Source organism: Phacochoerus africanus, chromosome 16 (assembly GCF_016906955.1).
Source record: "Phacochoerus africanus isolate WHEZ1 chromosome 16, ROS_Pafr_v1, whole genome shotgun sequence".
Classification (NCBI taxonomy): domain Eukaryota; kingdom Metazoa; phylum Chordata; class Mammalia; order Artiodactyla; family Suidae; genus Phacochoerus; species Phacochoerus africanus.
The window spans coordinates 1,273,340-1,414,599 of NC_062559.1; the positions used below are offsets into that span (position 1 = coordinate 1,273,340).

General features: G+C 56.3%; 3 protein-coding genes across 4 annotated transcripts in view; 1 reads left to right on the forward strand and 2 right to left on the reverse strand.

Moving 5' to 3' along the window:
* PTPRN2 (protein tyrosine phosphatase receptor type N2) overlaps positions 1 to 7,852 on the forward strand; it is a 711,364-nt gene extending 703,512 nt beyond the window's left edge. Inside the window, exon 23 of the mRNA XM_047763645.1 lies at positions 6,296 to 7,852. Coding sequence (XP_047619601.1) covers positions 6,296 to 6,367 — 72 coding nt within the window. The 3' untranslated portion in view covers positions 6,368 to 7,852. The remainder of the gene's footprint in view (positions 1 to 6,295) is intronic.
* Positions 7,853 to 63,781: 55,929 nt separating this feature from the next.
* On the reverse strand, positions 63,782 to 119,460 carry DNAJB6 (DnaJ heat shock protein family (Hsp40) member B6). Of its 2 annotated transcripts, none has more exons than XM_047763764.1 (10): positions 119,327 to 119,460; positions 100,203 to 100,293; positions 97,146 to 97,255; positions 95,353 to 95,412; positions 94,213 to 94,323; positions 85,019 to 85,150; positions 83,268 to 83,409; positions 82,732 to 82,802; positions 69,674 to 69,880; positions 63,782 to 64,864 (listed from the first exon to the last, which is right to left on the reverse strand). In XM_047763764.1, exons 2-10 carry the CDS (start codon positions 100,265 to 100,267, stop codon positions 64,782 to 64,784), a joined length of 981 nt encoding a protein of 326 aa, XP_047619720.1. In that variant the 5' UTR covers positions 100,268 to 100,293; positions 119,327 to 119,460; the 3' UTR covers positions 63,782 to 64,781. The 2 variants fall into 2 exon arrangements, with proteins under 2 accessions (XP_047619720.1, XP_047619722.1); XM_047763766.1 differs by having other exon boundaries at positions 85,019 to 85,147; positions 119,327 to 119,393.
* LOC125117708 (uncharacterized) lies at positions 87,837 to 92,630 on the reverse strand. The gene has a single exon (XM_047763767.1). The coding sequence runs from the start codon at positions 91,900 to 91,902 to the stop codon at positions 91,249 to 91,251; it is 654 nt and encodes a 217-aa protein (XP_047619723.1). The 5' UTR covers positions 91,903 to 92,630; the 3' UTR covers positions 87,837 to 91,248.
* Positions 119,461 to 141,260: the final 21,800 nt, after the last annotated feature.

Below are 141,260 nucleotides of genomic sequence, written 5' to 3' on the forward strand. Positions count from 1 at the left end.
GGCCATAAAAATCAAAAAACCGAAACAGGAGTTCCTGTCGTGGCGCAGCAGAAAGGAATCGGATTAGGAGGCGTGAGGTTGTGGGTTTGATCCCTGGCCTTGCTCCGTGGGTGAAGGATCCAGCATTGCCTTGAGCTGTGGTGCAGGTCACAGAGGCGGCTCAGCTCTGGCGTTGCTGTGGCTGCGGTGTAGACCGGCGGCTGTAGCTCCGACTAGACCCCTAGCCTGGGAACCTCCATATGCGGCCCTAAAAAGACAAAAGACAAAAAAAGTGTTTTAAAAAAAAAAAAAAAAAAAACCTTAATGAGCCATTTGGCTGCTTCTGAGTTGCTCAAGTCAGCCCTGAGCATTGAGGCAAAACAAAATTCTCTTGCAGAATCTCAACTCTTCTAAGCAGCACCAAAAGGAAGGCTGAGCGGTCAGGATGCCGGTCCAGCTGGCACCCCCACCTGCCCTGCTCTCTGCCCTCATCGGGGTTGGGGGAGGGGCTGGATGACAAGCACGAACAGCCCCTCGGTCCCTCCCCTGTATTTTGGGCCCGAGAACGTGCAGGGTTGTCACAAGGCCCTTTGTGTCACGAGACTTGATGTGAAAGTCACCACACTCCGTATGTTTACGTCGGGTTTTTTTACTTGCTTTTTAGGGCCGCACCCGTGGCATATGGAGGTTCCCAGGCCAGGGGTCAAATCAGAGCTACAGCTGCCAGCCTACCCCACAGCCACAGCAATGCAGGATCCGAGCTGCATCTGCGACCTACACCACGGCTCACGGCAATGCGGCGGATCCTTAACCCACTGAGCGAGGCCAGGGATCGAACCCGTGTCCTCATGGGTACTAGTCGGGGTCGTTATCGCTGAGCCACAACGGGAACTCCTCCTTCGATTTTTTGAAGTCTAAATTATCTTAGATCTATAAAAACTTACAGCAATGGTATAAATAACTCTCACGTGCCTGACCGGCTTCCCGGTGTCACGCTGAGGTAGCCACAGGGACAACCGAAGCCGGGAAGCTGCTGGCTCTGCCGACGCGTCCTGCCCCCAGGAAGCTTTCTCTGGAACAGGGTCCAGTCCAAGTCCAGCCCGCAGGGCGCTCAGCAGCCACCTCTCCCTCGTCTCCACGGTGGACAAGCCCGTGCCCTCGAGGATGGGCCGGGTCTGGCTGTTTCTGGGGACCGTCTCTGGCTTGGGTTTGTCTGGCACTCCCGGGGTGGGTCCTGGGTCTGGGTCTTGGGAGGGGTGGCCTGGAAGCAGTCGAGGCCCAGCTGCGTCTCCCTGGGTTGGTGCGTGCCGTCCCTGGGCTGAGGCCAGCGTTCCCCGATGGTCAGTGGCTGTTTCTCCCTGGGCAGTTGGTAGCATCTGGGGAGAAACTGCTCACACCCGTTTGTGGTCCAGCGTCACCCCCACGAGATGCTGATAAGTGGCAAGGCGCCCGTGGGTTTACCACCCAGGAAGGTCCATCCTGCTGGACGGACCGAGTCCTGGTGGGTGGCTGGTCAGGTCCAGAGACGCAGGATCAGTTCACGGTCCTGGATGGGCTGGGCCCCACATGGCCGCAAGCAGCCTCAGACCTTGATGCAGCGCAGAGCTGGGGCTGGGAGAGCAGGGAATCTTCTAAGCAAGAAGGAAAAGCTAATTCTGCCTCTGGCCAGATCCACCACATCTCCCCGCTGCCTGCTGCCTGGATCCACAGTTCAAGCCCATCTCATCCCTCCTTGCATCCGGGCACCTCCCAGGCAGGCCTGGCCATCCCACCCCTGCAGGGTCCAAGCAGCCTCCGAAGAGACCGATTCTGGCTGGGTCTCAGCAAGGTCATTGCGAGGGCAGGTCTTCTTGACAAAACTGAAAAAAAAAATTCCCTAGCACACCATTGAGTGCTGTGGCCTGCAGCCTGTCTCCAGAAGAACCCCGAAAGGGTCGCTCCCAGCCCTGCCTGGAAGAGGGGGCCCTGTTATCAAAGAGGGCCGTGTCCCACCTCTATCCGGATTTCTCTAAGTGGCAAAATGACACTCCTGGCCAGAGGATGTGTGCCAACATCCTGGCACTCGCAGGCAGCAGAAGCCACCTGGCCTCACAGTGACCTCTGCCCGGGGGGCATCTGAGGCGGTCTGGCCGAGGGTGTGCAAACTCAGCTCCTGGAATCTCGGTGCAAAGAAACCACAAACACATTAAGAGCCCCTGTTCTGTCTCAATCAGTGGCGGCTCTGGCCAACATCACCCACGAAACCGAACTTTCCCTGAAGTCCACGTTAACAGAAAGATAGGAAATTTCCTTGGACAAAATAGTACCAGGCCGTCTGAATCCACAAACCAGGAGAAGGTCCATGGTCTGTTCTTTTGCACCCATGTAGCCAAACCACCTCTTTTGAGCTGAACACAGAACAATTAATAAACTGTGAGCCCCTGGAGGTGAGGCCTGGGATAGCCACAGGCCCTGACGTCCAGCCAGGCAGCCGAACTGCCTCTGTTTTAAAGTCACCAAGAGGAGTTCCCGTCGTGGCCCAGTGGTTAAGGAATCCGACTAGGAACCATGAGATTGCGAGTTCGATCCCTGGCCTCCCTCAGTGGGTCGAGGATCCGGCATTGCCGTGAGCTGTGGTGTGAGTTGCAGACGCTGCTCGGATCCTGTGTTGCTGTGGCTGTGGCTACAGCTCCGATGAGACCCCTAGCCTGGGAATCTCCATATGCCGAGGGAGCAGCCCCAGAAAAGGCAAAAAGACCAAAAAGAAAAAAAAAAAAAAGTCACCAAGAGCAGGCGTTCCTGTTGTGTCTCAGCAGGTTAAGAACTCGACTCACATCCATGAGAACCTGGGTTTGCTTTGCGGGTTAAGGATCTGGCATTGCCTCAAGCTGCGTAGGTCGCAGATGTGGCTCGGATCCCGCGTTGCTGTGGCTGTGGTGCAGGCCAGCAGCTGCAGCTCTAGCCCGGGACCTTCCATAGGCCGTGTGTGCAGCCCTAAAAAGACAAAAACAAAGTCACCAAGAGCTGTGTTTCCACCTGAAACAAGCTGTCCATCAAACAAACTGCAGGTCCTGGTGGAGGGCTGCTGCCACAGACCCGGCCCTGGGAGGGGGCGCAGCTCGAGGGCCAGGACGAGGTGCCACGTGGGGGCGAGACGTTGTCCACACGACCCCGTCTCCATTCTCCAGAATGGGCACACTAAAACACTTATTTTTAGGAAGAGAGATGAACACGCAGGATGTAGTTATAATGATGCACTTTGAAAGCTGAGTTCCGTCTCCCCTGCACTCTGTAACCACCTTCTCCCCTTCCGTGTATCCTGTGAAAGGTACCTTTCTAACCACAGGCCTCAGCACTTTTCTGTAATCACATTTCCTCTTACAGTTGTCACTTTGAAGTCAAAGCCGGAGTTCCCTGGTGGCTCAGCAGGTTAAGGACCTGGTGTTGTCACCAAGGTTGCCCCAGTTGCTGCTGTGGTTCAGGTTTGATTCCTGGCCTGGGAACGTCCACATGCTGGGGGCGAAGCCCAAAAACAAAAGCCAAAGCTGCTTAAGTCGTGTGTTCCGCCCCCTGCAAGCCATGCAGTCACGTTTGCCACCGGCTTAGATGACTCGCGGGTGGGTACCCGTGGCGCCCCTGCCCGGCCCTCCCTGCCTGGCCCGTCTCTGCGTTTGGATCGCACCCCTGCTGTGTCCAGCTGCTCAGGCCTGTCCCCAAGGCCCCAACTTGCCTCCTTCCTGGAGACATAGGCGTCTTCACGCCCCCATTCTCTCTGTGTGTCTGCCTCCCCTTCCATGCGCGCACACATGTACACACGCAGGGCCTGTGCCCTGTCTCCCTGCTCCAGCATCCCAGGTCTGGAGTAGAGCCTGGGCTGGCATGTGATGAGGGGCTGAGGGGAGGGCTCCTGTCCTGAGCCCTTTTAAGAGCCGCACTGTCCCTGCCTGTGTGGGGGCCGGGACCCCTGCCTCAACGTGAACCCCGCTGGGCACCCCGCAGGGCGGGGCAGGGAGCCTGGAGGCCGTGGGCCGTCTCCTGCCCCACCGTCTTAGTTCAGCCCCTTCCGGCTTTGAAAGTCCCCAGGCCTCTCTTTGGGCCCCTGGCCTCGCAGACCTGGCAGCTCGGACGTTGCAACCAGGAGACTCCGGGGCTCCTGCTCGAGAGGCTTGTGTCCTAAGATTGAGTCCAGGCCCCAGAGACCATGTGGAGATGCGCGGTCTTTCATTCCTCAAGTGTAGCTTCTGCCTGTTATTTTCATGCTTTTTCTTAAAATCGTGTCTCTTCAAAGGACTTCAAATGCTGGTCCTTCACGGTTCTGGACTCCCTGTCCTCAACATCTCGCATCCTACCGTCTTAGCTAGGATGGCACTGCTGGAAGTGTGGGCCACACACAGTCCCCAGCCGGGACAGGGGGAGCAGCTGGCACCTTCCGAGATGACGGGCAGGCGGCTGACAAGCCCCCGTCTCGTGCTGACCAGCCCTGAGCGCACAGCCCGCCCCCAGCTGGTGCCCCCGGCCCAGCGGTGCCCAGACAGTGGAGTCTGCTGACCCTGGCCTCGCGGTCTGCACAGCGGCAGTTGCACCTGCTCCGTCCCACGTCCTCCCTGCGTCGCATTTGTCACGTGACGTGACATCAATGTTGGCTTTCTTATCAGATGCTTTCCATGAACTAGCTTCCTTCTCTTTGGGGCTGGGGGTTCCCGGGGTCCCGTTTCATAAGGGAGTGTCCCTCGTGTGCCTGTCCCCTTCTCCCTTTAGAGGGACGCTTGCAGAGCAGCTCTCCCTCTAAGCCGCAGTGGGATTCCCGCAGGGTCTCTCTTCATTTTGTCATGTTTCTGAGCCGTCATGAGACCCTGGTGTGCCCGCTGGCAAAGCCATCGAGTGGGAGGAGGCTGCTGGAGTCTCGGACCCGAGTCCTGCACACGACACCCCCTGCGAGCTGACAGTCACTTGACAGAGGCGACCGGAGGCTTTCCAAGGGCAGGTTGGGCCGGTGACAGCAGGTCTGACCGCCGGGCCCTGCAGGGAAGGGGAGGGACCTCCATGCAGGGCCTTGGGCGCTGGGAGGTGCTGGGACACGTGGCGCCACGCTGCGAGACACAGGAAGCTCTCCCAGTGGAGCCCCCAGTGCCCACGGGGCCTGTGGCCACCGGCAGAGGGCCTGACTGGAACAGCATTGGCTCAGGGGACCCTAATGAGAAACTGGCTCTTGTCCCCAAACGAGCACTAAATTCAGTTGACTTTCTGCTGTTGTTGGTTTTTTTGTTTTGTTTTGTTTTGTTTTGTCTCTTCTAGGGCCACACCTGTGGCATATGGAGGTTCCCAGGCTAGGGGTTGAATCGGAGCTGTAGCCCCCAGCCTACACCACAGCCACAGCAACGCGGGATCCGAGCCACATCTGTGACCCACACCACAGCTCACGGCAACGCCAGATCCTTCACCCACGGAGCGAGGCCAGGGATCGAACCCGCAACCTCATGGTTCCTGGTCGGATTGGTTAACCACTGCGCCACGACGGGAGCTCCTCTGCTGTTTTAATTGGAGCTACTTGCTGTGTTTCTGTCACCTACCGGCCGCTCACAGTAGAACTGAGTCCTTCTTTTGGGACTTGGGTTCACGGGTATTTGCGACCCAGGCATCAGGTGTTTATGCCATTGATGAAAGATCTTCATCCCGGCGGTGGTTTGCGTTGTGGATGTGACATCCCGGGGGGGGGGCAGCAAAGGGCCTGAGGATCCGTGCTGGCATTTCCATCCAGGGCTTGGGGTGGGAGCGAGGAGCCTGGGGCTCCACGCGACGGTGGGCTGTCCCTGTGCGGAGCCCGGCCCGAGGGGAGGAGCGCAGCCCGACCGCTGACCCCACGAGGTTGCCACACCATCCAGGCCGGCTTCACGGCAGGAAGCCGCATCCCGCCCCGGGTCCAGCGCTGGCGGTGGGGGCGGGATGAGGTTTCTTGGCAAGTGGAGCTGAGTCGGGTGGGGGCTGGGTGGGGGAGTCCGAAGGCGGTGGCCCCACCCTGTACATTTCTGAGCAAGGAAACCCTACGAAGGAAGGTGGCTGCATCCCCCCGCCCCCGCCAGGGAGGGGGTCCTGCTGGAGTCAGTGGGAGCCCATCTGGGCACCGGGTGCCTTGGCAGCATCTCCCAGTGATAAAAGGTGATGAGAAGCATGGAACCTGGGCCTCGTCCTGCAGACCCACGCTGGCTGCCGTCCTTTCCCTGGGAACCTGCAGCCCTTCCCTCTTCTCCTCGACGGCCTCTTTCTGCAGGGGGCGCCGGAGAGCTCAGGGCTGCAGTGAGACGTCCAGGCTCACTTGTCTTTCCTTTCGTCCCTCCAGGAGCAGTTCGAGTTTGCGCTGACGGCGGTGGCCGAGGAGGTGAACACCATTCTCAAGGCCTTTCCCCAGTGAGCCCTGCCCTGGGGGTGCTGTCTGCAGCCGCGAGATAACGTCACCGCGTCTCCTAGTCTCACGTCGCCTGCCTAGTGATCAGCTCCTTAAGCCTCCGTCGTCAGTACAGTTTAGCAGTTAACATGTGCATTTTTCCTCAACCAAATAATAATTGAGATCTGTGGGACGAAGCAATCACGGGGGGCAAGATCAGTTCATCTATTTTCACGTTCTTGAAAAAACAAAATATTTTTCCTTAAAGCACAGTCCACATTCTTCGCCGCTGATCGTGTCGCACGGATGGCACCCGAATGCACGCCGTTTGGTCCCCGGAAGAGAGCTGGCTTGTAACCCCCTAAAGGAAGGTCAGCCGGGCAGGGAGGGGCCCAGCGAGGCTGGCAGGGCACCGAGGGAGGCCACCAGCCAGAGAAAACGCCTTTGGCTTCTGTCTGGACGAGTTTGTCACCAGGAGAAATCAGCAGCTTATTCAGGAGCTAGATGACAAAACGGTGGCATCCTGCAGCTTGGGAGCCGATAGTAAGAAAATCGTCACAGCGCCTGGTTCAGTCCCCCGAGCTACGACAGCCCCTCTCCCTTTCTGCCCCCAAGGCAGGCAGGGCCCCTGGGAGCAGACGCTTCCCCCGCCACCAGCCCCCAGGCCAGCCACCCCCAGGACGGCCTCACCCAGGCAGGGGTGGGGCTTTCACGCTAAATGGGGGTCTGCACTTGGCAAGAACACGCCGCTAACCCCGCAGGTTGACCGAAACCAGCGAAGGCAGAGCTGGGCATGCCGTGGGCTCCTGGCAGGCATCTCCGCTCCCCTCTGGGGCAGGCAAGAGGCCCGCTGGCGCCCACGGGAGACAGAGATGAGCTCACCTCGGGAGAAATGCGGGGAGAGAGACCACATCGTCTGCTTTCACCTGCGTAGAACCCGAGCCCCTGGGGACCGGCGATGGCCCGGCCCTGAGCTCGGGCTCCCATCACGCACCGGCTCCTGCCAGACGTCACGGCAACAACGGGGATTTGCCAGGCTCGCACCTGAGCCCCAGGTTTACTGCCCAAAGCCGAAGAATACATTTCATTAACCTGGGATGGTGACACCTGGGAAGACATGCTGGCTGATCTTGGGGGGCGGGGGGGGGTGTCTCGTTGGGAAGAAAACGCTCCTGGTAATTCTCCCTCCAGCCGTCGACAGAGTCTCTCCATCTCGGACAGATGTGGCAGCTCCAAAGACAGGAGGGGGGAATCGTGGCCGGCGGAACGGGGAGAAAGATGCCAAAATATTATCTGTGTCTTTGAATGGTGTCGTCCCGTAGGTCCGCTTCCACAGCTCTACAATTTCTCCCCCCAAGTGGTTTCTCTCTATCTCGAATCTAGATAATTAATAGAACGAATTGATCTGAATTTAGGAATCGCATACCTACGTGAAATTTCTCACTTCTTACGTTTCTTCCATGTGAGATCTGAAAGCCTATTCAATTGTGTCCGATTAAACTTCTGATTTCACCCTCGACTGGTCTTTCTTTGGGATGAGAGGGCAGGTTTTTCCCGCTCATCCTTTGTTCCCTGCGGGTGTGGGCGTTTAGTGCAGAGACCAAGTGTGAGTTCCTTGGAACTCTGTCCTGAGCTGCTGTCTTATCTGCAGAGCTGGGTGTGTACCAAGGGCCACCGTTGAGTGTCGCTGAGAATTTATTCATTAAAAAGTGATAAAACAACCTCCGCTAAAAGCTGGGGGGGGAGGGCTGTGCTTGAGTTTGCCCCCCTCTCGCCCCCGTGCTGGTCCGCCTTGGCTGGCGGTGGCGACACACGACAGTCAGTGACGTTCTACAAAATGCTGGTGCCCTTTCTCGAGGCATCAGCCTGCAGCTCGTCCATCCTGTGGCTCCATCTCACCTGGAATCCGCCCCCCCCTCCCCGTCCCAGGTGTGCTTCTCATTAGAATCCTGCCCAGGGTTCCAGGAAGCTTCTGCTTTCCATGTGTGGCAGTTACTGTCACTGTCACAGAGCAGCAGGGACACTTCCCACAATAAATGCATGTCAGAATTTGCATACAGCAGACAGGGAGCCGGGCCGGGTTCCCCTCCCGCCAGCAGTATTAACAAATGCTGGGCCAGATGGACTTAAAACCCCGGAGCAGACTGACGGGGTACGGAGGGAGGCAGTGTGGGCAGAGCCGGGGGGCGCTGGGGCCGGGTCTACGCCATCCACTCGGACCACGAGGGGTCAGCGAGGAGCTGCTGGGAAGTGCTCACAACCCGCTCACGAAGAATGGACAGAGATGCAGCTGGTTCATTATGAAATGCACAGCACAGCACCGACGAGGACACACAGCCCACTGTCCGGCCAAGGTCTCGGAGCTCACGGATTCCCACGGGGGCTGGGTTCAGGTTCTGCGGAATCCCTGGTCTGTAGCCGCCCGGTGGCCACGGCTGGGGAACGCGTGTGGCTCCAGCATGAGTCCTGGCTGACGGGTTCACCTCAACAGGTGACGTGGTCAGAACTCCCCTCCTTCACTAGTGACGCCAACAGCTTCTTTGCCGGCCTGGATGGTGGTTTCTGAGCCTGGGGGAGTCCGGCCTGCATTTTTTTTTTTTGTCTTTTTGCTATTTCTTGGGCCGCTCCCGCGGCATATGGAGGTTCCCAGGCTAGGGGTCGAATCGGAGCTGTAGCCACCAGCCTACGCCAGAGCCACAGCAATGCGGGATCCGAGCCGCGTCTGCAACCTACACCACAGCTCACGGCAACGCCACATCCTTAACCCACTGAGCAAGGGCAGGGGCCGAACCCGCAACCTCATGGTTCCTAGTCGGATTTGTTAACGGCTCGACGTTAACAATTTGTTAGCGCCACGACGGGAACTCCCAAGAAGTATTTTATTTATTTATTTTTTATTTATTTATTTATTTATTTAGCTATTTCTAGGGCCACTCCCGCGGCATATGGAGGTTCCCAGGCTAGGGGTCCAATCGGAGCTGTAGCCACCGGCCTACACCAGAGCCACAGCAACGCGGGATCCGAGCCGCGTCTGCAACCTACACCACAGCTCACGGCAACGCCGGATCGTTAACCCACGGAGCAAGGCCAGGGACCGAACCCGCACCCTCATGGTTCCTAGTCGGATTCGTTAACCACTGCGCCACGACAGGAACTCCCAAGAAGTATTTTATTTATTTATTTATTTATTTATTTATTTTTTTTTTTTTTTAGCTATTTCTTGGGCCGCTCCCGAGGCATATGGAGGTTCCCAGGCTAGGAATCGAATCGGAGCTGCAGCCACCGGCCTACGCCAGAGCCACAGCAACGCGGGATCCGAGCCGCATCTGCAACCCACACCACAGCTCACGGCAACGCCGGATCGTTAACCCACTGAGCAAGGGCAGGGACCGAACCCGCAACTTCATGGTTCCTAGTCGGATTCGTGAACCACTGCGCCACGACAGGAACTCCCCGGCCTGCATTTTGATGCGGGTCCCAGACGTGAGGCTTTGCAGACATGGCTCACTTTTTTTTTTTCCTTCATGCACCTGCAGCACATGGAGGTTCCCAGGTGAGGGGTCCAATCGGAGCTACAGCTGCTGACCTGCGCCACAGCCACAGCAACAAGGGATCCGAGCAGCGTCTGTGACCTACACCCCAGCTCAGGGCAACACTGATCCTTAACCCACTGAGTGAGGCCAGGGATCGAACCCGCACCCTCATTGTTCCTGGTCGGATTCGTTTCTGCTGCACCACGACGGGAACTCCATGGCTCACGTTTAAGTTTCATCAGCATGATTGCCCTTGTTTCAAGCGTAGGCAACGAACAGGACAAAAATAAAGCTGCGATTCATCAAATCTGCTGATGTCTGTGATGGCAACACCCACTACGCATGGTTTTAATGTGGATTCACTGGACAGAAACCAGTGAATGGGAGAGGACGGGGCCCTGGGAGCCCTGGGGCGACGCGGTCAGGACAGGAGGCGCTGAGCTTCCGGTGTTTACTGCCTGCGTGTTCGTCGGATTTGTCTGTTACTATAATTTAATTTTATCAGTGGCTGTATACAACAACCGGCTCAGGAAATTCCTCAAAGTTCAACGATCTGAGCCCGAGAGTCGGCACGAGCTGGCTACGCTGTGCCCCTGCCGTGGAGCCGCGTGAGGATGGAGGGGTTTGGAGAACAGTGGCGCCGGTTCCGCAGCCTGGCGCTCCTGTCTCAGCTGCGCAGCCCTCAGCTGGCCCGGATCCCGACGCCAAGTTCCAGATCGGAGCCGGCAGCCAGCACCTGTTTGGAGTTTTATTATCAACGTGCGGCTTTCTTCTCGATTGGCGCTGGGACCAGCCTGGGCGTCTCCCAGCCACGGGGAGGCTCTCTTCCCCAGTGACACCCAGCACTTAGTGTGCACCAAGGGTATACCCTGCTCAGGAGGTTGGGGGTGGGGGGGGGCGGGCAGCAGGAGCTACAGGCCCAGGTCCTCAAGACCAACAAGAAACACGGGGTCCGGGAGGCTGCTGGGCCAAGCGTGAGGCCGCCTGGACCCGCGTCCTCACCAGGTGCCAGTGAGCCCATCACTGCAGCAGGCGGCGCAGGGGCTACACGGCCACAGAGCCAACGTGGGCAGGTGGCCTGATGCCCGCCGCCGCCCCTGCGCCACGTCTCCCGGGCACAGGCGTCAAACCCCTGGCCTTTCCAGCACCAAAGGCGTCATCGCCCGGCAGTTCAAGGGCACGTTCTCAGAAATCGTGGCTGCAGACGAAGACGCAATTCAAAAAGCTGTTAGCAGCGATCTTTCCAGAAGAAGACAAAAGCTCTGCGTGCTGCAGTCCTGCGGAGCAGGACCGGCAGGCCTGGGCCGTGGTGGTGACACCCTCAGTCTGGACACCCACTCGGGGGTGGGACTGGGCTCGCTGAGGCCTTGAAGCCGCACGCGCGTCACACGCGCACACCAGCGGGCCCCCAAGCGGTGTTAAAAATCGCGCCTCTCCTGGGAGTTCCAAGCCCTCCCCGCCCACACCAAGGCCATTTGCCACCTCTGCCTGGCACCCGCTGAGGCGCTGCAGCCGGGGCTGCGGGGCCCATGCTCGGTCCGCCCTGCCGAGCCGCGTGGCTGAGAGCAGCATCTCTCGGGGTCTGGGGTGGACGCGGCACGTCGGAACACCCCCCAAGCCTCCGCGCCAGCCAGGGCCACCGTCAGAGGCAGTCCCTGGGCCTCCTGGCGGGGCTGTGCTCACCAGTTTACCAGGTGCCACTAGCCGCTGGGATGGATCTGGGAAGCTTTGGTGTTTTAATTCCAGAATGAACATCATACGTTGAAGAGGCGGGCTTGCTCACCCTCCGAGCTCCCTGCCGCATTCCCCCCCCTCCCCCCCGCTCTTGCTTTCAAATGCGTTCGAGAAACCACCACATTCGTCCCGTGGGGAAATGACAGCCGTATGATATGTAATGTGTGTTGTGTGCTTTCTTAATCAAGTAGAACCTAATAAAAACCCTCCATAATTAGTGGCAGCGGCATTAATTCAAAGATGTTTCTTGGAATCGAAAATGGGCATTTGATTACACCTTTGTTCCTAAACCGTGTGGCTCTCCCTGCATTCGGGGTTTGTTTAGAAACGGGTCCTTGCCGCTTAGGTTGCTCTGTTTCCTAGACGAGCCATATGGCGCGTGTCATCCCTCTTTGCAGCTGAGCACGGTTGATGGAAATTGTAGTCGTTTCTGGACGGCTCTCCGAGAGGCCAGGACTGCTCCCTTCCCAGAGCCGGAAGGCACCTCCCAGGCCAAGCCCGCCTGTTCCCAGTGGCGGGCAGGCCACAGTGGGGATGCGGTGCAGGGCCCAGGGGTGTGGGGCGGGGGCGGGGAGGGGACCTGCAGGAACCACCCGCAGGTACCGTCGCCTCTTGGCCGGAGCCTGAGTGGATGGGAGACCCAAGCCAGCCGCACTGAAGCTGCCAGAGTCCATCCTGCACCCTCCCAGGGGACGCCGAGGGCTCGCGGGTTTGCTTCTGGCTCTGAAAGAAGCTTGGTCTCCAGAGAGACCGGCTCTCAGGATGAAAAGAGACAGGATGGAAACGCGGGAGGGAGCAGGCGTCTCTGTCGGGTCCACTGGCTTTGTCTGAACTTGACTTTCAAGCCCCGCTGGGCTCGCGCTCCCTCCGCTGCCCTCTGCTGAGGGACGGCTTTGTGTGCAAGTCTGTCTGTCTGTCTCTCTGTCTGTGTGTCTCTCCTCCTCCTGACACGTCCACTTTGAAGGAGCAACTTGCACACGAGCCTTGGGCTCCGAAAGGCACCCCTTCTAATTCAAAACCACCTTTTTTGAACATGTCCCCCCATCTCTTTTTTATTTCCTGATATAATTGTAACTGTGATACAGTGAGAATCTTCATTTTTCAAGTCACCGGAAATAGCTTCTCCCTTTCAGATGCCCTTTTGTCAACCCGCTTCCATCCGACCGACGTGCATAAGCCTGGCAGCACGAGAGTCAGGCTCTTTCTTCTCCATTCTTATGTGACAGCGGGAAATGGATCCCCCCAGCAGGTGGGGGAGCAGCAGGGGGGCGACCGAGCCTCTCGTGTACTCGTCCCGGCCTCTGCCTGCACCCTGAACCCCTCGTCCCCAGGTTTAGACAGAGGAGGGGGCCATCCATCCCCTCACCACGTCACAGCCCGGCCCTAGACAGGCCCAGCCTTTACCCGCCCAGCCCTGCCAGCTGGGGCAGGGCCCCAGACCCTCTGCGAGCCCTGCCACCCAGAGCGGCGCCTCCACCTGCTCATCAGCTGCCAAGGCTCTTGCCTCCTTGGGCCCCTGAGCAGAGAGAGCAGAAAAATCCTGGCGTGGAGTTCCCACTGTGGCTCAGCGGTAACAAACCTCACTAGCATCTGCGAGGATGCGGGTTCGATCCCTAGCCTCCCTCAGTGGGCTAAGGATCTGGGGTTGCTGTGGCTGTGGCGTAGGCCGGCAGCCGCAGCTCGGATTTGACCCCTCGCCTGGGAATCTCCATGTGCTGCGGGTGCGGCCCAAAAAAAAAAAAGCAAAAAAAAAAACCTGGCGCGAGTGATTCAACCGGCCAGTCTCTGCAGAGGTGGAGCCAGCAGACACCCCTGAACAGGGTTCCTGGGGCTTGGGGAGTGGTCAGTGGGGCAGGGGGCTTTCCTCAGGCACCAGGGGCTACCCAGGCCTCCCCAGCATCCTGCAGGCAGAAAGCTGTGTCTGCTGTGTGACAACTCGGAGAGTCGCAGCCAGGTCACCCGGCTTCTGACCATCATGCAGCCCCAAGACGACGGCTAATGCCTTGCTTACCAGCATTTGAAAAATGTTTTGTGAGTTCCACTGTGCATTGCTTATTATCAGAATGCATTATCAGGAGTTCCCCGGTGGTACAGCAGGTTAAGGATCCGATGTCGTCACTGGTGTGGGCGTAGGTTTGATCCCTGGGGCCCAGGAACTTCCGCATGCCACGGGCGCTGCCAAAAAAAGAAAAAAAAATCTTTGTTCTAGAAAATATTATCACTGAGAAACAAAACAGTTTTTGAGAATACTGAGAAAAGAGGCTTTTCTGAGCAAAATCCAGAAATCAAGGTTTATGGGCAATCCCCACCGTCTCACATCGGATGCCACCCAGGGAAGGCATCGGCCCCACCCACTCCAGGCTCCAGACTCTGGGGGGGTGGGGACGCTGGGTGGGGGGCTGCCCAGGGCTCGCAGAGCAGAGCAGGTGAGCGAGGAGGAGGGGACTGGCCTCGGAGGACCCCAGCTGGGGTGCTGCTGGTGCTCGGCCTGACGGCTTGTTGTGGTCAAGCTCCTTAGCCACCCGGACGAGGTGTCACCGGGGCCTGGATGGCTCACGGGCGCCGGCCCCTCGCTCTGCAGGGCAGCCGCTAACTCTGCAGCCTCCTGGGCCGCACGCAGCTCACTGGCTAGGGCCGGGTTTCCGCCCCCTTGTCGGCTTAGCCAAGGGCCCTTGTGCAGTATAGACCCCCCCAAGCCAGCGTCTTCCTTTGCCCACCAGGGACCAAAGTTATTTTTGAAAACCTATTCTACACTGTGGGTTTGGCTTTGTCTCATTCCTGATAGTCGGTTTGTTTTTTGTTTGTTTGTTTGTTTTTGCCTTTTCTAGGGCCGCTTCCCACGGCATATGGAGGTTCCCAGGCTGGGGGTCGAATCGGAGCTGTAGCTGCCGGCCTACGCCAGAGCCACAGCAATGCGGGATCCAAGCCGCGTCTGCAACCTACACCACAGCTCACGGCAACGCCGGATCCTCAACCCACGGAGCGAGACCAGGGATCGAACCCGCAACCCCATGGTTCCTAGTCGGATTCGTTAACCACTGAGCCACGACAGGAACTCCTCATTCCTGATAGTTTAGCAGTGTTGTTTCCTGCCACGAAAGGGCTTCTTGAGCTGGCAGCACCACAGGTGACATCGTCTCTGCAGAAAATACCTCCTGAATTTCAAACAACTGACTCGGTAACACCCTTGTTATTTATATGCACTGTAACTCTGGAGACCCGTGCTCCACACGTGACAAATGCTGCAACTTCCAGGCTGTGCATTCCCCAAAGTGACCCGTTTCCCGACCACCTCAAGCAACAGGAGTCACCGTGGCCCAGGCATCCAGCCCATCAAAGGCGCGGGAGTGAAGCAGCCCCGTGACAGCCGGAAGGCAGGTGTCCTCTGGCCCCCAGCACAGTCTCAGCACCGAGGCTCCCTCGGAAGTCACCCTGGGGTCAGAAGCACGAGAGTTCATCAAGGACCAGGTCACAGGGACCTGTAAACTGCACGGCACTGGGCCAGCACGAGGCTGCAGATGAGAAACAACTCACCAATTATCTCAGGTTGGTCTCGAAGGAACAGCAGGACAAAGGCGGCAGCAGCTTTTAAAAATAAAATCTGAGAGTGTGGTACTCGCAAGATGCTCTCAGGCAGCCTGGGCAACCCTGGCTTCCTTCCCGCGGTGAGAGGGTCTCTGGACAGCCTCTCGTGGAAAAACGGAATCCAGGAGACGAGAGAAACAGGCGCGTCCCGCAGGCAGGACCATTTCCCAGTCGGATGTTCACCCCGGCGCCCGGAACCTCAGCGCCAGCTGGCGGAGACCAAGTGTCGGGGCTGGGGTGCCTCCGGCTTGGAAATGTCCTCATCCCCTGCGCGTGACGCCGCTCCAGGGACGGGGACCTCGGCGTCCTGGCCGAGTGAGCAGCGTGCTGGGTGGAGGCTTGTGGCCCAGGGGTGGCCTGAGCAGCGGACCAGGGGTTGGGGGGGCCAGCAAGGGGAGGAAAGTGTGCCCGAAGCTGAGAGGGGCAGGATTGGGGCGGGGTCAGAGAGGGTGGAGACCCCATCTGGCTCGTAGCTGAGTCCCCGGGTCCCAGAACCACGCCTGATACCAGACAGCCCTCGAGAAATATTCATGGATTGCAAAACAGACGAGATGTGAGAAGTTCAGGTCTGAGAGCTCTTCGGGAGAGGACCGCTTCCACCCACCCCCGCACCACTTCCCCGACACGTGCTCGTGCGCTCACACGTACGTAAACACACCACGCAAAGGCGCGCACACACACCCATCCATGCACTGTGCTGCAGGGCCACGCACATGCACACAGAGGCCCAAAGGGGCTGCCTGATTTCCTAGGTCAGAGCACAGGCAGCATCTGGGAAACGAGGGAGGAAAATTCACCTAGAGATATGCTGGACTCCCAGACACGGGCACTGCAAACCACGTGGACCATGGGATTCCTCACTTAGCCTGGGGCCCCATTTCGCCAGCGCAGGACAGGTGGCTCACCGATACCTCTGCAAGGAAGGTAGGCATTAGCCATATGCACCAGCCAGTGGGAGCGACCGTGACCCTGAGTCTTCCTCGCTGAGGCTCCCCAGCCTCCGTGGGGCGGTCATTGCTCGGGAGAGGAGGGACGCCCACCAAACACAAAGGAAGCAGCTCTCGTGTCCACGCAGACCAACCGGGCTGTGTCCCCTGCGCTTATGCCTCGGCCACAGCAGGTGGAGCTCAGACAGGGGGAGCAGCCGGCCCAGGCACAGAGGTGGCAAGCAGGAACCACGGCTGGACCCAGGTGTGCCCCCTCCAGGGCCTGCCTGCCCCGCTCAAGACACTGGCACAGGATGCTGGAGGTATGGCAGGGGGCGGGGGGAAACCAGGATGCCTCACTGCTCACTTCCGGCCACATCTCTGCACGAGCCGTGGAATCAGAGCCGGTCCACCCCACGCACTCTGACTCTGTAAAAGCATTTTCATCCAAATCCCTCCACCTGACAGGCCTTGTAGACGGAGCCAGCACAGAGGCCCCGGACACTCGCCCTGGGCGGCTCGTGGTCTCCCAGCCCAGCCGGCGCACTGGGGTCTCGTCTGCCAAGTGCTCCTTACGGAAGCTCACACCCACCAGGGCCTGATCCAATTTTGTGCAGGATGGACCTGCGTGACTTCCGCAAATGGAAAGCTGACCCGCACCCTACCTGGACTCTCGTCTGTCCAAAAGGAAACCGGGAATGTGGGCGCCACACCCGTACCTGCGTGCAGAAGCAGGACGCTGCATTTGCAGCCACCTCTGCCCACCCCCAGCCTGGCCCACGCAGGAACCAACGCCTGCTGCCCCCTCTTGGTGTCCGGGCTAATTGCTCGCGCTGAATCCACTCTGCTTTGTCTCCACTGCTGAAAGCTCCCCCGCTGGATTCTGAAGGTCACTCCCAGCTGAGGTCCAGGACCCAGCGATCACAAAATCTATGCCTGTTTTCCTCCTGCAGTTTTACCCGGCAGGTGATCAGGCCAGGACTGGGGGCCTGAGCTGCACATGGGCGCGGCTCCAAGAGCGGCTTCTGCAGCTGCATCTGGGGTCCCACGGCAGGTGAATCAGAGGTGACAGGCTTTCAAGTGGCCACTAGTCTTCTCCAGTTTTATAGGCTGTTTCAGGTGCACACAGGCGGTGATGGCTCACAGGGTCAAGGATGTGGGTCAACGCCACAAACGCTGTTGAGGGATTCTCCCCCTCCTGCCCCCGCCCCCCGGACTCCCTTCCGTTTCCCCAACAGCACAAAGAGGGCGTTGGTGGCAAGAGGAACAGAGGGGTGGGGGCGAGGAGGACCTGCCACCCGTATTTTCTAAGCTTCGAAGGGGCTTTCCAAGCACCCGTCTGGAAGCTGCGGGGAGCCGGGCCTCTGGACAGGATGGGAAGGACCCAGGGACTCACCTCAGGCCTCCAAAGCCACGACTTTGGGGCGGGGACGAAATCGTGCAGCCAGGCCCCGCCCCCAGCCCCGGCCCCGCCCACACTGCTCGCCCCTCCCCCGTCCAGCCCGCGGAGCCCCCAGCCAGGGCTCATTAGCAGGTCCATCTCTCATCCAAGCTTCTGGGTGTGATAAAGAATTAGGTTTAGCAAATTAGGTGAGGAGAGGGCGTTTGGAAGTGACAGCACGGTGATGGATGCTGCTAATAAGCCTTCAGCCAGGAGAGTTCCCGCCCCCGCCCAGCACACCCCTCCCCGCGCCCGCCCCCGGGGCTCACCCCCGTGCGTTCATTCCAGAACTGTCACCTCCCAGCCCCCCCCCGCCCCCCCCCCCAGCCAGGAGCACACGGCCAGGCCTGGAGGCTGTGCAGCTGCGTGTTTCTCCAGGACGTGATAGAACAGCTGACACGCAGGCCTGCCTTCCAAGGAGACTGGCCTTCCTCCTGGTCTCCTCCCGGGCCCCTTCCCCCCAAACCCTCACACATCCCTAAGCCAAAGCAAAAGGCAGGGATGGCCCCTCCTGCATGGCCCGGGAGCAGGCCCCATCGGCCTCCCGCGGCCCTGCCGGGTTCCCTCTGTTTCAGAAGCCCAGAGGGTGCGGCCACTGGGCTGGCAGGGCTGGCAGTGGGGGGAGTCCCGGCCAGGCCTCAACCCACACGCCGTGCAGCTCATGACAGCTGCTCCTGCCCTGGTGACTCCCCTGAGCATCTGCAAAAGCAACCCCACTGGCAGCCTAGTTCCATGACGATATTCTAAGAGGAAAAACTTCCCAAAGCACTAAAGCATTTTTTTCTTTCTAATTCATCCGAGGTTAAGCACCTTCTGGGAGCAAAAGGTTGTACTGGGTGTGGTGAGAATTCAGAGGAGGTAAGGAAACAGTTCCTGCCCTTCCAAAGGTTTCAGCAGAGGTGAGCGAGCAGGTGGCCCAAAAGGGTTCTGAAAACTAAGGCAGGGCGGAGTTCCCGTCGTGGCGCAGTGGTTAACGAATCCGACTAGGAACCATGAGGTTGCGGGTTCGGTCCCTGCCCTTTCTCAGTGGGTTAATGATCCGGCGTTGCCGTGAGCTGTGGTGTGGGTCGCAGACGAGGCTTGGATCCTGTGTTGCTGTGGTTCTGGCGTAGGCCGGCGGCTGCAGCTCCGATTCGACCCCTAGCCTGGGAACCTCCATATGCCGCGGGAGCGGCCCAAGAAATAGCAACAACAACAACAAAAAGACAAAAGACAAAAAAAAGAAAAAAGAAAACTAAGGCAGGGGATTGAGCAGCTAATTGTCCAAAGAGCAGGCATGCAGCCGAGGGACTGCTCACTCGGTGGAGAGATTCAGCCGCGGGGACTCCGGGAACGTGGGCACACCTGGGGCACAGAGGGTCTGGGCCTGGAGGGGAGCGTGAACCCCGCAGGCTTGGCGTCAGGATAAGGACTTAGGAACGTCCCCTGGAGGCGTCAGGAGCTGTTAGGAGGCCCGGCCGGAGACCTCGGACACAGCAAAGCCACCTCTTGGGCTGAGCCGTCTTGGCAAAGAAGAGGTGACAGGGGGCAGGCAGCAGGGCGGCTGCTGTGTCCCTCTTGCAGGCCACCAGGCACACATATTTATCTCCCTCTACTTTTTTTTTGTTGTCTTTTTGCCATTTCTAGGGCTGCTTCCACGGCACATGGATGTTCCCAGGCTAGGGGTCTCATCGGAGCTGTAGCCACCGGCCTGCGCCAGAGCCGCAGCAATGCGGGATCGGAGCCGCGTCTGCGACCCACACCACAGCTCACGGCAACGCCAGATCCTCAACCCACTGAGCAAGGCCAGAGATCGAACCTGCGACCCCATGGCTCTTGTCAGATTTGTTAACCAGTGAGCCACAACGGGAACTCCTCCCTCTACTTTTTTTTTTGTCTTTTGTCTTTTGTTGTTGTTGTTGTTGTTGCTATTTCTTGGGCTGCTCCCGCAGCATATGGAGGTTCCCAGGCTAGGGGTCCAATCGGAGCTGTAGCCACCGGCCTACGCCAGAGCCACAGCAACTCGGGATCCGAGCCGCGTCTGCAACCTACACCACAGCTCACGGCAACGCCGGATCATTAACCCACTGAGAAAGGACAGGGACCGAACCCGCAACCTCATGGTTCCTAGTCGGATTCGTTAACCACTGCGCCACGACAGGAACTCCCCTCTCTACTCTTTTTTAAACAATATTTTTTTGGCCTTGCTGCGGCATGCCGAAGTTCCTGGGCCGGGGCTCAAACCTGCACCACAGCGGTACCAATGCCGGATTCTTAACCGCTAGACCCCTAGGGAACTCCCCTCTCCCTCTCACATCAAGGGCAGCACAGATTGTGTCATTCCTGCTACTGACCAGCCTGCTCCTGGGGCATGACCCCCAGCCCTGTCAGGTCGCTGCATCTCGGAGGCTCACCCCTCCCTCCCGTGTGTGAGGTCTTGGCAGGTGCACTGGGGTCCTGGTGGGAGGGGCTGACGGGAGACCCATGGGTGACGCCGCAGGTGAGGTGGAGCCAGCCTGTTGGTGGTATTAGGAAGAGCCCTACCTGCGGCTGCAGGGCTGTGGTCCTGCGGGTGGAGGCTCTGGGGACGGCCTCGAGCATCTCCCCCAGTGCTGTTCCCCTTTCCAAACCAGTCCCACTTCCCCGGGGAGGCTCATGCGAGGTCTCCACGTCAGCTGCCAGCCTCCGCACACGATGCCCAGGTGTCTGTCCTTCCCCGGAACTCCACGTGGCGGGCTGCACCTGCCCTCTCCACCTAAGATCCCACCCATCCAAAGACCCCTGTTTGCCTCCAAAGTAAAGGGCACCTCCTTTGCCCAGGCCCCCAACCCACAGAGAGCCTTCCTGGAGTTTCCTGCCCCGTCCCCCCTCCTAAGATCCTCCAGACCCCTCCCTCCATCCGGGCCATCGCCTGGAGCCACAGTCAGCACCTCCGGGTTCTGGGGGAGCCCCCCATCCTGGCCGGGGGCCTCAGCCCTGGCCTCTAAGCCAGCCACACTCTGCCGCTCCATCCCCCCAAAGGCAAACCTGACTGCGTCCCTCGGACGTTGGCGGTTCTCGTCCCTGAGAGACAGCACCCAAGAGGCCCTTGACAACCTCCTGCCACCCTGCTGGCTCTCCCGGAAACTCCTGCTGACCCTTAAAGACTGGCTGGGTGTGGGGACATCGGCCTCCAGCCCCCAACACTCACCTGCCAACCACTCACATGTCCCTCAGCACAGCTCGGTCCTGGGGTTTCTTTACGTTCCCCCCACCCCCCGACTGTGAACCGCCTCTCGCAGGGTGTCCTGTTGCTCTGGTGTCCTCAGCGCCTTCCACTCGCTGGGCACGTGGTGGACATCTCTTGGCCTCAGGAAACCATAAGCTCCTTTCCTTTTGTTCCCCTGGCACTGGCATCCGCCATCCTAAAATTCTCATTCCTATCCCGCCTTGTCCCGGGGGATCCGCAGACACTTTGATCAAAACTTCACAGACGCCTGGATTAGCTAAGAGAGCCGGAGGCTGTGAATTATAGATGCATTCGCTCCATCAACAAATACGTCCTCTGCTCGAAGGGCCAGCGTGGGGTCGGGGGCACGGCCAACCTCACCCTAGACATCCAAGGAGGCCCAGGTTTTGCTCATTGATTACAGGAGGTTTGCGCACAAGCAAACACCACCCCCTGGTTACGCGGGATCCCAGATGGAAGGTGACAGGAAGTCTTTTATCCAGTCTTTGAGGAAGAGTCACCTCGAATCCCCACCTCGAATCCCGCGCACGCGGGCCCACAGGCTCGTCCAGGAGACATCCAGACCTCTGGCCATGGGGGTCGGTGGGAAGGTCCCCCGACCATGCAAAGAGGAGGCTGCACTGGATGCCATCCCAGTCCTGACCCTGGGACTCTGGGATTCTGATGCTCTGTCCACAGGAGGGGACAATGAGCCATTTTGTGGAGGCACTTGTCTGAAAGAAACTGCTAGGAGCCCTGGGCCTGGCCTCTGGGGCTCCTACTTGAGGACCTGGCTGAGCAGGAGGCTCCAGAAGGGGTTGAGGGAGTGGAGGCCTCGAAGGAAGCCTGGCTGGTTTTTGCTTCGTCCAGATGCTCATTCAGCAAACCGTGGGCCGGGACCGTACAAGATGCGGCATCAAAGAGCAGCACGGCGGCCGTGAGCAAGGTGGGCAGTATCCCTGCCGCATCACCCGCAAGTGCGGGGCAGGGACGGTCCCCTCCAAGGTCAGGCTGTGAGGGAGGTGAAACAGCTGAAGCGGGGGGCCGCTTTCCAGGCGGCGGCTGTGCCATGTGTCAGGACCCAGAGGTGGCGCTGGAGCCCCTCAAGGGGGACGGTGCGAGTGCTGGGAAGCGGTGGGACCCATGGTCGGACCGGGGGCAGCCTTGATGTGCAGCCGCTGGACGGGCTGCAGACGCGGCGAGCAGGGGGTGGCTCGCAGGGGAGAGCGAGCAGGGAGGTTCCCGGCTCGAACCCCATGAACGGGGCCAGCGTGCCGGCCTGGATGCCGGGTCTTAGAAGAGTCGTGATGCTCTTTTTTCAGAGCCAAAGAGCCTCCGCTGGCTCTTCTCCCACCAAAGGGCTGCCGGTGCTCCGCCCAGCTTCCCAGTTTCTCTGTTTTCTGGGGGATCCGCCCTGGCAAAGAAAATCAGGCAGACCTGGTGCCGTGGCCACCTCATCCTCCTTCTGCTGGGGTACAGACAGCGGGAAGCAGAAGGCGAGGCTGGGGACCCGTCTCCTCCCAGGCTGCACCTGCGTCTCCCTCCCCTTTTTCCATCAGGACCACGGAGCCTCTGGCTGCAGCGGGACCCTGGCGCTGCTCAGCCTTTTCCTGACTGGGAAGTGGCAGCATCTGGAGGGGCATCCACAGGAACCAGCCCTGACGGTGTGGACAGGGCGCGTGTGGACTTGAGCAGAGTGAACGGGCAGCACCTCTCCCGTGGGCCCAGGGCGTTTCCCACCCCCCCTGGGCCCCAGGAAGAGCCCACAACCTCAGTGGATCACCTCCACCGTGGGACATCAGCTGACACCCCAAAAGGACCTGTCCCAGCTCATCGTCAGCCCCCTGGTCCCCAGGACCGGAGATTCAGGAGCCAATCCTGGAAAATTTCCTGTGGATCCTCAGCAAAATTCCAAAGCCCTTCATTAAATGACAGACGGGGAGTATTCATTTCCTTAAAGACGACGGCGCCTTGTACGAAGCCAGTGCTGCCGGCACCCAGGGCGAGGCCAAGACACGGAAGGAAAGAGAGCTGCTGAGCCGTAGCTCGTGTGACATATGGATGCCGAAATCCTGAACAAAATGCTGGTAGACTGCCCCAGCCCCACGTAAGAATTATGCCCTGTGACCGGGTGGGGTTTAGCCCAGGGACGCAAGAGTGGTTTAAATCTGCAAATCAATTACGGTAATAAATCAATTCAGTAAAGAACAAAAAATCGCACAATCATCTCCACACATACAGAGAAGGCATTTGGCAAACCCAACGCCTTTTCATGATAAAAAGCACGCGGCAAACCAGGAAAAGAAGGGAAATCCCTCAACCTGACAGCGCATCTGAAGGAAAACCCGCAGCCGACGTCACAGTTCATCACGAGAGGCTGGGCGCGTCCCCCAGGGATGGAGGAGACAGATGTCCCGTCTCACCGGCCATTCGTGATTGTCCTGGAGGCTCGAGCCTGGGCAGTGAGGCAGGAAAAGGAAATAAGAGGCATCCGAGTGGGGACGAATGAGCAGACCTCTCCCCGTTACAGAGAACGGGAAGCGGTGCGTAGAAAATGCTGAAGAATCCGCTAAAAGCTATTGCAGCTAATCAATCAGTTCAGCAAAATAGTAGGATACAAGGCCAATATATACATACCAAGTATATGTCTGTATGCTTGTAATGAGCAATCTAAAACATGAATTTGTGAAAACAATTACATTCACAATAACATAAAAAAAGAATCATTTGCTTAGGAATAGATTTAAACCATACGCTCTGAAACACTGCAAAACATTATAGAGAGAAATGAAAATCTTAATCAATAGAAAGATGTCGCATGTGCACAATATGGAAGATGTTTACTTTGGGGTTTTTTTTGGGGGGGGGGTTTGTTCATTATGGCTGCACCCCCAGCACATGGAAGTTCCTGGGCCAGGGATTGAACCTGTGCCTCTGCAGCAACCCGAGCCATTGCGGTTGGGTTTTGAACCCACTGCACCATGGCAGGCGCTCCAGGAAGACATGACATTAAGTCAGCAACCCCCCTACACACTCATTGGCAGATTCACCTCAATCCCTATCCAGATCCCAGCTGACGTCCATGCTAAGTTTAAAATTCACGTGGAACAGGGAGTTCCCATCATAGCGTAGTGGTTAACGAATCCGACTAGGAACCATGAGGGTGCGGGTTCGATCCCTGGCCTTGCTCCGTGGGTTAAGGATCCGGCGTTGCCGTGAGCTGTGATGTAGGTCTCAGATGTGGCTCGGATCCCGCGTTGCTGTGGCTCTGGAATAGGCTGGCACCTACAGCTCCGATTAGTCCCCTAGCCTGGGAACCTCCATATGCCGGCAGGAGCGGCCCTAGAAAAGGCAAAAAGACAAAAAAAAAATTCACGTGGAACAGCAAGGGACCTGGAAGAACCAAAAGAATCCTGAAAGAGAATAAAGTGGAAAGACTCTGGATTCAAAGCTTCCTACGAAGCCATGGCAACAAAGACTGCGTGTTGTTGGCACGTGGACAGACATCCAGATTGATGCCGTGGGGCTGGGAGCCAAGAAATAAAGCCTTGCATCCACGGTCGGACAATTTCTGCCAAGCCTGCAAGACCCTTTGGTGAGGGGAAAGGACGGTCCTTTCACCCGAAGGTGCTGGGACAGCTGGACAGCCACATGCGAAAGAATGGAGCTGGGTCGGGATGGTCATTGTACAGCTGTAAATGTAATAAATTCACGGCATAATAATAAAAAAAAAAAGAATGGAGCAGGGCCCCTGCCTCATACCATATACCAACGTTAGCTCAAAAGGGATGAAAGACCTGAAAAAGAGCTAAAACTGTAGAACTCTTGGAGGAAAACTTCAGGATAGATCCTTCATTTTTCAGCCGCACCTGCAGCATATAGACGTTCTCAGGCCACGGCTGGAGCCTGCGTCACAGCAGCGACCCAAGCCGGTGACTACACCTGACCCCTAACCGACCGCACCCCCAGGGAATTCCGAGGGTGAATCTCCACCACTTAGATTTGGGAAAGGATTCTTAGATCTGCCTAAAAAGCGCAAGGAGCAAAGGGGAAAATAAATGACCTTAGACGTCATTGAAATGTTTGTGCTTCAGAGGACATCAAGAAAGTGACTACGAGTTCCCGTCGTGGAAACGAATCCGACTAGCAACCATGAGGTTGCAGGTTCAATCCCTGGCCTCGCTCCGTGGGTTTAGGATCCCGCGTTGCCGTGAGCTGTGGTGTAGCTCGAAGATGTGGCTCGGATCTGGCATGGCTGTGGCTGCGGTGTAGGCCAGCGACCACAGATCCGATTAGACCCCTAGCCTGGGAACATCCATATGCCGCGAGTGGGGCCCTAAAAACACAAAAACACACACACAAAAAAAGTAACTAGACAACCCCCAGAGTGGGAGGAGATGGAGGCAATGAAAGATCTGCTAAGGGGCTTGGATAAAGAACTATTAAAATTCAACATAAAAAGATGACACAACTAGAAAAATGGCCAATGGACCTAAATAGATATTTTTCCAAAAAAGATATATAAAAAGCCAGTTAAGTGCATGAAAAGATACTCCCATCCGTAGTCATGGGGAAAAAGCAAGTCAAACCAAAATGGGGTGGGTACCACTTCCCACCCACTAGGCGGGACTGAGTCGGAAACTCAGGTAACGACAGGTGTCGGTAGGGACATGTGCGCCTGGCGGGGACTCAATGGGGGCAGCTGCCTCGGAAAACATCCCGGCTGCTCCTCACACGATGGAACAGAGGGAGGGACCCCACGACCCCCATGCTCCACCCCAGGCACAGCCCCCGAGAGAAACGACAGCAAGAGCACACGGACGTGGGGGCGCGAGTGGGTACGGTCATAGTGGCATTACGCGCCGTGGCCAATACCCGGGCACAACCCTCGCGTGCGATGATAGGCGACATGTGGTCCCAACCGTGAGCTGGGTCCCCACGAGGACCGCGCCCCTGGCGCCTGCTCTGGGATGGATGGACCTCGAGAACGGGACGCCAAGAAGGAGGCCACGCACGGAAGATGACACGAAAGGTCCACAGTGGGGACCCTGACCGAGACAGGAGGAGACGGCCGGTGGCCTGGGACCTGAGGGAGCAGAGGCAGGAGGGCAGTGACAGCTAAGGGCTTTCTCCCGCAGGTGGTGAGCATGTGGTGATGGTTGCCCAGACCTGTGACTCCACGAAAAACCATCCAGCCGCAGGCGTTAACGTGGGGGGATTGTGAGGGTGTGAATTTTCTCTCAATAGAGCTGTGTTCCAACAAGATAAGGTACAAACTTTGAATGTGTTAGAATCCACCACAGGCAATCCTGTGTGCGTGTCACTTTGCAGTGGCTGCTGTGACCAGGGCTGTATGGGGTGGAGGGGGGCGGTGCTTGAACAACAGAGAGGGGCCCCGCAGGTTCTGGATGTGCAGAAGGACGTGGCCAAGACACACTCCCCCCCGCGGCTCTGGGGCAGAAGGCTTCCTCGGCCCCCCACCCCCAGCCTAGGGGTCGCAGCAGCCCTGGGCCGTCCTGGGCTCTCAGACCCATCGCCCAGGCCCCGGCCGCTCCATCACAGGGTCCCCTGTGCCTCTGCCTCTCCCCTCCTCCTCTACAGATGCCTATATCGAGTGGGGCCCCCTCCTCCAGGAAGACCTCCTCTTAACTCAGGGACAGCTGCAGAGACCCTCCTTGCTCTCTGCTCACGACCTGGACACGTCCGTGTGGGCTCAAGGGCACACATTCAACCCACAAGAGGCCACAGGATTTATTCTCGTGGTGCATGTTCCTGAATTCGCGTCCTCTGCCAAGGAGGCACCAGAGCCGGGAGGTACCAGTAGCCGGGAGGCTGTGTCGCCATGAAGCCCTGCCCTCCCGCTGGCTTGTGGTCCTGCCGCTTCCTGCCTCGTGGGCTTTGCATCCCTGGATCGCTTTGAGTTTAACTTTTTAGGTTTTTCCTTTTTTCCATTAAACATCATCCACCGTATAAGCACTGAGCATCACACAGGCGTTCTGTTTATGCATGACCGAGGGTCTACTCCCTACCTTCTGTCATGGGAACTTGGACCTGGAATCCGCCCTGGAAAGGATGTTTCAAGAATTAAGTGCTTCTCTGGAGTTCCCGTCATGGCGCAGTGGTTCACGAATCTGACTAGGAACCATGAGGGTGCGGGTTCGATCCCTAGCCTCGCTCCGTGGGTGAAGGGTCCGGCGTGGCCGTGAGCTGTGGTGTAGGTCACAGACGCAGCTCGGATCCCACGTTGCTGTGGCTCCGGTGTAGGCCGTTGGCTACAGCTCCGATTGGACCCCTAGCCTGGGAACCTCCATATGCCGCGGGGGCGGCCCAAGAAATGGCAAAAAAAAGATCAAAAAAAAAAAAAAAGAATTAAGTGCTGCTCTAAGATGGGGGAAGCTATTCCTCGCACTGCTGCCGTAGCGCGGGGCCATCAGGCCTCTCCAGGGTTTGGAAACGGCGGGTTTTAAACTCCCGGGGTCGCCGGGAAGGGAGGCAGCCCCCACACGTCTAGCAACAGCCTGCAAGGCTCTCCCCCAGGACGGTCTTCAGAAGCGACATGTCCCAGCGTCATCACCTCGCTCTGCTGCCTTTATTGCTCCACGTCTGCTGTCCCTGATGGGGGGGCTGCTGATTCGTCCTCGCAGTCCCTGCCCCGAGTCCACACGGGGCCCCTCCTGGTGATGACCTTCCCCCGGGGGTCGGGGTGGGGGGGGTGCTTTGGGCTCCTCGCTGGATCCATCCAGACCAGCCGAGCTTGACCTCCTTGGACTTCTCTCTGTTTCGAGGTTTCCCCCCAGGAGAGTCTAGAAAGCCCCCCACCGCACCCCAAGGTGACACTGGTTCAGGCCCTGGGGGAGCGGAGACCCTCTCACTCCTGAAAGCCCACTCCGGCCGCGGGGTGAAGAGGCGACAGCCCCCAGGACCTCTGTCACCAGCATCCCCCCTCCCCTGGGTAGCCCCTCCTGGAGCATGTGGTGGGAGACGGGGGGAACACGGAGGGGCCCGGAGCCCCCGGCCCCACTGGGGAGCTACGCATAACAGGAGCTTTAAGAGTGGAAAGGTTTAAAAGGTCCTTCTGAATCCATCAGCGGTAGGAATTGCAAGCGTGACAGCTGGAAGGCACAGAAGCCCTGCTTCAATCACCGTGGAAATCTCCGCTCATCACGCACAATCATGTTGAGTTATTAACAGACGTCGGCTGGACTGACATTTTGCACATTTCATCCCGAGACGCGTCGGGGACACTTCTGGCATTTAGTTTATCATTTTCATCAGGGTCTTCCACGGACTGGCCGGCCGACCCCGGAATCTCACTCTGTCACTCATCATAAGTGAATTTATCAACTTGTACGTAATCAGAATACACAGGAGAGTTTTAACTGTTTGCATACGAAATTACTTCATTCTCCACGCTTCAAAAAAATTCAATTTTGCATAATAAATGATGCTAAGGGCCAGTTGACAATTACATAGGTGGGAAGAGCGTGACGAGTGATTGGAATTTCAATGGCTTTGTGATGGATCTGGGGGTTGCTCAAGCAATCAGCGCCCAGGCTGATTCTCTCCATTGTTGGGGGTTAATACAAAACCCTTCAGCCCCTGTTAGAGGCAGCCTTACTTAAACTGCAAATTGGCGCAGATCCCATTAGCATTTGCCTCCTGTGACACATCCTCCAACCGACTTGGATGCGAATATTAAAATTAATTAGGCTATTATTTGAATGCAGAGAAACAGCAGCCCGTCTCGAGAAAAATCTTACAGGGAAACACACACACCATGGCCAGCCTTGCACAAAACACAAAAGCTGGCCGTCACCTGCCGACAGACCCTGGCCCGGGACCCCTTGCGGGACTGCGGGTGGAACCGTCCCATCAAAGAAGCGGGAGCAGAGCTCCTTCCGGCGTTTTCCAAGGGCAGGTTCGACAACACAGGGCGAGGTTATGCGCAGACGGAAATGCGATTTTATGTCTGATTACAATGGGTTCGGGACAAGATTGTAACTCGGTTCATTAACTAGACAAAAATTGCACTGCTTCCCCCCCGCCCCCCCTGCTCTGCTCCCCAACTGCCCACGTCAGACAGAGGCACCCACTCAGCAGGTCCTCAGCAGCCGCCAGAGGCGCCCATCCTGCCCCCGGCACCTGCCACGGGTCCCCACGAGAAGTGCCTGGGACCACAGGGCAGGCAGGGCGTCCACAGCTGCTGCGTGCAAAGTGACCCGGGGGCTTTGGGAAAAACTCACTTCCTTTGTGGTTAGACAGCAGAAGCACACGCCTTATGGAGCCCTAACCTGCCTTCCCGTTGAATGCGTGTTGTCTGCAGATCTGGGTTGCATTCCTCTCCTAAAGGCATTCCTGTAATTTCCCCACAGCCCCCGAAGTTGTGCGGCGCCTCCTCAGCCATGACGGTGCATTCGTGCCCATGCAGCCCCCTCGTGGTCGGAGGGCTCTCCCCTTTGGGCCACAAGCTGAATTCTGGGCTGTGTTTGACAAACACCTGCCGGGCCGATCCCTCCCCAACCCATACGGAGAAACGGGAGAGGACGACCCTGGGAGCAGAAGGCTCACGGGGGCTCCTGGCCGGCGTCCTGGCCGCTCCCCGACCCCAGAGGCTCCTGCCGAGGGTGCCCACGGGACGGGGGCCCGCGCCCGGCACCTGAATCCCCTTGGCCGTCGTGTGCCATCCCCAGCTCACCTGACCCCAGAGTCAGCCCCAGGCAGGGGAAGCATACACCTGCCGCCAGGGTTTGGCTCTGGATTCAGGGAATGAAAACCGTGCTGCTTAAACCCTCAAGAACAAGAAGGAAGACGGGGGACTCCTCACCAACCAATGGGGCTGTTCGTCCCAGGAACACGCAACAGAACAGGTGGTGTGAACGGAACCACGCAGAAAAGCTGGCCAGGGTTCAGATACAGTCCAAGCCGAGGGGGTCACATCTCAAGGCGGGTGACAACCTCAAGAAGCTAAATGGTCCCAGGGACCCCCGGCAGCTCTGCCTTCCCCCCACCCGCCTGGGAAAGGGCCACCCCAGCTACTGCTGGCCCAGCAGGGTCCCGGGCATCTAAGGTCTGGCTTCGGGGGGCTGCCAGGTCCCAAGAGGCTCGACGCCACTGTGACCCCTCCCCGTGACCCCTCAGGCACAAGCCTGCTGTGTGGGGCTGTGACTCCAGGGTGGAAGCCACACTCCCTGTCCCGTCTGTGCGGGTTCACAGGACACCCAGGGGCCCCTCTGTCCCTGCCACTTGGCTGTATGTGCCCTGTGCCCCGAGTTCCCAAACCTTGCCACCCTCAGAGTTGCCTGAGGAGAATCCAGAGAAACACCCAGCGAATTTGGCACCGCAGAACGCCTCTGAGGAGTTCCCATGGAGGCTCGGCAGTAACAAACCCGCCTAGGAACCATGAGGTTGCAGGTTCAATCCCTGGCCTCGCTCAGTGGGTTAAGGATCCGGTGATGCCATGAGCTGTGGTGTCGGTCACAGACGTGGCTCCGGCTTGGATCCTACATGGCTGTGGCTGTGGTGTAGGCCAGCAGCTGAAGTTCTGATTCAACTCCTAGCCTGGGAACCTCCATACGCCACAGGTACAGCTTCAAAAAAAAAAACCCTCTGAAATGAACCAAGGCTGCACCCTCATCGGCATGTGGAAGTTCCCAGACTGTGGATGGAACCTGAGCCACAGCTGTGACCAAAGCCACAGCAGGGACAGTGCTGGATCCTTAACCCACTGCGGCACATGGGAACTCCAACACTAAGGCTTTATTAAGGGCTTCCTCCATGAGGACAGGAGAAGACAACGGACCAGCAGGAGGAGAGAGAAGCTTCTGGAACCTGGAAAGCTGATCAGCTCATCCAAATGGACTAAGCAGAGCCGGGAGAGTTGGGGGTGCAGGGGTGCGGGGGTTGTAGTCTAGAGTGGGGCGGGGGTTCAGGGGTCGTGGTCTAGAGTGGGGTGTGGGGTCTAGAGTGGGGTGGGGGTGCAGGGGGTGCAGGCTGGCTACTGGCGAACCACAGACCTTGGAACCCCATCAGCCCAGCGGAGGGCACTGGAGCCAGCGGGGCCCTTAGAGGGAAGGGCTTCTCACACACACACACACACACACACACGCGCGCGCGCGCGCACACACACAGATGAGGCCCTGAAGAGCGGCTCTTTCAGCTGTGACCTTCCCAGACAGGGCTGGGATGGGGCCGCCTCCCCCAGCACTTCCAACAGCTCTGCCACAAGCCCTCCACTCCCGAGGGGGTCCCCGCAGCCCCCCACTCTCAGTCTGCACGGCTAAGAGCCCACCCCTGTCCCCACCCAGCTCGAGACAGGCTTACCTTGGGGAGGGGGGCCTGGTTTTCTGGACAGAGACGCCTGGAGCAGCTGAGGGCAGGAGCAGCTTGGCCGAAGGGGCCGTCTCTGGAGCCTGCACACTGAGGACAGAGAGGCCCGGCCCTCGGTACCAGAGGCTCACGCACAGAGTGAGGAGGAGGCCCGGCTGCAAGGATGCTGGCTGCCCAAGGAGGAGGCCTGGGGAGGTGCACTCGGAGGGCCCCCCAGAGATGCCACTGGGTGCCCGCCCGAGCCATGAAGAGCCCGCCTCCCGACATCAACGCCCATCCAAAGATGCCCGAGCCTGGGGGGGTATTTATGGAACAAAAACTGCAGAAGCAAACTTCAGAGGAAATATAATTAAGATGTTCAGCGAGATAAGAGCAAAGCTTGCAGTCATGGGAAAAAAATAGCAAGATGCTATTTAAAACAAACAAAAAAAAGAACAAAGAATAAAAATGAACTCCTGTGACAGTTGAGAAAATCTGAATAGATGTTTGGCAGAGAAAGCAGAGGCCATCACCCCAGGAGTAAAAGCAGGAGCTGAAAACGGGAGAAAAGGGAGGAGGGAGGCACAGGCCTGCGGGGTGGGGGGGTCGCAGTGTGACGTGGGAGGGGCTGTGCCCAGCGGAGGATCGGGCACGGCTGTGACCCCCGCCCAGACCCTCGTGCCCTTGCTTGGGAAATGAACTCAGGATGTGCTTGGTCCAAATGGGGCGCTAAGCTGAGAAAGAAAGACTGGCTCCAGGAACCAGGGAGGGGACGGGGGACAGGCAGCAGCGAAACTCCCGGGACGAGGGCCAAGGGAGGTCTGGGACACTGCGGCCCGCCTGGAGGAGCCCCCGGGGCTGGAGGAGGACAGAGGGCTGGCACGGACGCAGCCGCGAGGTGTCGGACGCGGCAAGGGCAGGGGATCAACCACCCAGGAAGGTTTGGGTCTGGATTAGTGAGACGCATGTGAGAAACAACACATTTTTTAAAAAGAAGAAGGCACTCTGGGAGGTCCCGTCGTGGCTCAGGGGTTAATGAATCCGACTAGGAACCATGAGGTTGTGGGTTCGATCCCTGGCCTTGATCAGTGGGTTAAGGATCCGGCGTTGCTGTGGCTGTGGTGTAGGCTGGAGGCTACAGTTCTGATTAGACCCCAAGCCTGGGAATCTCCATATGCTGCAAGCATGGCCCTAAAAAGCAAAAATAAAGATAATCCTCATTGCTTCACTAAGTGGATTTTAAACAATACTTAAATCTAAGGAGGACTGAACGTCGGGGCGCACGTGGGGCGCAGAAGGCGAGAGCGGCAAGGCCTCAGAGAGCGCCTCTCAGAGACACGACCCGAGCGTGCTATTCGGACCCATGGGCACATTCCCACGTAGGCTATTGCAGAGACCGGATATGTGTGTGGGTGTGTGACTGGGTCATTCATTGTTCAGCAGAAATGGCCTCAGCCTCATAAAATAACTATGCTTAAATAAAACTTTAGAAAAGCAAAAAGAAATACAGATACAAACAGCAGATCAAACAGACGCCGCCCCTCGTCGAGTGAGTTTCCTTCGTAAAATGTTCTATCACCTTGATGGCAAAGTAAGATTTAAACTAAAAAATAAGTGGTGGGAAGAGGAGAGCCGCTGGAGAGAATGCACCCAGCCCTGCAGGGACCCGACGGGCGCCTGGGCAGGGACGGCGGCAAGGAGTCTGCTCGGTCCCCAAGAGAGGCAGCTGTTCTCGGGGGGGCTGACGCCCTCCTGTGTCTCTGCCCAGGCTTGGCCTCGGGCCCTCAGTTCCCAGGAGACAGCAACGGGAGGGCATCTGAGATCAGAGCCCAACCCCTCTGTCCACCTGACCGGCCATGGCCTGTGCCCTCAGGGCTGGCCACTGTTGGGACGGGAGCAGAGCGCCACCCCTCAGGCTCCTGGGCCAGTGGGCCTCCTGCCATGTCCCTCAGCGGCCGGCGTGACCTGTGGGAGAGGCTGTGCACTGAAATACTTGCTCACAAGGACAGCGGGGCTGGGGCCGCAGGCGGGCAGCGCAGGTGGCACAGCGAGGGGGCGTGTTCACCCACATGTGCCAGAGCAGACCGGTGGCATCTCAGCCGTCACCAGGCCCCCGCACTCAGCTCCGGCACAGCCCCACCTGTCGCCCTAAACCCCATGATCAGAGGATCAGAGGCTCGGCTGGACCTGCGCCGTCAGATCATCAGCCTGGCTCTTGGTGGGACGCAGCCACTGGCGACAAAGGAAGCTGAGGTGGTCGGGCTCCTGTCGTCATTTACTTGTTTATTACATACGTCACGTCGTGGTTTATTAATGCCACCTTACTGGCAAAAAACCTGAAGTGACTTTCACATGACCCATTTCATCACAGGGGTGAGTTACATAATAAAACACACAGCTGAGGTGGACACACAGAATATACTCTTGGCTCCAAGGGTTTTGACAAATGTTTACAGGAACGAAACCACGGACCTTGCCCGGGAAGATCCTGGTGCCCTTTGCAGGCCCCCTCACCATCCCTGGCCCCCCAGACAACAGTGTCCTGACCATTGGTGACCAGCGGTGCCCGGCCTGGATGCCTGTCCACTGGTGTCACCTGCCGTTTTCGTCTGGCGTGACGTCCTGGCCTCTGTCCACGGTGCTGCGAGCATCATGTTCTTCCCGTGGCCAAGCACGTCCACACACGCAGGAATCCCGTCATCCCGGCCCCCCCCCCCCGGGGGGGCTGGTAGCCTGTGGCCACGGAGGGTTGTCATCAGCAAAGCAGGTCTGGGCACCGGCGGGCACGTGCGGTTTCTCCCGTGGACTCTGAGGCGTGGACGTGCCAGGTCACAGGGCGGGGCTCCTGTTAAGAGCGTGAGACCCTCCCAGGCTGCTGTCCACCTGGCTGGACCCCCTCACGCCCCCACCAGCCACGTGAGAGTTCCAGACGCCCCATACCTGGGTCACCACTTGATGCTGTCGGTTTGGTTCGTGTGAGATGTGGAATGACCTTGACCTCACAATGACCAAGGCCCAGTCTCAGAGGCTGCAGGGCAGCCACACCCGGAATGTTCGGCTCCACGTGGAAATGACTAAGAGTCAGGAGGAAGCCCAGGGAGAGGGCTCAGGGAGAGTCTATGCCACACTCGCGGGTGCCAGCTGCTCAGGCATGTGGCTGTTGCCACCTCCCCCCGCCCCACCCGTGTCCCCTGCACAGTCAGGCCGCGCTGGATGGCAGGGGGCCAATGCAAAGACCAGGTCCCAATCCCCAGGCTGCATCCTGCTGAAGGGACAAGGGCCCGCAGATGCTCTAGCTCCACCTGAGACCTGGGTCCCTGCCGAGCCCCGCGCAGCGAGGTGGCGCGTTCACACGAACGCTCCAGAGCAGACGTGTGGCGTCTCAGCTGTCACCCGGCCCCCGCACTCAGCTCTGGCACAGCCCCACCCGTGGCCCTAAACCCCACCCTTCCACGAAGGGCACCCCTAAGCCCCAGAGCAGGTCCCACACCACCCGCCGGGGTTGGGGAGCGGGCTGCCTCTGCCCAGGCCAGGCCACCTGCAGAGGGAGGGGGGACTGGCCGATGGGAGCCCCAAGCAATTGCCAAGGTCCCACCTCCGCCCCCCCCCCCCCCCGCCCCCGCTGAGCTTGCAGGGCACAGTGGGCTTGGGGGCCTCCCAGCAGGGCCAGGCACTTTTTCCCACCGTCTCTGTAGCCCTGTCTGCGACGGCAGGGGCACTGGCGGTCAGCAGTCGTGCCCACGCAGCTGGGGCGCACCAGCGACAGGACTCGACGTCCTCTCGGCTTTGTGCCCATGCACCATGGCCCCTCCTGCAGTGCCCAGGCGGCTGGCCGGGGCGAGGAGGCCGTCTTTACAACAAGGCTGCCCTACACTTAATTAATTGAAGTGTTTTAAAATTAAATCAAATGCGACATTGTTCCAAATAACTTTGACTTAAAGCTTTTTATATTTATTAATTCTAGTTTGCATGGAGCCTTTTCAATTTAAGAGATCCTTTTAACTCTCTAGAAGGAGGAGCGTTTTTAGAAACAGATAAATAAACTCAACGTGTTAATTTTTACATTGACTCGAATTTACATTTTCAATTCAAATTTTATACGCTGAACTATAATTACATTTAATATCTTAATCCTCTAAAGCAGTGCTCTCTGTAGACTATAAGCAGTGTGAAAATTTTTTTATTATGAAATGGTAAGTAGTTCTTTTGCTGAAACAATGGGAAGAGAAATTGCTCTGTGGACAAAATATGTGACAATTAGGGATGGTCCCTGCTTCTTAAATCTCATCCATGGGGCGCTGGCCCGTCCACCCAACAGCAGACAAGCCCCGACTGTGAGGCTTCGGGTCTGGAAAGCACAGCTGGAGACGTTGTCCTTTGATTGCTCCAAGAGGAAGGTGCACTTGTCAGGCAATGGGGGGACGCTGGGCTGTCAGGGTATGGGGCCCCCCCAGCCATCATCCGAGCCCCTGACTCTTGAGGGCAGGTCTCGGCTCTGGGCCTGGGAGGCACAGCTGGGCAATGGCCATTGCATCTTCTCGGAGGCCCAGGGAGGCCTCGGCCACCAGAGGTCCAGCCTCGGGTCTCAGACACCATCCGCGTGTGCTCAGCTCCCTCCCGTCCCCTGCATCTGTGACACCTGCAGGGGCAAGAGGGCCTGACCCCGGGGCCCTGGCGGAGGGCATCAGAGGTGTTCCCCCGCGCCCCACGCACCCTGCCCTCCCCCACCCCAGACTGGTGGGGACAGCCCGGATGTCACCTCCGGGACCGCTGTGCACCGGGCCCTCGTCCAGGAGCGGGTGGGGGCTAGGCTGATCTTTTTTTTTTTTTTTTTAATTGTCTTTTTGCCATTTCTTGGGCCGCTCCCGTGGTATATGGAGGTTCCCAGGCTAGGGGTCTAGTCGGAGCTGTAGCCACCCGCCTACACCACAGCCACAGCAACGTGGGATCTGAGCCGCGTCTGTGACCTACCCCACAGCACACAGCGACGCCGGATCGTTAACCCACTGAGCAAGGGCAGGGATCGAACCCGCAATCTCATGGTTCCTAGTCGGATGCGTGAACCACTGCGCCACGATGGGAACTCCTGATCTTCTTCTAAAGCAGCAGCAGGGACCAGATGCTTCCCCAGACAGAGCATGGCCAACCCGGCGGGGATGGGACTGCAGGGGGCCTCAGGCCAGTGGCCGCTGACATCCAAGGCCTGGTGGTCCAGGTCGGATTTCTGAGTCCACAGGACACGGCCCTGCAAGACAGAAAGCGGTTGCTCGGTTCCAAAGCCGCCTTTGGATCTCAGGAGGCCCAGCACCCACAGAAGGCTCGGCCGGCTGAGCCTGTGGTGTGGCCACTGGGAACCCCGGCGGCGCTGGCGAGGAGCAGAGGCAGGACTTGTGGTCTTGGCGGCCGAGAAGTGCCCTGAGAGTCATGTGCCCCAGCCCTGTGCCCAGGACCTCAGGGGTGACGGCTTTTGGAGATGGGGCTTTAGAGCGTGCTCAGGGTTAAAACCACCGGTCGGGGGACCTGGCCCAACGGGACTCGTGTCCTTATAAGAGGAGGAGGTCAGGACAGTGACACACACAGGGGCCAGCCAGGTGAGGACACGGGGAGGAAAGAGGCCCAGGACAGCCCCATGGTCCCCACTGTCCTCCTGGAGCCACTGCTTCGTCCCAAGTCCCCTGGTCCCCGTGAGAACAGGGCTTCCAGGAAGGGGTCTCACAAAACCAACAGCGCTTACCTCCCATTCTGTGAAAACAGAAATTCTGAAATGCCTTTCTGCTAACAAACGCTTAGCAATGTGCCTAAAATGACCCAAGCATTTCTAAACGTTCTGCTGAGGCCCGGATGGAGTGAGGAAGCTGGTAGCAGAGGGAAAGGGGGTGGAGGGGGTCGGGGGAGGGTGGGAGGGTCTGCTGTGCAGCCCTGACCTGCCCCCGGCCTGCCCGTGACCTGCCCGTGACCTGCAGGGCAGGGAGACCACGGCCGGATGCCAAGTTGAGGGAATGTTTGTTCCACAATGCCAGCTCCAAATGCCACTGTCACCAACGGCAGGAACCCCAGTCCGAGGACCTGTTCTAGAAGAAAGGAAACCCACGTGCTGCTTAGACATGACACCTAAAGGCAGCTTGATTGAATCTCTGATGCTGAACAGAACCACGAGGAGATTATGGGGATAATTGCACGTGAGCCCCGGCCGGCTGGATGGCAAGGGCACCGGAATATTTTCGATTTCCCGTATGCAAGGCTTCGATGGTGGCTCAGCAGGCGTCTGTCTGTAGAGGCGCATATTTCAGGATGTAGACGGGTCATAGTGTCCACACCTCACTCTCGAACGGTTTAGCCGATGGGCAGAGAGAGAGAACCAACTGCCCATCCGGGTGCGGCCGGGGAAGCCTCCCGTCTGCTCTGTGGCTACTTCCCTGCAGGTCTGCAGTGCTTCCGGATTTTAGAAACGGAATAAAAGAAGAGAAGGGACCAAGAAACATTTAAAATGGGGGAAACACAAAAAGAACAAAAAAAATAATAATAATACATCAGTTCCCGTCGCAGCGCAGGGGTTAACGAATCCAACTAGGAACCATAAGGTTGAGGGTTCGATCCCTCGCCTTGCTCAGTGGGTTAAGCATCCAGCGTTGCCTTGAGCTGTGGTGTAGGCTGCAGACTTGTCTCAGATCCCACGTTGCTGTGGCTGTGGTGTAGGCCGGCAGCTACAGCTCTGATCAGACCCCTAGCCTGGGAACCTCCATACGCCGTGGGAGCAGCCCAAGAAAAGGCAAAAAGACCGAAAAAAAAAATTGGACGAAAATAACGCCAAGAAGGGCCGGGCCATCAAGGTGAGGTGGCCACCCCAGGGTCTGAGTCTTGACGAGGTGTCACAGCAGGTGTGCTGGCGGATCAGGCGCCTGAAGGCGGCTCCAGAACAGAAGCACAGAGGGGACGAAAGAATAAAGGGACTTATTTGCCCCTCCAAGAGTAAATAGTGCCAGAGGTGGGGAGCAACAAGAGAAACATGACAAACACAAAACAAGATGGGGACGCGAAATCCGTCATCCGTTTCCACAATAGATGTAACTGAATGTAATTATCAGTTAAACTAGACTCTCCAATTAGAGTTTAAAAAAAAAAAAAACAGTTATAAGAACATCTGAAATGAAATGGTTGGAAAATGTGAAAGCAAAGAAATGCGTAAAATAAACCAGGAACGTGTTGAGCACAAGAAAACCGGGGATAAGAGCCCCAAGTTTAGGGCGTTGCCCAGTCCCCCCTCCCCAACTGCAGGCCCGGCAGGGGCGGGGCGGGGGCGGGGCGGGGCGATCCTGGAAGAGCATAAGCTGGTGGATCCCAGGACGGGAGGCCAGGTCTGGAGCTTAGGGGGCCAGGGGGAGGGACAGCTGACAGGGGACGGTGGGACCGCCCTGCTCCCCACGAGAGACAGAAAGGGACCGGCAGAGACTGTGCTCAGACACAAGCCCTGGTGGCCCCCGGCTGTGTTCACAGAGGGACCGCTGGGCGTCCTCCCCTTGGTCCAGCGGTGACCCCGGCCCAGCTGCCTGTGCCAGGGACACTGGCCGGGCATCTTCAACATTCGCAGGACGGGGTCCTGTGCCCCCTCCAAGGCCACAGCAGCCACTGAGCCGCTCGGAGTCTGGTTCCGGCATAGGGCTCCGTAGCCGCGATCCTGGCCAGTCTCTGGGTCCCCTGTGGCTCTGGGATGGGGGGCTGGGTCCCAGGGTGGTTGGGGGCAGAAGCCCAGTTAGCTTGCTGATGAGAATACTGACAGCATCTCTGAGCCTTCCGCTACCAGGTCTGATGCCTGCCTCCTGAAATCTGCGTGGAGAGGCTCTCAGACCCCCGCTCCACCAGCACCTCCCCTGCCGTGGGAGGGCTCCCCTCCGCTCTCCGTGGGCATCCATCCTCACCTCCACCTGCGTTCTCAGCCCGCGTGGACAGAGGCAGTGAGGCGAGCATCCTTGTCCAAGGCACAAAGCACCAACACTCACCCAAAACCCATCCTGGCTTCCCACTCTGTCCCCAAGGCCGCGGCCCCCACTGGCTGCTCAGGCACCAAGGCCTCCCCACCCCCTCCGCCCTCAGAGGCCGCTTGCCCGCCCAGGACCGCCAGGTCCCCCCAGGGTCCCTCGCCATCAGGACCCTCTCCACTTGCTGAGGCGGGAGGCACAGGCAGCCTGAGGGCTGGGAGACAGCCCGCACATGGGGGGATGTGTCCGCTTTCATGGACCAACACCTGCCTCCTAGGTGACCTGGGGGTGCTGGGAATGAGAATTCTGTCCTGGCTTCAGGGTAAGGGGAACGAGTCAGAGGACAGAGCAGACCAGGGGCAGTGTCCCCCGCGCAGAGGTCACCCCGAGCTCCATGTCCTGAAAGCAACTCTGGCTGCAACAGAGGAAAGAAGGTGTGAGAATCCACTGTCCACTCGTCCATCTGAAAGACCATCCCCAGGAGAAGGGCAAGTGACAGGACGCGGCCTGGGGAGCAGGGAAGGGGCCACAGACTGAGCGAAATCCTGCCGGAGACAGAGAAGCTGGCGGGCCCTGGGAGACACGCAGGGTTGGGATAAACTGAGACCGGGCAAAGGTACCAGGCAGAGGGCGGGGCGGTGGTTTCAGCAGATGGGAGCCGTGTGCTGCTGGGCGGCTAGCGGTCAGGGCGGAGGGCAGAGGACCCGCATCCCGGGGTGGCCACCCCCCCACCCAAGGGCCAGGCTGGCCTCTGGAGGGCCAGTGCCACTTCAGGGCTCAGGGTGGCCCCGGGCCCAGGAGGTGATAACATGCAGAGTCATACTCCTAGCAGGGACTTGTCCGGTGGAAGCAAGAGCGGGCCGAGCACGTGCCCCGGGCGGAGACCCTCGTGGGATGAGGATACAGACCCAGGAGACGCGGGAGCGTGCGGGCGGGGACAGGTCCAAAGGGAGCAGGGGTCGTGTGGGCAATTAGACCGTGTAAATGGCCACGCTGGGCACCCCAGGGACGCTGGCAGAGGCTCTGGCCTCCCCCCCACGCATCCTCCCTCAACGGGCAAACACCATGGCACTTCCGGTGCCTGGGGTCAGCAGGTGTCCTGAAGCCCCTGGAAACAGGGGCTGCTGGCAAATGCAACGGCCCTGGCTGCCAGTCGCAGGCCAGCGCCTCTGTCAGAAACCTCCCCGCCCATCCTGCCCACCAGGCTCGGCTGCAAGGGCCCTGGGCTGCCTGGGCCGCAGGGATGACCGCCTCCAGCCCGACCTGGGGCTCTGTGCACGTCCTGAGCGCCCCCCCACCCGTCTCGCTCACAGTTCCAGACCCGCCCCTCCAGCAATTACGCTGCTGCTTAATGGATCTGACGCACTGGCGCAGCCGCAGAATTAATAATGCATTAATGACCACTACGAGCTGCTAAACCAAACAGGCTGTGTTTTAATAACAGAATCAATAGATCCTTGAGGTCGTGTGTATTTTGCCTCGTACAGCAAAGGAGGCGCTCCTGGCTTTGCTTCCATTTCAGCTGAGGTGGCACCTCTCTGCTCACAGGCAGGTGGGTTCCCCTTGGTGCTGGTTGTGTGTCTCGTTGTTTTCATGGAAAGAAACAGGATGACACAAAACGTACTTTTTAAAACACCATTTTCTTACAAGCCGCGTCCGTATGGGAAGTTCCAAAGGGGACTCTTTCACTGTCAGCCAGCCCTTGGTGCTGTCAGCCTGGTGCAGAGCGATTCCAAGAGCTGCAGGATTCCCGGGCAACTTCTGTCAGAATCATCTCCACTTCCCCGCAGGGAGGCCCAGGCTAGCCGCCCACGCACAGTGAGATGACCCTGGGCTCAGGCAGAAAGGAGGAAGCCACCGGCCTGCTGGCCCCCCTCACCTAGGACCGTGCTGGCTCCTCCCAACCAACTGCCTCCACTTTCCACCTGCCGCAGGGAAAGGGGGTGAGAGCCAGGCTTTCTACGGGGGACCCTCTAGGCTCTGAGACAACTGTCTTACAGTGAGTGTTGTCTGCAGGTGACCCAGGGTCTTCATTAAATTCGTCCCGAGATTCTGAGGACAACACATCCATCCCATTTCCTCAAGATAGAAAAGGAGCTCCCTGGTGGCCTAGTGGTGAAGGCCCAGTGTTGTCACTGCTGTGCTTCACCCCCGGCCCAGGAACTTATAAAATAAGATCATTAAAAAACAGAAAAGGAGTTCCCGTTGTGGCGCAGTGGTTCACGCATCCGACTAGGAACCATGAGGTGACGAGTTCGATCCCTGGCCTTGCTCCGTGGGTGAAGGATCCAGCATTGCTGTGAGCTGTGGTATAGGTTGCAGATGCGGCTCGGATCCTGCGTTACTGTGGCCCTGGCGTAGGCCGGTGGCTACACCTCTGATTCGACCCCTCGCCTGGGAACCTCCAAGTGCCACGGGAGCGACCCTAGAAAAGGCAAAAAGACAAAAAAGAAGAAAGGAAAGATCGGACTTTAGGGAAGGGGGTTCAGTGGACGAGTCCATTAATCTGTCACTTCAGAGCCCTGTGTCTCTCTGCAATTCTCTGGGCTGACCCAGGCCACACTCCAATAAGCGCTGCCATCGGCGTGACAAATGTAATTCTCACCTAAACGGCTTCCCGTCCTCCTGGAAGAAAGACTTTGACTCCTTGGAATAACATTCTTTCTCACCCTTCCTTCCTTTTGGTAATTGTGGGCCTCAGTGGTGGTGAGAGACCTCCCATCGCTCGAGGCAGGTTCTGACAGGGATTTTCAATTGCTGCCGCCGATGCCTATTCGGTGCCTTTCCAGAAAACGGGCTCATTGTTTGTTCGCTGAGCCCCGCACGCACCGGCAGATCTTCCCTCCCACCGGGGAGGCCCTGCTGCCAGGCTCTGGACCCCCTCTGTGTCCTCACGTGAGCTGGCGTCCTGTCCTCGAGGGAGCGCCTGGGATGCAGGCAGTGGGGACGTGGCAGGACTTTGTGAGCCGGGAGCATGGGGTTCGGCCGGTCTCTGGAGGTGAGGTGGGCAGGAGGGTGCCCAGAAGCTGGGGGGGCTTAACCCTGGGTCACGGATTCCGGAACTCGTGCCATCCTCACTCGTGGCAGGGATGCTCCAGAGTCCTCCTGCTCGGAGCACCGGGACCTGGGGGTGGGGGGATGGTGGCCAGAAGGCGGGGGTGGGTGCCCAGCCCTCTGTCCCCCTCCTTCCGTGACAGGCTGGGCAGTGGGGCAGCACCAAGGTCTCTGTGCAGAGAGCATCCTGGCAACGCAGGCCCTGTGAAGGTGACAGCCCCCAAACGAGGCTCAAGGCCCCTCCCCAAGTGGTCCACGCTCTCGGGGTCCCTCTCAGGCGAGTATCTGTGCCTCTGGGGCGGAGGTGGAGGCGAGAGGGCCTGGGGGATGGTAGGTGCTCACCGAGGGGCCAAGGGTCTGACCCTCCCCACTCCTGGCACCGCAGGCCCAGGGGAAAAGTGCCTAATATCCAGAAAATGCCGCCTCTGGTGTTTATATCCCACTTTGTCTCTGATCACACAAAAAAGGATGCCCCCAAAGGGTCACAGAGTTCAGTGAAAATCCTACAAGCTTTTCCAGAACAAATAACAGACACTGACCCCTGGCCCTCTCTTTGCATAAGAATTAACATCGACAGCCCAGCCTCTCCAGTAGCAACTGGGACTTCGTAAATGCCAGCTTCTGATTTAAAACTCTGATTTTTTTTTTTTTTTCTCTTAAGAAGCCCAAAGAAAAGGGGGAACTTGGAGCTCATCTGCATTACAGATCAGGCCTCTCAGAGAAAATCAACATCCATAATTCATGGCATGTTTCCTGCAGGGGCTGGAGGCAGCACCATCCTAGCAACGGAGTCCTGGCAACGCGGGCGCAGCCAATCGGGGCCGGGCTCCCCGCCCGCGGGAGGAGGGGACGGGCCAGGCCGCGGTTCCGACTCGCACACATCTGCACCGGGCTTTATATGAACTATTACTCGGTGGGCCTGGGGACGGGCTCGGGCTGGAGCAGAGCTGGAGCCGCATACAACATTCGCGGAGATCCAGGCAAGACCTGACTCCTCCCTAGAGCAGCCGTAGTGCCTGCGCGCCTGGTGGACAGAAAGGCGATGGCACCAGCTGCTAAATTTAAAACCACACCATCTCTCACCAGCAAGCAGTTTTCACAAAAAGACTGAGCCTGGCGACACGGCTCCTGCCCATGGACTTGACCGGTGGCGGGGGGGCGGGGGAGCCTCTGTGGGCGCACGGGGGACGACTGTGTGAAAATAGCCTAGTGTCACCTTCCCTTCGCGCCTCCAGGCGCAGCCTGGCTTTAGACCTCTGCAGAGATGTGTTTTTGACAGCTTCCCCAGGCAGTGCCCACCACCAGGCCCAGAGCCACTCAATCCTGACCCCTTGTCTTGGCTGGGCCTTGCAGCCACCGGGGACGTGGTTACTCCGGCGACAGGAAAGACCTTCCGACCGGCTGGACGAAGAGAGAGCCCCTGGCCCTCGAAGTCTGGGGCTCATTTCGGGACGATGCCTGTGGGCCGCCGTGCTGGCTGATCTCTAGCTGCATCTTGGCCCAGCAAGAGCTGAATGCACACCATGAGGCCCCCGTTCCCCAGAAAAAAGCAGGAAGGACTTAGCTTCCACCACCCCAGCACCACGAAGACGGCGCCGCGAGAGCCCGGCTGCTGCCAGGTTTCCAGGCTGAATCTGGGGAGTGAGTGCGTGGCTCTGAGTCTCACACAGATGCCCTTCCCTCCTTCCACGCGAGGGCATGGCGCTGGCATCCTGTCCACGTGGGCAGAGCATTGAGAGGGTCCATCCCTCGCGAAGACACTCTAGGAAGCTGGCCATCGGCCACGCGCCACCTCTCCAGGGGCCGGCACTGTGCTTTCCAGCTGCGCGCTGGCCCTGGATAAAGCACAGCGCCCTCTGTGTTTCCTCATAGTGACATGAGGGGCTCACTGTGCTGGTTGGGGGGACAGCTGGACCCAGAATGTGGGCGAAGCCCCTCAACCTGAAGGCCATCGTGTCCCGTGGCCTGTGAGCGCGGTGCAGGTGTGGGAGCAACAGAGACGTCTCTTACGGATGCTCCAAACCACATCTGGGGACCCACTGCCCTGGGCTGAACTTCAGTGAATGGAATGAATGAGCACGAGCCTGGGCAGGCTGCCCAGAACGGAGGAAAACGCAGTATCCCAAGCAGCCCCTGCCCTCCGAGACGCCCGCAGGAAGGCAGGAGTGGCTTGGGAACCGTCCTGCAAGCAGGTCTCGTGAGAGGTGATTCAAAGGCGCGGTCTTCTGACTGCAAAATGATTCACCCTGGAAATCAGTGGTATTTTTTTCTTTGCTTAACATGGGTGATTTCAGCGTTCCCGTCGTGGCTCAGTGGAAACGCGTCTGAATAGTGTCCATGAGATCGCAGGTTCGATCCCTGGCCTTGCTCAGTGGGTCAAGGATCTGCCATTGCCGTGAGCTGTGGTGTGGGTCGCAGACGCGGCTCGGATCCCGCTTTGCCGGGGCTATAGCCTGGACCGGCAGCTGCAGCTCCCTTTCGACCCCTAGCCTGGGAACCTCCATATGCTGCAGGTGTGGCCCTAAAAAGACGAAATAAATAAAATGAAATGAAATAAAATAGGTGGTTTCCTGTCAAAGCAAATGAAAACGTCACCTTCAGGAATTACTGAGCTTTGAAGCCACACCTGCATTTCTCTAAAGTTCAAGGGGGCGCCACAAAGCTTATCGCACCTCAAGGAAAAAAAACACACTCAGAAACAGTCGTGGCAGTGGGACCTAAGAGGCCGCGGGACGCGTAACTCTCTTTCCTGCCCTGCAATTAGTGGGCTGACCTTTGGTTAAAATAACCCCACGCCCCACTGGTCTGTGTGGCTGGGCCAGCGAGGGTGCTCAGGCCACACCTGCTCCTTCAGGGGCTGAGCTCCCCGCAGGCGTCCTCCGGGGAAAAGCGACCGCTTCGGAAGGGCCACTAGGACCACAGGATTGAAGTCAGTGCATTTCTCTTCCACTCCGATTGGGAAACACTCATGGTAGGAATCAAAAGATAGCTGCTATTTTAAATAACTTTGCACGTTTCTCTTTTATCATAATGTGTTCCCTAAAACAGAAAAAAAAAAATCCTGAAAATCGGGGCAGCAACATCACTCCTCACCAGCCACCTGCCATCATCGGGTCAGGAGAGTTTGGACGCACTTTGTCTGTGACAAAGTGTGGGGAAAGTCACCATTCAGGGACAGGGGGCCCAACACTGAAAACGACGCTCAGCAAATGTCGCTGCCCTCGCATCTCTGTGCCGTAGATAAAAAACTGCAGGTTTCTGAGGCCCAGACCTTTTCCCGCCCACGATCTGCACTGCAGGAGGCATCCCGCCACGGCTCCACCCAGGTCTGTGTCCCTCTCAGGTCCCCCAGTGCGGTCCACTGTGACCTCTGTGACGTCAGCCCTGCTCGAGGGGCCCTCACAGCAAGGGCAGCTCCCCATCCCCGTCCAGAGAGAAGCAGCCCTATGCGTGTCTGCAATCAGGCAGGCGTGTAAACACACACACACACACGTGTTCACACACACAAGGGTTTACTTGTCCACCTGCCGCCTGGAGATGAGCCCTTCCCCAGCCTTGGCCAGAGAGGGGCCCCCTGGGTGGGAACCCCTGAACGGCCCCCTCGTGGAGCAGTTTCTGATGCTGAAGTGTTTCCACGTTGAGATTTGACAAGAGCCGAGCACGTGGTGACACGTCCCGGGACAGAAGGCTCTCGGCTGCCCTCAAATGATGCCTCCAAGAGGGTCGAGATGTGAAAAGTGTCCAGGATACATGCTATTAAGAGGGAAGGCGGGAGTTCCCATCGTGGCTCAGGGGTTCACGAATCCGACTAGGAACCATGAGGTTGCGGGTTCGGTCCCTGGCCTTGCTCCGTGGGTTAAGGATCCGGCGTTGCCACGAGCTGTGGTGTAGGTCGCAGATGCAGCTCAGATCCCGCGTTGCTGTGGCTGTGGTGTAGGCTGGTGGCTGCAGCTCCGATTCGACCCCTAGCCTGGGAACCTCCATGTGCCGAGGGTGCGGCCCTAGAAAAGACCAAAAAAAAAAAAAGACAAAAGAAGGAAGGCAGGACTCGAAACTCTGCATGTAAGGATCTTGCTCTGGTTTCTGGGGAAACCTATAGGCACACAAAATCCGCTAAGTGTTCAGCAGGAAGAAGTGTCCCAGGTTGGTGGCCGTGATCTCTTGTGATGAGTTAGCCAGGATGCTTAGGCTCCCTCCGGCTGTCTTGGTTTTCCCATTTTTCTTGCATGAGCAGCTGCGTAACGGGGGAGGGGCTGAGGAAACGCCCCACGAGAACGTTCTAGAGATTGTGGGCTGGTGCCAGAGCTGAAGAAGCTCTAGACGGGTGTTGGGCTTAAGGACTGGGCAGCTGGGCTGTGGCCAGGCTGGGAGGTGGGCTGCAGCGAAGAACCCATGACCCGAGGCAGGAGGGCACCCGGGGCATGGAGTGAGCGCATGACCTCAGCACAGGTGCATGGGCCCCCGCACAGCGTCACAGCCCCCAGATTCCGTTTTCCAAGGAGAAGCAGCCCACGTCACCCCACCCACTGGAGAAAGAGGCTGGGGACCCTCGCCCCTTCCCCAGAGCAGGAGGGGAGGTGACTGTGCCCCCCCCCAGAAGGGGAGGTGACCCTCGCCCAGGATGGTGTGTTGCTCCCTCTCCCCTTGCAGCCCGCCGGGAGCCTTTCCTCCAGGGACAGCTGATGCTGAGACCCCAGAGCCTCCCTGGCCTCCCCAGCTCATGGGGGTTAGAGGTGCTGAGAGACCCCAGAGGAGGGCACCACCTCCGCCTGAACCACGGGGCCACCTGGCCGTGGGAGGGGGTGGTCCCTGGCCCTCGGGGTGAAGCCACCGGGCTTGCCAAGCCCACATGGGGCAGGAATGAGTCTCAAAGTCTCTGACCAAAAATCAGAATAAAGGGGGACATTTAAATAAAATACTCAGGGGACGAGGCAGGGACTCAGGGGCGCCCGTGAGAGACAGAGCCGCAAATGGTGCTGTTTCTGATGAAAAAAGTAAGGGGACCTGGCCTCCGTGCTCCTTCCTCTAAGGCACGCGGTCCTGCCCCATCCCAGAGTGCAGAGCCCCGCCAGGATGCGCGGAGGACGGAGACCGAGACGGGGGCAGCTGCGGGCAACCCGGGGGTCCCCCCACCTCACCTCTAAAGCATCTTGCAGAGGCCTCGGTGCCGGTCAAACGCAATCCCATGTGGGAGGCTTTACGAATGGCTGGTGATGAGCAGCCTGAGAATCAGGCCTCTGGCCAAAAAGGGACTTTCTGTACGGGACACGGGACACGACTCGAGCAGCTGCGGGGGGGGGACAGAGGTCTGAGAGCCTGGACTTGGCAGAAGAGGTGCCTGTGACAGGGGCTCCTTAATTCATTCATTAACATGTCACTGGCCCCGAGGCGGAGTGTAGCGCCTCCAAAGCCAGCATTCTAATCGCTCCATCTACACGCGCTCTGAAAAGCTTTTCAAGGTGACGAGAGTAACTGGCAAATGGAAACTCAGAGCCAGAAAGCTGGTGACAAAGGATGAGAGGGTCAAGGGGCTGCGCACTCCAAGTCAAGCCCAGCAGAGCCCCAGAGCCCCTCACAGCCCGGGAGGGGGCCTTTACGAAGATGCAGCATTTTATAAAGCCAGGGTGGCCCTGATGCCCCGATCAGACACAGACGTCACAACAAAACGGCAAACCCGTGTCTATTCTGAAGCTGGACACAAGTGTCCCCAACAGAACACCAGCGAACCAGAAAAGGACTCGCCCCGCGCGACCCTGTGGGGCTCACGGGGTGCAGGACGGGTGTAACATCCGAAAAAATCAACGACTGTGACACCGCAGAGGAAGAAAATAAAACACAAGATGGCGAGACCATCTCGCCTCCCGAAAAAGCGTTTGACAGAGTCCAACACCCTTTCAGGATAAAAAGGCTCAAGAAAAAAAAAAAAAAAAACTAGGGATGGAAGGGAACTCCCTCCACTTGATAAAAGGTATGAACCAAACCCCACAGGTGACGCTAGCTGATGGTGCAGGGCTGCAGGTGTCCCTCCTAAGACCGGGATGAGCCACACAAGTGGGCTTTCATCACCACCTCGGAGCTCTCTGCCCGGCAGCGGTTCTAGCCAGGCCGTGCAGCGAGAAAAGAAACACGTTTCACAAGGTCACGTTACACAAGATCAAGTTGCAGAAATCGGTGGTGTTTCTGTCCGACCACCATGAGTGATGTGAAAATGCAATTAAGAAAACCATTCCATTCACGATAGCATCCAAGAAATAAAGTACTTGGATGCTATCCAAGTACTTTTGCATTATTTTTAACCAAAAAATGCAAAATGCACACTCTGGAAACTACGAAACACTGTTGGAGGAAACCAAAGAAGGTCCAAGTACGTGAAAAACACCCCATGTTCACGGGGGATCAGAAGGCAAAACAGTGTTGCAGTGGAGAGTCCCCCAAACCGACCTACAGGTTCGGGGCAGCCCCTCTCAGAATCCCAGCTGATAGCGTTGCAGAAAACGAGAAGATGATTTAATATGCATAGGATGGAGTTCCCGCTGTGGCTCGGTGGTTAATGTATCTGACTAGGATCCATGAGGTTGCGGGTTTGATCCCTGGCCTCGCTCAGTGGGTTAAGGATCTGGCGTTGCTGTGAGCTGTGGTGTAGGTTGCAGACGCGGCTCGGATCCTGCATTGCTGTGGCTGTGGCGTAGGCCGGCGGCTACAGCTCCGATTCGACCCCTAGCCTGGGAACCTCCATATGCCGCGGGAGCAGCCCTAGAAAAGGCAAAAAGACCAAAAAAAAAAAAAATTCATAGGAAAGTTTAAGGGACCCAGCGTAGCCACCGTCTCATTCCTGCCTCTAGACCGCAAGCTGCAGCGGCGAGATTTCTGCATGTGCCAGCACGGGGCAACAGTGCAGGAACCAGCAGGACCCAGTGCCCCCATCACAAGACTGGGAAGCCTCAGGCCCCAGTGAACTCACCTCCCTGGAGTTCTCACCTCCCTGGACAGCATCCTGCTCGAAAGGAGGAGCAAGTCGTGGGTGGGAACAAACCCAGGCCCCAACCAGACTGAGGAGACCTCAGCAGAAAGGCTGAGTACGGGGTGGGGGGTACAAGGTCTGGACCCACCGTGACCAGGGGCCAGGGACTGCGCTGAGTCTGCCGATCAGTGGGGGACTCGCTGCTGCAACACCGCTACGTCTTCATTTTTTTGTTGGTTTGTTTGTTTTTTGTCATTGTGCCTTTTTTCTTGAGCTGCTTCCCGCGGCATATGGAGGTTCCCAGACTAGGGGTCGAATCGGAGCTGCAGCCCCCGGCCTACACCCCAGCCACAGCAACGCGGGATCCAAGCCGCATCTGCGACCCACACCACAGCTCACGGCAACACAAGATCCTTAACCCACGGAGCAAGGCCAGGGACCGAACCTGCAACCTCATGGTTCCTAGTCGGATTCGTGAACCACTGCGCCACGACGGGAGCTCCATCACTATGTCTTCTGATCCCTGAACATGGGGTGGGTCCAGGTGGTCCCAGGTTGGACCATGTGGCCGTCAAGATTCTGCCTGCTTTCACCTGCTGCGTGAACACAGCCTGCGGCCTCCAGCATCCAAACACCGAATCCCCCGGCTCCGGGCCGGCTCCGTGCAGACCCCGACATGGGGGAAGGCGCAGGGGTCTCTCGCCATGGAGCAGGGCCCCAAGCGCCTGGGGGCAGCCGGTCCGCTTCCTCTGCTTCCTGAGCAGCCCACCCGGCTGGAGCCCTGCGAGCCAAGGTCTGGGTAGGAAGGCAGAAGGTCCAGGCGGGCAGCAGCTTGGGCAGAGCCCGTACACCTGCACGCCCGGCCGGACTGGAGCCGGGAGCCAGTGGGGAACCTGAAAGGGACTCAGTGGACAGGTTTCGGTGTGGCTGCTTTTTGCTTTTTCTTTTTGACGCTTCTGCTGGCCTCTCATTTTCCATTTAGGAAAGAGCAGGATATAGAGAAAGTTAATTATTGAACTGCATCAGCTTTTAAAAAGAATCTTTTTAACGACTAGCCACGTGCAACTCTCTCCTTCCATCCAGGCCCGGGGTCTCAGCTTCAGAAGCGGGAAGGACCACCCGGAGCCAAAGCTTGAGCCGGTCCCTCCTGGTCAGCACCTGCCCGGGGCCCTAGGCCAAAGGACCCAACACGGGCCAGCGGCTGGAGTGCCAGGGCCCCGTCTCCAGCCTGGCTGCCCCCACCCCCAGGTCTCTCCTGGGCATAGCCGGCCACTCTCCCTGTGTCCCCATGGGGCTGCCCCTCTGTGCACAAGCCGGCATCTCTTGTCTCAGGACACGGACCCACGGGATCAGGGCCCCCCCCAGACCCCATTTCCCCTTAACCCCTTCCCTACAGGTGCAATGAGGGGGCAAGGCGCTCAAGTGACCCACTGCCCTGGACCCACGCAGGGAGGGGCTGGCTGAGCTGGGCCGTGTCCTCTGTGGGCTCCAGGCCCCTGGTTCTCCCCCACACGCCCACCCTGGGGCCCTGGAGCCTGTGCGAGGGACCAGATCACCTTCCTCCAGGAGTTCCTGTCGTGGTTCAGTGGTTAACAAATCCGACTGGGAGCCATGAAGTTGCGGGTTCAATCCCTGGCCTCGCTCAGGGGGTTAAGGATCTGGCATTGCTGTGAGTTGTGGTATAGGTTGCACATGTGGCTTGATCTGGCATAGGTCAGTGGCTACAGCTCCGATTTGACCCCTAGCCTGGTAATCTCCATATGCTGCGGGTATGGCCCTTAAAAAAAAAAAAAAAATGCCTGTGCAAAAAAAAATGACAAACAGATCGCCTTTCTCTGGCGCTCTGAGGTGGCCCTCAGGACAGTCCCCGTCCAGCCCTGACCCTGTTTGCAAGCTCTTGATCTGCACACCCACACACGTGGGGGTGGTGCCCCGAGGTAAAGGGGCAACTTCCAGGCCAGGAGCACCGCTGACCCCTCCTGGGAAGGAGGTCGTGCCCTCCTGGGAAGGAACAGGCAGGCCTGCAGTGTCCCTGCCCAGTGCCAGTGCCATGCTCGCTGGTGTCGCCTGAGCACAGGTGCTCTGTTCCTGTTTATGCTCCTTGGAGTGTCCTCGACACACAAGAGGGTGTGAAGGCTGTCCCCGGGCCCCGCTGACCCTCCAGCTCCCGTCTCCACACCCCACAGTCACCTGAACCCATGGGGGTCTCCTTCCCAATGTGTCAGCTCAGCAACCCACGTCCCCTGCCCGGGGCACTCCCGCCACGTCTGCCAGCATGTCCTGCCTCACAGTGGTGGTTTCCCAGTTGCCCTTTGTAGGGGGCTTATTTGCAGAGTCCCAGCTGCCCCATCTAGTGGTCTCTGCACGGAGCCACCAGGCAGGCCCGGGTGACCAGGTCGAGACACAGTTTCCTTTGTCCCAGTGTCCAAACTGGCAGAAGGAAATTGCTTCTGGCCTACAACCATCTCAAGACTGGCTCCTGAGGAGTTCCCAGCATGGCACAGCAGAAACGAACCTTACTAGCATCCATGAGGACGCAGGTTCGATTCCTGGCCTTGCTCAGTGGGTTAAGGATCCGGCGTTGCCGGGAGCTGTGGTGCAGGCCAGCAGCTACAGCTCCGATTTGACCTCTAGCCTGGGAACCTCCATATGCTGTGGATTCAGCCCTAAAAAGACAACAGCAACAACAAAAAAGATTGGCTCCTGGACAGGTGGGGTCTCACCCCCGACCAGCTGGCGACAGCCACACCTGGGTCGTGGAACAGGAGCCCCAAGACGGTGGTCGTGTGGGGCCAGATCCTCGGGCCTGGCCTCCCGCCTCCCCGACTCACCTCTCCCTCCCCTCCTCTGGCACCCACGTTGCTCCCGCCAGGCCCTCGACTTCCTGCGCTGGCCCCTGGGAATTGTGGGCATGCTGGATGCTGGGCAAAGGGCCCCTGCAGATGCAGCAGAGACGGGCCCCAGCCCTTGAGGAAGCGGGACTCCCATCCTGCAGCCACAGGACAACGGCCTGGGCGGGTCCCTCGCAGAGTCGGCGGACCGGATGGCTCAGTGTCCCCCCTGTCCCCGTGCTCATGATGGGCACACACGTGTGGGCATGAGCATGAGCTTCAGAAGGAGCAAGGAGACCAGCCTGGTGCCCAGAAACATAAAATATCAGAAGGGCGTGGGCAGATGTCACAGCACGGGGACACGGCCATGTAAACAAGGAACAGGAGGCCGTAGTGGACGCCTGCATCCACGTGGGGACAGCAGGCACACGGGAGCCGGGCGGGGTGGCCAGAGAGGGGACAGCGTGCTCTCGGCCTGTGACTGGGGTGCTGGTGGTGCCGGCGTGTGGGGGACCTCAAGGCCCCTCCAAGGAGACCGAACACAAAGGCTCCAGCCAAGGCAAGAAGGATCCGACCCACCCGTCTCACTGCCAGGCCCCCTCCCCACCCGGAGCAGCCTGGCCAACTCCTCCCTGCCCCCCCCCACTAGGAAAGGTATGCAGCCCACTCCTCACCCTGCCCTATAGGGCCTTTCACGCCCCCAGCTAACCAGCAAGTGTACAGTAAGACCCCCACTTCACCCCCCCATGGGCAGGGCGGCAGGTGTCTCTCGAGACCTCGCCTCTCCCTGGGCTATAAAACCAGACGTGACCACACGGTCTCTTATCTCAATAATCTCTTCCTTCCTTCCACCCGCTCTGCTGGAAAACTCTTCTTTCCGACCCGCATGCACAGAGCACGACAGCATGGAAGTTCACTCTTATGCCCTCGAGTGAAAGCACCTCCAGCCTGTGTGTCATTCTTCAGTGGAACGTTTCTTAAACCCCTGGGCCAGAAGCCACTCCAAGGCCAGCCAGAGGCCACCAGACTCCGGTGGTGGCACCTGTCTGGTGTCTCCCACCCGTTCCACCCAGCGGACTCCAGAGGCCCAGCCAGCAGCCAGCCCTGCAGTCACTGCCCCCGGGGCCCCTTCCAGGGTCCTCTAACCCCCTTTGCCACCAGCAGCTGTGGAGATGAGCGTGGCCCTTGTGGACGAGGGTTGGGGCCCTGTCGCCCATGGAACACGTGAGGGCTCCCTCTTCGGGGACCCAAGGCTGTGCCTGAGCCCCACCCCATCCCCACCCTCCAGGCTCGCCTGCTGTTCTCCTGGTTGTGCCCAGGATCAAACACTCTCACCAAGAATCCAAGCCACCCCCCCACCCCCGCCACCCCAAAGCCTGGTCCTGGGGCATCTTCAGTGAACACGTCCCCTCCTGAGTGGCTGCATTGGGTGAGCAATGTGCTAGGACCCTGAGTGTGCTCGCGAGACACGCAGACCTGGGCTGGATGTGCACGACACGTGGGGCCTCGGGGCTGGCAGGAGGTTCACGTGCCTCTCGCCCCGGTGACAGTGCAACGGGAGACACAGAAGAAAGCTGGGCCAGCCCGATCTGGCCACGTCGTCTCAGAGAGGAGCCTCCAGCAGCCATCCAGCAGTGGCCACAACGGCCCCGGATCCCAGGTGACAACAGCGTGCTGTCGGCAGCACATTTCCCCTATAACTACCCACTCAGGGCCACACTGGTCAGGGGCTGCAATGAGCTCGGGCCAACCAGACAGACTTGACGACAAACGTGCCTGTGACCAGGGCTTCACAGTTTCCACATCAAAGTCTGCACGTGGCCCCAGACGGGACCCCCTCTGACAGCGAGGAGGGCTCCTTGCAGCAGCCCCGTTTCCAGAAGAGGTTCCGGCCCCCCCGGTGCCGCGCCCCCGCCCCCCCCCACCCCTGCAGCTGTTCACCCCCCCAGGCTTGGGCTTCGAGACCAGCAGGTGCCTTTCCAGAAACATCTGCTTATACCTTCTCATGCCTCCCACACCGAAAAAGAAGTGTTTTCAACAAAATAACTGGGAAAAAATTCGCAGGCGCTCCCTCCAGACGTGTTTGTCACAGTTTGTTCGATGTGAGTAACACGGAAACAGAAGCGGCTTCTGTGTCATCAGAAGCAAATTTAGAAAGGAAACAAGATTCTCCACTTGGGGAAATTTCTGAAGTTGTTGGGACGCGTCGTCCTCATTAGTGGCCACAGATGGCGGGCGACAAAGGCGAGGCGGCCGGGGTCCAGGCGCCATCCCTGCCGCGGGCCACCCCAGGTCACCTCCCGGGAGTTTATGCCAAAGAAGATCCCGTATTTGTTAACTTCAGCCTTCAGTGGTTCCCTCGTTACCGATCATTCTGAATGCTCTGCAAGTGGCTGTGCGATGCAAAGTGGGAGTTCCCTGGTGGCCCAGTGGTTAGGATTTGGCACTTTCACTGCTGAGGCTTGCGTTCCGTCCTGGGTCTGGCAACTGAGATCCCACATCAAGCCACTGCGCGCTGCAGCCAAAAAATAAATAAATAAAATGCAAAGAACAACTGCAGGTACCACATGTGTGCACACACACAAACACACACACGCACACACACACGCACCCTTAGCTCTAGCATGTCTTGACTGAGAATGCCCTCAGGCTTCCGTCGTGTGTGAGACCTCAAATTCCAGGGTTTCGTGTGGCAGCTGTACTACACCGCTCTTCACGCCAAAGTTCAAACTTTTCGATTGTTCATTCCTGTCCCTAAAACAGTGGTAATAAATAAGCATGTGTGTTCCAGAGCAATGGCCATTTCCTCCTAAGGCTCTTGTTTGATAGAATTCTTGCTTTTTGCCAAAGACCCCAATTTCTGTTTTACAGTTTCCTCTAACGATGTGCCATCTGAGACAGTCCCTAATTAATTCCAAGTCTTTCGAAACCGGCTGCGGTACATGCAGCCCGAGCTGGTGAAACTGCAAGGTCACGTCTGGCCAATCCCCAGCACAGCCGCCGACGGGTGACACACCCGTGAAGCAATTCACTCGCCGGCCGAGTGACAAGCTCCAGGTGGGTGCTGTTAGTTAGGTCTGATGACAGATATCGCAGCAAAAATGTGTCAACTGCAGAGACGGGATGTAAAAACGAAAATTCCAGAAATCCACAGGCAGCCTCTTAACTTGAAATGGGATGGGCTGCCTGGCTTTAATAAATGCATGTAGCTGGCAGGTCTGGCTGATATTTACATTCTCCCGGAAGCTTGGCACTTCGAGCTAAGTATTGGTCAATGCAGCCGAAAATGCAGAGAAAGTGGATGTAAGGACACCCAGCAGGGTGGGGAGGTGGCGCTCCTTCGACACCAGGCTGGCGCGTCCCAGCTCCAAGGCTGGACAGCGGGCGCAGTGTACGCGCACCGCCTCCCTTCCACCAATAGGTTTGGAGCCTAAACGTCTGCCTGGAAGCTCAGCTGGGGGTGTGGGTGGAGAAAGGCTCCCAGCCCCCAATGGAAGTGGAGTTTTTACAACGACCAGGACCCCTGAAACGTCCTACCATACATCGTGCTTTCAACTCAAACAACACACCCCTAGGAGTTCCTGTCATGGCACAGTGGTCAACAAATCCGACTAGGAACCATGAGTTTGTGGGTTTGATCCCTGGCCTTGCTCAGTGGGTTAAGGATCTGGCATGGCCGTGAACTGTGGTATAAGTGGCAGATGTGGCTCAGATCCCGAGTTGCCCTGGCTGTGGGTGTAGGCCGGCGGCTACAGCTCTGATTCGACCCCTAGCCTGGGAACCTCCATATGCCGTGGGAGCGGCCCTAAAAAGACAAAAAAGAAAAAAGACCAAAAAAAAAAAAATACACCCTTTAAGCTTAAGACTTAAGTTTGCCAAGAGTCACATAAATCGATCGGAAGCCAGCCTCAGGGAGAAGGATGTCCTTTCCTGGACTGGCTGGTGACCCGAGGCTGTTCTCGAGTCTGAATTTGGGTGAGGGGTTTTGCCTTGAGGAAGGAGCAAAGCCCTCCCTGACAGTCATGAAGGGGACAGGAGGACTCCCTTCCCGCGGGAGTTACAGGACTGGGGCCGCGCTGGGCCTGGCCTTGGCTTTCTTCCCCTTGGTTGTAGTCTTTCATCAGCTGAAGCTTTTCACCTTGGTCTCAATGACAATCCCGTAGGAGAACAGGACAGCGGGGGACACGATGTCACCTTCTGATGTTGCAAAGTGTCAGGAGTGAGACCCACCAGGCGCTTAGGTGAGAACGAACCCAAGGGGAAGGGAAGACGCCACTAGTTCTTAGGGAGTTAACCGCACCCTGGGAGTTCCCATCGAGGCGCAGTGGTTAACGAATCCGACTAGGAACCATGAGATTGCGGGTTCAATCCCTGGCCTCACTCAGTGGGTTAAGGATCTGGTGTTGCCGTGAGCTGTGGTGTAGGTCGCAGATGCAGCTCGGATCTGGCTGTGGTGTAGGCTGGCGGCTACAGCTCCGATTCGACGGGGGTGTGTTGGGGGGGGGTCCCCAAGGTCAAGTGATCTTCGGCTCTCGGGCACGTGATTAGCCCAAGTAGCTGGTGCAACAGCTCATCATCACGCGATTGGCCCCAGGCAGCTGTTGGTCACAGTCACCTGCTTGGGCAGCCTTGCCTTTCCGCCCTCTCGCCTCCTCCTGGTGGGCCAGAGCAGGGGTCGGCGGGATGGGATTATTTTAGCTAGAAAGTGCTAGAGATAGAACAACAGATTTTATTTTTCTCTATTAGCCCAGGAAACTACAAACGACCGTGTGTCAGATGTTATTTGAGCACAAGACCGGGAAATGTTCTCAGCGTGCGAGCGTAGGGAAAAACCTGGAACTTTGTCTTTGAAAGTTGTGGTTCCTGTGAATCCTTTGATGTCTTACGTATAACATTATGCGACGAGATGGTAAACGTTGAGCAAGAAAAACTCCCTGCTCCTGTATTTTACGCAGCGGTGGTGTAACCGCTCCTGTCTCCTCGCCTTTCAACTCATTTTAGCCTTGATTTAAGGCTGATTTATTCTACCAGGTGTGCGTGTGTGTACAGGCGTGTGCAGTTGTGCGCGCGTGCGCGCGTGTGTGCAGGTGTGCATGTGCGTGAGCGCGTGTGCATTGTGCAGGCGTGTGCAGGCGTGTGCTAGCTGGGGCTGCCGCCCAGTCCTGTTTTCCTTTATGGAAGCGCCCTCCTGTGGCCACAGAGAATATTGCACCAAAAGAGACACTCAACAGGGGGGCTTTCCTAAGTGAAGACTTTGACACAGAAAAATCCCCTCTGAGTTACATAGACATGTGGGAATTTTCAGGGAATATTTGATGTGGGGTTTTGAACGTTGAGATGCTGAAGTCTCACACAGACCCACATTCTAACCCGAATCTCCGAGAGCAGGGCCTGCAGGCCAGGTGATGGATGGATGGACGGATGGAGGCCAGAGCGTGACCTTGGCCATGGTGGCTGCGGCCCCAGGCTCCGGCCAGGCTCCTCACACATGTGTCTGAGCCTCAGGTGTCCCCTGTCCTCTCACAGGACACCTATCCCTGTAGGGGGGGCTCCCTAGTCCTCACAACCAGGTCCTTAGCTAGATGGTGTCTGCAAAGAGCTGGGCTGGGTTATGGGCGTCTTTCCGGGGCCACCATTGAGCCCTGCAGAGGCCATGGGGTCTGGGGTGGGCAGCAGAGGCTCGTGGCCTGACTGGTCCTGCAGCCGGCACTGCTCTGCCTGCCTGGGCCTTAGCGCCTCCTGCTCCCAGTTCTCCTTCCACCCCCTCCCCTGAGCAGGCGTCTGCCGGGCCTGCCTGGCACTGCCCAAGGGTGGACAAGACAGCGGGTGTGGGGAGAGGGCGCCTCTCAAGGCCGCTAACTGGCTGCTTCACAAAACCAGGTCCAGGGGATGAGAGCCAAGGAGAGGGGAACCTAACCAGGGGCCAGACCCACACCTGGAGCCAAAGGTGACCTGCCAGGTGACAGGTGACCCCCCAAGGCTGCCAGAAGACACAGATGTCACCAGTCCTGCAGCAGCAGCCACTTCCTGCGAGAGCGGGCAGATTCCCGGGAAGTCGCCCTCAGGCTCCCCACCCCGACCTGGGTCCAAACCCAGGCCTGAGCTCAAGGCACCGGCTGTGACCTTGGGAGGGCCTCTCATGGAGGAGCCTGCACTGCCCACTGTGGACCGACGTGGTGCCCAGGGCAGGCCCCTCCGCTGTTGCCCGCTCAGCAGGAGGGACAGGAAGGCAGCCCGGCCCCCTCTCCTCTGGCCTTTGGTGTCCAGGCCACTCTGCTGGATCCAGCACCAAGCCTTAACTCTGGTTGTCCTAGAAGCTGGCTCCAGCCCCCGCCAGCCCTCCCTCGAGTTCTCCTGGCCTGGACCACCCGCCCACCTCCACCCGCAAAGTCCTCCATCCAGGCCAGCAGGTGCCCCTGGAGGATCGCCTCCCGCAGTCTGAGACCCCAGCGGGGGCCTGAGAGCAGGACCGGGGTGGGGGGGGACTCACCCTCTGGACAGCACTCTGGCCCCTCTGCAGCTGGTACAGCTGGGCCCCCAGCGAGCCTGGCAAGGGCCCAGCCTCCCACTGGGTCTCTGGCTCTGTCTCACACCCACACACACGAGGCCTAGCCCCCCACACCCCGGGTGCCCTGGAATGCGGCTTCGAAGGGCAGAAAAGTCCTTAAACTCGGAAAGCTCGTGACAGGACTACCAGAGAAAGGAACTGGTCACCTCGGGTGTCCTTGGAGGATGCCCGAGAATAAACATCATCTGAGAACGGCAAACAGGGGGAAAGGGGCAGCAGCGTTGGGGTTTTTCTGAACAAAATGTACCCAGTGGACTCGGGAAAACCTGCCTTCATGGAATTGCAGCCGAGAAGGCAGGGGAATGGTGTGGCCCGCACTCAGAGGCCAAAGGAGACGGCGTCCGGGTCTGGACCAGACTGAGCGGCAGGTGTCTTGCTCGGTGTCCACGCAGGGACCGTGCGAGTCCACGGTTCACCACACAAGCTGAGGAGGCAGAACGGGTGACATAACCACCAAAGGGTGCACTCTCGAGTGCAGCGTGGGGGGTTTTTTTGTTTTGTTTTGTGGTCTTTTTGCCATTTCTTGGGCTGCTTCTGCAGCATATGGAGGTTCCCAGGCTAGGAGTCGAATCGGAGTCATAGCCACCAGCCTACACCACAGCTCACGGCAACGCCGGATCCTTCACCCATGGAGCGAGGCCAGGGATCAAACCCGCACCCTCATGGTTCCTAGACGGATGCGTGAACCACTGTGCCACGATGGGAACTCCGAAGTGTGAGCTGTGGTGTAGGTCGCAGACGCGGCTCGGATCCCGCGTTGCTGTGGCTCTGGCGTAGGCCAGGGGCTACAGCTCCGATTTGACCCCTAGCCCTGGGAACCTCCATATGCCTCAGGAGCGGCCCAAAGAAATGGCAAAAAGACAAAAAATAAAATAAATAAAATAAAAACACTCTAAAACTCGTTTTGATGATGACCGCGAGTTAGGGGGCACTGGGGGATGGCTTAATTTTCGGAGGTGGGACACTGGTATTGAGACGGCGGGAAGAGCGGTATTTTGGGAGGCGCACATGACGTGTTTAGGAACAGAGTGTGCGATTTACTTTAAAATGGTCTGCGCATTCCACACCCACACACAACTGTCAGCGCTAGCTGCACTTCTGTATGAAAATCTCCACCCTACCGAGTTCAAAAAAAAAAGACAAGCTGAGCAGAATTGAGAAAGCTCGGCCCCGTGGCGACTGGTGTGTGAGGTCCCTGGCCCGCGCCAGGCTGGGTGGAAGCCCAGGCCACATATCCGGGTGTCACCCGGGTGGAGGAGGGGGTGACACCACAGGGTCTCAGGAGCTGGGCCTCCCAGGCCACTGGAGGCCTCCAGGACCCCGGGCCCGCCAGGAGGAGGCGCTGCTTCTTCCCACAGGGCAGACGCTGAAGCCAGCATCCTGGGAATATTCCCTGCGGTCGTCCTGCATGGCAGCAGCCCAACTCTGGGGTGTTCACGCTCCCGCCGGGAAGCTCGAGCAACCAGTGCCGTCGGAGGGTCTGCAGCACAGGGGGGACCTGCTGCCTGGCGTGCAGCCTGCTCACCATGTGGACAGGCGACGGGGTGCCCAGCCCAGGCCTCTGCCATCGGGGCCCCCATCATGCAGGAAGACCTTCCAGAACCAGGCCCCAGGCCAGGAAGCCAGGATGAGCCCCGGCCCTCCCTCCAGACCCAGACCGGCCGGACCCACACAGGAAGTTCACTTTCTCAGGAACAGGAAGAGTCAATCACCGTCCTGGGTCATCCGGGGCCACCTGTCACCATGTAAATGGCTACTCGGCCAGAGAAGTGATCATTTTCATGCCGCAAAAACTGAATTCTCTGTGTTCCCTAAAGAATGCACGCTGTTCATCAATCCAAACCTAGAAAAGCCCAGAGACAAGAGTTTGCCTGGCACGTCGAGGCTTGATGAGTCGCATTGACTGCCCAGTGTGGGGGCCACGCTGCCCGATCACAGGGACGGCAGGTCCCGGGGCCACAGCCACAGCGCCTGCGTCAGTGCCTCTGGCAGAACCGACCTCGCCCCCAGCGTCTGCCGGCCACAGCAGCCACTCCAGACACACCGGCTCTCGGGGGAACAGGGCCTCACCATCAACCCGTGGCTGCCTCAGGGCTCGGGTCCGAGCAGCCGGACCCGCTTGTGGGATGACTTTGCAGCTTCCTGGGGACGAGGCTGGGAACCCTGAGGAAATGCTCCAGCCGGTTTCTGGAAGCAGTCACGACGGTGAGAGCAACCCGAGCAGCTGGGCACCCACTCCGCGGTGGGATCCGAGACAGCGGCTTAGCCCGGGTGACCAGCCGTGGGTTCACGGCTTCTGTCAAAAGCGGGTCCTGAGTTGGGCTGGGGGCCCAGGCCCCAGGCAGGAACCCTGACCATGGACCAAGCTGTCACCCCAACTGTCACCCCAGGGCCTGTCACCCCCACCCCAGGCAGACTCAGCTGCGAATCATGTGGATGCGGTGGGGGGGGGGGTGACCCAGGCTCAGGTGAGAGTGATTAGAAAACCCAGGTGGCCTCTCAGGAGGGTTGGTGACAAGCGGGCCTGTGGAAGCTGGAGGGGGCAGGGTGGAGGCCCAAGCAGGAGCCCAGGGCTGGTGTCCCACAGCCACCCGGAGCCACCCTGCTGCCCAGGACGCCCTCCCTGCCCAGCCTGCCGGCCCGAGGACACAGGGTCGCACTTAGCAGGGACAGGGCTTGTCTGGGAAGACAAGCATGTTCTAGACACGACGCTGGTGACTGCACCTTAACAAGCTCAGCGTGCCCGAAGCCCTGAGCTGCGCGATGCAAAATAAGGCACCAGATTGTATGTGCGCCTCGCCAGGACTGAGAAAGTACACTTCGAGGCGTTTCCGTCGTGGCCCAGCAGTAACAAACCCGACTAGCATCCATGAGGACTGCTCCAGGTCTCTGACCCCTGGCCTCACTCAGTGGGTTAAGGATCCGGTGGTTCCGCAAGCTGCGGTGTAGGTGGCAGATGTGGCTGGGATCCTGCGTGGCTGTGACTGTGGCTGTGGCGTAGGCCGGCGGCTGCAGCTCCGATTCGAGCCCTAGCCTGGGAAGCTCCCTGTGTCATGGGGGAGACCCTACAAATACAAACACTAAAAAAGAAATTTAAAATAAAAACTCAAATTTGAAGCAGCTCACGGCGCGGTTCGGGACTAGGCGGTAAGGGGTCCCCTGCCTCCCCAGAGGTCGCTGCTCCAGAGGCAGGTTGGGTTCCCCCTCCAACCCACGGGGCAGGACCTACCTGGGGCCTGGCCCCGCTGCCCACCCCGCCACCCCTCAGGGTCGCCCACACGGCCGCAGCTCCCAAATGCAGCTGTCACTCAGTAATGCAATCCTGGCTGTTCATTTCCTCAAAATTCACGTATTTTGCAGCCTCCCTGCGAGACATTGGGCTGGATGTTGGTGGCTGGTGACGGTCCCCAAGCCAGGCCCCTCTGTCTCCGCGGGGGGCCCCAGCTCAGTCACCGCTGGCCTGGTGAGGGGCCGGCACTCCGGCTTTAATGGGACCTTGGATGGGTCCTGGGTGGGGGCTGGGGAGAGTCCCCAGGAGCACCCCAACCTCTGGGTGGTGAAAGACCTCCGGGCAAGCCCTTGGGGGGCGGGGGCCGTGGACCCCTCTGCTCTGGGCCGGCTGACACAGGCAGGGACCTCATGGGAGTCGGCCTGACCGAGGACACTCAGCCTCCTCGCCTGGACAGCTGGGGCCACAGGGGCCTGGCACCAGGTCCCCAGCCAGGCCAGCACAGCAGAGCTTTTCAGTGAGCGGCCTGGCCAGGCAGGGGACCGCAGCCTGGAGCAAGCCGTCGGGCAAAGGAGGCCCCAGAAGTCGCCCATGATGCACACGCTCAACCCCAGGAACCCAGGCTTGTCCCCAGGGGCACAAGGGCAGAAGGACGGTCCGCCAGCGCCCAGCCACCCGCCCTGAGGACCATCCCGGGGCTTCCCTGGTGGCTGTGCCCATCAGCTCAGGGTACAGGCGGCTGCAGCCCCAAGAGGAGGGGGGGCCGCACCATCTCTGGCCTTGGATGCTGGTCAGGGTGGGTACAGGGTGGGCTTGCGCCTAGGTGGGCATCGCCTTGGTTGGAGCTGCCCGGCGCTGGGGGCTGGACGCCCGGGGGAAGCATGGCAGGGGCAGGGCCATAGCCTGGTTACCCTCTGGGCCCGGCCCCAGAGATCTTCATCTGCTCTGGTCCACAGGAGATGCCAGAAGGGGCCGCCCAGCTGGGCAAGGCCCCCAGGGCCCCCACTCAGTGCAGAAAGCCCCCCAGAAGCAATGGGGGTGGCCAGGAGCAGCAGCGAGGGGGGAGGAACTGGGACTAGACCCCCAGCCTGGTGAAGCCCAGGCCCCTCCAGCCAAGTGACCTTCAAAGTCAAACTGCATCCACAGCCGGGTGTGGTCAACAATGTTGTGAGGCCTCCGTGTCAAGGCTGCCCACAGGCGGAAGGGTCCGGGTGCGGTCCGGGTCACTTTCCTGGTTCTGATGTGGCCACGCCTCCGGGGACAGGGCCACCTGGAAGCAGAGCGCTTCAAAGGCAGCACTTCCAAGTGTTCACTTCAGGGGCCCTGCAGCCCTGGCCCTCGTCACGCAGGGTCCCACGAGCTGTCCCCGCAGGGCCTCCTGGGAACAGGGCAGCTGGAGGCCGGGCCACCCCCTCGGCTTCCTTCTCCACCAGCCGCATTGCCCACTCGGCCCCCAGAGCCACCAGGTCCCTCAGCTCTGCTCCACAGTCTTGGTGGGGGCCCCGGCCTGGGGAGCAGGCTCTGCAGCAGAGGCAGTGAGGGGCAGACCCGCCCATGAGCCGCTCCCACCCCTGAGAAGCGGGACCTACCTGTGAGCCTGGCCTTGGGAGCCCCCGCTCATTCAGGGCACCTGCTCGGCTGGGTCACGAGAACACACGTGGGGGCCCTGGGGGCTCTGACACCATCGCCTGGACCCTGTCCTGCCCTGAGTGGCCAGCCTCGAGGATGTGACACCTGCTCACCTGGGCCCACCTCCCTCCCTGGGCCCAAGAGCAGCGACATTGTGGGGTGTGGCAGCTGAGAGGAAGCCTCGTGGCAGGGCGTCCTCTGAGGTGGAGTCCCCCTCCCCAGGCCCCTGCACCTCCGTCTTGGCTGGATCCTCTCTCTCGTCCCTCTGCCCCCACTGTCAGCACAGGCTGTTTGTTGGTTTCCCACCACCCACGTCCGTGGGAATTTATGCCTGCAGCCCCTTTTTGACCCTAGAGTGATTCTCTCAGAACCTAGCCTTTGCCCCCCAAACGTCCCTTTCTCTCTTAGGATGGCAATGACAGGCCCGCTTCCCTTTTTAACTGCTAATAACTACCTAATAAATGATGGCCGGGGAGTGTGAGTCAATGGTAACGCTGACACTTTATTTACGTGGGTAGCACTTAAAATCCGTTATGCTTTCATGGCTGCGTTTTCCACAATAAGCATTAAACCCCGTCGGCTCCTCACCCAAGTCCAAGTCCACACCACCTCCCACTACAACCAGCTCACGAGCAGCTGCAACAATTGGCTTAAAATCACGCGCGTCACCCTCGCTTCTGGCTTCCACGCCCGCAGCGCTGTCACAAGGACTGCGCCCCAAATGCCCGGGTCCCAGGGCAGCTCTTGTCCTGTGGGACTGAGGTCACGGGGAAAGGCCACAGGGGCAGGTGCTCAGGCTGGGGACCTCGAGAGCAGCCAGCAGCCGCCTGCAGCACGGAGCTGGGGCATCGAACCCGTGGAGGGGCAGCCAGGCACGGGCCTCTCCCGGGAGCCGAGGCCAACAGCTCCCTGCTTGGCTCAGCGGTGCGCCCAGCACCTGGCTTCCTGTGGGGGGCGCTCGGCTCCTCCCCCAGCATCCCCCTAAACCAAGAGCTGGAGGGGATGCTGCTGGTCAAACCTGGCAACGCCTGCGTCCACACCCAAAAGGATAATGACGGATCTGAGCAAAGAGGGGCTACTTGCAGCTTCGGGCCCCAGGAAGAGGATCGGAGCTGAAAGCACAGACCCGGGCGGGACCTCACACCCGGAGCAGCTCACCCGGGCCCCCCTTGCGCGGCCACGTCACCGCAGAGGAGGTCACCTGTGCTACCTGGATTCTAGATGCAAGCACCTGGCAGCCAAGGGCAGTGCGCACTCACGTCTACACGGCCACCAAAGCGACGTCGCGAGGGCACAGGGGGCAGGGGGGAGCGGGAGGAGGGGGCAGGGCCGGGGAGCAGGGCCGGGGCGGCTTTCCCCGCGGCCCGCCACGCCCGCGGCCTGACCGGTCTGCGCGGGCCGTGAGCAGCTGCGGGCTCGGGCGGCGGGGAGCAGGTGCGCTGGCTACGGCGTGTGCCCGGGCGCCCGCGGCTCCGCACCCGTCTAGGGGCGGCCCTTGGTCGACTTCTTCTTCTTCGACTCCTCTCGCTGCTTCTGCTTCTTCCTCTTGCCACCTTCTTTGAATCCTAAGGAAACAGGCGTGTGAACCACTGCAGAGCAGCAGCTGCGGCCCCACCAGAGGCAGACGCATCTCGAACCCCCCCCCCCCCCCCCGCAAAGAAACAGCCCATGTGAGGGCCAGGGCCGGGTCCCTTCTCCACCTGCTCCGCGTCGGAAGCCCCACGAGACCACGGACTGGCTACAACTTTGCCGTGAAACCTTCTCGCCACCCAAAGAGCGTGTCAGGCCACAGCGGCCGCCAGCTCCCCACCATCCCCGGCCGTAGGGGGCCACAGCTGTGCGGCAGGACAGCCTCCAGGGCTCTGGGTTCCACCCCGCCCTGACCTGTCCCGTGGGCTCGGTGGCCCCGTGTCTGCCTGCCTCCCCCCCCCCACCCCCGCCACACGGCCCACACCACCAACGCCAAGCCAGCCAGGCCACGTGCTCACCAAAGTGGCCCCAACAAAGTGCCCCCACACAGGACAGGGGCCTGGAGGCCACTCACACAGGAGGGGAGAGCCCCGAGGCTGCCCAGAGACTCAGCCCTCTGTTCCACGAGCCGGAAGGAAGGAAGCCCCCGACCCCAACACCCACCACAGGCCTCCCGCGTCCCCGCAGCCCTGTGACCAGGCTGCTCCATCCAGGAGTCACTCTACCCACTGCCACCCTTAATCTCCATCACAATGCCCAAAGCAGTGCCTCCCGGGGCCCCAAGGCATGGCAGGCCTGGCACCCCTGTGCCTCCCACTTGGGCCCCACAACCCTTTCTCTGGTAGCGAAATCCTAACACCTGACCCAGGAGGGACCCCTGGGGACACGGGGAAGCTGGGGCTCCATCTGCCCAGTTCCAGCCCCTCCCGAGAGGCCACCTGCCGTCATGGCACCGCGGGGCCAGGGACCCAGCTCCTCAAACACTTACTTATTTAATTTACTGGCCGGGAGGGTGGCTGTGCTCACGGCCCACAGAAGTTCCCGGGCCAGAGATCGAACCTGTGCCCCCGCAGCGACCCAAGCAGATGCGGTGACACCACCAGCTCCTTAACCCACTCAGTACCTGGGCACGCCGCGAATTCCTCATTAAAAATGCCATTTCTGCGGCTGGGCACTGGTCACTGTACGAAGGGCACAGAGAACCAACTTTGGATACCATGCTGGGAATCCTGGCACCCACAGCAGGGCTCCAGGGCACAGAGCTGGCACCCACCCGATCCAGGGGAAGCTCATGTCCCACCAGGCAGGTGCCGCCCACCAGACACCAGGCACCAGGCCGCTCCTTCCTTTAGAAAGAGCTGCAGCCCAGGGAGGCCTCCCTTCTCTACAGGCAAGTTCTGGAACTGAAGCAACATAGTGTCCCTGAGCTCAAGGGCCAGCTCTCCGGCTGGGAAGCTTCTTGAAAACCTCTGTCCCTGATTCCAACAGGCGCCCCCCCACCCCCAATGAAATGCACCACTACAACGGCCTCGAACGAGGGGACCGGAGCATCAGGCACAGGCGGAGGAGGAGCACAGGACCCCAGCCCGTCCCCACCCGACCCCTCACCAGCCTGGTTCCAGCCACACGTGTCAGAACACACCCAGGACTGACCTGCCCCCGCCCACTGGGCAGCAGGCTCACAACCTCACCTTCACCAAACAGCCCTTAACCAAGGCCCGGCTGCGGAGACCATGCGTGCCCACTGGGGAGGGCGGCCCGTGGGGCTCGGGGTCCAAAGAGCCTGGGAGCAGCGAGTGCTGTCGGTTCAGGGCACACGGGGCACACAGCCACAGTAGGCACGGCCACGGCAGCACACAGCGCAGCAGCTCAGAGCCGACAGGCGAGGCTGCCCTGCTGCCACCTGAGCTTCCGACAGGAAGAAAACGGATCCCGTGACACCGGAGGTGCTGCTCCCGCACTGCCCTCGGGACCTCAGTCAGGACCCCTGGCTCAGCAGACCCCCGTCCCCGTGCCCAGGCTGGGGCACAAGGAGCTCTCACAGCAGCCTGTTTTCTACAAGGCCTCTCACAGGGAAGTGCCTTTTTTTCCTTTTTTCTCTTTCGGTCTTTTTAGGGCCGCACCCCCAACATATGGGGGTTCCCAGGCTAGGGGTCGAACTGAAACTGCAGCCTACACCACAGCCACAGCAACACGGGATCCAAGCTGTATCTGCGACCTACACTGCAGCTCAGGGCAATGCCGGATCCTTAACCCGCTGAGCGAGGCCAGGGATCGAACCCACGTCCTCATGGATACAAGTCAGATTTGTTTCGGCTGGGCCACGACGGACAGTGCTTTTTCAAGAGAGCCGAGCTCTTGAGAGAAGTTAATCCCATGCCAATTTAATCCCTGGGCAGAGCTGTCAGAGCCCAACAGCAGCAGAAACCCAAAGAGAGGATCGAAGCCAGGCTGCGCTCACACAGGCCACGTCAGATCAAAAAATACCCAAATCAAAGGATCAACGCTATTCTCGCGGCCATGAGCTCCCTTTCCACGCCAAGTGTTCGTTCTCCTCTCTCGCAACTTCCGACACGCCCTCCGGGGACCCAGAGGGTGCATGGAAGCCACACGTGAAAGACACCAGGGCTTCTTCGACGTTTTACTCAGATTCCCGGCTCCCGGGGGGGGCGGGGAGGGACAGGAGGCTGGTCATTGGACAGCGGTGACCAAGTGGGGAGTGACAGCTCCCCCCACCAACCTGCCGGCCAATGAGAGACCGTGCCGTCTGCACTGACCTCGGACCCCGGCCCCTGCCCTCCCCTCCATCCCCTCCGCGGACTCACCACGGCCCCTTCGGCCGCATCCCGACCCTGAATCACACGGGTCCTGCCACCAATGCAGGAGGGCCTACCCGGAGCAACACAGCCCATGTTTTCAGGACTGAGTGCGTCTCAAGAGAGCTTGTTTTCAGCCTGAAATCTCAGCTGCCCAGAACTGCCAGGCCCCTCTGCAGCCCACATGCCCCAAGCCACGGTCTCTGCAGAAAGGAGACCAGAGGCCAGGCCGCCGGCTGGAGGGCACTGCCCAGCGCTGCCCCGGGACAGAGACCTTTTCGCAGGTTCTCCAACCTCCCTTCCAAGCAGCTCTGCCAATTCAGACAAGCTCAATGTAGGGTCTGATAAAAACCGTGTCTGGTTCTTGGCCAGCTTCACGCGGATGCTTTTGTGTGTGTGTGTGTGTGTGTGTGTGTGTGTGTGTGTGTGTGTGTGTGTGTGTGTGTGTGTGTGTGTGTGTGTGTGTGTGTGTGTGTGTGTGTGTGGATGCTCTTTTGAAGGCCTCGAAACGATGGGAAAGAAAGAACAACAAACGTGGGGCGACGTGACCGCACGCAGAACCCACTGGGCGTGCCCCGGCCCCACGGGACGAGCAGGGCAAAAGACCCAGCAAAACGCAAGCCGGCCCCTCGTGCTGATGAGGGTTCGGGCTGGGGTGGGAGGGACCCGACAGAAGAGCCGAGAGAAGAACAGGACTTCAGAGCATCACTTCTGTCTATTTCCCAATTCCCACGTCCCCTTGCTCCTTGGCAGGGGCCGTTCTCCCTCCCTCCCCGGGCCTGACCTCTGGGCAGAGAAGCAAGGGCCTCGCTGCGGCCCCAGGGCAAGCCCAGGTCCACCTCCTGCAGGACCGAGATGCCTCCGGGCAGGCTGGGCCCACAGCCTTACTCCTGGGAACCGTGTACCTTCCAAAGGACACAGCCCGCTCAATCCCTGTGCAAACCGTACCTGTTCGAGGGCACTAGACCTTCACCCCTGCCCCCTGCCAAGCCCACGCCAAGACGGTCCACCCGGGACAAACGTCTGCATGCCCAGATGTGGAAGGTCTTTTTTTTCTGAAGCTACACAGCCCCTCCCAGCGCCTCCTTCCCACTCAGTCACCCCGGAAAAGCCCACCTGCCTCTGCCGACAGCGCTCCTGCGCCAGCGGCCAGCTCTACGCAGCCCCACTGGGCTCTGCCCGCGGCTCGAGGCCCAGACCCCCGCCCTCCCCAAGACGAATGCAGGCCTCTCTCTGCTCCACGCGGAAAGGCCGGGGGGGGCTTGCCAGGGCTGGGCTCCCGCAGGCAGTGCCAGAGAGGGAAGGGACAGGCCCCACCTGGCAGCTCCCACTCAGACCACGCCGCTCTGTCCCAGGGCCACGGAAGCAGTCTCCCCGCACACGCAGATACGTCACTGATGCGGGAACCAGGGTCAGCATCTAACCACGTAAGCCGCAGGGCCGCTGCAGGGCTGCGATCGGACAGAGGGCTCCGCCAACATCGACACGGTGTGGCCTCAAGACTCAGCCACCCCCGTCAGAGCCAGAGTGCTCCACGCAGGACGCACCTCAAAGACCTGTCTAGGCTCGAAGGGGTCGCCAGTCACGAGGCTGGCAAGGGCGGAGCTGGGCCTGGGCAGCTGGGTGCACTCCTGCGGGAGGCTGGGCTGGCACCCGGCACAGCGGCACCCTGGGCAGGCGTGAGCACACTGAGGTGGCAGGGTGTGCGTCTGCCAGGGACGGGACCCCCACACCTGTCACCTTCTGCCCCAGACAACACACCACATGCCATCGTGGGAGACTGGGCACCCGCTTTAATGGTGGGTTCTGCCCGGCCTCCCCATCAGGTCAGGACACAGCAGCACAGGAGCGACCTCTGGCCCCGGGGAGGCTGGGCAGCCTGGCGGGGAGGAGGCTCGGTGGCCTGGTGGCGGGAGGGCTGGGCGGCCTGGCGGGGAGGAGACTCGGTGGCCTGGTGGCGGGAGGGCTGGGCGGCCTGGCGGCAGGAGGGCTGGGCGGCCTGGCGGCAGGAGGGCTGGGCGGCCTGGCGTGGGGAGCGCCGAGTGGCCTGGCCGGGGGAGGGCTGGGCGGTGGTCTCCCTGTGCACACCTGCGGAGAACACGGAGGGGGGCTCCCAGGTGCTGGTGGCGCGGGGCCTGCTGGGCTCGTCCTCGTCCTCACACGTGTAGTGGGACGCGTGCTTGGGCAGGGAGGCCGGCTTCTGCGGCCTCAGCAAGCGGGCGCTGGTGCTGGCGGGCAGCGCGGTCTGGCCCCGTCGCCGGCACTCTTCCTCGAAGGCGTCCTCGTCGGCCACACCTGAAAGCACAGGACGAGATGGCTGTGAGTTGCGGGCGGGAGGACATGGGGCCCCTGCCCCTCCGTGTCAGCCCTGTAGCCGCAGCACCCCAGCGGAAGACAGGCTGGCGCGTCCCCTGCTCCAGTGGGGCTGGAGCTTCACCCCAGAGGGAAGACCAGGGGGTGGCAGGGAGCCGAGTGGAAGCAGCCGCTCCTTGTCCAGCCCCAGGGTCGGTCGGCAGGTCCTAAAGGCTCAAGATCTCTCCCAGGGCTGAGGGCGTCCTGCTGGACCACATGCGACAAGTCCACCGTCCGGGTCAGCGCAACGGCGCCACCCCGGAAGGAAAGGGCGCGCGCCCGGGCAGCTGCGCTCAAGGCACCTGCATGAGATGTCACCTCCCCCCCACCCCAATGCAGAAGTGAGTCTGCTGCGAGAGGGTGGCGGCTGGCAGCCCCACCTCCCCACCCGCTCTGTGTCTGTCGCCAAGCGCAGCCAAGAACGGCCCTCATTGCTCTTGGTCTGTTCTCTACTGACTTTCGGAAAAACAAGTTGTGCACTTCAAGGGGGACACGAGGAATAAAGCGAGAAACAAGTGCTAACATTCCCGGATGACGGCAAGCTTCACCCTCTGAAGAGCTGTGCTCACGTCACACCAGTGGCAGAAAGGGACAGGCTCTGCCAGAAGCCCAGTCACAGCCCGGAAACTGCCCGTGTGCCGGGAGCAGTGACTGCGCCCAGGTGGAAGCACCGGGGGGGCCTTGTCTGCTCCGGGGGCGGCGTCCAGCCAGGCGCAGTCCTGGCCTCCCCAGCCTCCCCACTGAGACCAGCCCGTTCCTGCAGGAGACCTGCCCCCCCCTAGAGCTGTACAGCGTGTATAGCACTTGCCGGCACCCGAGGGCCAGGCTCAGTGCCAGGAAGGGGACGGGGCCGCGCCCACCGCACCTGCACGACTTCGGAACCCACGCACCAGCCCCGACGGCACACGGCACCACTCACAGGCCTAGCACTCAGCCCCCAACACCCACGGAAAAGCTGGTTCCCAGGAACCCGGGCCTGCATTTTAAAGGCTTTCCAAGTTCCGTCACCACTCCCAGGAGAGGGTCTGTCCCGAGGCCCCCACCTGCCGGGCACCCACCCCCTGCGCCCTGGGGCCCGCTGAGCTGAGCATGGCCTTCTGTGCCGACCTCTCGGAGGAGGAAGGCTGCTCCCCGTGGAGCAGGGCTCCCGGCCACGAGGGGGACCCGATGGTCAGCATGAGGCCTTGGCTGTGACCACGGTGGATGCCCCTTAGTCCCCCCACCGCCAGTCCTGAGTCCAACCACCACCAGCACCCGGCCCACTGAGCAGGGCCTGGGGGGCGTCCAGGCCTCGGGCCCCACGGCTGCTGCCAGGAGGAATCATCCGTCAGGCGCCAACTGCATGCGTCCTCGCAGGTAATGCATCTGCAGAGGCAGGTACCGTGAAGGCAGGTACACGGAGAGGGGCGGCCCACCCCTGGGCCACAAGGTCTAACGCCTGGCATGCACAACACAAGCCCAAGACACGGAGCCCTTCCGCGCCCTCACGGTGTGCACTCGACACGGAAAGTGGGAGGAGGCGACGCCGCAGCCGGGCACCCAGGCACCCGGGCACCCAGCACTGTGCAGCCCCAGCTCAGCCTGGCCACACCTGGACAAGGGAGGCCAGGGCGGACGCAAGCCCGCCAGCCATCAGGGAAGCCGCGTGGCCCAGGTGCTGGCCCACCTCATACCTTTAACCCAAGTCCCACACCTCAGGCCAACTCAGAACCCAGGCGGCCGCCAGCCCTCGAGCGAAGAGGGGCTGCTCCCCGACCTCCGCTCAGGACACCATCCCCGTGCGGCACGTGCAGCCGTCCCGCGTGTGCGGCCACAGCCACAGACGAGACTTACCTCCCCCGCTGGGGCAGCCACTGGGAGTGTCGCCTCGCTCAAGGTGCAACCAAGGTCCCCTGCTCTTCTGTGTGGTGGTCTTCAGCGGTGCCAGCGCCCAGGGCAAGGAAGCCACCACAGGACCCGTGTCCCCCAGCATGCCACCCTCAGCCGTGCTGTCACCCTGGGCCTACCCTGGGAGATCAGCTCTTTGGAAGCCTCCCCACCCTGACCCCTGCCTTCAGAGCCTCAGCTCTGTGTGTGTCTGCAGTCTTTACAAGGTGGAACGGCCGCTAAGGTGTTCAGCTCTCTGTTCTGAAAACAAACCCCAGATGCGAGCCTGGGACACACTCAGGTTTAAGGCTACCAGGTGATGGAGGGGACAACCTGGTGTCAGCAGGAGGTCTGACCGCCGGCCAGCACCGCCCCCGCCTGTGAGCAGCAGAGCCACCACCCAGGGCAGAGCATCTCATGCTGACCTGGGCCGGCTCTTCCCAGCAAGTGCAGCCCCGTGCCCCCTCCTCCGGGCAAATCCTAAGCACCCCCCAACGGCAGACCTTGCCCCCTGAAGCCCCCTCCCCACAGCCCAGACCAGAGAGAGAGGGATTGAGAGCCAGGCCCTGGCACTTGGCCCCCAAGGTGAACCCTTGAGAAGCTGCAGGGGACACTCAGCTGGGCTCCCGGCTGTCCCGCGGGGTCATCCTGGGGACGCTGTGACCTCTGTGCCCCAGCCCCAGGCAATGTCACGAGCTCCAAAGGCCTGGGGTCTGGAGCAGCAGCACCGTGTCACGGACCCCACAAGGTTCCCCGTCAAACTCCGACAGGGGAAGGATTTGGGAAAGAGAAGAAGGTTAGGTGGACATGGAAAACCTCATCCGAACAAGGTTATTTTCGGCAAGGAGGCCCCCGGCGCTCATCCCAGCACTCAGAGCGACACCAGATGCTGGCGGGCTCTCAGAAAGGGAGGCCGCCATCCTCAGAAGTGCCACCAGCTGCAGGTGACATTCGGCCACTGGAGTCTGTCTCGGAGCACCCCACTGCAGGCCATCACCTCCCATCGCCTCCGTGCCCACCTCCCGTGGCTCCTGCTGGGGCCCAGCTCCCGCAGGGCAGCCAGGGAAGCCCACGGCTGCCCAGGCTGACCCGCGCTGCGGACGGAGCATGAGCGTCTGGAAGCGCGCTGCCCACCATGCCCACAGCTCTGAGCGCGGAGCAGCGCCAAGAGGAGCAGGCGGCCCAGCCGACACCTGGACCTGCACGGGCTCCAGCAACGCTGCGGCCGAGAACGGCCTGTCCCAGGACACAGGTGCAGAGGTCTGTAAAGGCCCCAAATGGCCGTCACATGTCCCCAACCCAGGATCTGAACTGCTGCCCTCGAGACTCCCCCTTGGGCCTCAAGGGCAGGTGGGTCCAAAGCAGAGGGGGCTCTGCCTGCAGGGTGAGAGGAGCCAGAACATCAGCAGCCCACACCCCGCGCTCAGCACGACGCCGGCACAGCCTGGAGTGCCAGGACAGGTGGGCGAGGGGCCAGATGCTGCGGCCTCCAGACGCTGGGGACAGCAGAAAAGAGGGCGTGGCTGCCCAGCTCGGACCCCAAGTCTCAGCGATGAGTCCAAGACCCCGTGGCCTCCAGGACCCATCACACAGCGACGTGTCCGAGGTCCCCCCGTCGTGTCTGGCACCAGGAGCACCAGCCGGGCTCCACAGAGCCTGTCCCTGGCAGACGCCCTTCCCTGGAGCAGATGGCGCCCGCCCGGCAGGCAGGTGGTGGAATAAGCAGCCTCAAGGCTCAGCAATAGCCCCTTTTAAAACCAGATCAGCCAGTGCCCGCTTCTGGACAGAAACCCCTCTTTCCTCTCAGCTCCCGACCACAGGCGCCCACTGTCACCCTCAGGGCAGCCCTCACCCCCAGTGACCCACGGCTGCGATGGGGCTGGGACAACAAGCGTGGAGGGGGTGTCCCCAGGGCTGGCGGTTCTCTGAACAAAAACCTTCCCCAGAACCAACGTGCCGCCAGGCAACAGCTCAGACCACGGCCACCGTGGAGCTCACGCTGAGCCACCGCCACGCCACCCCACGCTGCCTCCACGGTCAGCAGGTGCACTTGGTGGGGGAGAGGGGTCCTTCCACTTCTTTGAGCTTCGTGTGATCTCATCTTTAACATGAGAATGAAACCCAACAACGAGGTTCAAGTGCGGCCACGTGTGAAAGCACGTCTGCAGGACGTGTCCCATCCTGGTGTCACAGCACCCTGAGGTGTCCTCCTTTCAGGAGGAGGGACCCTGGGACGACACAGCAGAGATGCTGGCTCCAGCCCTCAGGGCCCTGCACTCTCCCCGAGCTTCCTGGGGTGCAGGCCCCTCAGAGAGAGACCCCAGCTCGCCTCTGCACCAAATGCCCGGGGATGCGTCGGCAGGAGCCCGGGGAGCCAGGCTGTGCTCCAGAAACGGGTCCCGCGGACAGAAGACCAGTTCTCAGCTTGGGCTCCGTAACAAACACGGGTGACCAGCACACAACTTACACAACTTCGGAGGGACCTGCACGTTCCAGTGAGGGGAGGAAGCATCGGGCACCAAGAGCTGGGATCGGCGTGCTGAGGGGGCGCAGCCAAGACCCCACCTGCCCCCCGCACTGTGGAGCTTCTGAGAGACGGCCAGTCCCATTGGATCGAGAGCGGCTTGACCCTCCCTCAACGTTAAGGCAGGGGACACCCACCTCGTTTAACCTCCTTAACCTCCTAAAATCGAAGGCAGCACGGGCCTCTGAAGCCGGCGCCTGGACAGGGCTGGGGGCCGGGGGCCGGGGGCCAGAGGCCGCCTCCAGCACAGACCAGCCGCTCCTTGCAGGTGCCATCCAGAAGGGCTGTGCTGCTCGCCGGCATCTCGTCTCGAACCCAGCCCAGGGAGCCCGGCAGGGCTGGGCCTTGGCGATGCACACAAACCCAGTCTGCTCCCCAGGGCCCTCTGGGGAGACTCAGCAGGTGAACCCAGCACCTGGGCAGAGGCCCTGCCCCATCAGCCACAACCATCGCAGGCTGTTAGGAGACCGGAAGCAGAGCGCAGGGAGAAAACACCTGTAAACGGCTCCAGCAGACACTTCAAACCAAACCCACCCTTCTCAGTGTCAAAGACACCTTTTCATTAGAAGCACCTCATGATCAAATTAAACCCGACTGCTCCATGGACAGTGACGAAGGTCACCCTGCGGCAGGAGGCACAGATGCCACCTGGTAGTCGCGGGCTTCAGGGGCTCAGAGTCAGGGGGACCAGCCGCCAGGTGGGTACACGGGAGGCAAGGACGGGGCCAACGTCACACCAAGGAAAGGGACAGAGGAGGTCACCAGCTGCGCCGAGAGCTCAGTCTGAACCACCCACCTGAGCAGACAGCACGCCAAGGCACGGCCAGGCATCCAGCCCACCCACCCAGGAAGCAGCATCTTGCAAGGGCTGATCAGGCCTCTCCCATCACCTGCCTCCTCCCCGCCCCGCCGCCCTTTTTTTTAGGGTCACACCAGCGGTATATGGAGGTTCCCAGGCTAGAGGTCGAATCAGAGCTGCAGCCACCGGCCCACGCCAGAGCCTCGGCAATGCCAGATCTGTAACTTACACCACAGCTCACGGCAACACTGGCTCCTTAACCCACTGAGGGAGGCCAGGGATTGAACCTGCGTCCTCATGGTTCCTAGTCAGGTTCATTAACCGCTTCACCTTCCTCCCTTTAAATTCACCCACCGAAAACCAGGAAAGACCAACTACCAACACAAACAAAAGTTTTCCTGGGAGGGACAAAACCACTTTGAAAATCCACATTATACAGGGGAGTTTCCCATCACGACTCAGCAGTAATGAACCCAACTAGGAGCCATGAGGATGCAGGTTCGATCCCTGGCCTCGCTCAGTGGAGTAAGGATCCAGTGTTGCCGTGAGCTGTGGTGTAGGTCGCAGACGTGGCTTGGATCCCGCGCTGCTGTGGCTGTGGCGTAGGCCAGCAGCTACAGCTCCGATCAGACCCCTAGCCTAGGAACCTACCTCCACATGCCGTAGGCACAGCCCTAAAAAGCAAAAAAATAAAATTGAGAAAAAATGTTAATGTCTTGGCAAAAACACTTCTGGAAGCGTCATCGAGCCAAAGGAGGGGCCACAGCTGTTCAGCACCTTCAAAGGACAGGGGGACACCCTGCTCAGAAGGGAAGGCCACCCCCACGCCCCCGACCAACCCACCCGTCAGCAAGCATGTCTCAACGCCCTGGGATAACCTCAACTCCGCGAGCTAAAGCGAAACCTCCGAGGGACGCCTGCCCCTGCTGTCCCTCCCCACAGCCAACGCCACCCTTCCTGAAAGCCGTCACACTGCCCGCTTCTTCCTACAGCCCCGGCCACACACCTGCGGTCACCAAGACCCTCCTCCCCGGAGGAAGCGGGCCACCCACTGTTCACTCCACGTGCTGTGTGCACCGCAGCACTGGCAGAAACAAGTCACAGCCGATTCTCTGACCCCGACAGAACTCGCTTTTGGAAGCATTTCTGAGAGCCTTTCCCTGTGCAGGAACGAGCCCGTAACACGTGGGAATCAACTCGAGTTCACGGTGGGCACACCTCAAGCATCCTTTGCTTTTGGGAAACTGACCAGACCAGGAAACATCCCGCCTGTGGCCCTGAGCTAAATAAAACCAGAAAACCAAACTGCTCTCTCCCTGCGCCCAAGCCCTGCAGTCATGGAGGAGCTATGAGAGGAATGTTCCAGCAGCTGTTACACAACAGCACCTCACAGGCCTCAGCTCCCCTCCAAACGGAGTACTGACGACACACAAAGGAAAACAAACTGCCTCGTGTCAAAACAGAATCGCTTCATCCAAATATGTACACCCCAGAGGGCTTGGCTGGGGCTGCCGCGCTCTGCGCTCCTTGTGCGTGACAGGTGCGCTGACACCGCCCGCCTTGACGCAGCAGCCGAAACCCACCGCCGGCCCAGCCGAGGACTCGCGTGGAGGGCTTGGACCTGCCGGGCATCCATGACGTGGTCTTGTCCCCACCAACACTTGGGGGCAGACTTGGGGCAACACAGACCTGGGACATGGCCAGGCCACTGACCTCCTGTCCTGCCAACACGCAGACCAACAGCTGGGGGACGTGGCAAGGCACGCAGGAGCAGAGGCGAGGCAAAGCCCGCGTGCAGTGCCAGAGATGGGAAAAGACAGGAGTGCGCGGGGGTGGGGACGGGCGGGACCTGGCGCGGTCCCAGCTGTGCACAGGTCATGTCCTGCAAGGCTCCCAGGAGGTTCTCAACATGGCAGTGACTCGGGGATGGCGCATCAGCTGGGCCGAGAAGGGAGCCGCGCCAGGATGGGGCCAGGCTCTGGCAAGGAGGTGGGCGGCGGAGCTGGCACGGATGGGGGTATGGCCAAGGGGGACATGGAAGGAGCTCCGACACCCAAGCCTCCCTAAACTTAAGCTGCAGGGGCGCACCAAACCCAGCCCGAAGGCCCTGCCACCTGCACCGCCGCTTAAACAGTGTCCTTGGTGTTAACCACAGAGGGCTGGGCTCCTGGACCTGCCAGAGGCTCCTGCCCTGCCCCCCCGCCCCCGAGTGCATCTGTGGGCCCCGCAGGGTCAGCTGGCAGCGGGGGGGGGGGGGCTACAGAGGGAGCTTAGCTCCCTGCTCAGGGGGTTCCTGAAGCAAAGGCCTGGCCTCAGGGTCAGGCATGGCCGTGAGGCTTGAGAACACGAGGGGACGGAGACGCAGGAAGGCAGAGGGACCCCAGCCCCACCCAAGGCCTCAGCCTCCCTCCCAGGCCCTTCCTGCCGGGGCCCACCCAGGATGCGGGGTCTCAAGCAGGACTCTCCTCAGGGTGACCTACGGCGGCCAGGAGGGGCTGTAACTGGAGTCCTAACCGGGAACGAACACGCATTTCCACAGGGTCCCGAGTTCACAAACCCGGCTTTCCCAGAGACAGTTACACCCACACTGAGAGTCTCAGGAGGAAGCTCCCGTCGGGGCTCAGCAAGTTAAGAACCCAACTGGCATCCGTGAGGATTCCAGTTCGACCTCTGGCCTCAATCAGTGGGTCAAGGACCCGGCGGTGCCGTGAGCTGGGGAGCTCGGGATGAGTGATTCCAGTTTCTTCCTGATACTGACATCTGTTCAATACGTTTTTTTAAAAACCACACTTTACAGACTAAGCACACGTGTGCCGAGGAACTCTTGCATTATTTTGCTTTTATTTATTTTTGTCTTTTTAGGGCCAAACCTGCAGCATGTGGAAGTTCCCAGGCTGGGGGCTGAACTGGAGCTGCAGCCGCCGGCCTGCACCACAGCCACAACCACGCCAGATCTGAGCTGCACCTGCAACCTACACCCCAGCTCATGGCAACGCAGGATCCTTAACCCACTGAGGCGAGGCCAGGGGTCAAACCTGTGGCCCCACGGATACTCGTTGGGTCTGTTACCGCTGAGCCTCGAGGGGACTCCAGCAGTGGACGCCAGTGTTCCTGCGGGGCCTCCTGCGGCGGCCCAGAGCACCGAGGCCGGGCAGCGCCTGCACCCCTCACCTGCCACGCCAGCCACGTGGGAGCCAAGCTGAGCTGTGTCCACGAAGCAGCCACAGGGAGGCGCGCCCCGGCAGAGACTCCCGGGAGGCCCTCTTCAAAGGAAAACAGAAAGCAACAACCAGCGAGCGCGTCAACTCCCAAAGTCTTAGGGGTATACTTGAGGGGAGACCTCAAAACTCTCGCCCTTGAGGCTGCTGCCTATTTGTACACCCACTGAGGGGCTTCATTCAAGTACAAAAACGATCCCAAAAAGCTGCTCAGAAAGCTTCATCCTTTCGATGGCATCTCCAGCCCCAGGACGGCTAACCTGGCCGCCCTTCTGTGGGTCTGACCACAATGTGTGAGGATAAACTGAGCTGCTCTCCACAGCGGCTAAGGGCCACTCCCCGCTAGCAACGCCAGTCCTTAAAAACGTACTCATTCTAGGAGAACCCTGATGAGCTGCCTCCGAAATACCCAAAGACATGCAAATTATGAAGAACTAAATCAGATGTCACAGTGAGGAAAGGATACAACAGCCGCCCACAGAAGGGAATAAAAATTAGATGCTACCTCACTCAAAAATTCTAAATGGGTTAATATTTTTAACACTTCTAGAAGATAAATGTATAGAAGCAGAAATAACTAAGACAGAAACACACACACAAAAACACAACAACAATGGAACAAAAGGTCACAGAACCGACCAGATAAAGACTTGGTTGTTCCAGAACCGCACGTTCCAACCAAAGCTGTCGTACAGGCCACAGAACTGGAAGTAAAAACACGACTGAGCTAGAACCAAGGACAGTGAAGCGTGTTTGCTAAGCGGAACTCAACAGCCACTTCAAAAACTCTGACCTGGAGTTCTCACGGCGGCTCAGTGGTAACAAACCTGACGCGTCGCCTTAAGGGTGCGGGTCTGACCTCTGGCCTCGCTCAGTGGCTTTAAGGATCCTGCGTGGCTGTGGCTGTGGTGTAGGCGGGCAGCTACAGCTCCGACTCAACCCCTCGCCTGGGAACTTCCATGTGCCGTGGGTGTGGCCCTACAAAAATAAAATAAAATAAAAATAAAAACTCTATGAACCAAAAGACTGCAAATCAACATTCTGCAGAAGTGCACTTAACAAAGACTAGGATGAAAAAAGATGAAAATTGAAGATTCACTACTAAAGAGGCTTGGAAAATATTAAAAGCTGCTGCTAAGCCCCTGGAGCGCCTGAGATGTGACAGAGAAAAGTCAGAAGGAGCGAGCCATCAAACCACAGACAGACCGAAGCCCCAGACACGTCCAGAAAAGGCACCACCTCCCCTGAGGAGAGAAAGTAAGCGAACTGGGAGTTTAATGACAGCAGCAGCTAGAAGGTTCCGAGCCCAGATGACTTTATAGGCAGGATGGCTAACTGGGGAAGCGGAGCAGCAAAGACCACCCGAGAGCAAGAGCCCACGGCCAGGCCCCACCCACCTGGCAGGAAGCACCTGACCCCACGGAGCAAACACCGAGGTCGTCGGCCTAGCGGGGAACAGGGCAAAGGGCCCAGGCTCAGGACAAATGATCAGATGAGAAACAACGGGCTAAAACCTAAGATGTGTGGCATTTTCCAACTGTAAAAAATATAAATCTTTAAATAAGGACAAATCACAGGACTGCCGTGAGCACAGTAAAGTAACCGGATAGACGGCAACATAAAAAGCCATTTTCTTACCGGCTGTTAACAGCCAAGGAGAAGGAACACACACCTGCTCCAGCCGGTACTCCTCCAGGAGCGTGCACACCCACACGCAAACAGCACCAACTTCACAGCTGCACGTTCCGTACAACAGGTGAAAGAGCAGCACTGACCCTGGATGTCGAGGGTTCCCCAAGATCCACCTGTTACCTGCATTTAACCGGGTCGGGGAAGCCTGAGGTGACTAGGCTTCTCCTCTCAAGGTCCAAGAGCCCAGGCAGCATGTGACACCAGCTGCCCCCTCAGCAGGAGCCAAATCCGCACTCACCACCACACGGACAGAGGGACACGGGTGTCCGGGTCTGTCCGCGAGAGCTGCTGGATGTTCACACCAGCAAGAACCCCGGGGAGGGGGGTCTCGACGCTGCCAACATTCCAAGTACATGAAAGCAGCAAACAGACATCAGCGAAAGCACGGGAAAAAAAGGCAGACATGTTCAGTTACGGAACATAGAGCCAAACCTCAAACCAAAGGCCACCAGGACACCCTCCACCGGTCAAATGAACCCAACAACTGACGGCGAAAGTCACGTCAGCACACACCCGGCAAAGGACCTAAGGCAACCGACCATCACCAGCTTCAAGTGCACGTGCCTGACCCAATTCTCCTTCTGGGCACCTCCTTTGTGTGCAAGCACACGCACGCGTGCGCGCACACACACACACCCCTCCACTGTCCCAGGAAGAGTCTCACTGCCAGGACTCTTGGCCAGGACACAATGGTGCCAACGGCCCCAGCCACACACCAGTGACTGACCCACTCTGGCCAATGGCCCTCAGAAGCAACAGGAACCCAGACCCCGCCTGGCAGGGGCCAGCAGCAAGGTGCAGGACTCGGCAGACACCTCGCTCCGGCTCACCACAGATCAACCGTGCCCGGCCCTGCCCCAAGACAGGGAAACACGGGCTGTGGGGCCGGCCGGTGCTGGGTTCCATATCCTCAGCGCCTGGTGGCACCTCACACGACCCAAAAGCCTCAGGTGGGCCAGCAGCATCAGCTCAGGGCCGAGCAGCAGCCAGCTTCCCAACTCGCAGGGTGGGCGGAACAGCCACTCCCCTCAACATCCCTCCACCTGCACCCGCAACGGGGCAACTGTTTACGGCTGGGGCTGCCCAGACCACTCCCCCGCGCCCCCCTCCCCCAAAGATGATCGGCTGAGAAAGCGCGATTCCAAGGAACACTTGCTGGGGACCCACAACCCTCTCACCAGGCAGCCAGAGGCTCCTCTTCACTCACCAGCGTCCCAAGAGGGCCTCAGGCCCGTTTGCCCACACGGTCGGCTGCCACTCCACGGAAACATCGAGCCCAAGTCAAGGGCAGACAGCTGCCCACCGAAGTTTCTCAGTTCCTCACCGAGACCCCACCTGTCCTAGCAGCAACCACAGCAGCAGCCTTTCTACGAAACCAGACGTTACGACGCCACCTGCCGCCGTGTGGGAGGCCCGCGCCCCCGCCCAAGCCCCGTCCTCCTCCGTCCAGTTGTCTGAAACTTCCATTCGAGTTCGCACCTTTTTAAAGGAAAAAAAAAAAAAAAAAACCTGGCTTCTTCTAGCAGTTTCACACTGCTTCGTGCCAAAACAAACTCGAGCGGGGTGGTAACGAATGCAGCCCAACTCTAGTTTAATATTCCTCTGGCTGGATGTCTAGGTATCCACGGGTATCCTGACAGCTCACAGAGATGGAAAAACAGAGGAAACACCTTTCTGGGTGCCCACCCGGCATCATTCCGTGACTTCGCCAAGCACGTCGTCTTTCAGTGAGCTGCATCGACCGTAACCTGGAAGGTGAGCACGTACCCTGAAGGACGGAAGCCTGGACGGCCGCTGCTTCCTCCCCACAGACCGTGACTCCGCGAGACTGTGCCGTGACGGATGCGTCATCCCGCCACACAGAGAGGAACCCTCTACACACAGTCTCCAAACACTCGGAAGACCACAGGCAACTGAACGGGCACCGCCTTCAAGTCCAGATGCGGCAGGAACGGGGGGGCCTCTGGGAGCCCGGGCACAAAGTCACACAGACACAGGAGGCCACGCCCCCTTGGGAAAGAATGCACCAAACACATTTGCATTTATTTTCTTTTTTTTTTTAAGCAAATGACAAAGACCCAGTTTACCAGCTTTACTTTTTTAAACCTAAGCTTAACATTACATATTTAAACAATTGTCAAAACTTACTAAGTTGCCAGCATTCATGCACAACTAGAAAACATCCTCAGTTTATATTAAACCAGAAATGTATCACCATTAATGCATTACTATCTTTCACTACTATAGACTGAAAAACTGAAATTACTTTAGTGAAGATTCGTCCTGGCAATGTTAACTTCACAGCAGGCTGACACTACTTGGCTCACGTTTCAAACACAATGGAAAAGCAGGTCCGTGCTGGTGTTAGTGGAGGAAGAGTCACGGCCACCTTGGCTTACGTTTAATAAAAAAGCAAAGTGCATACAGAGATTTACAACAAGTTTAAAGACAAAAAAAATAAAATGGTCCTATTACGTGGTCCCAACAATAAACTCAAAAGTCTATGACAAATAGGCTCCGATGAGCTGTGTATAAATACTTTAGATTAGGTACAGTTATACTGAAAGTCGAGTTCGTCTGAAATCTTCAAAAAAATGTTCCTGTTAATCCGCAAACGGCGTGTGCTAGAGTTAACACTGCTGCCACCCGCGTGCGTCGAGCTACTTGTTATCCAAGCGCAGCAGCTGCTCCTTACCATTTATCGTCAAGGACTTCAACTGGCCGTCTTCTTCAACTTCCACCCTCTCCTGTCCATTCTCCACAATCCTGGGGGGAAAGACAGGCTCAAGAACGTCGTCACGCAAATGTCATGTGACCCAGACATGCGTTTTCTTAAGGACCTGCCTAGACATGCCTGAAATCGCTCATCTGGCGGCTGAGGACCAGCAGCTGAAACCTCTTTCTGCAAGGATTCGCCGCGGCAGCCGCAGCTCATCTCCACGCTAGATACGGCACAGGACGGGTAGTCAAAACCATCAGAGCCTGCCTGCGAGTGGTGGTCCATTTCACCATTCCAACGGCGCTGGCAAACCCACTGAGTGACGCGTTAAACACGGCTCTAAATAAAGCCAGTGTCTAACACAGGACCTCAAGCTAAAGACTCAAGTCAAAGGCCCCCGTGGGAGGTGAAGATGCTCCCGGCACCAGGCTGACTTCACTCGAACCCAGCCTCGCCCTCGACCAGGCGAACCACCGCTTGTCGGGAATACGAAATGGAAAAGACCAGCGTACCTCTTCGTAGTGATTTTTCTGCCGTTGACCATTTTAGTCGAAGTGGATATCGATTTGTAGTTGCCCATCCCACTGCCACCAAACGCCGTGGAAGAGAAGGAAGTGAGGCCCCCGTGACCTAGGGAACCAAAGGAAGTGAATCCTGGAGGAAGAGAGGAGACAAAGGTCAGGGGCGACTACGTCCAGCACAGGCTTTGAAGTCCGCCTGACAACGGCAGGGCGGGGGCTCGCATCTGAACCCGGGGCACGGAGAAGAGGGCCCGGGCACTGCCCCTCAGGGATGGCTGAGCATCTCATAGGAATGGGGCCAATTCCCCACCACAGACCAGCGCGCCCAGCCTGCTTCTGACCTCCTTGCAATGTGACCAAGGGGACAGAAATCTGAATCCCACAAAAGCCAAGTCGCTTTCGAAAGCACACGACACATCACGAGCTGGTCAAGCATGGATCCAATCCTCAAGCACACGAGAGTCGGCTACAGCGTGGACCTCGACAGGCCCCAGCCGTGCAAACCCGCCGGCGGTGCCGAGCCTGGGGTGCTGCTGAGGGAGCCTACGGCTCGTCCCGTCCCGGAACATCCACGTCACGACAGACGTCTTACTCACCGTAACACGACTCTGCCCGGGGCCCCTTCGAGGCGAGCCTGGCGGCCCCCTCCCCACCCCCGCCTCACACGAGCCACGCGCTTCCTCAACGCAGGCCGTTCGGGTGATTTGTAATCGGGTCGTTTGTAACCGGCTTTCGTTTGCGCCGTTACGCTCTAGCACACTACGTGGTCTCTAAGGTGAGGGCTTCTTGGAGAGAGGGACACCCCAAACTGCCCTTTAACGAAGTCCCATCAGACAGACGAGGTACCCAGATGGCGTGAGCACAGCGTTGGAAGGGGAGGCCATTCGGGCTCCTGACAGGGCAGTCTGTCCTCTAAGAACTCCAGGGCTCCCCACAGAGCACTCAAGACAAAAATGAGAGGAGTTCCCGTCATGGCTCAGTGGTTAACGAACCTGCCTAGTATCCGCGAGGACATGGGTTTGATCCCTGGCCTTGCTCCGTAGGTTAAGGACCCTGCGTGGCTGTAGCTGTGGCGGTGACCTGCAGCTGTAGCTCCGACTGGACCCCTAGCCCGGGAACCTCCATATGCCGTGCGTGCGGTCCTAAACAGGCAGAAAAAAAAAAAGAGAGAACCAGAAAAACCAGCAGGTCCTAAGAGAACGAGGTGGGTTTCCACAAAGAAAGGCCAAGGCCCCAGCGCTTCTGGGGAAACAGAAGGTTGTGTCACACCATGTGCACGGACTCCAGAGGGTACCCCTGTGACCACACCTCACCAGGAGGCCCCCTGGTCACGCACAAAGAAGCCCCACCTCCAATCCCACCAACTTGGAGTCTCCTAGGACACTGGATCTTTTTTTCCTTTTTTTTTTCCCCCCAACTGCTGAGGAGGTTAGATAAAAAAAAAGGACTCAATGAGATTGGTTAGTTCAGTTATTTACCCCCCCCCAAAAAAAAATTACTCCTTTTAACCAGGAATTTCATTAATGTTGGCCTTTAGTAATGAGGATCAGAAGGGGATTTTCAAATATAACATTTTTGGGGAAGATTAGGGAGAAAGGAAAAAGTTGGTTGCTTTACTAAGCCCAGATTTGTACACATAAAAAAATATTGGCAGATCTACAAAAGGCATACATGTACTTCAAACTGCCCAACCCAAAGGACACCACACTGAGCACTGGAGAGCAGGTCTAAGGATTTCGTACCTGTATCAAAAGAGGAAAAGCCCCCTCCAAAGGGGGGAAATCCGCTGAAAGCAGAGAAAAAGGATCCCGTGCCCCGGCTCCGGCTTCCACGGGGGGTCCTTCGATTCCCAAAGAAGTCCTCAAATGGGTCTTCTAGAAAGAAACAAAAATATTTTGGGAAATCTCTATGCAAGGTTGCTTTTCCACAGCAGGGCTGCAATAAGGGAAGATGGGTTAATGCCTCATAACAAACACACTGTCCCACGAGGTACAGAAAACAGCCGCAAGCCTACAACAGCGCAACTCACACACGGAGCAGGAAAGCTCTCAGTGAGGCCAGGGCAGGAGGCGGCCAAACAAAGCCTCTCTCAAAGCAAGGAAATGGGCCCGGGAGGGAAACGGTCAGAGAAACTAGTCACTTTCTAGGTCTTAAGAAGACAGTGCTGGAGGAAGGAACACGTGCAACCCCAAGGCAGAGACCCACCGGCCAGCCCCGGGGGCACTGGGCGACCAGACCGTTGCCCAAAGTCTGCTCAGTCTGCAACTGAATCCCCACCTTTCCCAGTAAATGCCATCATTTAAAGACTGACTTTAAATTCACTTGCACGCTGCTCTGTGAGTAGGGCATACAGGCCCATTATTACAATATTTAGAAGGATAAACAGAAGGAGGTGTAAACTTTCAAGCTACAAACATTCCTTGAACTTTCTAGAGAGAATGCCTTCTGTGCAAATAAAACCCAAGCATTCCCTTTAGTCAGCTGCTTTTGACCTTATCATGGCCTACATCCCCGCAGGGGCCCATTCCCCATACGTGGCAAGTAATGAACACTCATCCAATGCCCACCCAAACACAGCTTAAACTCCCAGTGCAGCAATTTTCTCCATCACTCCCAAGACGTCACATTAGAAAGAACTGAACGGCCAAGCTGTAGCCTTCTCTACCCACACACGAATTCCTAAACCACGCTGTTCTCCTGCACTCTAGAATTTGGAATCAGATTGTGTCCTTCTGTGATTTTCTTTTTATTACTGCTGTTAACAATTAGTCCAGTTATAATTTCTTAAGGGTCATACAGCAACTAATTTTTTTTTTTGGTCTTTAGGGCTGCACCTGCAGCCTACAGAGGTTCCCAGGATAGGGGTCTAGTCAGAGCTGTAGCCGCCAGCCTACACCTCAGCCAGAACACAGGATCCGAGCCGCGTCTGCGACCTACACCACAGCTCACAGAAAGAAACACTGGATCCTTAACCCACCGAGTGAGGCCAGGGATCAAACCCACAACCTCATGGTTCCTAGTCGGGTTCGTTAACCACTTCGACACAATAGGAACTCCAAGCAACTAAATCTTTAAAGACTCTTCGTTCACGAGGCTTTTAAACTGGTGTCCATGTGATACCACTACTAACTGGTTTGAGCTGAGCCAAATTAAGACTTTCAATATTTATAAAATTATGTTCTTCAGAAGCTCTTTCAAGAGACAGTTGAGTAGTATGTTATGAGACCAAGGCCAGTAGTAGCTTTTCAGTTGCCATTTTCTTGTATCTTCAAAAAATCTTTTAACTTGCATATTTTCCATTAATATCACACAGCTTAAATAGGACTTTCTACAACTGAAGTAGTCACCAAATTTTAACGTGTAATTTCAGGTGTTAAAGCCACAACAGTTAACCCCGAAAAGTCTCATTTACAACTGGCATGGTCACACTGAAAAACACATTTTTCTTAAAAAAGTCATGCTTAGAATAACATGTTAAAAGGTGTTACTATGAGTTGAGATAAACCCTTACTGAGAGCTTTCCATTACTGGCTGCTGCTGTTTTGGCAGTATGCATCATGAAAGCATCTAGACAGAAATATTTATTTATAGGAAAAAGTGAAAGGAACCTAATTTTCCCAAAGAGTAAATAGGTCAGTAAATGGACACTGTGTTAAACGAGGCTTTTGAATGGTCACTGTTTCCGCTTTAGAAAAAGGCAGAGAACACCCCCCCCCCCCCAGCTATAATATCTGAACAGTGGACTGTCAGCTGGTGGCAGGACAAAGGTTGATTCCCCCCACCCCCCTTCCTAGCTCATTCAAGTTTTTCAAATTCTTATATTGCATGTTATATTATTATTTTGAGGTTAGAGAGGATAAATACATTTGTTTATATATACATATACCTTTTTTTTTTTTTTGGTCTTTTTGCCTTCTCTAGGGCCACTCCCACGGCACATGGCGGTTCCCAGGCTAGGGGTCTAAACGGAGCTGTAGCCACTGGCCTACACCACAGCCACAGCCACGTGGGATGAGCCGTGTCTACGACCTATACCACAGCTCACAGCAATGCTGGCTCCTCAACCCCTTGAGCAAGGCCAGGGATAGAACCGCATCCTCATGGATACTAATGGGATTCATTTCCGCTGAACCACAAAGTCTTAATGAGACATAACCGAATGTGCCACCCAGTACTCCTGCCTTCACTCCAGCAGGTGCAGGGGACACCACAGCCAGCTGCAGTGCCTACTGAAGGCAGAGGGCATGGGGCTCTGGTAGGAGGAGGCAGTTACCAGCCACGACCGCAGGCCCTGTCACAGAAACAGAGGCTGTCATGCCCGGGGGACCTCCTCCTAATCCGTCACGACGGGGCTGGGGCAGATACACTAAAAACACTACGGAGTTCCCATCGTGGCGCAGCGGTTAACGAATCCGACTAGGAACCATGAGGTTGTGGGTTCGATCCCTGCCCCTGTGCTCAGTGGGTTAACGATCTGGCGTTGCCGTGAGCTGTGGTGTAGTTTGCAGACGTGGCTCGGATCCCAAGTTGCTGTGGCTCTGGTGTAGGCCAGCGGCTACAGCTCCGATCAGACCCCTAGCCTGGGAATCTCCATATGCCGAGGGAGCGGCCCAAAGAAATAGCAAAAAAAAAAAAGACAAAAAAAAGAAACAAAAAACACTACGCACATCTTTGCTTCCTTGCCTCTTCACCCCCGAGTCATGTCACGTCACATGCAGACTCTGTGCCAGTGTCTCCACAGCGGGACATCCGAGGGCAAATCCAAGGGCCGCCCTCTTGTCTGGGGAAAGGTTGCAGCACAGTTATGGCCGCACAACTGTGACCTTGCCCTCGACTTTATCTGGCGAGGAAGTCGGGCTGAGGGAGCTCGGGAGGAGGGTGTCGAGGTGCGCAGGAGCAGCTTCCGTGTCAACTGAAGGGGCCGCAGGTTCCCAGCGACTGGGTGTGTCCCTGAGGGGCTGCTGGGTGAGGGCAGCGTGCACATCAGCAGACTGGCCTCCCCAGTGTGGCTGGGCCCCTCCCATCAGCCGAGGGGCTGGACAGACCGACCCTCCCGCAAACACAGGAGAGCGCTCCTGCCTGCTGGCCCTTGAACGGAAGGCCGCTGGCTCTTCCAGCGGGCGGCCTCGGGGCTCAAACCTGGGCTCAGCTCTGCAGACTCTGAAGGTGTCTGGCTCCTTAATTAAGCGAGCCGACTCCTTATATTGAATTACTTCAAGAAGAGATGCTGAGATACAGAAATACATACCCTGCTAGATCTGTCTCTCTGGGAACCTAAATACAGATGAGAAAACTTTCAGAGACATGGCCATGGTCACTCTGCCCGTGTCTTAGCCAGGTCTTTGTATATGGCAACAATGCCATGTTCTGAGACACGGATGCTGCGGGCAACAGGCACAGGCCCAAGATCTGACTCTTTCTGGGTTCCGGTCATCCTTGATGACCAGACACCTCTCAAACCACCTATGACCTCGCTCTTCTCTCGGAAATACCAAACCAAATCCATCCATGTGATTATTTACAAGATACTAAAACTGACAATGTAAGTAACATCAAACTCAAGACAAAAAATACAGTGAACTGGGTGTTGTGAAAAAACTGAGTGCAAAATGTGCCATACCTACCTACATAGAGAAAGACAAGAAAAAACTAAGTCCTGACAGGTTTAGAGCCATATGTCCTCTTCAATTTTACCAAAATTCAGTACCTGATGGAGTGAAGACCCACACCTAGTCAAGGGCCTTGGCCCACCCTGATGCCAGCAGGAGCAAAGCTAGGTGCCATGACTACATGCGACCAACCACCTTCGCCCAGGTCCTGAAGGAAAGCCTTCAGGGAATACAAACCCAAGCAGGGAGAGAGGCCTGCACTGTGACACCAGCCAGGCCCTTCAATCCACCAGGCCACACAGAACAACTGCACAAAAAGAAAAACACCACAAGCTCTAAGCAGCACCCTGGGCAGCTCGAACAAAGGAAAAGAGCCATGTTACACCACAGTTTCAAAGCGAAAATACAGCGACCCTTGGCAAAGGGGAAGCGCTCGAAATGCGAAGGCCTCTGGGAGCAGAAGACTTCAACGAGATGGTCTTGCAGTGACCCCGATACCACAGACTACAACCACTCCTTCACAACTCAAACCGCTCTCCATGTTCCGAAGCAGAAAAGAACGTGTCTGAAAGGAATCTCAAGTCAACAGAATCGGGAGCTAAGGAGAACTCGCCAGAGCATCACACGAGGTGCTGGGGTACACCTGTCCAGTGCCAAGCAGGAAGCACGTCGTCACAGGCACCAAATGAACGTGCTTTCCCCGCTCCAACACGATGATTCTGCTACAAAACAGAATTTCTTGCTACACTGTAGTCTGAGTTGGAGCCCTCCATTTTCTAATGGTACCAAAAATCTATCCAAATGGTCCTATTTCACCCACCCGAGAGCACCACCCCTCCCAGGAGGAACCTGGAGGTGACAGAGTCGCCCTCTGGCTGCATCACCTCTGCTGCCATCTTACCGCCTCACAGGTGGTGCTGCACCTGCTCAGCCTCCCTGCATGTGGGCAAGCCCACCTCGCCCTGCACCTGCGGCCACAGAGCCTCTCCAACTAGGGGGACCGAAATTCCAGAGGAAGGGACTGGGGGCACGCCCTGCAAGGGACGCAGGAATCCCTGACATAAAGACCCTCAGAGAACTTGAGGCAGGGTGCTGGCTTCCCCTGGGGGAACCAAACAGCTGAACTGCTCTGGGGGCCCAGAAAAGTTCTCAGAATGACCCTCTCCTCTCCTCCTGGGGGCGAGGGTGGGGGGAAGGGTCAGAAACCTAAAGCCCACCCTGATAAGCAACCGAAAGGCTGAGGCTCACCAGCATGGTACCTACCCGTGTTCGCTGCAGATGAGGTTTGTTCTGGCTGCGCCTGCAGCATGCAGAAGTTGCTGGGCCAGAGATCAGATCCACCATAGCAGTGACAAGGCTGCTAAGGCACCAGGAAACTCCCTAGCAGCTAATTTTCAGTTAAAGTGAATTCCTTTCAAATGCGCGCTCCACATGCAAGAGTCCCCAAATACACAGAAGAGCACTTCCTGCTAAGACCATCATCTCACCAGATCACAACACCCCCGCCAGAGTGGGGCGGGAGGGGGGGGTGGGGACAAGCAGGGGCCCAGAGGGTTCCTCCAAGACCGGGGGCTGAACTGGGGCTTTGCAGTCAGTTCAAAGCCACAGGAAAAGTACCTTAACAACTCCTGCAGGAAACCTAAGCCCTGTTTCTGCGGGGCCTTGGAGTCCTGCTCCCTGCCTTCTTCCCGATCACACGCGTGTGGGGACGTGCAGCACCAAGCACAGCTGCAGCTCTCGGTCCCCTGCAGGGCCGCCCACACTGCTGCACCTCTACCATCGCCGTGCGCTAGGCTGGCCTGACCTTCTCTCGGCCTCATCTCAAAGCGTCCCTTCTCTCCCCTTTCGGAACGTGTTGCTTCTCAACCGTGCAGACAGCTCCCTACACGTGAGAGCACATCCCGTGCAATTCCTAACCTCCAGGGCCAAGGAACACAACCTCACTGGAATACAGGGCCTCTGCGGACCACGCAATCACGACGGGCTCAGGGGCCCCATCCCAAATCGCCAGTGTCCTCACCGAACGGGAAAACCGCACGGGGACACACTTGCAGTGGGGACTCCATGGGAGATGCCACCTGCATGCCAAAGACCATGAGAAGCCAGCAGGAGCTAGAATGAGGCCTGGAGAGGGAACCAGCCCTGCCCACACCCTCGTCTCAAACTTGCGGCCTCCGGCGTGGAGCTTAGCTCTCAGAGTAGCCGCAGGACACTGGCTCGGCATGGCTTCCAGGCTCCATAGGCACTGCTGGGGGGGGGGGGGGCCGGGCTGCAGCCAGAGGGCAGAGGCTCCCAGGGCCCCCCACCCCTGTTGGTTCAGTCACCTCCAAGCTGGCGGGCACTGGCAGCAGATGTGCTTTATTCTACATACACTTTCGGTGGTGGAGGCCGGTGCCTCGCGGGAGAGGCGGCAGGGGCGCGAACAGAGCCAGGAGCTCAGGCCCACTGTCCTCGCCCGGCAGCTCCTCGCCCGGCAGCTCCTCGCCCAGCAGCTCCTCGATGAGCTCCTCCGGGTCCCCAGGACTGGCCTGGGCCTCGTCCTCACTGGAGACAAACTCCAAGTCCTCGCTCGGGGACCCGCCCCCGCCCCCGCTGCAGCCCTCGCTGGGCTCAGTGTCACTGAGGAGCTCAAGCTCCTCGCTGGAGATCACGTCCAGAGCCTCACTGTCCTCGTCGCTCTGGCTGTCCTCCACTGCCTCCTCCTCAGGCTCCAACTCCTCGCTGGCCGCCTCCTCGAAGCCTGGGGGAAGAACGGCTGGCTCACTACCTCCCCGGGGGCGGCGCGCCGCCTGCACTGCTCCAGCCCTGCCCCTGCACTGCCTCCCGCCTGGGCTCCCAGCCCGGGCTGCCCCCGAGCTAAAACAAACCCGCCCTCTGGCAGATTTGGGCTTTAGAACTTGGTCCGGGCCCCTCGCCTGAGGGTACATGTCACTGACCTGGCCTCCCAAACAGTCTCTCTGGCTACGACGCGAATGGGCAAAGGGACAGGTGCCAGAGGCTTTCCTACAGCAGGACATCGCTTTACTGGGACGCCACCCTTTACAGTCAACCCCTGAACAGGCTGTCCCCCGAGGTACGAACCCTTACTCGTGTCTCCCACTCCCAGGGCCTGCGGCTGCAAACGTGGGGAGGACGACACGGAGTCAGCTGGCCTCGGAGGTCCTGCCCGACCCCCCACCCGTCTAGAGCCAGGATTCAGGGCCTTCCCAGAATCGGCAGCCCCGCGTCCTCTGCTCCCAGTGTGACACGCTCACGGCGGGCTCCCGGGCACAGAACCGCTTCCAGTCTGTCCCACACGCCTCCCACCGGCTCTGTGGTTCAAGTTTCCTCCTCTTCCATCTGGGGAGTCTGAAGTCAGACGTGGGGTTTCATCAAATGATAAATGCAAACTGAAGCTCAAAATGTCTTCTAGCAAATTCTGAGCTACATTTTTGGTGTGGGGGGCACACAGGAGAGGGAGAAAGTCGGTGGAGTGAAAACCTAAGAAAATAACGCACGGCTATAAATGGGCATCACCCCAGGGTTGAGTCGACAGGGTCTGGCTCCGGACATCCAGACCCAACGCTGCCAAAGCAGAGGCCCCGGGCCCTAGGTCCGCTTGGACCTGCACGAGACCTACCGCCAGCAGGCTGCGCCGTTACTTCATACATGTAGTAGCCGTGGAGCAAGGCCTTTTCCTGACTGTAAATCCTGAGGGCCTGAAAATGGAAGTCGCCTACAACGCCTACGAGAACGGATGGGACAAGTATCACTCCACGCCAGTCCCGAGAAACCAGGAGGTGCCCACTGCTCCAACAGGAACGTCTAGTACTGGCTTCCAGAGCTACAAGGACTGGGCTCTGAGCCCAAGAGCAAGACGCCTGCTGCCCGCCTCTCCCGAATACACAGAAATATCTGCTCGGATGAGGTGAGCAGCACGAGGCGGGACGCTCTCATGTACAAACTACATCCAATTCTAGAAAGAGCTGCTCAAGGACAATCATTTTTAACAGGAAAGCTTGGCCCAAGGGAAACACAACTTGGCCGCCATTCAAGCACAAATGGGCTCTTTCCGTGTACGTTGCCAGGCACGGGCTCGGGGAGGGCAGCCTGCCCTGGCATCCTTCCCACCCCCAGCCCTTAAGGACCCGCCACCCCACGGCAGAGGCTGGGCCAACCTCGCCCAACACTGCCCTGCTCCCCTGAAACAACACATCTGGAGCTTGCTTCGAGGCTGTGATGAGCCACAAAGCTCATTCCAAGACTGGAAAGATCTTTAAAAGTCCGTGTTTTTCTTACGCTAAGATTTCCTAAATACATGAAGGACAATTAATAAAGGACACATGATTCTATTTCATATCCTATGTTTGCGTTTAACGACAGCAGTTACGAATGCAAGGAAAGTCCTCAAAAAGGTTACACAGTCCCCCGCCCGCCCCACAGGACCGCTCCCCTGGCTTAGCTCGTGCTGTTCCATTTGTCCCTGAATCGGCTCACATACACTCGTTTACACACACAGCCCTCCCCGCAGGCTGCTTTCTTAAAAAGTCAGGCCACACCATGCTGAAAAGTTAGGAAAGTCCGAGCCGCGCCTGATGGCAACTGGAGGACTGCGGCTCCTGCGAGGCCCGGCACTGGCCAGGCACCAAGGCGCCTTGGTCCTCCCCGCGCCGCAGCGGCTGGCGCTGTGTGCAGACAGCTCCCCGCCTGAGGCTGCAGGTGGAGCTCAGTCTTTTCAACCAGCTGTGGGCCCTGAAGGGGGCAGACCAGAACGCGTCTCCCCTCAGGTAGACAGAGCTCACAGCGAACCCGGCCCTCCCAGGTCACCCAGCAACCAACTGCCCGCAGGAGGCAGGAGTCCGGAGCCCGACGCAGGCCGAGCCCGGAGCGCGCGGCGCAGCTGGTGGGAAACCCTCCCTACGTGACACAGCCGCTCTCCTTCAGCACAGCGCTTCCCCAAACACCACCGCCGAGACGCCCTGCTCCAGCCGTGTCCGCAGTCGGGAAATCCAGCAAGTGTGCACACCAAATGTTTAACCAGACTATACGCAGCAAACGCACAGAGAGTTCACTGTCCATCAGAAACGGCACTTCCGAGCCCCCAGTGTCCACATCCTTCCCACGGCTAAACGAGGCAACAAGAGGAGGTTAATTAGAGCCAAACGCAACCGAGGAAATGAACGCAGTCAAGCTCTGGTGGTCTTGGTGTGCAAGCTGTAAATTCAGGAAAATCTTCCAGAGGGAGAGGGACTGCACTGCCCAGACAGCACGTTCAAGGACAGCGATCAGCCCAAAGGGTCCTCGTGAGCCGCAGACACACCTCAGCAACCTCGACCCACACAACTTACCGAAGAGGTCGAAAGAAAATGGATCCCTTCCACCAAAAAATTCCCTGAAGACGTCATCTGGATTTCGGAATGTGAAGCCGAACTCAAACGGACTGTCGAAATGGCTTCCACCTGCAGAAGCAAGCGCTGCTCTCAGTTACACGTTCTCTGCACCGTGATACAGAGCATGACCTAAGCAGGAAACGGCGTCATAAACCTGACGCTCCTGAACTGCACACGGCGCCCCCGTGGGGACTTCCTCGCCGTCTCTGAAATTTAATCAGCACACAACTGATTTAATTAAGTCAATTAATTCAATTATGCTACTTCTATTTTTTGTTATGAAACTTTAGGTTACCACCAAGCAGGTGAAAATCACACATAAATGACTTGCGTATAGTTGGTCTGGAGCACGGCCGTCCAAATGCTTAGTGCAGAGCCGGCAGAACAGCAGATCGCTGCAGGAATTTTTCACCAAAAATACAAGTCCAGGCCTCACCACCAGAGGTAGTTACTATGGCAGTGACTTTGGCTTTTCACTAGAATCTGGGGTTTTCGGTTTGTTTGTTTTGGGTTTTGTTCTTGTTTTCTTTTTAGGGCCACACCTGCAGCATATGAAATTCCCAGGCCAGGGTCGAAGAGGAGCTGCAGCCACCAGCCTCCACCACAGCCACAGCCGCGCCAGATCTGCGACCTACGCTGCAGCTTAAGGCGATGCCAGATCTTTAATCCCTGAGCACAGCCAGGGACTGAACACATATCCTCACGGACCCTGTGTCGGGTTCTTAACCTGCTTAAGTTCTTAACGGGAACTCCAGAATCTGTTTCTTAAATCCTAAGGCTATTCTGACATAACATCGGGTACTGACTGCGAGGTACACACTCACCTCACAGTGAGGTGAGTGGTACCGTAAAGTTTAATGCCATTTCACGGTTTACAAAAAGTGCATCAACGTACGCTTTCCAGTGTACCAAAATGTTTCTAGGCTTTTCCAGCACATCAATCTCCCCTTCCTTTCCCAGCACAGCCCGCTCCCTGGACTGCATCTGTACTTACTGGAAGACAACTGTCCAAGAGGAGTAGCACACTGAACCCCCAGACACCCTGTCATCAGACCACATCCTCATCTGGCTCAGAAAAACCAACATGAACACACGTACCTCCACTGCCACCGTTCAATCCTTCTTTGCCGTATTTGTCATAGATGTCCCGTTTTTTCGCTAGAAATTTAAAAAGACACGTCAGGAAAGACCAAGTTCTTTTCCCTCAAAATTCAATCAAGTGTTTCCAAAGTCACACACACGTTTCACGCTCAGTTTTAAGGAGCTGGGGCTCCCGCAGGAAATGACGAGGGGAAGAGAAAGCATCGAGCTGCGCTCCTTCCCAGAATCAAGGCTCAAGACACTGGTCTCTGCTGCTCACAGCCACGCCGGCCCGTCAAAACCACGCCGCCAAGTGGCTAAAGCGTTCCGACCCTAGAAATGCACCTTCCTACAGCAAAGTCCAACTGGAGGACGAGAGAAAACAGCAGGGCTTGGTGAGGGCAGGAAGTGGATGAACTGAGAGCCCAGGCTGCGGCTACCCTCCTGGCAAGGCCACAGCCCAACCTGGCCTTGATGCTCTCTGTCCCTGGGGTCCTACCTTTTATGTTCCAGAATAAAAGACTACGATGCAGCCCTTCCCAGACATAGACTCTTTTTTCTCCTGGGGCCTGCGGAAGGGCCAGGCATCAAACCTGGGCCACAGGGAACTCCCACCCGGGCTCTTTTGACGCCATGTGTATTCCCCTAAAACCTCATGTGCTACAAAACTGTGCAGTAAAATAACAGACGTTACAGGTGAAATAAGTGTAGAAGCAGACCATTTAGAGCCAATTTTTGGTCATCAGAGCCTTACAAGATCAGTAACTGTGCATCTGGGAAGGTAAGTCCTGGAACTGAAGGCTGCCTGAGAGAACATGAAAGATACACTCTCCCTCAAAAATACAAACCCAAACGAAACACTACCCAGCATTTTTATGGGCATTTAAGGCTTCTCTTTCAGCCAAAAATCAAGTTTGAATTTAATCCTCCACTTTTCTAATACCCTTGGTCTGTGAAATCCACAAATTTGGGTGTGCTGGGCAGGAGCACAAACAAGACAATGACAGTAACACGAACAAACAGCTGCTGGTGCAGTGAGACGTCTGGGCCTCCTCTGCCAATGCGGAGGGGGAGGGTCATCAGCGGAGCAAACAAGGATGGCCACATGCTCTTAGCTGTTAACCTGGGGGGACAGGTACACAGAGCCCAGTTCTACAGCCCAACGTCTAACAGTGAACCTGACCACAGGCAGCTGCTCTTGCAGCAAGTGTCCCCTGCTGCGCTCAGTCTCCAAGCTCTGAAATGCCTCCGCCTTGACTCACAGCAGGCCATCCAGTGCTGCTTCCTGGCAAGGTGGCGTCCGCGGCTTTCCAGTTTTCGTGCGAGTCCCTGCAGTCTTCTCCGGATCCCAGGACCCACACGCGAGGCTTTTCTCACCAAGAACCCAGTGATTCGTTCTATGTGGCCAACAGCTACCTTCTGCGTGATCCATGAAACTACGGCAACGGCCCTGACTCGGCCGACTGACAGCCAGGTGTCCAGTCTGAGCCTCAGCTGCACACACAAGGCACTGTCCCCTGAGGAAGGAACCCTCTCCAGCCCTAAGTGGCATCTGGATGCCACTACATCAGCAGAGCGACGGGAGCGAGGGGTCGCGCAGTGACCCGAGTCCTGTCAATCCTCAGCCCAGCGGTCGGGATGGCTTTAAAGGGACGGCCTGAGGAGCGAGTGGGAGGCTCCCCTACCTGGGCTGCCGGGAACAGGGATGTCGCGTGTGCACACACAAACGCTCTCCGGAAAGGCCACACCTCACTCAGCCACAGCCTCGGTCCGAGGCCCGGGGAGGGTCCGGCCCACACGGGGCTACTCACCGTCTGATAACACCTCATACGCCTCAGCAACCTGCTTGAATTTTCTCTCTGCTTCTTCTTTATTCTCCGGATTTTTATCTGGATGCCACTTCAGTGCCAGTTTCCGATACCTTAAAACAGAATGAAAGGGTACTGATCACAAAATCTCCACGGGCTCTGAGACATCAATAAGCAAGAACATGGCTCTGGAGCTGCAAACTAGTCACAGTAACATCAGCTGCTACGGTAACATCTCCCTTCCCCCAGGAGAAACTAAACACACTCTAAAATCCAGACGCTGTCATTCACACCAACTTCAAGAGAGAAGAAAATGTCACGATGTCTGAGGGCCAGCGTGTGCACAGAGCACCTCCAGGTGCGTGCAAAGGCCCTGACCACGGAGAGGAGAGACCCAACACGACTGTCCTCGTCCCCGCGTCCCCCTCCCCTCTCCAGCCCGCTGCCTGAGTATCTTCGGCCACAGCACAAATATTCCAGCAGCTTCCACAAGGTCAGTCTGCTCCAAGGTTCCAATTAATACTAACAAGCACATGCTATCCAAATCCAAATCCAAAAAAAAAAAAATTCCTCTTTTCTAGTCAGAGAAACATAAGCAGCATACATTTGAGAGGGCACATGGTGGGGGGGTGCCCCTTAAAACCTAAGACTAGAACAAGAACAGACAGCCCTTTTAAAGCTTGGCAAGTTTTAATGCAAGGCTGCTGTGGTTCAATTAAATTACAGCATTTTAATCAAAAACCTCAGCTTACCTTATCTATAATGTTAAAACAGCACTCTTAAATTACTGTGGACCTAATCACGAAGTAGCACACCAAAACCCCAAACATGTATAAGCCTCCAATTATAAAAATGGCAAACCATTTAAAAGACTCAACAGAAGGAACCAATGGTTTGTGCTTAGTGCACTCATTAAGAACGAAGAAATGGGGAGCTCCCTGGTGGCTCAGTGGATTAAGGACCTGGTGTTGTCACTGCTGCGGCTCTGTCACTTCTGTGCCATGGATTCGATCCCTGGCCTGGGAACTGCCACATGCTCGGACATGACCAAAAAGAAAATGAAAAAGGAGAACAGTATGAGAACCTAGGATAAATTTCAGTTGTCTGTGCCTCGTGAAAGAGAACCAGTTTTTTAGGTCCAGGGCCTGACAGCTTAAGTTAAGGGCTGTTCACGGTTTCCATGGTGGACGCGCAGGCTGAGGGTGGCCTCTGCGCACCACGGCCTCAGCGCGGGGAGCTCTCACTCAGGTGGAGGGAGGTGCACAGCCTGGGAGTCAAACGCAGCAAAGACCACAAGCTGTGCGGCAGGGCGCGGGGATGGCAGTCCTCAACGCAAGTGCCCTGATCCCCTCCCAGCAACACGTGGACTGTCTGGATCATGCGTGCTGCCCACAACTACAACCTTCTCATTAAAAATAGAACAGGCCGCAGGAGCTCCCGCTGCAGTGCAATGGGACCGGCCATCTTGCAAGCACTGGGACACAGGTTCGGTCCCAGCCCGGCATAGTGGGTAGAGCAGACCACAGACTCTACCCCCGGCCTGGGAACCTCCACATGCCCCAGGTGCAGCTTTAAAAAGAAAAACGTGCTGCAGCAGTTTAACAGTCCAGCACTATCTGTGCAGTGGCTGGAGTCGCTGCTGAGGCACAGGTGCAATCCCGGCCTGGTGCAGTGGGTTAAGGATCTGGCGTTGCTGGGGAACTTCCATGTGCCATGAGCCCAGAAATAAATAAGTAGCCTAAATTCTGGTCCCAGTCAATAGTTATTCAGCTGTACACTTAATAGAAAAATCTTGCTTCTTTCCAAAGTAACAGCATTTTCTAAATTCGCACATCCAAGTCATCCCAGAGACACTGACAGGCACACAAAGGCGTGGTTCTCCACCAGTTAATAAAAGTGCTGTGCACGCCACCCTTTACTCAACAACAGCACGGTATTTCCGGCTGTACCAAAGCTGGTCCTGGTTGTAACCATGACTGGCTTTGAGAAAGCCCCCAGCCCACTGGTGACACAGCTCTAAGGTACATCCTTGGCCACCTGGTCCCACCTGAGCAGGCTGTTCCTACTGTTTCTTGGCCAAGGTTTGACACAAGGATGTTGTGCCAGCAGCTTCAGGCATGCCCAACAGAGCAGTCAACCTGCTGTACTAGCTGAGCATTTTTAAATGAACTGCTTGGTTCAAAAACCTTTAATTTCCATCAGACCTACTAGGTCGAATAGCACAGACTTCCTTATGTCTTAATAAAAAAGCCACTTCTGGGAGTTCATGCCGTGGCTCAGCAGAAAGAAATCTGACCAGTATCCATGAGGATGCAGGTTTGATCCCTGGCGCCACTCGATGGGTTAAGGATCTGGTGTTGCTGTGAGCTGTGGTGTTAAGTCGCAGATGCAGGTCCAATTCGACCCCTAGCCTGGGAACCTCCACATGCTGTGGGTGTGGCTCTAAGAAGACGAAATAAATAGCTAGCCAAGTTCCCACAGCACTAACTGGCACCTGCTTCCCAACCGCTCCAGGCTTACTCGTTAGTCGGGAACTACGCTCACAACCTGCACAAACTAAGGACATCCTCTGCTCGGCACTCCTGTCAAATTAAACAGACCCCCATCTGTGACCTGAGACAGGTGGCTCATGGGAGCCAGGCCCTGCCACAAAGCCGCAGGTGGCACAGACAGGGTGCAGGACCAGAATGGAGGGAGTCACGCAACGGGGGAGACACTACGCCAAGGACTGGAGTGGCAGGTGGGACGAGCGCCAAGGTCACAGTTTGGGGATGACTTCACATCCTAAGTTTTTGATCTAATTCCAGCAAAACTGGAATCCACTGTCCCAAGGCAAAGTAATAAAGGAAACCACGTGACCTTCTCCCCAAATGGCAAGTGGTTAAGGTGGGTGTAGGTGTGACAAGGCAAGCTTGAACCGGCTAGCTGCCTCAACTGAAAACTGGATCAGGGCATTCCAAGACTGCCCGACGCTACCTGCCACAGGCACTGTGAAGTGACATGACAATGACCAGCGTACAATTGCAAAGATTTTTTTATTTCAGAAATAGAATTACTTACGCCTTTTTAATATCCTCGGCTGAGGCATGTCTCTGCACGCCTAGAACTTCATAGTAATCCACCATGTTTTAACAGGCTGTTGGAACCAGTCCTGCAATCAGAAACCTGTGGTCAGAGACAAGGCTGCCAAGGCTGGGCTGGCCGTGGGGGTGGGGACAGAGCAGGAGAGGGAGGGGTCACCTTGCCCAGGCACTGACCACCAGCCTGTGGGGCTGGGGCCTCGTCTGGGACCTGATCGCAAGGCTCATGCCCCAAGACCCTTCTTGACCAGGGCGGGGGGGGGGGGGGGGGAACACCCAGACACAGGACCTCTGAAATAGACTAAGAATAGCCTAAACTAAATAAAACTGACAGGTGACTGTGGCCGAACTGGTGCCACGGGCACCAGCCAACACGCCCCTGGTCAATGTTGTGTTTTCTGGATACAGGCTGTGTGCCGGGAGCTTCAGTGCCCGCCTCAATCCCTGCACTCCTGTGCCAGGCACTGGGCAAGCCTGTGAGCCACCTGATGAACACAGTGTCCCTGCCCTGGGCAGGCCACACAGAAACACCTTCCACAGTCAGGCACCCTCACCAGGGACCAGTGCCCGCCCACTGTCCCATCCCCACAGAGAAAAAGGAAACAGCTCTGACTCAAGGCTATTCCTGCAACTGCCCCCCTCTGGCCTCACCATGCCAGGTCAATCTGACAGGAAAATAAACAGATGGTCCCCCTGCTGTCAGTACTGATGAGGAAGTGCCCTAAGGTGGTGCCCTCAGGGGCACCAGCAGCAGAGACCTGCTGCGCCTCCTGCAGGGGCAGGACCACGAGCCCCCCCCCACCACCTCTAAGAGAACTCAGCCTCAGCTGCCACACACCAAACACAAACTACACGTGTGTCCCTCTCAGGACGGGAAGTCCAACCACTGACTTCTTTAAATCTACTGGCTAAAATACTTCGTTAAACCAATGACTGACCAAAAAGGCCTATTCCACAAAAGAGGACAAAACCATTTCACCCAATAAGGCAAGCTCTTCCGTCAAGCAACTGTGCCCAAAACTGAAGCTAGGTTTTCTATAATCTTCCCCAAAAGTCTAGTATCAAATTTTCAAAGAAATGTTTTAATTGTAAACAAATACATGAGATCACAACCTCCGCGAGGCCAGGGTGCTGAGGCTGAACAACACTGAGGTTAACTAACTTCACAACTGGGAACATTCCCTGCCTCAAAGCAGGATGCACAGGGGCATGACAGTCCTACTCCCGACACTGGGAGCAACGCTGGTGGGGAAAAGCATCACGACAGACAGGTCCACCTGTTCCCGGGACTGTCCGCAGGGCGGGGCACACCTCTGCCCTTGCACCCCCGTCACAAGCTTAGAGGAACTCCACGTAAAAGGGTCGGAGAGAAGATGAGATCCCCTTGGTACCGGTCCAGGGACCTGATGCAAAAAACAACTTCAAAGTATCGGAAGATACTCCAACCCAGAAAGCCCTCCTGTGTTTTCAGGGCGGGCCTGGCTTCTGCGGCACAGGAAGCAAAGGGCTGTCTGGGGTGGAGGGCCACAGGGTGACGTGGGCTCCTCAAAAGGCTCTAAGTGCAAGAAAAGGCGGCGAGAAAAACTCTTGCCACGGAACTGCAAAGGGGACACCCCTGGGAATGCAAAATGGAATGTCTCTACCTTCACTAGCCTGCGTTGCCCCAAGCTCTCCCAAACCACCAAATCGCAGGGGGAGTATCTCTACAGCCCAGGTCACAGACTCCAGCAGAAAACATAATCCCTGCTGAAGATGAGCTGACAAGCACAAGGAAAGCAACAGGGTGAGTAAGAGCTAGGTAGAATACCTCCAAGAAAGCGAAATAAGAACCACCCAACAGGTTCGTAACTCACACTGACGTTATCATAAAATAGTGACAGTAAGAACGGAAACCACGCGGGGGGCGGGGGGTCCCTGCTGTTCCAGAAGTCATCCTCATCCTAACTACAGAAACATCAGCATGGCCACTGGAATCTAAAAGCAGTGATGTGGCAGCGAGGCCTGAAAAAATTTCCTGTGAGGGAGAGGCACGTGGAAACAGTAAGACGGTAAAACACAGTATCGCCGAAGAAAAGCAGGAGGCCGAGGTCAAGGGGCGCGAGGTGACAGCGGAACTGGCCCAGCCCTCTCCAGAGCTCATCACTCCCAGGGCCAACGCCTCCTCTCTCCCAGCGCGATGGGTTTACGGTGTAAACCTGACATTCTGACCCGTGTATACTACACGGACTACAGTCAAATTACTGCACACGGCCACCACCTCAGACACCGCTTCTCTCCCGTGCGGAGAACACCTAGGACCTCCTCCCAACAGCCTTCGAGGTGCGTGACGGCATTACTACCAGAGAAACTCCCGCCAAGCAGGCGCTCGCTCCCGCGACCTGCCCCGTGTCTCCCCTTCTCGTCTGGGCACCGGCTGTACCTCCGACAGACCGTGCTCCGTCCCCAGGGGCGCACTCTCGCCTGCTTTGTTTCTCAGAGCACCGCCTTCTCCGACGCCACGTGTAAGACGCAGCTTCTGCCCTTCCGAGTCTGGCTGATTTCACACAGCACACCACCCGCCAGGTTCCTCACGCGTGCTAGGATCTCCCACTTTTTTTTTTTTTCTTTTTTAGCTATTTCTTGGGCCACTCCCGCGGCATATGGAGGTTCCTAGGCTAGGGGTCCAATCGGAGCTGTAGCCACCGGCCTACGCCAGAGCCACAGCAACGCGGGATCCGAGCCGCATCTGCAACCTACACCACAGCTCACGGCAACACCGGATCGTCAACCCACTGAGCAAGGGCAGGGACCGAACCCGCAACCTCATGGTTCCCAGTCGGATTCGTTAACCACTGCGCCACGACGGGAACTCCTCTCCTACTTTTTTAAGGCTGAGTAATACTCTGCTCTGAGGGTCAGGTCACTTTGGGGCCTCTCACCATCTGGGGGCACAGAGAGCTCTAGGCTATTATCTGGGCAGCCGCAAGGAGCGCCCGCAGCTAAAACGGAAGGCTACACACTCGCAGAAGACACAGCTGAGCAAGCAAGCTGAGAGACAAACCCTGACGGTATCAGTTATACGCGGCATCCACAAGAGCAGAGACAGTACGATGGCGGTCCCCGCGGGCCGAGGGACTACGCTAGGGAGACCTAATGCCTAGCAGAGCGACTACTGCCAACAGTGCCTGTCACACACTCTGGTGCTAAGACGCTAGGCCCCAAATGTCCTCGGGGCAAAACAGAAATGATACTTTCATAATGAGAGTGTCCGCTAACTCAGGTGTAACCACAATGCAACAATATAAATGATTCCAACCAGCATGTCATCTCAAATCAACTACATCTCAATTTCTAAAAACAAAGTTTTAAAAAGAAAACGGAGGCCATTCCCGTTGTGGCTCCAACTAGCACCCGTGAGGTCGTGTGTTCAATCCCTGGCCTCGCCCAGTGGGCTAAGGATCTGGCCTTGCCATGAGCTGTGGTGTCGGCCACAGGTGCAGCCTGGATTCCACGTGGTTGTGGCTGTGGAGCAGGCTGGCAGCTGCAGCTCTGATTTGGCCTAGGAACCTCCACATGCCACACGTGAGGCCCTAAAAGAGAAAAATCAAGAAAAATCAAGAGGGCGGGCTGCACAAGTGTACTTTTTGAGGAAAAAAGCATAGAAAAGAGTGTAAAAAGGCTTTTTTTTTTTTAACAAAAACTTAGCCTTAACAAAACCCTTGTAGCAGGCATTAATTCTCAGTGTTCTATAAACATCAATTCAATTCAAATACTTCAATAAAACAATAACTAAAGACTGAAGACACCCTAAAAGCAAGCTTGTTTCTCCAGCTAACTGAGCTGTTAACTGACAGACGCTGGGTAAGGTCAAAGTGCACCTCACGTACCTTCACTTCATTCAAACTGAAGTTCTAAGACACTACAATTGACCTTTGGGTAACTAAGTCTGAACCGCACAGGTCCACTTGTATGCAGATTTTTTTCAGCGAATATACTGGTGGAGTTTCCATTCTGAAGCAACAGTATCAGCGGTGTCTTGGGAGCACTGGGACGTAGGTTCGATCCCCAGCCCGGCACAGTGGGTTAAGGATCCAGGGTTGCTGCAGCTTAGGGGGCAGCTGTGGATCACAGTTGATCCCTGGTCAGGAACTTCACATTGCCATGGGGTGGCCAAAAATGGGGGAGAAAACTGGTAAATTTTTTGGAGATTTGCAACAACCTGAAAAAACTCACAGCAAAAGCATGTACCTAAAAATATTGAAAAAATTTAGGAAAAGTTACATGTCACAAATGTAAAATGCATACTGTAGATACTAGTCTATCTTTATACAGGCATAAGGTGAATTATACTTAACATAAAATTAGTAATATTTTAGTTTTGTTTTATAACTTTGCTTTCAAAGAATTCTATTATGCACTGACTGTGTATCTCTCCCTCCCATCACAGCAGGTAAGTGGTTTTTAAAAATGCAACGTTTCCTATACTGCATTATGAATAAGTGTGAATACTGTATATCAAAAACTTTGTGGAATTCCCGTCGTGGCGCAGTGGTTAACGAATCCGACTGGGAACCATGAGGTTGCGGGTTCGGTCCCTGCCCTTGCTCAGTGGGTTGACGATCCGGTGTTGCCGTGAGCTGTGGTGTAGGTTGCAGATGCGGCTCGGATCCCGCGTTGCTGTGGCTCTGGCGTAGGCCGGTGGCTACAACTCCGATTGGACCCCTAGCCTGGGAACCTCCATATGCCGCGGGAGCGGCCCAAGAAATAGCAACAACAACAACAACAAAAAAGACAAAAGATGGGGGGGGGGAACTTTGTAACCTTTCATTCATTGTGGAGAGGCTAGGCTATCATGGAGTAATTCTATCCATTATACTAGGCAACCATAAAGCAATCATACTGCTGCTGCTTCATGATTTAACGCATGAATCATCATACCTATAAACAAACATGAATTTCTTTTTAGGGCCACATCTGAGGCATATGGAAGTTCCCAGGGTAGGGGTTGAATCCGAGCTGCAGCTGCCAGCCTACACCACTGCTACAGCAACTCAGGATCCATGTCACATCCATGACCCAAACCACAGCAACACTGGATCCTTAACCCAGTGAGCGAGGCCAGGGATCAAACCTACAACCTCATGGAAACTAGTCAAGAGTGGGGTTTTTTGTTTTTTGGGGTTTTTTTTGCTTTTTTTTAGGACTGCACCTGTGGCATATGGAGGTTCCCAGGCTAGGGCTTGAATCAGAGCTACAGCTGAGGCCTATACCACAGCAACAGTGGATCCAAGCTACACCTACAACGGATGCCGCAGCTTGTGACAATGCCAGATCCTTAACCCACTGAGCAAGGTGAGGGATCAAACCCACATCCTCACGGACACTCTATCGGGTTCCTGACCCACTGAGCCACATCAGCAACTCCCACATTATCTATTCATGTGCTGTCCTGTGTTAGATACACATGTAACATCTACAGCATTTTGTATCATATGATACTGATGAGGTCCTGACAATTCATCTTCTCAAGAGATAATATAAACATACAGTACCAATAAAAACAATACAGTAAGCCTGTTTTTCTCATATATATATATGAGATCCGAGCCGTGTCTGCGACCTAACACCACAGCTCGTGACAACACCGGATCCTTAACCCACTGAGCAAGGCCAGGAATCGAACCCACAACCTCATGGTTCCTAGCCAGATTCGTTTCCACTGCACCACAATGGGAACGCCTATAATTTTCTAATATTTTCTCGAGTTTCCTTTATCTTAAAAATACAGCATGTGACACATGTAACACACAAACTATGTTAACAGTAAGGCGTCTGGTCAACAGAAGACTATTAGCCAAGTTTTGGGGGAGTCAAAAGTCATATAAGGAGTTCCCACCTTATAGGCACAGCGGGCTAAGGATACAGCATGTGCAATACACACGCGGCTTGGATTCACTCTCTGGCCCAGAAATTTCCATATGCTGCAGATGCAAGCAAAAAGTCATCCACAGACTTTTCCACTGCAACAGGTCAGCACCCCTAACCCCCACGTTGGTCAAGGGTCAACTGGACACTGTTATGAGACAGAAAAATGCAAGCTCACAGGGCAGGAAAGAGGCATGAGGCAAACACTACGAAAGGGTGTGCATGGCAGCAGGACTCTCAGGCAGGAAGCACAGAAATATGGGCATTTTCAGGAACGTCACAAGGATAAACATGGAATTCTAAAACTAACATGCCCTCAAAAGCATCCAAATCAGGAACAGCATTACAAGGCAAAAAGGAAACCTTCAGGACGCCAGGGGCCAGGGAGGGGGAGTTACTGTCTGACGCGAGAGTCTCACCGTGGGAGGTGGGGACGTTCCGGAGACAAGTGCCGACGAACACACAGCAGAGCGCACGTCACACCACCGGGGTGTTCACTTGGAAACAGGGCACATCCTGTTTCATGAAACAGTAAGTTACGGTCTTCCCATCACGGCTCCGTGGAAAAAACCTGAAGACCATTCCTGAGACGCAGGGTCGATCCCTGGCCTCACTCAGTGGGGGTTAAGGATCCAGCGTTGCTGTGAGCTGTGGTGTAGATTTCAGATGTGGGTTCAATCCCTGGCCTCGCTTAAGGATCCATCGTTGCCATGAGCTGTGGTGTAGGTCAAAGACATGGCTCGGATCCCCCACTGCTGTGGCTGTGGTGTAGGCGGGCAGCTGCAGCTTCAATTCGACCCCTAGCCTGGGAACCTCCACGTGCCATGGATGAGGCCCTAAAAAAACAAAAGACAAAGAAAAAATTTTTTAAAGAAAGCCCTGGAGTTCCCGTCATGGTGCAGTGGAAACGAATCCAACGAGGAACCAAGAGGTTGCGGGTTTGATCCCTGGCCTCACTCAGTGAGTTAAGGATCCAGTGTTGCCGTGAGCTGTGGTGTCGGTCGAAGATGTGGCTTGGATCTGGTGTTGCTGTGGCTGTGGTGTAGGCTGTCAGCTGTAGCTCTGATTCGACCCCTAGCCTGGGAACCTCCATATGCCACAGTTACGGCCCTAAAAAGACAAAAAAGAAAAGAAAAAGTCCTTGGATCAAAGAAATCAAAGATATTAGGATATATTTACAAGTACATGAACTACATATCAACTGACCAAAGTGAAATTTAGAACCTCAAATATATTAATAGTTCTAGATGTTAGAAGGTTAAGAACTCAGACTACAAGATTTGCCAATCTTGACAATATAAAAATAAGTATCCTGGAGTTCCCATTGTGGCACAAGAGAAACAAATTCAATTAGTGACCATGAGGCTGTGGGTTTGATCCCTGGCCTCGCTCAGTGGGATAAGGATCTGGCATTGCTGTTGCAGAGGCAGCTCGGATCCTGCACTGCTGTGGCTGTGGTGTAGGCCAGCAGCTGCATCTCTGACTCGACCCCTAGCCTGGGAGATTCCCGATGCTGTGGGTGCAGCCCTGAAAAAGAAAAAATAGGGAGAAAAAAATCTATGTGATTACTATTTTCCTGTAATTCCTTCGACTTAATGTTAAAATTCTTTTTTTTTTTTTTGTCTTTTTTAGGGTCGCTCCCGCGGCATATGGAGGTTCTCAGGCTAGGGGTCGAATCGGAGCTGTAGCCACCAGCCTACGCCAGAGCCACAGCAACACGGGATCCGAGCCGCATCTGCAACCTATACCACAGCTCACAGCAATGCTGGATCGTTAACCCACGGAGCAAGGCCAGGGATCGAACCCGCAACCTCATGGTTCCTAGTCGGAATCGTTAACCACTGCGCCACGACAGGAACTCCTAAAGTTAAAATTCAATTAGCTGGGATAGATATGTAACAGAGAAACCAAAATACTAGCTGGAGAAAGTCCCTTTGGGTAGGTGGTTATTCAGTGTTGAGTTTCTTCTTTCAATTGGGTCTGGATGTGTTCCATAAAAAGGGAATTTGTTTCAAATGCAATCACTTATCAGCACCCGATCATAAAAGGATTCCTCACTGGTAGTTACAAAATTCAAAGCACACTGGTTGGCCCTCAAGAGCAGCAAGGTCAGCGTAGAGGTTGACAGGTTCACAGAAGAGAAGGCCAGTGGGAGCAGTGCAGCTTCACCCCTACTGCCACTAGACACAGGCAAGAGCAGCAGCCAGCACCTCATCAGGCGTAACTAGCTATGCCTTCTCTCGCCTCACTCAGAGCCCCAGAGGCGCTGCCCAGGGGCATCTCGGCAGTGCCCAGCAGTGACAGAGCTGCGAAAAAACACGACCAGTCTGCCCAGGATGAAGCTCCCCTTTCCCAAAAGTCGAACCAGCACCTGAGCCGCATGTGACCAGAGGTCACCTGGGGTCAGATGCCACAGCTTAGACACTTTTGCTACCAACTCAAAGCTTGTGCTCTCCTAAGTCCAAATCTGGAATGCAGGGCCAGTGCCTGCAGAGATGACGGGGGCCGTCGGCGCAGACATGGGCACACGGGCTTGGGCTGGGGGCCAGCCCGCCTTCGGTGAATGCTGTGACCACGGGTCAGTCACAGGGACTGAGGGAGCACAAGACCATCACCCATTACAGGGCCTGGGACACAAGCACCACTCACGCCAATGCTGGCTCTTCTCTCTAGAAGGGAGAAGGTTCAAATGAACTGAAGGAGACCAATCAGACGCCCTTCTGGCAAAAAACTCCTGGCGCAGCCTGCCTCCACAGTCCCAGTCCCGTCCAGCACCAAGCGCCCCCCCTCCCCCCCACATGACACTTAGTCCGACTTCAGGCCAAGAGGAAGACGCCCCCCCCCCATCAACTTCCTGCCGTTTGACTGCCCAGGGCCCTAAGCACACGGGGTCTCCTGGTTCCCCTCCCACCTGCCCCCCTCAATGCACCACATGCTAAATGCCGCAAAACAGGGGCTCAAAGCCCCTTTCCCACCTTCCTCCCCGAGTTTCCATCCGCTCCATTCATGCAGCAGTGATTCCCTAACGTGAGCTCCAGTCCTAGGTCTCACTTCAGACACAAATAGACAGCTGGCATCTTGATGGGGCCACTTGGCCCTCTGACAGATGTCCCGAATAGAACACAACCAAATCTGACCCTCGGTTCTCCCCACCTCCCACACCTGGTCTGTCCCCAGTAAAGTCTACCCCCAGCTCCCAAGCTGCTTCCACAACACAGCAAATTAACCCCATTTTCCTGGTTTAACTGCAGGATCTCTCAAATCCCTTCGCTGTTCTCTGTCTTCAATGACACCAGACACCCTACTCAGAAATACTGTGGGGCCTCTTCGCACAGCAAGGCCGCCTATAAATACACAGACGCTATCACAACACATACAACGCGCCCTCCAGCACCAGACAAAACCAGCTCTACAGGACACTATCCGCTCCAGTGGGGATTAACAGAGGGGCACTTTACCGCACCAGCTACTGCTAGGTCTGGGGCAGCAAAAAGGTACAAGATGAGCCTAGGACATACTGTCAACAAAATAAAAGATGCTAACACAAAGTACAGGTCTGATCAAGAAAAACAAGACAAGACTGTACAACCGTGCCAGCGTGAAGGTGACTAAGTAAATGAGTCCCCGTTGGGGCTCAGCAGCTAATACATCACAACAGAGTATCCATGAGGATGTGGGTTCAATCCCTGGCCTTGCTCAGTGGGTTAAAGATCCGGCGCTGCAGCAAGCTGTGGCGCAGAACACAGATGTGGCTCAGATTCAGTGTGGCTGTGGTGGAGGCCTCAGCTGCAGCTCCAATTCAACCCCTGGCCCAGAAACTTCCACATGCCACAGGTGTGGCATAAAAAGAAAAAAAAAAAAAGATAACTGAGTGCCATCTGGGCTCCTGGACTGGTGTCTGGGGCAAGAAAAGAATGTCAGGGGGAGTTCCCGTCGTGGCGCAGTGGTTAACGTATCCGACTGGGAACCATGAGGGTGCGGGTTCGGTCCCTGCCCTTGCTCAATGGGTTAACGATCCAGCGTTGCTGTGAGCTGTGGTGTAGGTTGCAGACGCGGCTCGGATCCCGTGTTGCTGTGGCTCTGGTGTAGGCCGGTGGCTGCAGCTCCGACTGGACCCCTAGCCTGGGAATCTCCATATGCCGCAGGAGCGGCCCAAGAAATAGCAACAACAACAACAAAAAAGAAAAAAAAAAGAATGTCAGGGGAACACTGGTGCGAAGTCTGTAGGCACCAGCACAGTACCAACATGAATTTCTAGTTTGGATCAACGCACTGGTCACACGTGCTATATTAAAGAAGGCTGGGCAAGGGGTATACATGGAAACTGGTACATCCTTACAACTCGGCAGTAAACATAAAATAGTTTCAAAGTAAAAAGTTAAAAAATAAGTCAAAAGACAAAGTACAGCCAGGTCAAAATGACATGGAACAAAACTGACGACGCACCCACAGACCAGAAGGGAATCTGAGCCGCAGAGGGACTGCCACGCGTTTTTCCTGCCAGTTTTGCTGCGATGTAACGAAGGCACAGCTGAGCTGGGCAGTATGATGAGCTGCTTACACGATTATCACAGTTCATCAACTATCTTAGAGATACGTGTTTTTTCCTTGTGATGAGAACACACAGCAGTATTAACTAACTTCTTCTGTTGCACACGACAGCCCCAGGGCTTATTTCTCTTACAACTGGAACGACTACCATGCACTTCAAGCACACATATCAGAATTAAAAAGTCAAGCATGTACTATACGCCCTTCCTATGCAAACCACACTTGAAACCAAAGAGTTGACAAGCCAACATAAGAACTCCAGCCAATATATGATAGAATTCAAAAAAAAGCTGTTATCCTAAAACCCCACTAAGAGTGGTTCTCAAGGCACAGACTTGGTCCAGCAGCACTGGCACATTCTTGTTAAACAAAACGGACCTCTTAAGAAGCTAAGTTCAAACTTTGCTTCATAAAGCACCCCCACTACAAAAACCACTAACTATTCCAAATCTCCTCGGCCTGAACAGACCCCAGGAAGCAGCCTTAACTGCAGTTAAGTTAAGCCTTAACTACAGTTAAAACAGTCCCCACTCTTCTTCCGGCTGAACAGTGGGGTCCCCAGGGAGCAGAGTTCAGCACTTTGCTCAGGTTACAGGACGCATCTGAATGGCTCATCCACAGGGGAGGGAGTGGGATGGACCGGGAGCTTGGGGTTAATGGATGCAGACTACTGCCTCTGGAATGGATGAGCAATGAGATCCTGCTGTGTAGCACTGGGAACTCTGTCTAGTCACTCATGATGAAGCATGATTATGAGAGAAAAAAGAATCTACACATGTATGTGTAACTGGGGCACCCTGCTGTACAGTAGGGAAAAAACAATGTATCGGAGAACGTTTAAAAAATTAAATACATACATAAATCGCTCATCCACACAGCTTTCCTCGAGCACTGAAACTTCGTGAAGTTTGCACTCCCCAGGCCATCGCATCCTCACACTCCAAGACCACATACTGCGATTACCCCAAGACCACGACTATGGTCCCTGCCGTGGGCAACCTCCAAAGCTGCAATTCCTCGACCCAGAACCCAGCACTGGTAAGGACAAGCTCCGGCCGCACCAGCGGAAGGTAAGAGGCCCGCCACCACCCTTCTGCCCACGCTGACTCAGTCGCCCATGCCTCGGCAACTCTCTGGGGAAACACGGGACGACCAAAGCAAGCTCCGCTAAGCCGGCTCTTTTTGTTTTTCTCATTTTTAAAACATTAATTTTCTCTGAAGTACAGCTATTTACAATGTTGAACCAAATTCTGCTGCAGAGCAGAGACTAGCCACACGTACACATACTCTTTCTATTCTCTTCCACCGTGGTCCATCCCAGGAGACGGGACAGGCGCTCCCTGGGCTCTAGAGGAGGAGGACCGTGTTGTGCATCCGCTCTGAACCGAAGTTTTCTGCATGTGGAGCGGCTGAGCACTGAGACCCTGCTGTAGTCACATGTACTGGAACAGGACTTGAGGGTAATATGAGAACAACTATATATATATATACGTATGACTGGGTCATTTTGCTGTACAGCTGATAGTGACAGAACACTGTAAATCAACTACAAGGAACAAGAGTAACAATCTTTATAAACAAAAAAACCTAATAGCTTGCCCTATCCACGAACCCCAAACTCCCACTCCATCCCACTCCCTCTCGCCTCGGCAACCAGAGGTCGGTTCCCTAGGTCTGTGAGTCTGTTTCTGTTGTGGAGATGGGTTCATTTGTGCCATTTTTTTCCTCTTTAGGACTGAACTATGTCCTATGGAAGTCCCCACGCTAGGGATCTGCAGTGGTCAGCCTACCCCAGACACAGCCACACTAGATCTCAGCCACATCTGCAACCTACAGTGGAGCCTGGGCAATGCCGGATCCTCACCCACTGAGCAAGGGCAGGGATCGAACTCCTATGTGTGCCCTATTTTAGATTTCACGTGTAACTAGTAAACGTCCACAACAGACGATTAAGATGTGGTACATATATACATACAAAAAACGAAATCAAGCCATTCACAGCAACATGACAGCAACTAGAGCTGATTGTACTAAGTGCAGTGAGTCAGAATGGGAAAGCCCTGGTGTTTTTAAGCCTGCAGCCACTGTCCCGCCTCCTCCTCCTCCTCCTATTCCCCTTGTGCAGCTGGGCTCTTCCAATAAGTGGAGTTTACAGCTTGCTCGGTCAATTCTACCTTGGCCCTCTGGCCCAACGGACAGAAACTTCCCCGATACTAACCACACACTCACATTCAGTAAAAACCACCATGTGGAAGTTACCGTCACAGCCCAGAGGAAACGAACCTGACTAGTACCCGAGAGGACACAGGTTCGATCCCTGGCTTCGCTCAGTGGATTAAGGATCCGGCGTTGGCTTGGGTAGTTGATGTGGAGTGGACTCAAAAAAAAAAAAAAAAGAGAAGTTCCCGTCGTGGCGCAGTGGTTAACGAATCTGACTAGGAACCATGAGGTGGCGGGTTCGGTCAGTGGGTTAACGATCCGGCGTTGCCGTGAGCTGTGGTGTAGGTTGCAGACGCGGCTCGGATCCTGCGCTGCTGTGGCTCTGGCGGAGGCCGGTGGCTACAGCTCCGATTCAACCCCTAGCCTGGGAACCTCCATATGCCGCGGGAGCGGCCCAAGAAATAGCAACAACAACAACAACAAAAGACAAAAAAAAAAAAAAAAAAGAATACTTCCATTCACCAAAGAACAGAAAGAAGCCCCTGTGCAAAAAAGGGGGACAATTATCTCAGACAAAAGCACAGGTTATGCACCGAAAACATTAGAGAACACGGGCCATGTGAGAGTACAAATTTAGTGACAAGAAGTTCACTTAAGGGGCTCAAGACAAAAAATACAATTCAAGAATTTTAAAGCATGCTAAAAAAAAATGAGAACTTTTTGAGTACAAGCAGAAGGGTTTTTAAAAGCAGTAAATGGAGTGTATTTGAAAAGACTCTCAGGGTGGACTAAGAAGAGCTATGGGGGGTAGAGACCATTAGTAAAATAATCCAATGTGATGCGCATCTGAATCAGTGCAATGACAGCAGGAGTGAAGGAGGGAGGAAGGGGGGAGGTATTCTGGAAGCCGTTTAGGGTCATTCAAGTATCATAAAAGGGGTCCATACACAACCATGATTGTTACACGAAAAGATGTCAAGAAATCTTGTGCAAGTTCCCGTTGTGGCACAGCAGAAAGGAACCTGACTCATACCCATGAGGAAGCAAGTTCGATCCCTGGCCTCACTCAGTAGGTTAAGGATCCAGCTTTGCCACGAGCTGTGGTGCAGGCCAGAGGCTACAGCTCCGATTCCACCCCTAGCCTGGGAACTTCCACATGTCGCGGGTATGGCCCTAAAAAGCAATACAAATAGAAAGTAAAACGGTACCTGCCTGCCTGCCTTCCACAGAGGCTGAACCAACTTATCCCCTAACCAGCATCCTCGGGCTCCCACTTCCCCAGCCCTCAGAAACAATTACTAACCCGTTTGATTTTTCCAAGCAGTCAGGCGAAGTCTGGTCTGTATCACGCTCATGAGGCGAAGCATCTCCACGTTCAAAAGCTACCTCCAAGGACTCACTAGGAACTGTGTTACGTCCTTTGCCCATTTTTCCACCTAACTGTTGGCCTGTTGATGTTGTGATCACACCGGACAGAGGCTTGGGGTCACTGCAAGTCAAGCTTTAACTCCTCATCTTCCGCCGTCAACGGAGATGTTTGTCATCAGATGCTGGGAGCACACGGGAGGTCAACCGTGCTCCTCCCACACGGGCCGAGTGAAACTCGGACGCTGAAGCGCGTCAGAGAGAATAAAGCAGCCAAGTGCTGAGGGCAGAGGGGCTCCAGAGAAAGGAAGAACGGGTGAGAACAGAAACCTACACAGAATGGCAGTCCCGAGAGAGAAGGGCACTTGGCTGCACAGAGAAGAAAAAGGAACGTGTCACTTCCAGGCCCATTCCAAAGATGCTCTCCAGACCGGCAGTGTTCGGCTGGGAACCTCGTTTTAGACATCTGTATCAGGTGACTGAGAAAATACCCATCATGCAGGATGGGGGGGGGGCCTCCAGGATGAGTCAGCTCTAAAAAGCCAAGGTCAGATTTCCCTTCACAGCTCAGTGGTAACGAACCCCACTAGGATCCATGAGGACACGGGTTCAATTCCTGGCCTCACTCAGCAGGTTAAGGATCTGAGCTGTGGTGTAGGTCAAAGATGTGGTTCGGATCCTGCGTGGCTGTGGCACAGGCCTGCAGCTGCAGCTCTGATTCAACTCCCAGCCCGGTAACTTCCACATGCTACAGGTGCTGCCCTAAAAAGCAAAATAAATAAATAAATAAAAAGCCAAGGTTTTTGAACAGCATAACAGTCCCCTTTAAGTTGCAAATATCTGGGAGTCCCCGCTGTGGCACAGTGGGTTAAGAATCTGACTTGCAGCAGCTCAAGTTGCTACAGAGGTGCAGGTTCGATCCCCAGCCCACCACAGTGGGTTAAAGGATCCAGCGATTCAATTCCCAGCCCGGGAAGTTCCATATGCCGCAGGAGCAGCCATTAAATTAAAAAAAAAAAAAGTACAAATCTTTATTTTCTAGAGAATTTCCAAGCCATCACACATGGCCCATGTTGTTAATGACACTTACAGAAGATACGCGCCCGATGTCCTGGCTGCACCGACTATAAGATTATCCGTGACTCAAGCCTGGACTGTGACACAGACACCTCTGCATCCTGAGGTCTTCTGCTAATCTCCGTCTCAAATCTTGCCCATCCACACAAATAAGGTGTGTACACTGGGCTAAAGCAACCATCCTCCCACCCAGGAGATTTCGCTCAAGTTATCTCTCCATCTAAGAAAACGTGCTCTGCTTGCAATAGAAATGCTCCTTCCTTCCACTCCAATCCAAGAGGCTCCATGGTGAAGATGGAGCTGAAGGAGAGGGGGGGGAACGTCGTCATTCCAAAAAGCCTTTCACTGCTATCCAGCTCGGAGAGATCGCTGCTCACTGCACACGGTTTTACATATGCAATCTGTGCATGGAAGGGTCCCCAGCAAATCAAAATATTATTTCCACTAAGAAAAATTAAATTTTAAAGTACGCATTTAAATGTTGAATTCATGTTGTGACACAAAACTAATTCTGTGCAATACTATGTGCTTAATGGTGTAGCGTTAGGCAAGTTTGAAAAGAAATAAATGATAAACATGAGTAAGTTTCTGAGTGTCATTACCTGATGAATTCCCAGCAGACACACGCGCGCGCACACACACACGCACACACACACACACACAGGTAAGAGGAAAAAAACCCAGGAGTGAATTATATCATTCCTTATCACAGATCATCTACTTACATATTCTGTTCTTCCCCAACACGCCTTCAAATATTCCTGAAGCAGACAAAGCATGTTATTTCCTCTGTAACTCCAGATCCAAGGCCATTCTTTCCAGTGGCACTCATCACCTATTAGACACTTACAGGCATAACGAACTTCCTTCCACTAAAACAACACACGGCAAGAATCAGTCCTGGTACCTGTGACCTAAACCTGTATGTTATTTGTATTTTCTCCAACTTTCCCAAACTCTGGATTCCATTATCCACCACAGAAGGGTAATCAGGGGAAAAGATACACGTATGATTCAACCCATACTTTCTGACACTCTAGGTCCAGGACAAGCTACAGTCACAGAGGACACAGAACTAACATCCCAGGCCTGCCCAAAGATCACACCAGAGGCAGCAGCACACCATCAGAGGGCAAACCGGTAACACCTTTGTTGGTAAAAGGCAGGATGAGAATTTTTAAAGGGCACAAAATCACATGCTGCCTGAGGAAATCTCCCTTCCAGACAACTGATCCATGCAGCTAAGCTTAAGCCTTCTAAAATAAGGAGTTCCCTGGTGGCTCAGTGGGTTAAGAATCCAGCGTTGCCACTGTCGCTGCTGCAGCTCAGGTCACTGTTGTGGTGCAGGTTAAATCCCTGGCCAGAGAACCTCCACATGCCAAGGGCGCAACCTCCCCCCCCAAATAAATTCAATTTTTTTTTAAGTTTACTTATTTTTCTTCCCCAGTTCAGAAGCAAAGTAAAAGTTTCATTTCCCTGATCAAAGAATGAACAGGCATGAGCTTGCACTCTAGAGCACACAGTCCAAACAAAATTTACTTCTTTATTAAGGAGGATACTAAAACAGCAGAAGTCAACTTTTTTGGGGGGATGTCTCCCTAAAAACACAAAGTTTGAAAAAACACCTTATAATCAACATGCAATAAAAACATCAATTTTTTCTAGTTGACATCTCCAGTAAGCCATTTTCCCCAATGAGTCTTTAAAATTGCCTTTCTAGTCCTACATTATCATTTCTATCCCTGTTCTTATCTTCACTTTTCTTCTCATTCACCTCACTTTCCTCAAGTTGCAGGTTCTCTCAAACTCTATTGACCAAAGAAAAACAACAGCACAGCAGTCTCGCCGCTGATCCCATTCTAATTCACTAATAAGCCTGCAGTTACCAGGCTTCCACCACTAGGTGGGGTCCTGGACAAATTTTAAACAAACCTGATTTTTAACACGGAACACCTTCCTACGAATTCTAGATCATTTCCACGGAACCAGAAAGGACCAAAAAAAAAAAAAAGTTTTCTAAAAATCCTGTTAAAATGTCAATATGCCAATAGAAAGGTTGACTGCCTTCACTTAGAAGTGACCTTTAATCATCCTTAAGCATTAGCCAAGGTAGCTGCTGACCTTGACCAAGCTGACTATACCCCAGCTAAGGTTAAGAGGAAACTTCATCACTAAGGCAACCGGATCAGGATTACCCTGCGATCCTGAAAACCAAAGTTAAAGTAACTGCCTCTTTAAAAAGAAAAAAAAGCACGCAGACCACCCTAAAGCCGCCCCAAGTCTGGTCCTTGAGTGTGCTGAGTGGAACACCTCATTGGTGAATACCAATACAGCTTGAAACTGTACAAAGTACTTGATAATCGGGAAAACGGTTCTACTTTCGGTTCTAACACCTGGGCTGGGGGGTACTTAAAGAGGAAAGCCATTCCTAAAACCACTCCTATTACTCGTATAACTTAACAGTCAGAGCATTACTCAAACAATACTCCCCACCCAGCCCTCCAGGTAAGTCTGTTCCGCGGCCTGAAAAGTCTCCCAAACCTACCACTTTCAAGTCAGAAAAAAAAAAAAATTACAAAACCTCTCCAACTGCCAAATCCCCCGTCCCGTGCAGCACCACACCAGGCCTGGTTAGGCATTATCTCAAAAATCAACCTCTCAGCCCTTTTTGTTCTCCTCCCACTTTCTGTCAAGTCATCCACACCTACAAACTACGCCCCAAATGCACACTCTGCAGAACCCAAAACACTCCACAGCTCATTAGATAATATGCACAAAGGGCACTCGTATTTTTATTACAGACCATACAAATACAAAAGCCCTAAGCCCACAGGAGCCAAGGTCTCGAATTGGAACCCACAAAGTCTGGACCGAACTTCACAGCATCAGGGGATGGGGGGGGGGGGGAGAGAAGGCAGAGGGAGGAAGTAGGACATTCCTTTCAGAGAGCATGAAAGCATTCTGATATGCGTAATTATTAGCAACTCTGTGAGTAAAACCTGAAGAACAGCCAGCAAATAAGCTCAAATAGTTAAGAGTTTGTCTCTTTCCTTTTTTGGTCATTCAGTCTAACTTTTCCACGAAATCAGCTAGTTGCCTTTTTAGATTCTAACCATAAAACCTTACTGCGAATCCACCACTGAAATAAAAACGCTGAAAATACAAGCCCGTTCAGCCTACTCTTCCCAAGTCGCTCCGCTGGGTGGCAGCGAAATCGGTTCACAAAGGGTCGTGTGCTTTCCGCGGTTTTACGGGAGTTAGGAGTGAACTTCACGGGCCCCAGGAGCGACCCACTCACTCGGAAAACCTTCTGCGAGACAACCCAAGTTCGCAATTTCCACTTCTTGCGTCAACTCGTTGCTTACTTGAACAAAAGTCGGTAGAAACTTCAGCTACAGAAACTGTGGTACGCCTTGAAGGGAAACCAAGCAAACTAGCTTTTTAAGCAAGTCGAAAGCCAGGCGTTGCTTTTCGACGGTCAACAAACTTCGGAAAAGCCAGCAGGGAGTCCCAGACGCGGCCCGGCGGCCCCCGCCCGCTTCCCGGCTCAGTCCTGGGCAGGGCGGCCTCCCACGAAACTCCTCCCGCGACTCTGCCTCCTTCTGGGTTTACGGTCGTCTACGTGGGGCCTTCAAGAACAGCCAAACCCAGGCTTCCCACGCCGCAGCCCGCCTCCCCCGGCCGCTGCTAAGGCCCCCCGGCCCCGCGCCCGCCCTCGGCACGGGCCCCCCCCCCCCGCAACCGCCGCCCGGGGCCCCAAGGACAAGGAAGGGGGCCACGCGGAGGGAGCGGACGCGGAGGACGCGCTGGACCCGGCCCCTCACGCGGCCCCGGCTCTGGGCCCCCGGTGTGCCCCCTTCTCCCGCGTCCCCGGCCCCGTCCCGCCGCCGCCCGGCCGGCGGCCCCGCTATCCACCCCCGCCCCCCAGCAGACCGGGTCCCCAGGCCCTCGGCCCCGTCCCCCCGCGGCCCGGCCCCCACACGCCGCTGCCTGGGCGCGGGTCAGCTCGGCCGCCGGGCCCGCCTCCCGGCCGCTGGCGACCCTCACCGAGGACGCGGGAGCCGGCGGCGGAAGGCGCGGCGGGGCGGCGGCCAGGTCTCCTCGGCTCCGGCACGGCGGCGCTGGCGGCGGCGGCGACGATCCTCGCGCTTTCCTTTCTCTCCTTTCTCCAACAACAAACAGGAAGTGCGTCACACGGCGGCAGCGCGGCGACGACACTTCCGCCCGAGCCTGACGCCGCGCATGCGCCTCGCTCAGCCCACCCCGCCTTCCCGAAGGTTCCTCGCTGCCCGGGGAGCCGCAGGAGGCGCGCGTGCGCGGTGGACACAGCCTCGCCTCGCCTCGCGGGTGGCGCGTACGGATCCCCGCCTTTTGTTTCGGTGCCCGCAAGCCGGCGGCCGGGCTTCCGCTCCGGCACAGGCTGTCTGTATTTTGTGCAGGTGTTTCTGGGGTTTCTTAAACCCTCGTTGTGCTACTTACCTGGGTCCAAGCGGATGAGCTGTGAGCAAAAGAAAGCAGTTCTCTTCATCTGAGTCAATTCTCTTTTCCTGTTTGTTTTTTTTAATAAATGACTTACAGTGTTCTGTCAATTTCTGCTGTGCAGCAAGGTGACCTGGGTGTGTGTGTGTGTGTGTACATTACACATTCTTTTTTTTTTTTTTTTGGTCTTTTTGCTTTTTTTAGGGCCGGTCCTGTGGCATGTGGAGGTTCTCAGGCCAGGGGGCTAATCGGAGCTGTAGCTTCCCGGCCTGCACGGCAGTCACCGCGGGATCCGAGCCGCGTCAGTGACCTACACCACAGCTCACGTTAACCTCATGAGCAAGGTCAGAGTTCGAACCTGACACCTCATGGTTCTTAGTCGGATTCGTTAACCATTGTGCCACAACGGGAACTCCTTGTTTTTGGTTTTGTTTTTTGCTGTTAAGTTGTAAATCAAGCCAGGCACCTATTGTCAATTAATCCAAAGGACGCAAGAATATAAACTGGAAAAACAGTCTTTTCAGCCAGTGGTGCTGGGAAAACTGAACAGCTGCATGTTAATCAATGAAGCTAGACCATGCACAAAAATAAACTTAAGATGGCTTAAAGACTTTAACCTACGACAAGACACCATAAAACTCCTAGAAGAGAAAATAGGTAAAGCATTCTCTGACTTCAACCCTACAAATGTTTTCTTTTTTTTTTGCAGATAGTTGGTCATTTAAATGTTATTAATAAGAAATCTTTTTCTTTTTTTTTGTCTTTTTGCCATTTTCTTGGGCCGCTCTCGCGGCACATGGAGGTTCCCAGGCTAGGGGTCCAATTGGAGCTGTAGCCACCGGCCTACGCCAGAGCCACAGCAACGCGGGATCCGAGCCGCCTCTGCAACCTACACCACAGCTCACAGCAACGCCGGATCGTTAACCCACTGAGCAAGGGCAGGGACCGAACCCGCAACCTCATGGTTCCTAGTCGGATTCGTTAACCACAGCGCCACGACGGGAACTCCATTAATAAGAAATCTTATTTACAGTTTATAAAGAGTAATAGCTTTTACATCATTTTCTAAGAAGATTATGTAACTTTATTTTTTTTATTTTCTACAAATGTTTTCTTAGGTCAGTCTCCCAAAGCAATACGGGGGAAAAAAAAAAAATGGGACCTAATCAAATTTACAAGTTTTGCAAAGCAAAGGAAACCTTAAATAAAAACAAAAAGGCAGGAGTTCCCATCATGGCTCAGCGAAAATAAATCCAGCCAGGAACCATGAGGGTGCGGGTTTGATCCCTGGCCTTGCTCAGTGGCTTAAGGATCCAGCATTGCCATGAGCTGTGGTGTAGCTCACAGATGTGGCTCAGATCTGGCATGGCTGTGGCTGTGGTGTAGGCCGGCAGCTGTAGTTCCGCTTAGACCTCTAGCCTGGGAACCTCCATATGCCTTGGGTGCAGTCCTAAAAAGCTAAATTAAAAAAAAAAAAAATCCACTGAATGGGAGAAAATGGTTTCAAATGATGCAACAGAAAGGTCCTAATCTCCAAAATATCTCTCTTCCTGTTTTTAGCACCTACTTAAACCCCTGGGCCAAGGGAGGAGCATCGGAGTTTGGTTGGAGCCTCTCCCAGGAAAGCGCAGACCTCCTCCAGAGCCTGGAACCTCCCTGGCCACGTGTCCGCCTGCAGGGTCCTGAGCTTTCCTTCATGCCTGGGGTTCACAGTGCTGTCAGGTGACGTCTCACATTCAAAAGCCAGCTAATCTAAATGCAGGGGGCACTGAGAGGTGGATTTTATTTATTTATTTATTTTGTCTTTGTTTCTTTTTTTAGGGCTTCCCCCTAGGCACATGGAAGTTCCCAGGCTAGGGGCCGAATCAGAGCTGCAGCTTCCGGCCTACGCCCACAGCTCACAGCAATGCTGGATCTTTAACCAACTGACAGGGCCAGGGATCGAACCTGCATCCTCATGGCTCCTAGTTGGGTGTATTACCATTGAGCCACAGGGGAACTCCCAAGACACAGATTTTAAATAGTACACCGTGCCTCGCCACAAATACCTTTGTCTTCCTCCCTTCCAAAATAAATAAATAAAGTAGTTATTAAAGCATGTCAGGAGTTCCCGTCGTGGCGCGGGGGTTAACGAATCCGACTAGGAACCATGAGGTTGCGAGTTCAATCCCTGGCCTTGCTCTGTGGGTTAAGGATCCGCTGTTGCCATGAGCTGGGGTGTAGGTCGCAGACGTGGCTCAGATCCCACATTTCTATGGCTCTGGTGTAGGCTGGTGGCTACAGCTCCGATTGGACCCCTAGCCTGGGAACCTCCATGTGCCGCGAGAGCGGCCCAAGAAATGGCAAAAAGACAAAAAACAAAACAAAACAAAACATGTCAGTGCGCAGAGCCTTATCATGAGATAAGCCAGCCAGCACAAAGCAAGGAGTCTACACGGCGTTCTCAGAGAACTAGAGCAAACACCCTGAAAATTAAACAATACTCCATATTTGGGTAACTCTTGTGAGTCAGCAGAGATCTCCCAAGGTAAGGTTAAAGACATTTCAAAAACAGTGTTAGCCCAGCCGCATTGCTGCTGGAAACTCTCTCTCCCTGGAAGAGCACTTCGAGTGGGAACACAAGGATTTGAACTGAAGTGAAAGAGTCCTGGGTGAGGAGGCAAGATGCGGACACGGAGGTCGGGGTTGGCCTGGGGAGGGTGGCCAGAGTATGGGAGAGAGGTGCTAGGGGCTTGCAGGATGGGTGGAAGAGTAGAGAGAATTGTGACTTTGTTTCTGCATCTGTAAGATGCAGATAAATGGGCTTCATGCGAAGCTTGGTCATGTGTGCTTTGTTCAGTGCCCGGCAGGTATGCTGTTAATTTGTAAATAGTAGCTCTTCTGGGAGTTCCCGCTCTAGCTCAGTGGGTTAAGGACCTGCACTGTCTCTGCAGCAGTGAACTGCTGAGGCACAGGTTCAATCCCTGGTCCTGGCAACTTCCATATGCCTCTGGTGCCGTGGACAAAAGAAAAAATAATAATAATACTACCTCTTCCATGCGATGCCTTCTTCCAGAAGCTGATAGCAGGCATGGACTGCTCCCTAGCAAGACGTCAAGTCATAGGAGAGAATTAGTAGACACGTGGGCACCTGCAGGCCCTCACACCTGCCAAGCCCATCCAGGAGTCCAGGAACCAAAGGTGAAGATGCTCAATGACCATTTAGCATTTTTACTGTCCTGTGAAATTGACTTTTGATCGAACAATAACATCTGTAAAAATTTGCTGAGGTGATAAATCCAAGAACAGGGAAAGAAGAAAAACAGGTGCATACAAGGCTCTTGATCACAACTGGACAAATCATCAGTTCCTCCTTATCCAGAAGAGCCTAGAGGCCATAAAAATAATAGGGGGATCTAATGTAGTTACACTTTTTTTTTTTTTTAATTTTATGCATGCCCAGCATCCGGAAGTTCCCCTGCCAGGGATTGAATCTGAGCCACAGCTGTGACCTAAGCTGAAGCAACACCGGATCCTTTAACACACGGCACCAGGCTGGGGAATCAAACCCATGCCTCCTCAGCAACCAGAGACCCTGCTGTTGGAGTCTTAACCCACTGTGCCACAGGGGGAACTCATAGTCATTAATATTGCATATATACAAGGTACATTGCTGAGATAATGGATAAAATATGATCCCGTTTTTGTTGGATTTTTTTTTTTTAAGTGGCCACACCAGCTTGCCTATGGACGTTCCCAGGCCGGATTTGAGTCTGAGCCATAGCTGTGATGTATGCAACGGCTGCAACAATGCTGAATCCTATAACCCACTGGGATGGGCAGGGGATCGAACCCATGCCTCTGCAGCAGTCTGAGCCGCTGCAGTCGGATGCTTAACCCGTCGTACCACAATGGGAACTCCTGATCCCGTTTTTGTAAACTGTATCCATTTGTGTGTGTGTGTGTGTGTGTGAGCACATGCACTGTCTCCTGTACACTTTTGAGTTCTTGGCTGAGACTCCCTATAATGGAAGGCAGATAAAGGAGAAAAAGAAATTTATGGATCCCATGTTGTCTCTGCAGTGGCTCAAGTTGCTTCGGAGGCTCAGGTTCGAATCTGAGCCGGTCCCTAAGTAAAAGATCGGGCATTGTCACAGCTGTGGCATTGCTTGAGTCAGCCCCTGGCCTGGGAATTTCCATAGGCCAAAGGTGTGACCAAAGGGAGCTCCCACCGTGGTGCAGCGGTTAATGAAACCGACTAGGATCCGTGAGGATGCGGGTTGGATCCCTGGCCTCGCTCAGGGGTTAAGGATCTGGTGTTGCCATGAGCTGTGGTGTCAGTCGCAGATATGGCTCGGATCTTGGTGGCTGTGGCTGTGGTGTAGACCAGCAGCTGTAGCTCCAATTCGACCCCTAGCCTGGGAACCTCTGTAGGCCACAAGAGCAGCCCTAAAAAGCAAAAAAAAAAAAAAGTTTATTAACATGTACGCCTTCGGGGTGCAGGGAGGTACCATAGTAAACTCCCAGAGGTGCCCAAGCCACACCTTAAAGAGCATCTTCAAAGAAAGACGGAAGAATGCTGTTGGGAGGGGGGAGGCAGCCCCGGGAGCGGATGGGGGGGAAGCACGGTTACCAGGTCCGGTTGTCATGCAGATTCAGCTGTGGCCTCCTCCCCAGTCAGCATTCAGGGATTAGGAACCCCCAGCTCTTCTGGGTATGGGGTTGGGGGGGGGGGAAATGCCGCGTTTACAAATGCAGATTTCCCTTATAAATGTAAATTTCCCCTACTAAAGGGCAGTCTTTTACTCTGTTTTCAGTATCTCTTGCTTCTCCAGTTTCTTAAAAAAAAAGAAAAAAATTGGCTCTAAATAATCCTTATGCCAAAGAGGCAATTCTGGCCTGGTATATTCTGCTTCTTCAATCTACACACGCCTCCAAGAAGACCCAGTAAATTGTTGAGATTTCTTGTATCTAAATAACGAGGTTTCCCATAATTCTTACTTTCTTCTTTCTGATTTTAAGTATTATTTGAACTTTGCAGTACGTATAATACATACTTATCCTTACTTTTCAAAATGAATAAAATAATTCTTAGGACATTGAAACCATGAGCCCTCCAGAAATCTGCAGTAGCGTGGTGTGCGTGCTGAGAGACTGAAGCTCGGGTGTGGGATAAGGCTCAGGGTATTTTCATTTATCCGTTTCGTGAGCCTGTATTGAACACCTACTGTATACCGGCACGATGCTGTTCCCTAGGCGCCTGTCAAAGAGGACAGGACTCCCTCGAGGACGTTAGCATCCGGTGGAGGAGACAGCTCTATAAACCAGGGGTTTGGGGCTGTGTGGCCAGACCTGTGAAGCTCTTAGACCCCAGACTCCAGGATCAGAATGGGGGGAGGGGCTTCATGGCTCAAGAAAAGCTGCCCAGGGAGTTCCCTTGTGGCTCAGGGGCTAAGGACCTGGCATGGTCACTGCTGTGGCCCTGGTTACAGCTGTGGCATGCCCGCAGACCCCGGGTGCAGCCAAAAAAAAAAGGAAAGAAAAGCTTCCCAAAAGAGGCCAACCTCGAGTGAGTTTAGAAAGGTAGGTGCGAGCTACCAGGTGAAGGTGGATGGAGAGTGTTCCAGACAGAGCCCATGTTCCCAAGGGCAGCCGAGACCATGCATGAGGGGAAAAACGGATGATTTTTCTCCAACGAAAGCTATTCCACGTTCTAGGAAGGGCAGCAGGATTCTTATTTCAGAAGGAAAGCTCGTTCCGGGTTATGCAACGGCCACAGGCCTCGAGCAAAGAGAGGTGGAGCGGGGGCTGCCCGAGGAGGAGGTGAGATTCTTGGGGAGAAGAGCACCTTCACAAAGCTCGTGACCGTTTGGGGCTCTCTTGTGGCTCAGCAGGGGGGTCTGGCCTTGTCACCGTGGTGGTGCAGGTTTCATCCCTGGCCTGGCCACTTCTATGTGCTGCAGGTGCAGCCTGAAAAGAAAAAGCTTGTGACAGTTCTCAGTGAAGAAGGTGGACAGGAACCAAGGTTGGGGGCGCTGGAGTAGAGGCCGGAGTTGGGCAGCCAGCAGGGGTACCTTGGAGAGAGGACGCAGCCCGCGCTCAGGGGACCCGAGAAGCTGTGAGCCTCACATCCAGTCCTAGAGCAATTCCCTCCCTTCCGTGACATCTCGAGACCTCAGGAAGGTTTGTTAACCTTTGCAGCCGGCGTGATTACTGTGTGAAAGGCAGCTTTGCCGAGGGAAGAAGGACAGTACCTCCAGCAGCAAGACACTGGCCAGCCCTGGCCTGCAGATCTAGAAGAGGGGGTGCTGAGGAGACAGGCCCTGGGCTGCTTGCAGTCACCGCAGAAAGAGACTCAAAGGGGTTCATTGGGCAATGAAAGGAAACGGTGACTCTGAACCCCGGGAAACATTTCCAGGTTATAGAAGGAACATCTTGAGCACCTGTGCTTGAGCAGCCGTGAGGGGGTGACGGAAACGGGAGAGATGCTCGAGCCCACAATGTGAAGGTTGTAACCTTGGGGTGACCTTCCCAGATGTGGTGGAACCAGGAAGGAGAGCCCGTTAGGGAGGAGAAGGGTTCAGATGCTGGCCATGGGGGGAGAGGTGGCCACGGGGATCTAGCTGTCGCCCACCACACTGTCACCTGTTACCTGGGACTTCCAAGACCTAGCAAACCTTCCCATCAAGGGTTCCAAGCCCCATGACCGTGGGAAGAGAAAGAGAAGCGGAGGGAAGGGCAGGCAAGGGGGAACCCCCGAGAACGGTGGGCTGCACTCGAGAGGAACTTGCTGAAGAAGGCTTTGGTGACGTCATCAGGGAAGAAAAGGATGAGCTGACAGGTGTTCGTGGTTCCGGTGCTGGTGGCCTGGGATGGAGTCCGGGCAGCAGACTGGATTACAGAGGGAGACTTGTGGGGGACCCAGGCAGCGGTTCAGAAAGACGGTCCCCAGTGTTGGGGAGGTGGCTCGGATCGCCAGTGTCGGAAAATGAGACCCTCGAACACGGGGAGACCGCGACAAGGCTCTTTCCTTCTGCAGGAGGTGCCGGTGCTCAAAAAGCGGGCGCACGTGGAGAAGAAAAGACCCTCCCTGTGCATCCCGAACGCAGGTGATGGACCTGTCCCCTTCCCACGGGTCAGGTCAGGGCGCACATTCTTCTCGGGGGGCTCATTTGAAACAGATTGTTACTGGGAGAAGAGGGAAAGGGGGCGGGGGGTCACAGGAAGGTGTTTGAGCCCAAGCTGGAGCAAAATGGAGTCACCAAGATTTCCTTGGATTGAAGAGACGTGATGTTACTTTCCATACCAACAGAGAAGGGAAGGAGGGCCACACCCCACCCGGGAAGGGAGCTGGAGGGAGGGCCAGGTATCTGTCTGGTTGTGTTGGGTTGTTTCCCTTGGTTCCTCGAAGGCATACCTGCCTATGTCCCATCAAAGGGCCTGTGGACAGAAAAGGAACAGAAGATGCTGGGGAGACAGGATGGTTAAACTCGTTCTCAAGATGTGTGGAGGTTTGGGCCCAGCACGGAGGTAGAGGAGCTCCCCATGAGAAGGAGAGATTTGAAACAGACCGGAAGAAAGAGGAGGTAGACACACAGAGGTCAGGTGTGGGACTCTGGTCCTTGGCCCGACCTCTGCAGAGGAGGGGGCCGGGAGGCCACAGATGGGCCGGGGATGGTCGCGGGGAGCCTTTGGGATTCCGGGACATAATTACACACATCAAAGGACAGCGACAGAGACGGTCTTTGATCTCCTCGGTGGGAAAAAAATGCGGAGTAGGTCATTAACGCAAAGCTGTCACTCTGCCAGGCCACAGACACTTTGGTCCTTTGGGGGAGAGGGAAGAGAGCCAAGTGCCAGCCCCCAGGCCCCCAGAAGAGTCCTGGACCACGAGGACCTGAGGCAAGAACTTACCTTTGTGCCTTGCATCCCCAGGATGCCAGTAAAACATCACTGCTGAGAACAGCGTGTTTGAACCACGCCGTGCGCCTCTGTCTCCCTGTCCGTAAATAGAAATAATGATAGCAGCTCCGGACGTTGGACATAATTCGTTCATTGAGACCCCTGGATAAAAGACGTCATGAAAGCACAAGGGGTCGATGAGACGTGGGCTACTTCTCATACGTATTTCATGGATGTTTCTCTAATCAAAATACGGCCTTCAAAGCCCCACACGAACATGTGTCCATCAACAATCTCCACACCTGTCAGAATGGCCACCATCAAAGGCTTCAAATGACACGTGCTGGAGAGGGTGTACAGAGAACGGAACCCTTCCACACTGTTGGTGGGAATATAAATTGGTGCAACCACTGTGGAAAGAGTGTGGAGATGCCTCGAAAAGCTAAAAATAGGAGTTCCCGATGCGGTGCAGTGGTTCACGAATCCGACTAGGAACCATGAGGTTGTGGGTTCCGCCCCTGCCCTTGCTCCGTGGGTTAAGGATCCGGCGTTGCCGAGAGCTGTGGTGTAGGTCGCAGATGTGGCTCGGATCCCCGCGTGGCTGTGGCTGTGGCGTAGGCCGACGACTACAGTTCCGTTTCGACCCCTAGCCTGGGAATCTCCATATGCCTCGGGAGCGGGCCCAGAAAAGCCAAAAAGCCAAAAAAAGGAAAAGCTAAAAATAGAACCACCACATGATCCGGCAATCCCACGCCTAGGCACACATCTGGAGAAGATGAGAGCTCGGATTTGAAAAGATACATGCACCCCAGCGGTCATAGCAGCGCTATGTACCTTAGCCCAAGCAGGCACCTCAATGTCCGTCAACCGAGGAGGGGTGAAGAAACGTGGCGTGGACGGTGTATGCGAATATATGGAAAAGAATGAAATTTTGCCCTTTGCAGCAACACGGAGGGACCTAGAGATTTTCCTACGAAGTGAAATAAGTCAGACAGAGAAAGACAGATACCATATGATATCACTTAGACGTGAAATCTTTAAAAATGATACATGGTCATGAACTTGTTTACGAAACAGGAATTAACTCACAGACATAGAAAACAAATGTATGGAGTTCCGTCGTGGCGCAGTGGTTCACAAATCTGACTAGGAGCCAGGAGGTTGCGGGTTCGATCTCTGGCCTCGCTCAGATATGGCACCTCCATATGCCATGGGAATGGCCTAAGAAATGGCAAAAAGACAAAAAAATTTTTAAAAATTAAAAAAAAAAAGAAAACAAATGTATGGTTACCAAGGGGAAAGGGGGTGAGGAATGGATAAATTGGGAATTTGGGATTAACAGCTACAAATCTACTATATATAAAATATATAAAGAACAAGGACCTACTGTTATAGCACAGGGAACTATATCCAATGATTTGTAATAAACTGTAACAGAAAAGAATTTTTTAAAAGAAGATGGAGGAGTTCCCGTCGTGGCTCAGCGGTGAACGAACCCGACGAGGAACCATGAGGTTGCAGGTTCGATCCCTGGCCTCGCTCAGTGGTTGAGGATCCCGTGTTGCCATGAGCTGTGGTGTAGGTCCTGGCTGTGGCTCGGATCCTACATTGATGTGGCTGTGGTGTAGGCTGGCAGCTGTGGCTCCGATTCGACCCCTAGCCTGGGAACCTCCATATGCCAGGGGTGTGGCCGTAAAAATCAATAAATACCAAGCATCTTGAGTCTACGCCAGAGCCTTATGCTGACACTGGGCGGATAATGGTTATGGCTCTGGGAGGAGATCAGAGTAGAAGGTCCCTGCTTGCAGGCACCGCCCGCTGAGGCTCCACCCCTGCTGCAGGTGGAGTGAGTGTCCTGCTGGGAAGGACAGGGCCACACACAGCGCACCCCTGGGCCTGTGCTGAATCCTCTGACATGAGCTGTGGACACAGTGCGAGTGTGGACGTGTGTGTGGAGAGAGACAAGGAGGACGCGGCGAAACGTTCAGAACAGGTGAATCTAAGTGAAAAGCATGGCGTTCCTGTCATGGTGCAGAGGAAACGAATCCGACTAGGAACCATAGGGTTGCGGGTTCGATCCCTGGCCTCGCTCAGTGGGTTAAGAATCCGACGTTGCCGTGAGCTGTGGTGCAGGTCGCAAATGCAGCTCGGATCTGGCATTGCTGTGGCTGTGGTGTAGGCTGGTGGCTTCAGCTCTGATTGGACCCCTAGCCTGGGACCCTCCAGATGCCGCAGGTGCGGCCCTAAAAAGCAAAGAATAAAAAATAAATGAAAAGCGTAAGGGCTCATTCTCTTCCTCCAACTCTTCGTTCGCTCTGGACTGGAGGCGGGGCTTGGGAGCAGGAAGCTGGAGGCTGGTCCTGGGAGCGAAGGAGGGACAGGGGAGGACATCCACCTGGTTGTCTGAACCGTGTTCGATGCGACGGACACACAGACCCAGGGAAAGGGAGGGGCCCTGTAGCCTCGGGCACCACCTCTGCACCATATCCCACGAAGTGTGTGCTGTGGGGGGGTGACGCACTTCCTGATGCAGGTGAGAAAGTGTTTTGTCTGCTGACCTTGAACTTGAGCCAGGCCTGCTCTGGCGGCTTCACTGATGCAGCTCTTTGCTCCAGATAAGCTGCCCCTTGCTGGTCCTGAAATGAGCCATGACACTCGCTGCCCAGGCCTCCACTTCCCTCATGGTTCCCAGGAACCCAGGCCACACGACCTCGCTCGGTCACTGTGTGGAAAGTAACATCATGTCTTTTCTATCCAGGGAAATCGGTCCGAGCCATGTCCCCAGCAACTGTGGCAGATAAGGCCACCACCCAGCCTGCTCCGCTCCCTGCTCAGAGCACCTGCACCACGCGGGGCGCGGGGCAGATCCAGGGCAGAGCACTCCCCTGAACTGTCTCCATGCTCACATGTCACTCAGCCTCACTGCAGAACAGCTGCAGAAAGAAGCTACACGCCACACCTGAAACAAAGGCCAGCAGACACCAAAAATCCCCTGTAGGTTCCTATTAGTACCAGTGACTCGTCTTTGGTCCCCGTCTGGCCGACCAAAACCATGGCAGTCACATCACAAAAGATGCATTAGCCTCAGGGATGAAAAGAACCACAAATGGGGAGTCACGCTGTTGGTTTTGCTCAGCCACTGTCCCACACAGGGTCTGCAGATCCTCGGAGAACATCCGTTTGTTGAGAAATCCAGCCACGGAGCTCCAGAGGGTCCTGGGAAGCCTTCAGCCAGGACCGCAGAGCCAAACCCTGAGGCGAGGTGCAGCTGGAGCCATCGAAGAGTCAGGCTCAGCCCGTCACTGCTTACAGTGTGGCTTGGCGGAAACGAATCTGACTGGTATCCCTGAGGACACAGGTTCCATCCCTGGCCTTGCTCAGTGAGTTAAGGATCCAGCGTTGCCATGAGCTGTGGTGCAGGCCAAAGACATGGCCCGGATCCTGCACTGCTGTGGCTGTGGTGGAGGCCGGCAGCTGCAGCTCCAGTTTGACCTTGAGCCTGGGAACCTGCATATGCTGCATGTGCGGCCCTAAAAAGAAAAAAAAAAAAATCAGGGCTGGGAGAAATCTGTGCACCCGTGGTCCCGATACAGCACAAGTCACACGGTCCCAGAGGTGGAAGCAGCCCAAGTGTCCGAGGACAGACAGACAGAAAAACAAAATGTGATCCATCCAAACAATGGACTATTATTCAGCCTTTTTCTTTTTTTGTCTTTTCTAGGGCCGCACCTTCGGCATATGTAGATTCTCAGGCTAGGGGTCTCATCGGAGCTGTAGCCACCAGTCTACACCACAGCCACAGCAATGCAGGATCCGAGCCATATCTGCGACCTACACCACAGCTCACGGCAACGCCAGATCCTCAACCCACTGAGCGAGGCCAGGGATCGAACCCGCAACCTCGTGGTTCCTAGTCAGATGCGTTAACCACTGTGCCACGATGGGAACGCCAATGCAGCCTTTTTCTGACATCTGCTGCAATGTGGATGAACCTTGGGGACGCTATGCCCGGGGAAATGAGCCAGTTTCAAAGGACCAACGCTGTGATTCCACTTACGTGAGGTCCTGAGAGCCGTCAGTTTCACAGACAGTAGGAAGAATGGGTGCCAGGGTCTGGGGGGTTCGTGATGAACGGGGACAGGGTTTGTTTTATGGGTTTTGGAGATGATGGCGGTGAATGTACTTAGCACCACTGAACCGGACGCTTGGTAATGGTTAACGTGGCCGAGTTTATGTTACCTATATTTTACCACAATAAAAACAATGGGAGGGAAAAAAAAAAATCCTACGTATGACCTTTCGGGGCAACCCACGCACAAGGCTCTATCCTAGAGGTTGGCCGAGGCCTTTGCTCCTCTCACTGGACTTCAACCTTCGCTCCAGAGTGGCCACCGCGGCAGCCTGCCATCCCTGCCCTGCCCCTGGGCAGGACGCGGGCAGGATGGATGCCATCTGAGCCTCCCGCAGGGGCCAGGCTCCTGCAGGTAACGGGAGCCGTGTCTTGGCAGTCAGATCATGAACTGATACTCTGGGCCCCAGGGAGGAGGCCAAGCAACGGGGTTTCCCTGGAGAAGACAGCCCCTGGACAAGGCCGTGCCCGGTGGGGACAGCATGGGTGGTAAGTCCCACACCAGGGGACAGCCCACTGGGTTCCTTTTCCTTTCACTTTCAGTCCCGTTTTTTGTTTTTTTTGGCTGAGTTCACAGCCTGGGGACGTCCCTGGGCCAGGGATCGAACCCAAGCCACAGCAGTGCTAATGCCGTGTCCTTAACCACAAAGCCACCAGGCAGGTACTGTTCACGTCTTTCCTTTACTGGCACTTACCCAGCATGAATTCTTCTCCTGTGTGCCAAGAAACGCAAAGCCAATGACCAGCAGCCCCAGCCAAGTTCCTTTGCTCCTCTAGCATCTAGAAGGTTGCCTCCAATGTGGGTGGAGGTCCCAGGTTTTGGGGTTTGTCACGTGGAGCACCTGCCTAGGCTTGGGGACCCTTACCCTCACCAAGGACGCTCCTGGTCGTGCCTGCTCCACAAGAAGTGTCCCATCTTTGGAAATCTCTCCGGAAGGTATTTTGTCGTGTTTTTTATTTTACTTTTTGATATTTATTTCAATCACCAATTGCTTGCAACCTAGGCCGCTTGGTTTTTACAAAAGGGCTAAAAGCACACAGAGTCCCTGGTCAGCCCCTTCCTCTTTCCTCGGCCGCTGTGCCACTGCCCCCGCAGGGGCTCCCTGGGATTTCAGGCTCAGGCCGAGGAAATGGGCCGGAGGCCACAGGAGAGGGCTTAGGTGATACCGGCCAAAATGGTTAGGAAGCTTTCCTGCCTCACCTTGGTAGGATCATCTCTTGTAAGGAAACACACATCAGGTCAAGCCTACAACCTGATATGGAACTGAGGGGGGGACCAGAAGATTCCCCCCACCCCATGTGCCAGTCTGCATGTGGCCTGTTGGAGCTGAAGGCCACTAAGACCAGGCAGACTCGGAAAAGCTTGTAACTGCTCCTTAACTGCCTGAAAGAATTTAGACAGAGGCCCGGCCCAGGAAAAGAGCGATTCAGAAATAATCTGATCTGCAGATCAAACACCCGGTTACCAAACAGCTCCTCTTCTCAGCTTCCCAGGGCTGGTCTTCGTCCCCTTGAAGCCAGACTCCTGCCCCCTCCGCTTCGTTCAGGAGGCAGACGCCGAAACAGCCTGGCTGCATTTGAGTCTCAGGTTCATGGGACTCTCGCGGGTATGAAATGTGTTTTCCTCTTGTTAATCTGTCCCACGTCCGTTTAATTATTAGACCAGCCAGGAGTTCCTATTGTAGCTCTGCAGGTTAGGAATCCGACTAGTATCCATGAGGACACGGGTTCAATCCCTGGCCTCGCTCAGAGGGTTATGGATCCAGCATTGCCATGAGCTGTGGGGTAGGTCGCAGACTGGCTCAGATCCTGCGTGGCTGTGGTTGTGAGGTAGGCTGGCAGCTGCAGCTCTGCGTTGACCCCCTAGCCTGGGAATTTCCATATGCCATGGATGCGGCCCTAAAAAGCAAACAATAATAATAATTTAAAAATATATAGACCAGCCAAAGAACCCGACAGAATCCACATTCGAGAGTTCCCGGGTTGTCACTGCTGTGGTGCCGGTTTGATCTCTGGCCCAGGACATCCACATCCACATCCATGGTTGCCACCAAAAAAAAAAAAAGAAAAGTAATAATAATAATCAACTTTTATTTTTTTGTCTTTTTAGGGCCGCTCCTGTGGCAAATGGAGGTTCCCAGGCTAGGGGTCTAATCAGAGCTGTAGCCACCGGCCTGCGCCACAGCCACTGCAACATGGGATTTGAGCCGCATCTGCAATCCACACCACAGCTCATGGCAACGCCAGATCCTTCACCCACTGAGCAAGGCCAGGGATCGAACCCTCAACCTCATGGTTCCTAGTCGGATTCGTGAACCACTGCGCCATGATGGGAACTCCCGATCTGGAATTTTTAAATAAATATCTACGTAGAGACGGGCAGAGCATTCATTCTCTCTGCTACCTTCATGGTGTGGTTGCTGCTAACTTTAATTTTCTCCCTTGCTATTTTTTGTATCTTCTAGTTCTTCTGCAGTGAACACTTTATTTTTTTCTTTTTGGGGCTGCACTGGTGGCATATTGGAAGTTCCTGGGCTAGGAGTCGAATTGGAGCTGCAGTGGCCGGCCTGCGACACAGCCACGCCGACACTGGATCTGAGCTGCCTCTGTGATCTTCCCTGCAGCTTGTGGCCATGCTGGTTGCTTACCCTGCTGAGCGAGGCCAGGATTTGAACCCCCATCCTCCCAGACACTGTGTCGGGATCTTAACCCTTTGAGCTACAAGAGGAACTCCTGCAATGAACAGTTTTATGATTCTCTTTTTTCTTTTGGCTACGCCCACAGCCTGTGGACGTTCCCAGGCCAGGGATGGAACCCGAGTCACAGTTGTGACCTGTGCCACAGCTACGGCCATACCAGATCCTTAACCTGCGGCACCACATGCTTCTTAATTCTGAGGGAAATGTCAAAAGTCTCAGGACGAGGCGGGGGGGTGGGAAAGATGAACCCTCGCTGGGTCCAGGGAAGCCGCGTGGGGTGGGGTGGGCAGGGAGGAGCAGGAGGCCTTCAGGCGCTGGTGCCCTGCCGGGGTCACCTCGGGTCGGCTCGCTGCCCTGGACAGAAGGCCTGTTCCCTCTCGTTCCCTGCATCCCCTGGGCTGGGGGGGTGGGGGGCCACTGTGAGGCCCCCAGCATCTGCGTCTCCCACACCCAGTACCCACCCTGGAAATCGGTCCCTTTGCTGAGTAAACCCTCCGGGGCTTCTCTTGGCTGGAGCACGCTGTCACCCAAGCCCTCCTTGTGCTGGCTGCGACCCCGCCCAGCGCCAGCCCCCTGTGTGGGCAGAGAAGGGGGAGCCTGGCCCATGGACTTGGCGAGTGCCCGCATCCAGGGCTGGTCCATTTCGTGTTCCCTTTCTCATCCTGCTTCAGGTCCATCCTCCGAGGGACTCAGGGCTGTCAGGTCACCTGTCGGCATCCCTGCCACCGCTGTCCTGCCAGGAGAGGCCTCTCTCTGTTCCCAGGGCCACTCGGTGGGGTGGGGGACACAGGGAGAAAATTGGCCTTCCGCTGCTCAAAGGTGTTTAGAAAGCGAGCTTCCCTGTGGGGAGGGGGTGGCAGGAGCCCCCACGGCTCTGACACTTGTGCTCCCAAATGCCACAAAGGGCGAGGGCACATCCCCAAGCTCCAGTACGTCTCGTGCGCCCACTGAGCGTTCTCCATCGAGACACGCCTTGTTGTTTCTAGAAAGAGGGACGGGCTGCCTGCCTCCCTCCCTCAGACACTGTCCAGGTCTCAGAGGAAGACTCACACAGGGGAACAGGTGACAAGGACCATTCGGGACGGCCATACTCCAAGGCTGAAAAGAAGGAGAGCGCCTGCTTTTCTTAACATGGCACTTTTTTTTCCTTCCAGGTGAAAATAGTTGCAGAAGCGGGAAGTCAGGACAAGCATGCTGTTGATCCGGAAGAAGTGAAGTCACAAGGCTCTCCTTGTTACCTCGCCAGCGGGGGCAGGGGCTCTCTGTCCGGGAGGGAGCCGGCAACAAAGCCGCCCTTCTCTGCATCTGATGACAAGCCTCACCACTGCCTAACCTGCCGGGCGAGAAAACCCAGCGTGTGTCCACCTCGCCCTCCCCGCGCCCAGTTCCCAGCCCGTTCCTTCCTGCCATCTACACCCACGCGGGCCCGGCCCCCTCTTACCGCAGCTGTCCCCCGGCTCCAGCCGCCTCACTCTGCAAACATGCCCCGTGTTAGCGGATTTGTGGGCGAGGATGGGAGTCAGAGGAGCTAAATCCCACTGCAGGATGTTCAAATACCTTCAGGGTTGCAGATGCATCTGGAGCGGTGACGTCAACCCCGGCCTCCGCCAGGGCTGCTGCGGGGCTGGCATTCCAGGCGTGTTGGGAGACGGACTTGTCCTCGGCTGCCGTCAGCTGGTGGGCCCCTCCCCTGTCCTGGCCAGGGGATTTCTGGTCCTCAGGGGACCCGGGGCTCCGGGATCAGGCCTCAGCCCAGCAGGATTGGAAGACAGTGGATGAGTTTGCAACTGCAGCGTCCCCAGCGACACTTCTTCCCCTTTGGTCCTTAGCATTAACCCCCCCAAGTTCTGGGTTCTTGGCCATTGAGAATGAAGACTGCATCCCGGCTCAGCTCGGGTCAGTAGCATGAGGAAGGTGGGGGCACTGTGGCAGATTTCCAGCCCTTTCTTAGGTGCCCCGAGGCTCGGGGTGCAGGGCCCAGACCCCTCCCTAGCCCCACCCGGGGCTATGTCCCGCCTGCACCCGCCCCCCTCCCCCGGCTGTGGCTGGCAGCTGACTCAGCCTGGTTAAACCAGCAGGAAGGACCCAGGAATCCCAAGACTAATTAGGATCAAGTGTAGAAACGCAGGGTGACGAGAACCCAGTAAGTCAGCCAGTCACCAGGGACAAGTACCAGAAAAATGACTAAAACGCCCTCCTGCCAACCCAGGAGATGAACTTGACAAATGAACCAGCCTTAAGACAGAAAGAGCCCCACATCGCAAGGGACCTGCGAGACTGAGCCTCCCGTCCGGGGCCGAGGGGACACAGCCATCCCTCGGGTGGGCTTTGCGGTGTAGAATCCGGAGGCGGCTGGAGGCAGCCTGTCGCCTCCAGGAATCCAAGGGCCAGGCCCTCCTTTCCAGTGGCCCAGTTTCCCAGAGGCGCTCCAGGCCCTAGAGGCGTCACCCCGCGGCTGGGAGACAGCGGAGGCGGGAAGGTCAGGAGGGCAGCCGCGAGTTTGGATCTGGAGGTGGACGCGGGAGCAGCAAAGGCCAGAGCCTCTCGGGCCTGGGCAGACTCAGCTGTCACCTGACCTGAGCCCAGCTCCCCATTTAGAGCCTTCAAGGGGGAGCCGCCGGAGTGGGGGCCCTCCCAGCCCTAAGGAGGGGTGCCCAGAGAGCAGGAGGGGCTAGACCAGGAGAGGGGATGGGTGGCCTGGCTCAGAGATCAGTTAACTCACGATATGGGCTGAGGACACCCAAATAAGGTCCCCTCTGAGGCTCTGGGTGGACGTGAATACAGGGGACACGGCTCAACCCAGGGTGGCCCCTTCTACTGTCCACCTCCAACTCGGTCTATAAGGACAGAGCGCTCGGCCAGGACCTGCTGAGCCACTTTGAGCCTCAGGTCCCACACCTGCTCAACAAGACAGGAACAGGGCGTGTTCATGGGCCCTTCTGGGAAACGCTTGGGACCAAGTGGCTTTGGAAGTAGAATTCTCCTGCCCTTGGAAAAGGAACTCAGGGCCCTTCCAAAGAGTCCCTCGCATCTGCGGACAAAAGAATGTTAACCCACTATCAAGCCATCAGCCTCTGAGGCTCCCAGACAGTGCGCCCCGGGGGAACTCAGGAGGCAGAGAAACAGGATGGGGCCCGGAGAGCTAGGACGCCCATCAAGGGAGGACTGCGGGGACCCTTGCCTCTCCCCGTACACAGAAGCACTGAATTCATTCACTTCAGTTGTCTGTTTTTTGCGATGAGCAGTAATCTTTTTTTTTTCTGTCTTTTGTCTTTTTAAGGCTGCACCTGCGGCATATGGAGGCTCCCAAGATAGGGGTGGAATCCCAGGCTAGGGGCCGGAGCCACAGCAACATGGGATCCGAGCCATGTCTGCAACCATACACCACAGCTCACGGCAACGCCGGATCCCTAACCCACTGAGCGAGGCCAGGGATCAAACCTGCCACTTCATGGTTCCTAGTTGGATTCGTTAACCACTGCGCCACGACGGGAACTCCAAGATTAGCAGTAATTTTTAGATGCTGGACAAGTTTTTTCCCAGCAAAATTCCTGGCTCCACCCTTACGTCTCCAGGGCGGGTCCTCAGAGCCTGCTGAGAGTCTGATTCCCAGGCCAACATCCCCAGGGATGTCCCCGAATCCACCCTCCCTCGAAACTTCTGGGTGTTTGGGCCTGGCACATGCACACTGCTGTGTCTGGAAGGGACGGTTGATGGGGCCCTGCTGGGCAGCACAGGGAACTCTACTCGACATTCTGAGTACCCTGAAAAAGAATGGATGTGTGTGGAGTTCCCGCCGTGGCTCAGCAGTAATGAACCTGACTAGCATCCACGAGGAGGCGGGTTCAATCCCTGGCCTCGCTCAGTGGGTTAAGGATCCGGCGTGGCCGTGAGCTGTGGTGTAGGTTGTAGACGCGGCTCAGATCCCAAATTGCTGTGGCTGTGGTGTAGGCCGGTGGCTACAGCTCCGATTGGACCCCTACCCTGGGAACCTCCATATGCCACGGGTACAGCCCTAAAAGGACAAAAGACAAAACAAACAAACAAAAAAACCTCTTCTTGGAGGTCCTCTGTGACAGAGAGGGTTGAGTCACTGCAGCGGCTTAGGTCACTGCTGTGGGGTGGGTTTGATCCCTGGCCTGGGAACTTCCACAAGCTGTAGGAGTGGCCAAAAAAAAAAAAAAAAAAGCAACCTTATCATTATATCAATTAGCATAATAATAATTTTTATTATTGGGATTATGATTATTTTACTCTTGACAATAAAGAATATTTTCGTAGCCTCTGGTACCAGGCATTTCTTCCCAATTTTTGTCAACGCGGGATCCAAGCTGCATCTCCAACCTACTCCACAGCCACAGCAACGCCAGATCCTTAACCCACTGAGCGAGGCCAGGGATCAAACCAAGCTGTTTAGTAAATTTTTTAAAAATTAAACGAAATTTTTGGAGTTCCCATTGTGGCTCAGTGGAAATGAATCTGCCAGGGATCCATGAGGACTCGCTCAAGAGGTTAAGGATCTGGCGTTGCTATGGCTGTGGTGTAGGCCAGTGGCCATAGCTCTGATTCAACCCTAGCCTGGGAACCTCCATATGCCGCGGGTGTGGCCCTAAAAAAATTTTTTTTTCTTCTTAGGGCCACACCTATGGCATATGGAAGTTCCCAGGCTAGGGGGTGAATCAGAGCTGCAGCTGCCTGCCTACAACACAGCCACAGCAACTCGGGATCCGAGCCGCATCGGCAACCTCCAGCACAGCTCACAGCAGCGCTGGATCCTTTAACCCACTGAGCCAGGGATCAAACCTGCATCCTCATGGATGCTAGTCGGGTTCTTAGCCCACAGAGCCACGACGGGAACTCCTAGTCTCCATATGTTAATTCTTTGGTGACTTGAATGCATGGTATGAAGTGGCCCAGCATTTCTGGATTCTTTTGGAGCTGGAGACAGACGCAGAGCCGTCTGAGCCAAGATAAAGACTTTTCCCTCTGTCTCCCTAGGGCTGGGGTGCGGTCTGTCTGAGCCCACAGGCGCAGGATCTCAGAGGCTGAGTACTTGCCGCATTCAGGCCTTAACAGCAGCTCGGAGCAGCCTGTCCTCCGCCCAGGGGCAGCACCCGCGGTGGCCCCAGGGGCTGGGGCTGAGGGTCCAGGTCCGGAACCCCTAACTCCTGCTTGCTCCCCCACAGCTGGGGAGGAGGTGGGGGCGGGCCCAGGGCGGCTGATCTGCCCTGACCCTTTTCTGCCTGGTGCCAGGAACGCGGTGAGTGCCATGGCTCCCCACGCCCACCTCCTCACTGCGTCCCCAGCAACCAAGAGGGGGTGCAGACACCCACCGCCTGTCTCTGTCTTGTCCTCCGATGGCCCAGATCCTCCTCCGCTCAAATTCTCCCCTTGCCACTCCCAAGTCCTTATTACCAATCACTAAATTTTTTTCTAGAAATTTCATATAGATCATTACCAGGAATAATGGTTAGAATTCTGTGAAAGTCCTAGGCTCTTTTTTTAAAAAAGTCCATCCTTGGAGTTCCCATCGTGGCTCACGGATTAACGAATCCGACTAGGAACCATGAGGTGGCAGGTTCGATCCCTGGCCTTGCTCAGTGGGTTAAGGATCCGGCGTTGCTGTGAGCTGTGGTGTAGATTGCAGATATGGCTCGGATCCCGTGTGGCTGTGGCTCTGGTGCAGGCTGGCGCTAGGCTCCGATTCGACCCCTAGCCTGGGAACCTCCATATGCTGTGAGAGCAGCCCAAGAAATGGCAACAAGACAAAAAAAAAATAATAATAATAATAAAATAAAAATAAAGTCTATCCTTGTACGGCTTGGCTGGAAGATACTGGAACACATTTTGGGACACACTAGAATGAGGGTAGGGCCAAGCAAACCCTAAACCAGCAAACAAAGTGGCATCTTGTCTTCCAGGCCAGGTGGCTCAAGAAGAAGCAGGCATGAGAACAAGGTGGATTCTGAGCGGGAGATGAATGGGGTGATGAGGGGCTGTCTAAAGGGGCCTGCGGGAGAGCAGTGTCCCCGTGGTGGCCGGAGCAGGTGGCCCTGGGCTGTGGAAACAAGTCTGAAGCCTGAGTCAACCTCAGCCCGGCTCCCTGCCTGAGCCCCACTCGCCAAACTCACAAGAAGCAAGTGAGTCAACAAGGAAGAAATGCAAGCGCCCAGTAAACAGGAAAACAAGCCTCCCTTAGGGATCAGGGGCCGCCACAGAACACAAGACACAGTTGCTGAGCAGACGGGCTGCCAGGAACCCCGCGCCAGGGCCCTGGGGGCACGTGCCTCAGCCGGTGGGGAGGGTCGACCCTGCAGCTCTGACCCTGCCGGAGTCCCCGTGCCTAATGTGCGGGACTTTTCAGGGTCCGTCATCCTTAGTCTTTCCAGGCAGACACAAGTCACGCAGCGTAACATTCAGCCACTGGTTAAGGATCAGGCATTGCCGTGAGCTGTGGTGTAGGTTGCAGACGCGGCTCTGATCTGGCGTGGCTGTGGCTCTGGCGCAGGCCATCAGCCACAGCTCCAATTGGACCCTTAGCCTGGGAACCTCCACATGCCGCAGGAGCAGCCCTAGAAAAGGCAAAAAGACAAAAAAAAAAACCCACCCACTGAACATGGATGTGCAATTGATCTCCCACAGTCATTGAGTCATGTGACCAGCCCTCCCCAGAAACCACTCTTTTCTGTCTGCGCCTTTGCCTATTCTGAACCATCCACGTAAAAGGAAACTGTCTTTTCCCCTTTTTTTTTTTCTTTTAATTTGGATTTTGTTAGACATAGCAGCATCTACA

Coding starts and splice junctions, on each gene's coding strand:
- LOC125117708 (XM_047763767.1), bottom strand. CDS start 91,902: ATGTCCTGCTGTAGGAAAGCCTCTGGCACCTGTCCCTTTGCCCATTCG.
- DNAJB6 (XM_047763764.1), bottom strand. CDS start 100,267: ATGGTGGATTACTATGAAGTTCTAGGCGTGCAGAGACATGCCTCAGCC. Junction 85,151..94,212: donor ATTTTCTTTCGACCTCTTCG/GTAAGTTGTGTG, acceptor GTTTCTTTCTAG/AAGACCCATTTGAGGACTTC. Junction 82,803..83,267: donor AGAAAAATCACTACGAAGAG/GTACGCTGGTCT, acceptor CTTTCCCCCCAG/GATTGTGGAGAATGGACAGG.